The sequence below is a fragment of the Ursus arctos genome, unplaced genomic scaffold (genome assembly GCF_023065955.2).
Source record: "Ursus arctos isolate Adak ecotype North America unplaced genomic scaffold, UrsArc2.0 scaffold_36, whole genome shotgun sequence".
NCBI lineage: Eukaryota > Metazoa > Chordata > Mammalia > Carnivora > Ursidae > Ursus > Ursus arctos.
In genome coordinates this window covers 22,608,408-22,752,586 of record NW_026623050.1, presented here as the reverse complement: position 1 = coordinate 22,752,586, position 144,179 = coordinate 22,608,408, and the positions used below count along the sequence as shown (strand labels likewise).

Genomic DNA, 144,179 nt, shown 5'->3' with positions numbered 1-144,179 from the left:
GCTTAGGTCATGATCTCGGGGTTGTGAGATTGAGCCCCACATTGGGCTCCACACTCAGAGGGCTGTCTTCTGCAGATTCATTCTCTCCCTCTCCCTCTGTGCCTCCCTCTGTGCACACTCTTTCTAAAATAAATAAATAATTTTAAAAAAGAAAAGAATGTGTATTCTGCTTTAGGACATACATGCATTTTTCTATGTAAAATAATCATTTTTATCAGTCTCTCAAAGGGAAATGTGTCGACTTGCTATTATCACTGAAACAACTTATCAAAAATTTACAGGCCTAAAAAACCAAAAATTTATTCTCTTACAGTTCTGGAAGTGACAAGTCTGAAATCAAAGTGTTGTCAGGGGTGCAATCTCTCTGGAGGCTATGTTTTCATTTTTTTAAAATTTCTACAGGCCACCTGCATCCCGTGGCTTGTGGCCCCTTCCTTGCATCTCTCCAACCTCTTGCTTCTGTTACTATTATCTGCTATTACTCATGCTGATCTCCTGCCTCCCTCTTAGAATGACTCTTATGATTACATTGGGCCCACTCAGGTAATCCAGGATATTCTCCCCTTCTTGAGATCCTTAACTTAATCACATTTGCAAAGTCTCTTTTGCCATATAAGATAACATTCACAGGTTCTGGGGATTAGAACATTAGAAAGATTTGTGGGGGGGGGCATTATTCAATTTACCACAGGGTTAATGCCCAAAATATGCTATCTTAACTGCCTTCTTTAAATACTCACACAACTATTTCTCAAACATCACTCTCATCTTGCCATCTTCTGCATAAATTTACAATGACTTCCACTTGCCTATCAGATTAATATACTTTCTGAGCCCAGCATTCAAGGCTATTAGCCAATGGGCCCCAATTGATCTTTCTAATCTCATTCCCAAAGTTCTGCAATGTGAGACACTCGAAATCATTCCCCTAAGAAGGCATTATTATTCCCAGCTCTGCCCCTGTTCACACTGTTCGCCTGCTACACATAACCTCCTGACTCAGTCCTCTCCATCACTGTAATTTCTTTCCTTTTTATCAAAGACTTTCCTTCGTGTCATTTAGCATCTATAATGTTTTCCTTTATGAAGCCTTAGAGTCATTGCTGACCAAAACTATAATGATGTATTATCTCTAGCTGAGGATGACCAAATATTCTAAGGGCAGAATTTTCTTTTACATTCCTCAAAACACTAAGAGGAGCTTATGAATGAAGAGCTCCTTCTAGCTCTTCCAGCTCTCCCCAGAAAACAAGTCTATACTCCACAAATACACTGTGTCCTTCTTTCTGGTCCTTCCTCCACTATCCAACAATAACGATTTTGAAATATGGTCCATGATGTGACTTACACAAAGAAAAAAGTTTGATGGACAAGAATTTTAAAAGAATTTTATTCAACTAATGAAGCTATTTTTATTTCGACCTCTGATATTTAAAAGCCCAAGAGAAGTTTTGCAGGCTTTCCCCCCTATAAGGGATGGAGAAAGGGCACAGTTTGGATAAGTTTGAAGAGGGGGATTATTTTAATTTTAGTACAAAATAATGTGTTGTTTATTTATAGTGAGTTGAAAACACGCTGAGTCTATCTTTTCCTCTTTCCATCAATTGGGGATAGGGATGGTTAAAGTGCCTGGACAAATTCTTGTAAAATTCTCTTTAGAACTCTGGGCAAATCCCCTGGTTGATAACAGGACCCTTCCACCTTCACTTTCTCCATTTGCTTCTCTTCTTGGCTCTAACTGCAAATTGTCTTTCCTCTAAGAACCCAGTTTCCTTTGTGACTCTAATTCAATGACTCATTCCTCTACATCCCCTCACCTGCCTGCATCTCCAAGATAAGGGAAAGAGACCAGTTCTTCTGAATCCTCATTATTTCCTCTACCCTCTTTCCTTTGAGTTCCAAATTCATTGGCCACATTATGCCTCAAGAGCATGCAAATTCTCCATGCCCCAAACTGAGTTGACTCTCTTCCCTGTAAAGCTTCTTCTCTCTTCTGTGTCCCCATCTCCACAAATGGTATCACCATCCGCCTAGTCGCTTCATCCAGAAACATCCTTAAACTCACTCTCCTGTAAACGCTGTTTGCAATCCATCATCATGCTGTCTCAACCCTATCTCCTTTATGCTTCTAGAATTTGTTCTTTTTTTCTCCCATCGCCACAGATTTAATCCAAGCTGATATACTTTGTGTGGATGACAAGAGTTTTCTAATGGAACTAGCTTTCCCTCTGGTCTTGTTCTGCTCCAGTTCACCCTCCACACTGCTGTAAGAGTGACTCTCTAAAATGCAGACTAGAACATATAATTCTCCTACTGTCAACCCTCCACTGGTTCAGTCAGGCTGTGTCTCAGTTGAAGGATCAGGCCAAGTGGGATGGGGTGGATTGCATGGGTGACTTTTCTAGGAAATGTTTCCTGGCTCTTTCCAGGTAGAATGCACCACTTCCTCCTTTGTACCTTCTCTCACACATACCCTGTATATTGTTCTACCACAACACCCATAACACTACAACACACAGTTGTTCATACGTTTGTCTTTTCCTATGCAAAGAAACCCTCTTGAAAGCAGAGACTATGCAGCTGGTGCCTTGCCCTATGACCCTTTTGCTGACTCTGAGCTTCCCTGCAGCTACAGCTGACAGCTACCGTGCACACTGACAGCTTCCTGGCTCAAGTGTTACGTTGATCTGCTTGGCTGCCTGAGGGCTTTCTCCTGTGCCATAGGAATTTGCTCTACTCTGCAGAGCAGAAATGCCAAGGATGTATTGTTTCCAGGAGAGAAAGCTCAACCAGTGAGTGACAGAAATCTATGGATAAATGCCCCAGCTTTCCGGCCCTTGATAGAAAAATTCTGCGGCATGTTCTACATAGTTTCAAAGAGGATTCGCAGAGAGATTCAGCCTCAGTTGTCCACACTGATTACCCACTCAGTAATGTACCATTTACTGGCTTTTATCCTTTCCCTGTCATGCTTTCCCTGATCTTCCCCTTATATTCCCTGGGATCGTCCCCCAAGTAAACCAACTGCACCCTAATTCTCATCTCAGTATCTGCATTTGGAGGGATTTCAAACTAAGACCGAGAATTTCTTATTCATCTCATTGGCACATTTCAAGAGCTTGATAAGTTTAATAGATGAGCAAAAGAATAAATTAATGAGGGCTATAATGACTCCAGGAGCCAGGAAGTTGTCCTAGAGTCAGAGCTGATGAGTAGGGATGGGATGCTAGGGAGTGAACAGAGTTGTCCCCAATGGGAACCAGTGATCATAAAGAGGCTGCAGCCAGAGAATGTGTAGAAGCTGGGGCAAAATCTGAAAAGTGAGCCCCCAAACAAACTAGCTGAATGGCCCAAGTTAGTAGGGACCACAGGGGCTTGTTTTTTTAGACCTAGAGGGGTCAGGTAGGGGTCAGAAGTGGAGGTCAGAGTTGGAGTGATTTCTCTGAGCAACAGGCAGAGCAGGGCATCCTGTGAGACAGTTACACACAGCTCTCTTCTATCCGCAAGTGATGCCTGCCCAGTTTATTCCTTTCCCGCAGCTTACAACCTCAGTCTTCATGAACTAGCTCATGAACTCACTTACTGTTCTAGGCTCATATAGCATCCCTTCCCTTAGGAATCCTGCTCAGGCTTCCTACACAGCCGTAGTTTAAATATGTGGTACCCAGCTATGCCATGTCACCTCCAACTTCCACGCCTTTGCAGTTTCCTTGGTGCAGGAAAGCTTCCCAGAGTCCATCATTCTATTTAACTTCCAATCACCCATCAACACTAGGCTCTAATGTTACCTCTTCCAGAAGATTGTCCCTGATCGCCTCCCTACTGTTTTATAAAGTCAGGTGACTCTCTTTTTGCACACATAATACATGTACCCAGAGCTATCAGCACCACCCATCCTAATTGGCTTCTCTGTCTCCTTTATTAAGCTGTGAGCTCTTTGACAGTAGAAGCTACAACTTATTTCCCCTGATAGCCAACTTTTTCTTAGAGCCCTGGCACAAAATTTAGCACATTTAAAGTAGCTGCAGCAACATAATTTTATCTTCCCAATTCACCACATAAAAAGAGAGAGAATGACTGTAGAGCAAAACCAAAAGTCCATAATCAATAATTATAGCAAAAATAAGTGACAAAGCCCCCCCGCCACAACTTCCAAAATACAAAGGGAAGGGAACAAACCACTGAAGCTACAAAACATGAGCTCTAGTGACTTCTTCTGCAGAGCAGGAAATCACACGAGACTTTTAGACAACAAAAAAAAGTGTCTAAACTTACTATTGGGCTCAACCTTTCAGGCTTATGAGTTTTGAAATTTTCAACTAGCATTCTAATGAGCTTCTTAAAAAGAAGGCTTTAAAAAAACACTTTATTTCCATACAAATCAAATGAGATACCACATCACACCAGTCAGAATAGCTAAAATTAACAAGACAGGAAAAAGCAAATGTTGGCAAGGATGCTGAGAAAGGGGAATCCTCTTACAACATATTACTGTCATTTACAACTTTGAAAAATGCCCACTGTTACATAAAGAACTTGTCAGCACATGTTTTGAGTCTCTCATATCATACTTTTAAATTATCTTAAAGAATGTAAACTGTTCACATTTCTAGCCCTCACTTTTATTCTGGTTCCTTCTTTAATTCCTGAAACTGAATGAGTGAGTATGCCAGGGCACAGAGAGTTAAGAGGATTAGAAGAAACACAATGGTCCTGATAAAAAACAAAACAACAACAAAACCCATTTCAAATTCCAAATCAAGAAGAGAAAGCCCTTGCGAATTTAATGTATGCACATCCAAATTCTTATTTTTGGCCAAGACCCATGTTCATACACCTGGCAGGAAATTCCACCTCTGACCCAAGAAACTTCAGTTCTGGAAACTGTTTATATTGGTCTCCCTTAAGTTACTAACTACCCAAATATCATCAACAGAGAGTGAGACAACTAATTGAATTGAGTAGAACTGAGGTCAAGGTCCCAAAACACTTAGATTTATAGCACAAACAAATAATGAAACAAATAGACAAACCCTTAAATTGGAACCATGTTTGGAGACTAAACCAAAGGCTGGCAACTTCTCTCCAGCATGAACTGGAAGAAGAGGAACTGAACTAGGAACTGACAAAATTAAAGTGTCTGCAGAGGAAGGTGACCTGAAAATTGTGGACAGAGTCCAAGGAACTGCCCAGGGGTTTTCTGGGAAAAGAAGAATAGAGTGGGGCATGATAATTGTCTTTGAATGTATAAAGGGCTTTGATGTGGAAGACAAAGCAGATGGCTCCAGGGGCAGGACTAGGATCAAGGGGTGAAATTAATCAGGAGGCATATTTGAGTTCCCTGTTAGGGATGGAATATCGATTTGTTCATACCATGCCTGTCTTGGGCTTAACGGCAAAGAAATGTGACTCGACCCGCTTAGGAGTCACAGAAGGGTTTGTGGCCCTTCCTCCTGGTGGGTTTGGAGGCAGCTTGCTCTTGTTACCCTCATCACCACTTCCCCCAGTAGTACTACGAGTGCCCCAAAGCCCTGTCTCCTTCTGCTGTCACTGATGTCAATAGAGGCACTTCTTTGCCATCACTTCCTTGGGGCCTCTGCTTCTCACAACCTCGGGTAAAATTCTCCCCCCAAGTGATTGCAACTCTTTTGACCAATTTTAGACTGTTAAGCCTTTGAATGCCCTGAGGGCTGACTGCTGGTTTCTACACGAGAAGAGCCAAAGGTTGGCCCTTGCTTAATCTAGTCCTGTATAAACTATAATTAGCAAAAATTCTTCTGTAATGTCTAATATTTGAATCCCTTTTTAAGTTTCTAGTGCTGACTTATTTTATAATATTTATATCCCGTTGACCATCAAGGATCCAATCACTATCTTACCAGAAGTTCATGTTACTTATCTTTGAGTTCTCTTTGCTCAACATATAACCAGGCTCTTAGGCCTATAAATACTGAGTGAATGAATAAAGTCTACAGGCAAATCTGACGTGCTAATGGGAAAAGGAGAAAGGAAAAGTAATGAAAGGTCATGTGAGTACTCACTTTCCACTGTTTCTCATTGTTTCGTGGTCCTGTTTTTATAAAAATTCCACTCACCCTTAGAGATGCAAGGTTTTTGTGGTTTTTTGTTTTGTTTTGTTTTTGTTTTTTTAATGACAGGGAACTTCTAAATTTTTTTTTGGAACAGATAAGTGACTAGACTGAAAAGGACATTTTATGGGAACTCCATAAAATACTCACTCAGTGGTGAGGACCGGAGGTGAATGTATATGCCATGGGTCAGCTCAGGGAACGCAAAGATAGTCTAGCTTCTGCTTAGAGGAGCACCCGGAGGGAGTAGGTGGCAGCACTTCTATGAACTTACCTTCCAAACAGAGGCCCTGGCCTGCTTAATTCTTGGCTGCCATAGCAAAGCTTTCTTCTGAAATGCAATGGGCACCAGCTCTCTTCCCACCTTCCCTAGGCTGCTGTATATTTAGAATAATAAAGGAAAAAGATGAAAATTTAAAATTCTTTCTTCTTCCTTTATCTCTGTTCAACATAGCTCATCTTCAAAGTTTGGACAAATATAGCCATCTTTAAGGATACGTTAATAGAAAACAAAGGCACATGAAAAGATTCTGCTCTTAAAAAAATAAAAATCACTTTATGTAATAGGAGCAAATGTCTTCTTTTAAAAAAAATTAGCTTCTTACTTGGAAAAACATAACTTTGGATAATTTCTAATTCATGATTTCAAGATGACATAAGAGCAAAAGAAGGAATTTCTGAGATCAAGAAATAAATGCATGGAGATGAAAACTTAAAACCATAGTGGAAGACTTCCAGGTGAACGTGGTAAACTGGAGTAAGATCACTGATTTATCCTCCCCCAGTTCCTTAGGAAATCAACTAAAAATAAAGGGTCAAAGATTCATGAGCAGCAACCAGTCAGGAAAGGAGGACAACACTCAACAAATCGTACTGAAGAAAACATGGAGAATATGGGTCTGAGGCAGTGTGGCCGTAACCTGGCCCCAACCTCTCGGAGGCCTAATGAAGGCAGAAGGTGAGTGAACTCAACCCCGAGGATCCTCACGAATATTCTTCAGTTTGTAAGGAGGATGCGATAGCAACAAGTCAGTAGCCTTTGTAAAAGCGAAGCAAAAGCCCTACTATGTCACTGCGGAGCCCTAGCCAAGGTTGGAGGGACTGCAGGACTTGCCTTCATCCGGGGCGTGCTGCTGGGTTTGGGGGAATCAGCTGGCACCCACAGAAGTTGTACTCCCCCCTGCCCAGGAGGATGGGCCCTGGTGGATGATGTGTGCGTTCATTTCCCATAGTTGCTGCAGCAAATTATCACAGACTTCATGGCTTGAAACAACGTGAATTTATTATATTACAATTCTGGAGATCGGATGTCTTGAGCTATTCAGAGTGAACCAAAAAGAAACCAACAAGCCAAAAAGAAAAAAAAAATGAGGGAAAGAGATTAAAGCAGTTAGAGAGAAGGAAGCAAAGGAGACAATCCAACACAAGGGTAATTGCTACCTCTATTATAGAAAGCCCCAAAAATGAGACAGAGAAAAAAAGAGTTCCAGGGAACATTTTAAATATCTCTAAAGTAAATGAGAAACTGAATCTTCAAATTGAAAAGACAAACCATACGTACCAGTAAATATAATACAGAATGATAAATAAGGGCATTTTTAGTTGATGAGGAGAGAATTCTTCAAGCAAACAGGCAGCAAATAAGACCTGTATTTATATACACAACACACATATCCAATTAATTGTTTATATAAAGTATAAGGACTGATACTATGAAATCTAAAATATCACATAGTGGTTGAGGCTTCTGAGGGCAATTATATAAGGAAATAGAAGACTTTCGGCGTTGGAGTCACATGGTGTTTACCTTTGACAGTTTGAAGGAATTTGTAGGTTGGCAAGTTTTTATAACTATGTAGTTATTTATACCTGGAGAGGGACAGCACGGCCTTAAGAAGTGCACGTAGTATGTGAACCTTCATATGACCTAGATAGGCATGACTTTGGCCTACACAGATTCAGTTTAGTTTCAGCCTGGTTGGAACAAGGATTTGGTTATGGGGAACCTCATCATAAAACTCCAGGAAAATTTCACCTCAGAATAGACAAAGCTTCAAGGTACAGGTGTTTTACGCATTGATTTATGGAACAATTTTCATTGCTTTTATTTAGTTTATCAGCAAAGTTAGCGACCATGACTTTAGGCTGTAAAGATAGTTAGGCCCATTCCACCTGGGCTACAAAGCACTAACATGTGAGTTTCTTGCCAGGCCCAGTTAGGAAGAACCAGATAAGCCCCTTTGTGTTTGAGCTGTTGCTAGGGCCAAGAGAAGTAGTGGTGAATGAATTAGCCTTCTAGAATTACATAGTTTCTTCAGAGGCTCAGGTGCTCTCAAGTTGGCCCTGGTTTTGTTTGTTTTATCAGCTATGACCATGATTTGAGATCTGGTTTCTTCCACAAAATTGTCCATCTTTTAATTGTATTCATGAACCAATCAAAAAGAACAGAAGCTTTTATTATAAAGAGACTATGGTATCCTTCTGGGGTTCCAGAAGAGACATTTCTTAATGGAATTATTACAAACATGAAAGTGAAGGAGAAAATAGAAAAGGCCTGTATCTAGAATATTGTCTTTGGGAATAAAGTATGCTTGGGAAATGAAGAAGATATTGCTGGAAAGGACTAGATGTGGATGCAGGTTTTGTGGGGAGTGAAGATACATAATTTGGGTGCCTTCTTTAAGAAAAAGAATACAACATTTTAAATGTAAAATTAATGACTCAATGTTCTTAATTTTAAATGGAATCCAACTTATCAGTTTTTTCTTGTGTGGTTTTTTTATAGCTTGTTTAAAAAATTTTTTCCCCAAATCCTAAGGTCATGAAGATGCTCTTCTATATAATCTTCTTAAAGAACTCTAATTTTGCCTTTTACATTAGATTTTTGAACGTCTAGTACTGATTTTTCTGTATGGTGTCAGGTAGAAATCTAGCTTCATTTTTCCTCATTTGGATAGGTAACTGTTTCAGCCCCATTTGTTTAAAAAGTCTTTCTTTTTCCCCACTGCCCTGTAGTGCCCCTCTGTCAGTACTCATATAGATCTTTTTCTGGGCTCCATATTCATTCCAGGGGTCTATTTCTTTATCCCTGGACAAATGTCACACTAACTTAATTACTATAGCTTTATTACAAATCTTGATACATGGTAGAGCAAGTTCTCCTATCTTGTTCATTTTTAAGAGTATCTTTGATCTCCTGGGTATTTTGTATTTCCACATACCTTTTAGACCCAGTCTGTTAAGCTCCATAAAAATTTCTATTGGGATTTTTATTGGAATTGCATTGGAAGTGTAATTACGTGGGCCAAATTGGCATATTTACAATATTAAGTCTTCTAACCTGTGAACATTAAATATCTCTCGTTTATATAAGTGTGGTGCTAATATTAGATAAAGACCAGTTTCTCTTTGGTATTTGCCAGATGATTTTTGGTAATTTTTTTTTGACAACTGCTGATTGTTTTTCAACTATTCTGGGAAAATTCTCAACCTCATAGCTCTTCAGATATTGACTCTTCCCAATTCTATTATTTCTCTCTGAAATTCCAATCACATATTCATTAGTCCTTCACAATCTAGCCTCTGTGGCTCTTTTCTTCATATTTTCCATCCTTTTATCTCCTTGAACTATACTCTGGAAGTTTTCTTTGACACTATCTTTAAGTTCATTAGCTCTCTCTTGAACTATGTCTAATCTTTTCTTTAATATCAAATTTAAAATTTTTACTTTAAAATAAATTTTCTTTTCCAGAATTTCTATTTGGATCTTTTTTTTTATCAAGTCTTCTTGGTTGTTTTTATAGTCTCCTGCATATATTCAAATCTTCTTTTACCTCTTAAAGCATGTTAAACATATTTTTAATACATATTTAAAAAGTTATATTTTTTGCTAATTCCAAAATCTGAAGTCTTTATGGCTCAAATTATGCTATGCATTATTTCTGCTGGCTTTTCCTCATAACTTATTTTCTTGCGTTCTACGATTTTAACTATGACTTCATAAGTGAGAGTTCTTTGAGACCCAGGCTAAACTTCCTTCAGGAAGGATTTGGGCTTACTTATGCAGGTTGCTGGGAGGATTATCTTTCCAGGCTCACTTTATTTTTACTTCACGATGATACTTGAATTTATATTTTTGAAATAATCACAAATTTACAGAGAGTTGCAAGAATTATACAAAGAACTGCATCCGTGAACTATTTGAAATTAAGTTGCCAAGTGATGTTCCATCGCTTCCATTTACCTTAGTGTTGCCTACACACAAGGACATTCTCCCATGTAGACGTGATACAACCATCAAAATGAGGAGGTTAACATTGATATATTACTATTACCTAATCCTCAGACCCCATTCGTGTCTCAGCAATTGTCCCAGTAATGTTTTTTATAACCGAAGAAGCCAGTCTAGAATCATGTGTTACACCTTGTTATCACATTAATTCTTCAGTCTCCTGAATTAGGATTGCTCCTAATTGTTTTTCTGGACTGTGTTGATCTTGACATTTTTAATCATGACAGACCAATTTCCTTTGTAGAATGCCCCACGACTTGCATTTTTATGATGCTTCTTTATGATTAAATTGAGTTAGAACACGATAAGCCAGGCAAGATTTGGGAACTGGGAGTAGAAAATAAGTTCAAGAACTAAGGTAAAAGGTAAGCCTCAGCCCAAAAGAATGGTGTTTTCTTTAGAAATAACCACTATTAATGAGATGATGAGGCTGAGTAGGGGGAAGTTGAAGCAGTCATGTCCTATGGCTTCACCCCGTATGGCCAAATATCTTAAAAGGCAAGTCTGCTTCCACTTCCTCTTCACCCACTCACTTCAACTCCCACCATTTCAGGGAAGAAATTCCCCTTTAAAGGTCACCAATGAACTTTTAATCATCAAATTCTAGGGTCACCAATGAACTTTTAATCATCAAATTATATAGCCTTACTCAGGATTCATTCTCCTTGACCTTCTTGCAAAAAGTGATACAATGGACCACTCTCTTCATTATTTTTCTTCTTAAACAGCTAGACTGAGATATAATTCACATACCATAAAATTCATTCAAACAAAGTATACAACCCAATGGCTCTTAATATGTTCACAGAATTGTGCATTGATCAACACAATCCATTTAGAACACTTCATTACCCCCAAAGAAACACCACTCTCTGTAGTTGTCACCCTCCAATCCTTCCACCTGCCCCCCAGGCCTAGGCAACCACTAATGTGTTTTCTGCCTCTATGCATTTGTCTATTTTAGACAGTTTATATAAATAAAATTTCATATGTAGTCCTTTCTGACTGGCTTCTTCACTGGCTAAGTGAAAACACTTAGCATGTTTTCAAGGTTCATTCACATCGTAATGTGTAACAGTCCTTCATTCCTTTTTATGGTTAAAACAATATGCCATTGCACGGATATACCACATGTGTTTATCCAGTCATTAGATGATGAACATTTGAGTTGTTTCCATTTTTGGCTATGGTGAATAATGATGCTTCTTTTCATCTTAAAACTCTTCCTTCTTTTGGCTTTGACACCACTGTATGTCATCGTACTTTAATGGTTTTTCTGTTACCTTCTGAAGAAGGAAGGAAGGGAGAGGGAGAGGAGGGGAGAGAGAGAGAGAGAGAGAGAAAGAAAGAGAGAAAGAAAGAGATAAAGAAAGAAAGAGAAACGAAGGAAGGTATGGATTTATTTTTTTGTCTCAATCTCTGCTCGTCTCTCTTTTTTTAAAGATTTATGTGTTTATTGTTAGAGAGAGAGAGAGCACAAGTAGGGGGCAGGGCAGAGGGAGAGGGAGGAGGAGAGAAGCAGACTCCCCACTGAGCACAGAGACTGACGAGGGGCTCAATCTCAGGACCCATGAGATCATGACCTGAGCCAAAATCAAGAGTTGAGCACTTAACGGACTGAGCCACCCAGGCATCCCTCTGCTTATCTTTTTAACTGGAGGCAAACCATATCCAGTGATTTCAAGCCTGGATTTTTATTTTATTTTCATTTTTAAAAATATTTAATTTATTTATTTGTCAGAAAGAGAGAGCACAAGCAGGGGGAGTGGGAGGCAGAGAGAGAAGCAGGCTCCCTGCCGAGCAAGGAGACTGATACCGGACTTGATCCCAGGACCCTGGGATCATGACCTGAGCTGAAGGCGGATAGCCAAACAACTGAGCCAACCGGGTGTCCCTAAGCCTGGATTTTTAGATGCTTTTTCATATATTCCATTCCTGCCAAAGTCACAATTTTCCATCTTTCAAGGACCAAACAAAACCTTCCAGATCTTCACTGTTCATCTCAAATGCCACCAAAAACTTTCCCATAACCTTTCTAAACTAAATTTATGCATGCCTTGTTTTTGCCTCTCTTACAACACATACTTTACATTATAAATATGTGTGTACTCACTACCTTCCCTACCAGACTTAGTCCTTGAGGGCAGAAACTAAGTCTTATCTTGTAGCACCTTGCAAACTTGACTTACTCAAAGTAGGGCTGGATAAATTTTAATTTGTGAAACTACTTGAGGGAAATCATGTGAGTTGACTCAATATTTCAAAAGAATATCTAGACAATGGGGGAAGAGCTATTTTGGGATTCTAAATTATCCAGAATCCAGAACTCCAGTTATTTTTAATTTGATGCATGACCATAGAGAAGATAATTATTGTCTTCTGACCAATTCTTATCATATATTTTTTAGAGGTTTTACTTATTTATGTATTTGAGAGAGAGACAGAAAGCATGAGTGGGGGGAGGAGCAGAGGGAGAGGGACAAGCAGACTCCACGCTGAGTGTGGGACCCATCATGGGACTCGATCCCAGGATCCTGAAATCATGACCTCAGCTGAAATCAAGAGTTGGATGCTCAAAAGACAGCCATGCAGGTGCCCCTTCCTATCATATTCAATTTGAGACAATTACTTTTTTAAAATATACTCTAACTCAACACTACCTCGAACTAAATATCTACATATGTGAAGTGAATGGTGAGTGACTTACAAAAGCAGTTGATTAACTAGAGTTAGGGACATCATAGTTTCCAAAACAGTACTAGATCACACCCTTTAATAAAAAAAAAACACAACAACAACAAACAACAACAAAACAATACAGCCACATTCGATGGCAAAGTAAGCTGATGGAGATCTGTGGTCAAATGAATGGAACTGCCATCATGGTCACTATATCCCTGGGTTTGTGGCAGAGGAAGGCTTTTGAGGTTGATGGTGAAATAGTGAAAAAAACATCATTAATCATTCTCAAAAGACTGCTAACTCTGCATCCTTTATGAAGCATTCTGGTCTATAAAATTTGGACATGAACATAATCAAGCCTCTAGATCCAACCATCAGTTTACAGGAAAAGCAGGAGATAGGGGAACAAGTTAAATAACACCACGAATCCAGAACAACAATTGAATCCAGAATGCAGATATTCTATAACACAAATTAACATGTTTGTTTTTAGAAGTCAGTGGCATAAAGTAAAAAAAAATACAAGAAATTGGGGACTATTTTTTTAAAAAGAAACTTCAGAGATATAATAAATGCAGTATGGGGTCTTGTCCTTATTCCAATAAGTTGACTAAAAATAGTCACTTTAAGATAATCGAGAACATTTACATATCAACCAGGTTATAGATGGTATTAGGGAATCACTCTTAATTCTAGGTATAATAGTGATATGGGGGTAAGTTAGAGATGTGTACTAAAGTATTTACATGTAACAGAACAGAAAGTATTGATAGATAGGTAAAACAAATTTGACAAACTGTTGGTATGTGTTGAACAGTGGGTAATGGGTACATTGGGTTTGTTTTCCTTCTTGTGTATGCTTGAAAATTTCCATAATGTAAAGATTTTTTAAAAATTCTTAATACAACAGATTTGGATTTAATGAAGATATGCCAGGTACTTTCTATAGGTAAGGCCCCGTGCTAGGTGTAGCACTTCGATAAGCTATGCCCTATGTAATCCTCAGTATAATCCTGAGAGAGGTCTTCCTCTCCCCATTTTATATATGAGGAAGGAAGCAATGATTCGGCTTCACAGGGTTGGTAAATAGCAGAATCAGGATGCAAAACAAGATCCTATGACTCCAAATCCAAAACTCTCACAGCTGCATCACTGTTATTTCATAATCTTATCGATAATTTCAACATGATTTTTAGGCGCATACATTAAACCGATCATTCTTTTATTTATTTATTCTTAAGATTTTATTTATTTGAGAGAGAACAGGAGAGGAGGGGAGGGGCAGAGGCAGAGGGAGAAGGAGACTCCCCACTAAGCAGGGAGCCGGGGCTCGATCCCAGGACCCTGATATCGTGACCTGAGCTGAAGGCAGACGCTTAATTGACTCAGCCACCCAGGTGCCCCTCTTTTATGTTATTTATGATGGGAAGACAGAGCACAAGAGAAGGCTATGAAAAAATTCAGAAGCTCGTTTCTTTTTTATAAGGGGATAAAGTTCTTTTTAGAAATTTTATTTTATTTTTTAAGATTTTATCTATTTGAGAGAGAAAGAGCGCGCACACACGAGCAGGAGGAAGGGCAGAGGCAGAAGGAGAAGCATACTCTCCACTGAAGCAGTGAGCCCTACCCGGCTCAGGGCTCTATCCAGGACCCTGGGATCATGACCTGAGCCCAGGGCAGACATTTAATGTACTGAGCCACCCAGGTGCCCCTAAGGGGATAAAATTTTAGAAAGAAGGTGAAGAAGATTTGAGTATTACTGATCAAAGGGGAAATCTACTTTAGGAGAAGGAAAACAAGAACGAGTGACGGCAATGTATTCTGGGAAAACGGGAACTCAGACAAGATAGTTTTGAAGATCGCTGATGCTGAACTGCACCGACTCCACTCCCCAAGGCCCTGGTTGCACCTCCCTCTCCTTATGTTAATGATATTTTATTGAGAAAAACCATTTGCAAATGAACACCAGGAGGATTAGAGCTATTTGATTACGCCCATCCATGCACAAGCACGTCCCACGACGTCAACCACCCGATGCCTCCAGGGCTGACTGATCTAAGAGATGTGAACCTCAAGTTTTCTTGCCCTGAGGTCACATGATTAATTGCTCTCTCCAACCTCCCGCTTTTCTTTCTGCTCCAGTCTTCTACCGACTGCCTCCTTGAAAAAGCCAAGTTACAGCTATTTTCAAGTTCAATGGTCAAAAACTTTCAAAGTAAACCCAGGGAAAATACTCTGATCAATCTTGGCATTTTCCAGCAGATCCACTTTCTGGGTCCCACCTGGCTCTATGTCACTTAAGCATAGCAGCACCTGGCAGGTCAATGACAAGTCGCAGAGGGGACTCTCAGGGGTGGCTTTACTTCTCACTTACCTTCCTTCCCAGCAATCCAGCTGAATGCCCAAGAGTATTTTACAAGCTATCATACTTCAACCAGCAGTCTATGCAGGTCTCCAACTGCCAGGGACAATATCCTTGGGAAATTCTGGGGATTTACATAATACTAGTAAGAGACCACAGCTCCCACCCAGTAGACACGTTAACATAAAATAATCCAAATAGTCACGCGATGCCTCCCCCCATCCCTGCCCCATTCCTATGTTGAAGTCCTAGCCACCCACCTCAGAATGTAACCACATTTGGAGATAAGGCCTTTTAAGAGGTGATAAAGCTAAAAATGAGAAACTAATCCAATCCGACTGGTGTCCTTATATGAAGAGGAAATTTGGACGCACAAAGACATACCGGGGATGTGCTCACACAGAGAGAAAACCATATGAAGAGGCAGCCAAAGGGCAGCAACCCTCAAGCCAGGGAGAGAGACCTCAGAAAAAATCAAACCTCCTGGCACCTCGATCTTGGACTTCCAGGCTCCAGCACTGTGGGGAAAATACATCTCTATGTGTAAGCCAACCAGTTGATGGCATTTTGTTATGATAGCCCTAGCAAACCGATACAAGTCATCGCTTTGTCTAGATACCATGATGACTGGAGAGAGAGAGATTTTTCAAGTTCCAGACAACAGGATTCCTAAATTTTGGTTGGAAAATTAGACTGTGAAGGAAAAAAAAACCCAGGTATATACATATCCACACATAACCACACATAATGTGTGCTACTAAACTGCTATACTGATTTCTGCAGGTTCCTGGAATTGTAATAATAATAATAATAATAATAATAATAATAATAATGCTTAAATAGCATTTACTATGTTCCAGGCAATGTTCTAAGAACTTTATCTACATTAACTTATTTAACCCTAAACACAAACTCACAGGATACACACTGTTGTTATCTACATTTCAAAGGTGAAGTAACTAAGGCACAGGGAGGTTAAATAATTCCTTAAGGTCACAGAACTAACAAGAGGCAGAGTTAGGATCTGAAGCTAAACAGCTGGCTCAGGAGAATGAGTTTTTTAGTGCCGGAAATGTGCACAAATTCTCCTAATGGAATGGAAAGCGATCGAGGGCTGGGACAGATGCTCACACAGGGCTTGTAAAACTGACCACATATTGAAAGGCTTAGCAGCACAGATCTGAACATCTAACCAACGATTTGGATACTACCTGTCAGTTTGTCACTGTGTGGATAAAAACAAATTAAGTGATCATAACCAATAAAAGCAGTTTGCCTTCGATGACAGCCGGTGTAAAGTTATGGCCTCAGTTCATCATATACTTTCTGGTACAGTGAAAAGAATTCTGGATCTGAAAGCTCAAATACTTAGCATCAGGGCCCTGCTTTATTGCTGAGAGCCATTTAACCTTGAGCATGTCTCTTAACTTAAAATCAGGAAAGTTTTCTTAACTGTAAAATAGAGATAAAATACTACTTTGTATGAACTTAATGCGAGGATTGGGTAAGGTTGTGAATATGAAAGATCCTGGCAGAAAGAAATTGCTCAATAGGGGAATTCTGAAAAAGTTGAAACAGAAATGTTAACAAAATGAATAAAATTGCATGACAGCTCATGTAAGATATTATTGCCAACTACTTCTAGATAAATTTAGAGATGAGTCTAATATTTAACAGGAAGAATGAAGCATAAATGAAGTGCAGGAAAAATTTTAATTCATTTTATTGTTGGCTTGTATTGCTTTTCTAAATATCTCTTAGATTTCACATTCTACAATATATACTTGACAATTGGCAATGGTTAAAGAGTCTTTCTTTAAGTGGTGAATGATATCATACAGTGAACACTATATGACCAAACATATATTAAGAAACACATCGTTACTTCTTCGGTATTTACAGTCATCTTTGGTGTCAAAATAGCACTCAATAGTATAAATCATATAAGTCTCAGGATTACCAATATTTCACTTATCTATATTGAAAAAGCCAGGCTCTCCCTCTGCTGCAGTTGAGATCCTCTTTCCCCTAAACACGTCCTTCCATGCCCCCTACAGACCTCCAGGACTAAGGTTTCCTCTGAACCCAGATGCCCATGAGCTAGAGGCAACAGAAACTCTAGATTATAAGACCGGCATCATGACCTTCAGTAGGCAAGGAGAAGACACCAGCTAGGAGAAGTGTGCTCTTGGCCATGAGACATTATTAGGAAGGAGTGAGGGCACCATGAAAATAGACTCTAAAATTCTAGGATTTGGATATAAGAAAGGAGATAAAAAGGCAGGGCTCAGGGAGAGTGAAAGAGAATCAGGTCAAACATTTTGCTGTCTTTACTGACTGTCGCCATTTGGGTACATAAAAGTAACAGAGTTCCTAAACCAAACTAAAATTTAGAAAGAAAGTTTGCTTAAAAAATAAAAAATGCTTTCCTGCCCTACCATTCCCTCTGGTCTGGATAACTAGTAATAGTCTCCTGTTTTCTCAGCCTCTAAACCACCCCTCCCCCACCAACCTATTTCCATATGGCACCAGGGCTATCTTTCTAATTTGCAATTCTTACACCACCTCCTTGATGAAAACACCTTCACTGGCTTAAAACCCAAGTGGCTTAAAATGATAATAATCATTTATTGTCCCTCAGGGTCACTGTGGGTAGAAATTCAGGCAGAATATAGCAGGGGTGGTTTGTTACTGCTTTGCAATGTCTCGGTCCCTGCCAGAAGACTCACTGGCCGGAGTCATCTGAAGGCCTGTCCATCTCACGTCTGGGGCCTAGCTGGGGCCATGGCCAGAACACCCACACTTGGCTTCTCCATTTCACCCAGCCATCCTCACAACATGCTGACTTCCAAATACAAGGGTCCAGAAAGAGAGAGAGGGAGGCAGGAAGAGAGAGAAAGAAGGAGGGAGAGAAGGCGGGCAGGGCGGAAGCCATATTGTCTTCCATGAATTAGCCTTAGAAGAAGCCTTGGAAGTCATGCAGCATCACTCCTGCCACATCCTATTGGTCAAGGAGGTTATAAAGATAGCCCAGGTTCAAGGAGAGGGAACCAAGACCTCATCTCTGGATGGAGGATTGTAGATCTTGTGGGATGGGATATATATTAGTGAAGTCATTTTGAAAAATGGTATCACTTGAAAAATACAGTCTGTGACATGGTAGACCTTTCACCTCTCACCTACCTTTTCAGCACTATTTCCTTCTATTCCTTGCCACTCTCTCTACACTTCTCAAACTGTCTGTTTTGTTTAGTTTTTTTTTCTTTGAACATGTCAAATTTTCCATGCGTCCGCACCCTTGTATATGCCATTCCTTATACTTGGAATGTCCTTCCTTCTCCATGTTAACTCTCTAGTAAAAATCTTCCCACACTTCAAGTCCAAATTCAAGTGTAGCATCTCTGTAAAGCCTTCTTGTCTCAGCCCAAGGAAGGTGAACTCTTCTGTTCCTAGGATCCTATGTATGTTACACATATCTCTGTCTTAACAGTGTTATCTGGTTGACTTTTCACCCTCACCAGACTGTGAGCAAGCCAAAGAAAAAGACCAAGCCCTATTATTTATTATTATTATTATTTCCATATTTCCGTGTTCTCTTCTGGTTGCCAAATATTCAACACAGTGCTTACTTAACACAAGGTCTCAACCCATTAAATGTGAGTTGAATGGCTGAAGAAAACTTTAAGGCAACCTTTGGAAAATTATCATTTCAAGGGCAAGGTGGCTTCCTTGACCTTCCAGTGCAATTATTTTTTTCTATTTCTACTGCAGTCTGAAATAATTTACTTTTTTAAGCCTTAGAGAGATGAAGAGAGAGAAAGCTGGGTAGTACAAATGCCCGGTGAAAGCTAATCACTGCCTCCGTCAGAGTATGGCTGATGACAACAAAGCCATTTCTATGTATCTAGAGAAGAAAGGGTTGAGAACAAGGACTCACCGAGGGGATGAGGAGGCGAGGACACTAACAAGCCGGGAAAGAAAGCAAAAAGGGAAGGCTATAACGCCAGCAACAAAGTCTGAGGCACTCACAGTTTTGCCTTCAGCCAAATCTTGCTCACTTTCTGAGCAACTAGAAGCTGGGGGCAAAAGTATCATGTGTTCCACCTGATCTCGGTAAGTCAGTGGGAATGCAGCCTAGGAATTTCCTCCTTCTCCTGCTCTTCTACTACCTTCTACAGCCACTGCTGCTCAAGAGTGGCTGCTGTTGTAGCCCCACAGGGCTGATGGGAGTGGGAGAACGGCCCCTACCTACCGGGATCACACACTCCCAGAAGCCCCAAGGTGGACCTTAGATTAGGCTCTGGCATGGACACTTCGGTGACATAATCATGAGGTCTGAGTCTCATTCACAGCTCTCCTGCTTTTGGGTCCCTCCATTCTGGAATATGGCTTATCCTCATCTGTTGTAAAAGGTGGTGGGCTCTCTCACTGTTTCCCCAAACCACCTGAAGAAAAGAATACTCTGGGAGATCTCCAGTTGTTAAACACAGACTCCTGGGCCCTTCCTTGGGTAACCGATCCAGTGGGCCTGGAAGGACCCTGGGATTCTGTTATATTCATGAGTGATGAGGGGAGTTTAGGAAAGCCCAGACTAGATGACCTCAAGTTCTCTTGTTGGGTTTGAATGAATGGTCTACTTCTCTCACATTTGGTTATATAATTAACCCTCCAAAGTCACAGCTCTGATCAGCTAAGGCCACATCAAGGAGTTTGGGCTTCATGCTGTATGCACTGAAGCCACCATGGAGAAGAGTAGCATGATGATAAATGAGATGTGGAAAGGCCACTCTATTAGCCGTGTGAAGGGCGGTACAAGGCCAGAAGCAGTAAGAACAAAATTATTATAATAGTCCAAACATCCTCTTCTCCTATCAGTGGCTCAGAGCATTCCCACTTCCCACACCCCACAGGAACTGACCTGGTATCACTTAACTTTAACTGAAATTCATTCTTGTCGGTGTAGGACTTTGCAGAGCTACCTATGCTATTCAAGAGATGGGGAAGAGCAGGACCAAAGCAGTAGCATAGAGGTGAGAGAAAGGGCGGGACAGGGAGAATGGTAGTGAGCTAGAAGATACAGAACTGGGGGAGGAGAGGGTTAGCGCAGAGACCAGCCTGTACCTTGCAAGGAATTACAGCCGTGAGGTGGAAGTGACTTTTACCCCCTTCTTAGCAATACCTCCAGGCATCTCACAGCCCTTTCTTTTTCATCACCTTGCTTCCCCCTCCTATGACCCTAGGAATTTCCCTCATATCTGGGAATCTTTTGATTTGTGCTTTGATCTTTTGGACCTTTTTCTGCTTTTGCCTGGCTATTTACAATGTTAAAGGGCAATAACTTACACATCATACTTCTCTAGGATTTGCTACCATCTATGTAACCCAGGTAATATCCTCATGTAAAGAGGTGTGTGTGTGTGAAAGAGAGAGAGACAAAGACAGAGACAAAGAAAGAGGTACTTTATTCTAGCTCACTGTTCTATTAAATAGATTTCTGAGCTTATCATCTAGGCTATGTCCTTACCATTTATCTACAAGTATGTTACACTTTTCCAAAATTTGCTCCAGTCTTCCTGCCACCATACTAGTCTTGCCTGTGTGCCCTACCATGTAGGTACAGCTCAAATGCCATCTTCTGGCTCCCATGGAGACATAACAACTTTCTCTTCTGATCTCTGTAGCTCTGCACACCTGTCAGAGCACCACTACGCTCCCTGCTGGCTTGAACACAGAGTTTTCATCTGAGGCAACGGTTTATGCATCTTTATAGCCCTGAGTTCCTAACTGTGCTGTAGTTATTTTTGTTGGATTATGAAGGTGTAATGTAATAATCATATTTCACTTATACCATAACTTGTTTAGCTCAACCATATCCTAATTCTCTATTCCACAGTTTTGAGAATGGCTTTGTAACATAGAAAATTGACATTGTTTTCCTTGTGGTTTAAAAAAAATGCAGATTTCCTAATACAAACTTTGGCATTTTCTCATGAGGATATACTCACATTATGAGCATGAACATTTTCTATTGGGGGAAGTGGGGTACAGTTCAATGGTTAAAGCATAGTGAGCAAGGGAATATTCAGAATAGAATTTAGGCTTCCTGAATCCTGATCCAGTGCCCTTTCTATATTGAAATAAAGTAAACAACCAAAAAATTATCATGAAAATAAATACCAAAATCAAAAGCTTGTGCACAGCGAAAGAAACCACCAATGAAACAACAATGCAACCTAAGGAGTGGGAGAAGATATTTGCAAATGATATACCCAAAAGGGTTACTATCCAGAATACACAAAGAATTTATAAAACTCAACATCAAAAAAACCCCAAATAATCTGATTTTAGAATGGGCAGAGAACTTGAACAGACATTTTTCCAAAGAAGACATACAGATGGCCAACAGACACATCAAAAGATGCTCAACATCACTCATCATCAGGTAAATGCAAATCAAAACCACAATGACATATCACCGCACACCTGTCAGAATGGTTACTATTAAAAAGACAAGAAATAATAAATGCTGACAAGGAAATGGAAATAGGGAACTCTTGTGCACTATTGGTGGGAATGTAAATTGATGCAACCACCATGGAAAACAGGATGGAGGCTCCTCAAAAAATTAAAAATAGAAATATCATATGATCCAGTAATTCCACTACTGGGTATTTACCCAGAGAAAACAAACAAACAAAATAATTCAAAAAGATATATGCACCCTTATGTTTATTGCAGTATCAATGATAATAGCCAAGATATGGAAACAACCCAAGTGCCTATCAATAGATGAATGGATAAAGAGTAGGTAGTATATAAACAACGGAATATTACTCAGCCATAAAAAAGAATGAGATCTTGCCATTTGTGACAATATGGATGGAACCATGAATGGATCTAGAGAGCTACTGATGGCCAACAGACACACGAAAAGATGCTCAACATCACTCATCATCAGGGAAATGCAAATCAAAACTACACGGAGCTATCACCTCACACCTATCAGTATGCCTAAGATCAAAAACACAGAGAAAAAGGGACTCTCTTGCACTGTTGGTGGGCTTGCAAACTGGTACAGTCACTGTGGAAAACAGAATGGAGATTCCTCAAAAAGTTAAAAATAGAACTACCCTATGATTCAGTAATCACGCTACTGGATATTTACCCCCAAAATACAAAAACACTAATTTAAAGGGATACATACACCTCTATGTCTATAACAGCATTACTTACAATAGCCAAATCATGGAAGCAGCCCAAGTGTCCACTGATAGATGAATGGATAAAGAAGATGTTGTATGTACATACAATTGAATAGTATTCAGCCATAAAAAAGAATGAAATCTTGCCATTTGCAATGACATAGATGGAGTTAGAGAGTATAACACTAAGTGAAATAAGTCAGTCGGAGAAAGACAAATACCATATGATTGCACTCCAATGTGGAATTTAAGAAACGAAACAAATGAACAAAGGGGGAGAAAAGAGAAAGAGAGACAAACCAAGAAACGGACTCTTAACTACAGAGAACAAACTGATGGTTACCAGAGGGGAGAGAAGGGGGGGATGGGTGAAACACATGATGGGGATGAAGGAGGGCACGTGTTGTATGGAAGTGCTGAACCACTATATTGCGCACCTGAAACTAGTATGACACTCTATGTTAACTATACTGGAATTACAAATTAAAAAACATAAAACTATTAGAAATTCTAGAGTTTAATATCCATCTAGTTGCCAAGATAAAGAATCAATATCACACTTACTGGGGCGCCTGGGTGGCACAGCGGTTAAGCGTCTGCCTTCGGCTCAGGGCGTGATCCCGGCGTTATGGGATCGAGCCCCACATCAGGCTCCTCCGCTGGGAGCCTGCTTCTTCCTCTCCCACTCCCCCTGCTTGTGTTCCCTCTCTCGCTGGCTGTCTCTATCTCTGTCGAATAAATAAATAAAATCTTAAAAAAAAAAATCACACTTACTGCAGGCTATGTCTAGACGTACATACATACATGTTTTAAAGTATTATAAATTGTTTAATATTGCAAAATATTCCTCAGTGAATGCATACAACTGATAAGAGCACCGTGTTAATTTGTGACTACCACGAAAGCCATCTACTGGAATATGAAGAGAAGCAAGAAAATGGACGCTTGGCACTCTCGGGCAGCAACGCTTCCACGTTGGAAGCCTGTTGCACTCACGCTGTCGGAGACAAAGGACTTGGTAAGTTAGCTCATTTGTCCTTTTCGTCACCTCCACGCTTGCGCTGCTCAGACCCTCCCTGTGCGCTCACGAAGACCATGCTTCACGTGCCAGTCTTCCAGCGCGCACGCTGCCTTTTGTTTTCAGGACACAGGACAAGAGATGAGGAGGAGCAGTTCCTCGGGGCCTGAACTGTGTTAGTGGTGACAGTGGATATTTAGGGCTTAGTAGCACTGAAAGGCAGATCTTTTTTTTTTTTTTTTTAAAGATTTTATTTATTTATTCGACAGAGATAGAGACAGCCAGCGAGAGAGGGAACACAAGCAGGGGGAGCGGGAGAAGAAGAAACAGGCTCCTAGCGGAGGAGCCTGATGTGGGGCTCGATCCCGTAATGCCGGGATCACGCCCTGAGCCGAAGGCAGACGCTTAACCACTGTGCCACCCAGGCGCCCCTGAAAGGCAGATCTTGAATGACCAAGGTGCCTGGGTATTTTTATTAAATTGGTTCTTTTTGTATTTGTAACTTCAGGGCCCTGTATAGCAGGGGTACCCCTCTGACATCCCTCTGACTCAGGTATTGCTTATGTGTTCTCCTTCCAGGCCCCCTGAGCAGACCAGGGGCCTTTTTTTTTGGTTTTTCTTTTTCTTTTTTCCTCTGCTGCTTCTACTGGGAGAAGCATGGGGAACATTTACTCACCCAGGCACTTTTTTTTTTTTTTTCAGATACCGAAGAGGATAAATCACCTTTGAAATGCAGTAAATCTTATTCGCCTGGGTATATGTGTTGTCACTTATAGAGATTTTTCTTATGAGGATCGAATTATTAATTCCTTGAGGTATGACCAGACCTTATAATTTTCTTTGTCATATCCCCAGGGAGCCTGGCCAGTGCTAGGCATGTAGGAGGCCATCAGTAGTACTCATAAGGAATAGCACAGTAATTCATTTTAAAAATATTTGACAAATGTGCAGTTGATACGATAGCAAGGATTATTGGGACTGTGCACTTCTATCATTGAAAGTAAGAAATATGGTCTTCTCATATTCCAGGTGTCGGCTTGAATGTAAGGAGTCTAAAATGAAAAAAGAAAAAAAGATTTATAATGCCCCGGTATGGTAGCATGCACATGTCCTGAAATACCCTTACTGTCACATCGCAGACACGAGTCCAAAGTCACTCGTTTAATTCTTGCTCTGACGTGGGACCTAACACGTGCTTGGGAAGGGATTCCTGATTATTTTCCCCACAATCTTGCCATCTCTAAAAAGAGTCTTTCACATGAATTCTAGCTCTCAGCCACCTTTCCTGAAACTCATGGCTTTTTCATGATTACTAAAAATGTCTAGTTTCCTCATAGCCAGAGAAATAAAAAACCAGAATTTCAATAATTGAAAACATTGTGGAAATTCATTTTAGGTCTCTGAATTATCTAGATTCCAAATATAACTGATAACTGAACTGTCCAGTTCCCAAGGTATGTCTGGCCATATCTTTAAATCTATGAAGTCACACGAGTTTGGAACGATCCTAAAGTATATTACAGGAGGTTAAAGATTTTGTTTCATTTGTGATGTTTGTTTTTCCGTTGAGTTTATTTTCTTTCTTTTTTTTTTTAAAAGATTTTATTTTATTTATTCGACAGAGATAGAGACAGCCAGTGAGAGAGGGAACGCAAGCAGGGGGAGTGGGAGAGGAAGAAGCAGGCTCATAGCGGAGGAGCCTGATGTGGGGCTCGATCCCATACCGCCAGGATCATGCCCTGAGCCGAAGGCAGACGCTTAACCGCCGTGCCACCTAGGTGCCCCTCATTGAGTTTATTTTCTTAAGCATTTTTCATGAAAAATGCAGGTTAGAAAAACCTCAATAATTTGAGGTGAAAATCTAGACCTGTATGGGTTTTATATCGAAAAGGGTCCGCGGAGGTGTATTTCTTTTGCAGTTCTGATTCTCATATTTCTCTGGAACGGCAGTTATCTCTGGACAATATATTGTCTTTCCTGTGTTAGCAGGCCCCTAAAACTCCTTATGGGCATTCCAGTATGCAGAAAGGTGAAAACCGAAAGTTCAAGCTGTTTTAGTTATAGGACAGATTTTTCTTTTTTCATGGCAGAAAGTTTGAGTCCTTTCAACTGGCAAGCAGATGTTGCCCTCGTGCTGCCTCCATATTCATTAGCCCATAATGAATCTATTAATTGAATATGTAAGTTTGGCTAATTAGATGTAAGACATTTCTTCAGATTTAAAGGGTAATAATAAAAAATTTAAACTGCAACACCAGATCGAGCATTTAAGAGCTGATAAATGTGAACGGGAAAGTGCACAATTGCAATATAAATTAGTTAATTGCCTCTGCTAATTTAGGTGAAATACATTAGCAGAAAGGTCAATCCATTTGAGGCTTGATGTGTTTTTCAAATAGTAAATTTAAAAATAGCAAATCAAAGAGCACTACAGAGTAGGAAGCATGGAATCCACTTTCCCAACCCAGAGGTTGCCGAGTGGATTCAAGTAACTCCACAGATTTAACCTTCTGTGGGTTATAACCAATGGTTCTCAAAATTGGCTGTGTCTTACCGACACCGGGAAGTTTTGTTAAAAATAGCAGTGCCTTGGGCCCTACCTTAGACTAACTGAAATCTTCGGAGGTGGAACCAGGCCTCCATTAAGGCTCCCGACATGATTATAATTGGAAGCTGGGTTGAAAACCACTGGACCATTCCATGAAATGTCTGATCATCCCAACTAAGCAGGAGTGAGGGGGCAATATCAATCCATAGCAGAGATGTAACCATTAGAATCATGACCTAATGTCATACGTAATGCCTTCTCTTCTTCCTAAGTGAGGAAAAAATTCAGCTGCCCTTGGTCCCTCTACCTTCTCTTCTGGATAGGTCTGTACCAAAAGGTCTTATACTTGAGAACATTTGACTTGGATTTGGGAAGTAGAAGGAATCTCGGCTCTGAGTATTTGCTTTTGGGAATTGCAATTTTACAAATAGCCAACCTCTCTAATCACATTAGCTGGCTTCACACTAAAAGATTTCGAAGGAGTTCTTTTTTGGCCCATGTTTTGGGAGATGTTATCTTTACCACTTGTGTCGTATGCCTCCCCCCCCCCCCCCCCCGTAGCTCCTAGAGGCCCATGGAAAGGTCGACAAAGGGATTTGCCAACAGGTTGTGCCGTGTCTGCCACAGCCTTTCACTCATTGTGCACCGCAGCTTCCGCTTCTTTCTTGTCTCATCCGGCCCTTGGAGAGCTTCATGTCCGCAGCCACTGTCATCCCATATGCTTCTTTTTTGTTCTTCGGAGACTCCATGTCAGTGCTTGGCTCTTAATGTACTGTCAGGGAATAGTTGTTCAGTAGGACCTCTGTGACCGGTAGAGAGAGGACAGAGTCTATGTTTAGCACCAGTAGTCAGGGAGTCACAGACGCCCTAGAAGGGGGAATATGTATGCCTGAAGCAGGACACCCGTTCTCTGCAGTTTGGGGTGGGATGTCCCATCTTGGGTGTCAGTGTCCCGGCTCTGAATGCCTCCCAGTTTTGCCCTGTGTCCTTCACAGCTTGAATTGTGTGGTTGAGAAGAAAGAAGCGGCACTTCCCCTCTGTTTTCAAGACATCTAAAGTGAAAAGAGTTTCAGTGGCTCATTCTAGCATGTAAAAGAGGGAGATGATGACTGTTCAACGAGCCTCGTCTTCTTGTGAACATGGATATCAAATATCACCAAAGTTCACGTGACCATTCCACATGAAGAAAGACCCTCTGGATGACTGACCGCCTAAGGGCAGAAGGACTTGGGGAAGGAGCTTATGTTTAAGAATGCGAGAGCCCTCAGTTTGTTTCTTCAGAGGGGAGGAGGGTGGGGGAATGGGATAGGCAGGTGATGGGTAGGAAGGAGGGCACGTATTGCATGGTGCACTGGGTGTTATACGCAACTAATGAATCATCGAACTTTACATCAAAAACCAGGGTTGTACTGTATGGTGACTAACATAATATAATAAAAAAATATTATTAAAAAAAAAAAGAATGGGCGAGCCCTAAAGTAAGCAGCAGCAGTTAAGAGTTACGTGTAGATGTGAAGAATTTTAAAAGTGAAAGGAAAACTGCAAATTAAGGAACATGGAAGGAAAACAAAGAAGCAAACTTAACTTAGTTACATGCCAAAGGGGTTCTTTTTTTTAGTAACCCTTCCTCACCAACCATGATAAAAATAGTTGCTCCCCATCTGAGACACGCCCGTGTGACTGGCTCGGGGACACCGCAAGCTCTAGACTACTGTACGAGCAGGACTGTCGGCTAATGAACGCAATCATTCTGTTCCTAAAAGTCAAAAGCTTTTCTAATGAAAGTCCCTCTCCTAAATTAACTGTAGTTTGAAATTTGTCTGCATTCTGAGATTTCTTTTCCCCCTGCAGCCTAATTCAAATGAAAACTGTAACAACTCCAAACATTTCTCACCAGAAGCAGATAAAATACACTAAATCCAAACTTTTGCCATTCGACATTTTGCGTTCGTTTGCACATACATGCCATCAACTGCAGGGGGAGCTAATGCCTTTTTCCTCAGGCCCCGCAGAGAAGGCGGCAGAGCTGGGATTTTAATTTCTCCCTGTGCCCGTTAAGTGTGACTATCGATAAAGTGCTGAGCTCATCCCTCCCCTAGATTGAAGCTTCTAAAACATATATGAGGTGGAACTGGGCTTTACAACAAAGCCAAATCTAGTTTCCACTTTTAAAATAGTCTCTCGAGGCTCCCAAAAGGGAGAGGATATATTTTAAAAGGAAAGAACTGTGTTTTGTAACAAAACATTATTTTTGGAGTCATAACCAATTAGGAATCTAATCCCTGCCATAAATACCCCCTTTTCATAGAATACAGTGACCAGAGGCCACACTGGGGTATGCGGGACTTAATATGTAGAGAATTTTTATGGTTAATAAATGCCACAATCTCAGCCTCTTTCCTTCTAGATGTTGGAAGGAACAGGATAATTAAATGAGTGTTTAGATCCCAAATAAAAAGTTAATATTCACGTTAAATAAAAATATAAGTGAATTTGTTTTATAGAAGCTTTCAGAAGGGGTCCAAAATACTTCATTAAGCATTCCGGATAAAAACATGTAATGCTCTGTATAAGCTTTGGTTAATAAATTAAATACCATCTCTCTATAAATATACTTTGTATTAAGCTTTCCTGTTAGAGTTTTCAGGAAACATTTTAAATGAAGTAGCTGAGCATATCCCGTTTGAGATGAATGAGATCATTAGGAAACACTTATATCTGAAATAAGCTCTGAGATCATTCCGCATACAACCCAAGGGCCCTAATTTTTTAAATATTTCAAACAATGTGCTCCTTTTAAATCATTAGACTTAGAGACATTTAAGGAACTGATTCAATTAACCCGGAAGAGAGAAATGCTATAATGTGTGATTTATTTGTGCAGATAAATTAAAATGCAAGTGTATCTGTTAGAAAAGGTAGGCTGTCAGCATGGTTAGTAATGGCAACAGGAAGGCAATTAAGCGGGGCCACCTGAGGCTGAAATAGCCCCTGAACATGGAAGCTTGAAGTTCAAGCTGGACATTGTTGTTGTCAAAACCAAAAGTGTTCCTTGGCTGGGAGGAGGAATCTTTGTGCTCCATTCGGTTTCCTTCATTGATTTTCTAAAGCATGTTTCTCAATTTGTTCCTCCATAACTACAAGCTAAAAATAAGCCCCTGCTATGGTTTCATACCTTAAAAAAAAAAACAAAAACCAAAAACTAACTTCACATAAAGTGGGTGCCTTAAAATTACAGCTTTGCATTCTATTATTTAGGTGAGGAAATATGAGGCAAGAATTTATTTTTCGCCGCTACAACTCCAGGATGTTGGTTCCACCAGGCCTAATAAATTGTTTTCACAAGGAAACAGAGCACGCTGCAGCTTGTGTTCCCTTGTGCAAGGGGTTTTATAAACAAGATGTATCCTAAACAATAAATAATTACAGATGGGAGAGGGTGGAAGAAGGAAACATTATAAGGGTGGGAAAAAAATGTTTCTTCACCAAATCATGGAAAAGAGTGAATTTCGAAATGCTAGAAATCTGAAGGTAGTTGTGGGGAAGATGGCTGCTTTAACTATGGTGAACTCTCTAGAGGAAATGAGAAAATAATAGGACAAGAGAGTAAAAGAAAGAGAATCGAAGGAAAGACTAAGAATGTGAGAAAAGAGGTTCTGGCAGTAAGTAGCTGCAGAATAAGTCCTACAAACAGAAATGAAGAAAACGTACACTGAAGACGTCATTATCATTCACTGTTCTTTTCTGCTCAATCTTGTACCCCATCTTGAATTGGACAAAAAAAGAATGCACTAGACCTTTTGGAGCTATTTATGAGGAAAAGCTAAGAGATCCTCCTTTTCCTGCCTGGAGAAGATGGAATCTCTTTATTTGCTCTACGTCACTGTGTAACAAATGCTAATGATTCCATCATACTGCTTCTTCCCTGGGAGACATTTTTCCAGCCATGGTGCTAGAACTAGAGTTAGCAAGCAAGAGGTGGGTCAAAGGGGAACACCCCTGTCCTATGCGTGGAGAAGAATAGAGCTCAATGGTTTCTAGTTTGTGAGAGACTTTCCTGACAATATTCATTTATCAGTGTAATTTATACAGATCTCCCTTTTTTTCATGCTCAGAATCTTTCGATGGCTTCTCAGTGTCTCAAGAATTAAGGTCCTTACAACCTGTGTCAACTGCCTTGCCAGGCTCATCCGCCGCTCCACCAGCCACATCGATGCCCCCTCCCTCGCATTTCTATGCCTTTGCTCTTATGGACTCTACTACCTACTCTGTCCTCTCCTGGCCTGTGGACGCCTCACCTCTCCTTTTATGGCCCAGCTCAAAGGCCAGCGTTCCCAGAGAGCCGACCTCTTCCTTAGCGGACCCCCGGATCATCTGGCTGGTGCTCTGTTGTAACTTTTCCCCACCCCCCCTCAGTGACCTACCTCCCTGCGGGGAGGGGATTCCAGCTCACTGAGGGTATCGGCTACTCACTTCGTTTGTAATCTAGCCTCCAGTATGGTGCCTTGCAAAACATGTTGGCAGAATTGTTCCCCGAGCACCATTGATTCCCCCTTGCTACTATCTTCTCCCTCTTTTACCAGCTAATTCTGGGACTTTATTTTTTTGATTCCTCAGTTGTATCTCCAACTCTCCAAGGCTTACCAAAAAAAAAAAAAAAAAAAAAACCAAAAAACCTGTATCTAATGAACCTTGACTGTTACTAGAACACAATTTTTGGCCATTCTGAGATCCCATTGTGAATTGATCTTTCTATTGCCTAAACTGAGGTAATTCACTCTGGTAATCTTGGGTAGTTACTTTGGGTGCTGAGAGGCTGGAATTTATTTCTAGAGACCTAATACTGAAATGCAATATTTTTGTCTATTTCTACTATTGGTTAGTAGCCAGGCACTGAGTGTTAGGCATTTTTAGTTAGGGAAAGTATCTAAGGCAAGATCTCTTCGGGCTGACCCTTAACATAAGAAGAAATAAGGTTGTAGCGGCTCTGAATATGGCGTTTAAAAGAAGAATCAGGCGCCTGTCAATCTTACACTGGGAGTGAGGAGGAGATGTGACCTATAGAGGTCTTTTTTATCTGAAGCCCAGATTTGGCCCACCCAGCCCAAAACCCGTTCTGGGATGGGATCTCTGGGTTCTGGACGTACACCTATATGCTAACCTCTAGGCTCCCACAAACTACAAGAAGGCCTGTTGGAACAACATAAACACCTAAATTGGCGGGGGAGGGGGGAATGTAGATATGGAAGCTCAACCCCAAATGGGTAGTTAAGTGAGGAAACCCATGTCTGGCGGGATGATTGCTGTTGGCGTGAAAAACAACAGAAAAGCAAAGCAAATATATCATTGTGTTATTTGGGGGCGAGGAGTTAAGGGCTAAAAGGGGGGATCCAAGAAAAAGAGAGGCCAATGAAACATGTAACTCCCAAGAGCCTATAAGGACCAGCGCCCAGCATCCTGGGGAGCAGCCCGGACCGCCCGGGGCGGTCCCAGCCGGCAGAGGGCAGCACCTGGGCGGCAGAAGCCCGGCGAGGGCCGCCTTGCGGGGATCCTTAATTTTGAGTGTGGGGCGAAGGACTCGCACTCATTACTACCCGTCCCGGACCCTGCGGCCGCGGCGCACCTCGGGCTCCATTGTGGGGAGTGGGTGTGTGCCGGGCCGCCTGCCCGAGGAAAGAGAGCGGAGGGCGCCCCCCGGGTCTCCGGGAGAGAAGGCGAACGCGTGTTCGGCGTGCCCCGGGACGTGGGTGGGAGGCGCCCCTGACGCTCCCCATCAGCAGCCGGGCTCGCTTGGCGCCCCAAGAGCCGCCTTCCGCGCCCTGGGAGCTTCCTCCGCTGAGACCGCGTCAGCCCCCGCCCGCTCTGCTTCTGGGGCCACGACCCGTGCCCGACATCCGCCAAGGTGCGCCCCCCGCCGCCTCCGCCCGAGCCCGAACGAGGCCGGTCCGGGTCTCCGAGCCCCGCGCGGCCGCGGCGCGGGTTCCCGCTCTGGCCGTCGAGGCCGGCGGCGGCAGCGGGGTGGGCGTGGGCCTGTGTCGCCGGCCGCACTTGACCGTGGGCGCCGAGGGAACGGACCGCGCGGCGCGGGCGGCGGGCTTTATGTAAATCGGGGCTGCGCCCGGGCGTCCTAGGTAGGATGGACCAGCCCCCCGCGCTTCGGCCCTCACGTCCAATAAGAAGAGCCCCAGCTTGACACCTGCCTATATACAGGCGAGCGCGCCCCCGGCCCGCGGACCGCGCGCACAGCCCGCACAGCCCACGCCGCGGGCGAGCGAGACCTCGGCCCGCCACCATGACTTCCAGTAAGATCGAGATGCCCGGCGAGGTGAAGGCTGACCCCGCCGCCCTCATGGCGTCCCTGCACCTCTTGCCATCGCCCACGCCCAACCTCGAAATCAAGTACACCAAGGTAAGCGGCCGGTGAGGACCTGCCGTCCGCCAAGGCTTTCTAGAACCTTCCTTCCTGCCCATGATCTGTTAGGGGGCGAGGGCGGCGTGACGGGGTCAGGGGCCGGGGTGGCCGGACCAGCCTGTCATCCCCGCGCGGCGGAGAGAAGCCCCGTCCTCGGGGTTGGGGCATCCGAAGGCCTGCCGGGGTCTCGGGACACCTCAGGGCTCGCCCCAACCTGAAGCGCGGCGCCGGGGGTCGCGGTCAACGGCTCCTTACCCATGCCGCGTCTGCCGCTGCCTTCCAGTCCGATTCTCGGGGTCCGGGCTGCCGCGGGCAAGGCGTCGGCACCGCTTCGACTCCTCAAGTGGGGAGGAAGGGTTCCCGCCAGGTGGGCCATGCGGCCCGGCCGCTCTTCCCGGCGGCCCTGCGCCTTCAGGGGCCGCGGGGCTGCGCGTCCCGCTCGGTCCTCAGAAGCCCGCGCGTGCGGAGCGGCTTTCCGGGAGGAATGACCAGGCGCGCGGCGCTCCGGCCGCCCTTGCAGATTGCGCGGAAACCTGGCTGCTGGCGACCGGCAGCTCCGGGGTCGGCATTTCGTTCGAATTTTAGGCAGTGGCAGTTCTCCTGGAAAACTCGAAAACTCTCTAAATGGACGCAAATTAACGGGCTCGCTTTCGGACCGAAAAGAAATCTTTTATAACGAACTCTGACATCTTGGGTTTGCCAAGCAGGATTTTTTGTTGCTGTTGCACCACGTAAAAAAGAATATGCATTCGCTACTTTAATGTAAATTGAATTTACTTACTACGAATTCCACATAGAAAAAATATATTAATTAGACACACGGGGGTGATTATAACGTTATAGCATGGGAAGAGGGGAGATAGATGGGATTTAAAGTCATGTTCCTTGGAGTTCATTTTACAGTTCTCTTGTTTGATTTTCTATCCTTTCAGTTGATTTCCACCCTAAATTTCTCCCTGTTAACTTAAACACACAAGGCGCGCACACAATAGGGTTAAAGTTGTTTCCCATAATGCTTATTACAAGATAAACTAAATTTGTTGAGAAGTAAATTGTTTGGTTCAGGCTTAATGGTTGAAAGATAAATTTTTTAAAAATCCGAATATTGCATTTTTACTTGCGTTAGTTTTAGGATACAAATCAAGGTGATTCGTGTTCTGAATGCCCGATTTATGATGGCTCTGATGTACCTGTTAGCTTTTTTAGATGGTGTGACAAATTTTTGAAAGCCATTTTAATGGGAGGTCGTTAATGGTTACAGCCATTTAGACACTGTTTGCATAACAATAGTGCCAATGCGGGGCACATATCTGGGTTTGGGAACAAGCAGGAAAAGTATACAGCATAAACGTATTGTTTTATGAGGGTCCCTAACCTCTTCAGCCTCTCTTTAAAGGTCTTAAGATCCAAGATCTCCCTGTGAGACAGGAGTGAACTCTCCTATTCGGGAGGGTTCGATTTTAGTCTTAACTTTTGTTTGGATTTTCCTCCCAGCCCCGGAAAGGAGTTTTAGGTATGCAGTAGGTATCCCGGAATTTAATTTGGAAGCTCTTCCAGTTTTCTTTTTCTCCGACTACCCCTGCTCTCTTTTTCTCTTGTTCTCCCCCGGTAGGAAAGACAACTGATTTATAGCTAATTGAAGCCTTTAATGTAGAGTCTTTTAGCTCGGGAGAGACTTTTATCCAGTATCCACTTTCCCACTTATTACAAAGAAAAACAATCAGAAATGAAATAATGGATTGTAACTTGACTCTTTAATTTGTGGGGAGGAGGCACCTTATTTTTGGCTTGACAAACAACCCTCGTAAACACTGAGTAATGCTAATCTAAAGGCAAGCTCTTTTCACAGAACCTTGTTAAATCAGATATCTGTGAACATTCCCAGCAGCTTTCTTCCTCAGCTTTTTAGCGAGGCTTCTAAATTTTCTGAGACAAGCGTCATGGGCGAGCAGCTTTTTTAACGTGAAGAGCAGAAGCTGCTCTGTTGGTAGCTGAGGGTAATGGGTAATGATTTTTTACTTAAAAGGAAAATAAGATTAGTGGAAAGGTTTATAAAAATTCACTTGTGATCAGAAGTGAGGGGTATTGGTAATTTGAAACAGAAGAATGAAAAAGGTAGAATGGACAGTTCGTCCTTTGGAACAGTAGTACCACATTCATCAGGAATTTTTAAAAGAGTAATGGCTTAGAAATTTCTGTGCTGGAGGGCTTGTTGAATAAACACATAAGAAACAAATATGGTATTTGTGTCACAAAGTGGTACAAGATAAACAAGACGGATCCTTCATCATATTTGTCTTCTTAAACGAATACATCTTTAGAGAAGGATATTACAACAGGATTTTTAAATGTGTTTTGGGGACCAACATGAAGTCACTACCTACTTGTAAATGGTCAGATTATGAGAATTTCAAGCAGCATGGGTTCAGAAAACTTTGCATTTGTGATCTTGTATTTTCCTGTATTTTTCACCGTTCTTCCTCTTTTAAAAGTATTTTGCATTTTTTATCAATGGGGGAATGGGAGAGATCATCAGAAATAAAAGTTACACCTTTGTCAAAGTTCCAGTGAAAATACTCCAGAATTACAGTTTGGTCTCCATGAATGCTGAAAGGGCTAAAGCTGTCTTCCTATATTGACTTTCATGCAGTTATATTGAGTTTTAAAAATAAGCCTACCTCTCCGAAGTTCTAATACCCATTTTAGACTAAGGATCAATGGCAGTACCATCATTGGTATATGTCTGATTTTATTTCCTTAATGCAGTGAGCTAAATCCCAAGTTTTAAAAAAGATTCCTTACTAAGGAACATGGTGTTGTTGTTGTTTTCCAAAGACTGCCTTAGTCAAGAAAGAGTGCTAAGTCCGCCAACAAGAAGTAGCAAGGGGACCACTCTGAGGCCAAGAGAATGTGTACTCACTCTTGCTTGTATCCTGAGAAGACTGCTTATCAGCTATCGCAGGAATCTGATTGCTTTTAGCTGTGTTTTTATGAATTAAAGCTTTTCGGAATTGTTTCTCTTTCATCAGTCTGGTTTTTAAAACTTCGTACGGCTGAATATATTATAGGAGTTCACACATTGTAAAATCAAGGCTAGCACTTTACTGACTGCCCCTAACTGCAGGGCAGATTTCTTCCAGATTCCCAGAAGGTCTTTAGAATCTCTCGGTCTTTATCCCACCCCTACCTTCTCTTTTGTCTCTGTCATCTCTTCTGGCTCCAGTAGTTCCTCCCTACAGCCACATCACTGTTACACACACACACACACACACACACACACACACACACACATTGTGCTGTCTCTGTGTTGAGCGTTTTTTTTCAGTGACAGTTTATGCCTATAACTAACAGTAACATAAGGGGTTGTGTTTTCTTCCAGCATCTGATGCTGTGGGGAGCAAGAACTCAGGGAGGAAGGGAACATTTATGGAGTACTGACTAGTCTACTAAACTAGAAAAAATAAAAGACAATCAATTGAAAATCAGAGCTAATGTGCACTGGGTAACTGCTGTTTATTTATTTGTTTGTTCATTTAAAAACTTTTTATTGAACATCTGCTGTTTTCTGGGGTCAATTTCAATTCGGTCCAAAGGCTGTTTGAGTGACCATTGAGTGTTGTTAGTATTCCTAATGACAGTGCTCTCCATTATGCTAGTCGGGCATTTGCCTTCCAGGAGCTTAGTTAGGGTCTTATTAGAAAGACTGAGTGCCAAAAATTAATTGTCAGCATGGCAATAGTTCAGTCGATCAATGTAATAACAATAATGATAATAAAATGTGTAGTGCCACTTACATTGTTTATGGGGCCTAATGGTTTACTTAGCACTTCCACGTGTATCTTATTTGATCCTTGTAAAACCTTTTGAAGGAGAGGGAAAGGGAAGAAGTAGAAATAATTGATAAGGAAGACCTTGGCCTTGACTTTTAAAAAAACTGCTGGAACTTGCTTCACCATACACTTTGTTTTTTTTAACAGTCACATAGTTGTTTTTGTTTTTGGATTTTTGTTTTGTTTTGACTTGGTTTTCTGAGAGAAAGAGTTTAAATCTTTATTCTTTGTGTTGCTTCTATTGCAAACATGGGGCGAACGTGTACTGGTCCACTCCTCTTAAGAAGCAGCTGTGTCTTTAAATTACTATTTAGGGGTGCCTGGGTGGCACAGCAGTTAAGCGTCTGCCTTCGGCTCAGGGCGTGATCCTGGCATTCTGGGATCGAGCCCCACATCAGGCTCCTCCGCTGTGAGCCTGCTTCTTCCTCTCCCACTCCCCCTGCTTGTGTTCCCTCTCTCGCTGGCTGTCTCTATCTCTGTCGAATAAATAAATAAAAATCTTAAAAAAAAAATAAAAAAATAAATTACTATTTAAATTACTGACTTTAAATTACTATTTTTGATGTGCCTTTTGAGTTGTTGTTGTTGTTAGGTCTAGGACAAGATTCTTGCCTATCCCAGGGATTATTTCTTAAAAGATGGTGTGGGTCTAGTTGTTTCCAAACCTCTAATCGAGATTGTCTTGATCATAAATTGTGAAGCACACTTCCTTGTTTATAGAAATCTCAGATTTTCAAGACTACTTTTTCACAATTGTACAGCTTTTGATGTTTGTGACATCTTCATTTAAACTAGAGAAGCTAACATCTTCATTGTAGGGCTCGAGTTAGATAACTCTCCTAGGGTCCTGATGCCTTCTGCTCTGCGGGCTTACGCTACCATATGGAATCATCATTTGTTGAGACAATTCTGTCTTCCACTTCTATAAAATGAGGAATGATAGTTTTTCTATTTGAGGGTAGAAGATTCTCTGAGGTGCCTCTTCTGTGAGGTCTGATTTCCTTGTAGCCAGGCTGAAGAGAGACGAGGCCTGCGTAATACGTTCTCTGTTGCATTACCCAAGCCCGGTGATGAAACCGTGACCAGACCAAAAACATCTCAAGTACCAATGTACGCAGTTCTGTCTCAAGTCTTTCTCAGCTGGATGATGAACTAGAAATACTGATGTATATTTTCGTCTTTTTTAGTTATCTTAGTGACAGCTTGCAGTGGTCAGCAAACTACAGATGATCTGCCTGATTTTGTACATAAAGTTTTATTGGCACACAGCCACACCCATTCGGCTGCATATTAGCTGGAGCTACTTTTGGACTACGGTGGTAGAGTCAATTAGTTGCAACAGAGATCACATGGCCTATATTTGAGAAAAAGTTTATAAGCCCTTGATTTAGAAAAAGAAAGGCTCGGAGTTAAACTAGGACTTTGTTCAAACCTTGGTCAGACGTGTACTTATTAGCTGTGTGGGCAGTCAACGTGTAGTCAGCACACAGCGCCCGCTGTGCCTCCAGGCTCCGGAGACGCACCGGTAAACAAGGTATGGATGTTGTCTCCTGTTGAGGGGTTTCTTCACTGAAGTGTCAATTTCTACATCAGCCAAATGTGAGATCATAGTAGCTACCACAGGGTTGCTGTCAGGACTAAATGAACAACTGGGTGAAAGTACATAGAATGGTCATCAGCCAAGGGCTAATTTCATTTCATTTTTACGTTTGGAGCTATGGATGAACCGAGGCCCATTTTAAGAAAGATCAGAATTGTATGGTCAATAGAATTTTATAAAGCAGGACATTGTGTACTATTTTAATTAGTCATAGAGTTTAGCATTCTGGGTAGCTATGGGTCCCTTCTGTGTTTACACTGGATTTTCATCAAACGAGATCCCTTGGAGGTTTCCCTACTCAGGTCTTCTCTTTACTAAGAAGTCACTAAATCCAACAATTTCCCAGCCAGTCTTTTAATAATCAAATTCGACATCTGACACTTGTGCCAAAATTTGGCATTAATATGCCTCAGTACACCCAAGTGGCTGGCCCTAAGTGTGTCAGATGGCAAACGGCCATTTTTGGCATTTTAAGCAGTTTGGGCAAAGATGTTGCCAAGTCTTTGGCACATAAATCTCGGAGGTATACCAGCACGTGAGGACATTCTCAGAAGGTATATATACCTTTTAGAAGGTTTTTTAGTTTTTTAGGGAAGGTTTTGTAGTTCATATAATTTAAAACTAAAGAGACTTTCACTGGTCCTGACTGCCCAGTTTGGGGCACTTCACCTTCCAGAAAGTAAAACCCCCATGCAGTGACTATTTTGAATGCCCTTCTAGCATTTCACTGATTTCTTTATTCGCTGTGACAGATCATTTCAAAGCCACCCATTTCCCCTCAAACACCAAATCTGATGCATGTAAAAGTGATTGCCATAATGTCACTTTGGATAATTTATTTTAAAGATTTTATTTATTTATTTTGAGAGCGAGAAAGAGAACAGGGGGCGAGAGGCAGAGGGAAAGAGAGAATCTCAAGCACATTTCAGTCTGAGCGCGGAGCCGGATGACCCAGGGCTCAATCGCAGGACCCTGAGATCAGGACCTGAGCTAAAATCAAGACTGAGCCACCCAGGCGCCCCACTTCGGATAATTATTAATTGCCTTTTCAGATATGTCTTTGAGCTCCGTTCCATTTTACCTTTCAGATATATGAGACTATCCAAATTGAGAATTTCTTACCCCTGGCATTTCTCCATTGCTTGTTTTTTGGCCTTTAAGATGAAATAATGTTTAAAATGTTTCCCTTCAGAATCTTAACTCTTAAAGGGTTTATTTACAGCATGTCTCTGTTGTGTCACATGATTTGGAAATACTTCCAACCTTTGAAAATTCCAGTTGGAATAATAATTGGGTGCTTTCACCACCTAGACTTTTGCCGGGCTCTCAACAAAATTTCCCTGGGGCTAAACACGGGGATTTATTGACCTCTGTAGAATGTGGTTAAAAATTAGAATGTCTGTGAGTGAACATTCTAATTTTTATTATAGAAGGAAGCTTTCCTCTTACTTCAGTTCAGCTCTGTTACCTCCAGAAGTAGTTAGCTGCTCTGTTTCCTTTCCTCCTCACAAGCTGACCTTTGCAGGGCCAGAGTAGCAGTTGCTTTTAGCCCTAGATCTTTGAAAAGATTAAGTCTATTGTCCAGCTAAAACTAGACACACCTGTCTCTTATTTACAAAGAATTTAGGATACCAGGGGTACCCACACACTTTCCGGTCTTGATTATAAAATATATGGGGAAAATTTCAAAATAATTAAAGATTATATTTTTATACATTTTCTCATACATTCTTTTCATTCCTCTAGCCTCCGTCTTCTGATTTTAAGTGCAATGACTCTTCAGGTTTTTGGTCCCAGGTCATTTCTGGGGATTTCTTAAAGATGAAACTTAGTCAAAAAATGGCATAAATTGGGTGGCTCTTCCCACAGAGATGATGGAACCTACCTCCAGGTAAGTGGATCTTACAAAATATTGTGGATTTAAGTAAACCAAGGAACAGGCAAAAATAACCTCATTCTTTACCCAGTCCGCACAACCGATACATACCCCCAGTCTATGGGCTGATATGTGTGTAATGATGGAGTGTTTATGGTGGGAAGGGAAAGGGAACATAAGAAGACCTTGCCTGATAAGACAAAATTATGAAGTGTCAATAGAAATCTATAGAGGATAACTTAAAGTCGTATTTCCCTAGGTGTGAATATTGGACTTTTGCCTAGAATCCTTTTCTGGGAGAAGATCAGAAATCAGAATGACTGGTTAAATTCCCGAGCAAACCCGAAACCAGTGAATTCTGGTTTCTCATCTATGTTTTAGAGTCTGATACCCAACATACCAATATAACTTGATTTTCACAGGGCAGGCCATCTCACTGTTGTATCTTGAGGTCATTTTTATTTTTAACTCCAGCCAGAGCTACCCTTTTGTTTCCCTGAATTTATTAATTTGTTTATTCATTTGACATTTATTTGGGCCACTTATGTACAAAACATTGTTAGTCACTGTCTGGCATGAAAAGACCCACAGATGTGGGCCCTGCCCCGAAGGGGCTGGGGAGGATTCCCACTTGGATGTGGGGTGAGGACATGCGCACAAATAACGATGGTGCATAATAGAAGATGCAGATGCTTGAGACGAATGCACTTAAAGCAGAACGAGCATTCAGAAGGGGAAGAGATGCTTCAGGCTCTGCAAACCAACAGCACACTGTATTGTTAGACCTACTTGACGAGAAACGAAATGTTTCAATCGTACAGAAGATTATAGAGAATAATACTACAAACGTTGTGTAGCTGTACCCAGATTTGTTAGTTCTTATCATTTGGCAATATTTGCTGCTATTTTTTTTTAAAGAAATACATTGAAACTCCACCTGTGATCTTCTTCCATTCCTCTCTTTTCTTCCCCCTTCCTTCCTCAGAGACAGTTATCTTTCCTATAGGTTTATGTGTCTGTATATCTATATGTATCCATAAACAATATACACTCTTCTTTTGCATGCTAATATTTTATACGAATGGTACTGTGCTGCAATTTGCCTTGTTTGATAGCATAATATTTTCAAGATTCCTCCATGTTATTGGATGCATTTGCAATTCATTCATCGTCATTCATTCATTTATTCATTCGTTGTCAGAGCCCATTCTTTGAATATATTACAGTTTTTCATTCATTTTGCTAGCGACATGTAAGGTTCCTCCAGCATTTTGCTATTACAGTAATGCCATATTCAATATTCCTAAGCATATCTCCTTACGTGCCTGGGTGAGAGGCTCTTCTAGGATGTATACTGTGAAGTGATATTGCTGGCTTTTGGGGCATGTGGATTCACGTCTTCATTAGGGCTTGCAAATTTGTGTCCAGCACTGTTAATGTTAATTTCCACTGCCACAGGCAGTCTATCAAAGTCCCAGCTACTCTCTGTCCTTACCTATACTCGGAGTTCTCATACTTCTTAAATGTGGTTGATCTGTGTGAAATGGTATCTCATTGCATTGTTTTATTATCTTTCCATGTGTTTATCATCTTTCCGTATGTTTATGGGCCATTTGGCTATCCTCCTGTGTGAGTTGGCTAGTATATCATTTGCTCATTTCTGTGTGCATGTGTGTATTTTTACTGACTTGTAGCAATTTTTATGTACTTGGGATTATAATTTTTTGACAGTTATATACCATGTGAAAATTTTCTGCCCCCTTGTGTTGTTTCTTCCTCCTCCTCCCAGTGTAGTGTCATACGGTTTTACATAGAGAGGAATATTTCTATCTTTTCTTTTTTAAAGAAGATTTTATTTATTTATTTATTTGACAGAGATAGAGCCAGAGAGCACAAGCGGGGGGAATGGCAGAGGGAGAAGGAGAAACAGGCTCCCCCTCCACCCGAGCAGGGAGCCTGATGTGGGGCTCAGTCCCAGGACCCTGGGATCATGACCTGAGCCAAAGGCAGAAGCTTAAGCAATTGAGCCCTCAGGAGCCCCTATCTTTTCTTTTATGTTTAGTGCTTCTGGTGTCTTTTTAAAGAAATCCATCCGTATGCCGAGTTTTTCAAGATATTCTTTTATATAGTCTTCTGAAAGTTTATTTTTATTAAAAAACTTATCTTTCTCTTTGTGTCTTAATCCACCTGTAATTGGTATTCGTATGTGTGTAAGAACACAGGTATACCTTAAGGACAAATGATGTAACAACATATAGGAAAAATCAGATGATATTAATGTGTAAAGAATTCTTCAAAATTGTATTCCATGCAATTTGGGAACGAGATTAGGAGATTCAGAATGTGTGGTTTTCTCTAAGCCTGGTCTTCTCCGTAATGGGAAAATATCAGAAACTAGTCCCACTTCAGTGGATGATTTTAAGTACATGTTGGTTTCCCTAAACTAAGAACAGTAGTGCATCTATAAACCTACCTTTAAGAAGTCATTGTATAAAACTTTAGGGTAATATGATCATGATCATTTTTTCATTCAGGACTTATTTCCCTACCTTTCTTGTATTACTTAGAACAGAATAAGTGCACAAACGTTAGCCACTGTTGTTCTCTCTCTTCTCTCTCTCTCTCTCTCTCTCTCTCTCTCTCTCTCACACACACACACACACACACACACCGCTCATTTTTTGAAGGAGCTTTACCAGGTAAATAAGTGAAATCTTCACTGTGTGTTATTTGTTTATAGGACTGGAGAAAAACTAGATGGATGACAACTGACACAATGTGAAAAAGAATTTCTGATATACCATTCTCTTGAATAACTGATTCAATACGGTGCTTCATCCCCTTCGTTTAGAGAATTTAAATTATTCGTTAGCGCCAGGCTTGAAAGTAACATTACTTTGTATTTCGCTATATCTTAACTCATTGTGTTTTGCACTCAGAGCGGGTGTTACAATTCACTTTTGTGTTTGGATTTTGTAAGTTATCGATCTGTGGATGTGTACCTCTAGCTCTAAAAAAGCTACTGAGGAAGAGTGAAGTTCTCCAACCTTCAAACTGAATCTGGCCCTTTTGTGCATATTGCTTATGTAATACCTAACGGAGTTGGCCCCACACTTGTTTTTTTTAGGATGAATCTATGTTCTCTGAATGCCTATATTACTTGTTTGCACTAGTCCTAAGTGGTACAATTTTTGCCTTGTATGATTACATTAGTCTGTGTAACTCCCTACTCCTAAACTGTGCTAGATTATACACTCACTCATCTTAGTATTTCTGAAGCATCTAGTTCAGTGCCTTACAGTGACATGAATACTTGTTATATTTTATTGCCATTACTGGCTACTAATAGTTCTTTTTTATATCATTACGAAAATTTTCAAAGTGATTTCACAAATGATTGCATTTAATAATTGCAGCAGTCATATGATGTGGATGTTATATTAACCTTCTCACTTTATAAGTGAGAAAATCAAGCATATTGAAGTTAAATACATTCTCCAGGCTTGGTAGCTAGTAGGTGGCGATTTCAGGACTCGGTCTTCCTCCTTTCCTGCTCATAACAACAGGAACAAGCACACGAACCAAACAAAGACAGTAAAATTCGAACTGTGAGCCTAAAGCTCTGCTGAGTATCAACTAGGACAATCCCAAGCCCAGTTCTTTGACTACAAATCCCAAACTTAATTATAGTACGTATTGTAGCAACAATTTCAACTTCACACAAAGATGAAGGTGTTCATTAAAACACACACACACACACACACATACACAGTGAAGGATTGATACGATCAACACACGGGTAGGTGTGACTCTTTAGGCTATGGTAAAGAACTGTGTTTTTGGATTCCCACTGGTTGGTTAGCCGCGTACTGCCCTTAATAAATCCTGCTTGTTTGTATTTTTATTTTCATTCAACAAGTGCTTTTCTTCGCTATGGTTCTTCAGATTTACTTGGGAGTATGTCTGGGACCATTGAAAGTGAATATATTTCGCCTTCTTTCTTGTGCTTCCTGTCTCTCCATAGGCCATCATGTTGTGTAACTTGACTATAACCTACGTGGGAGAGACACTTGCCGGAAAGAGCCGGGTGGATATGTTCCACCTCGCCTCTTATGAGCCATCATGCCTCACAAGGCTTAGCCACGTTAGCTCCGTCTGTTGCATGCAGCCTCAGTGGGGATGCAGAACAGAGAAAAAGAGAGGGGGCCCCAGACATTCGTGCAATATCTATACTTTAACAGCGCTTCCGTGCCAGGAGGGGGGTAGTTGGGATGCGTGATGAATGTTTTATTGTGAATGGCTCAAAAATCCTACCTAAGGAGTCTGCTGACAGGCTGTCTCCTTGAAGCTAGATCTGATAGTCCTCAGATTTCTCTGTCTTCACTTTCAGAGAGAACACATTTCTTTTTCTCCTCTCCTTTGCAGTCAGAGGTCCTCCTTCTTCTCACGTTTTCCATCTTTTTCTCTTCTCTTCCCTGAGTATTTCTTCTGCTTCTGCCTCCTTCAGTATTTCTGTCAGGCAGGCCTTTGATGACGCTCATTCCTTGGTCAGATTCATTTACCTGTTTTCTTAAAATGTCTAGTTCTGCCTGGGAGCCTTCGTAGTCAGCTCTCCCAGCTGTTGGCCTGCACGGTCCTTTGGGAGACCAGAAGCAATGAAGCTGGAATAACCACATTTGACTTCTGTGAGCCCTCCTGAGAATTTAGTAATTACTTAATGGATTGAATTGGTGACACACACTATTCCAGATAACAGCCTGGGTTGCATTAAATTAACCTTCACAAATGGGTATTTATTGGTGTACTCTTAAAAGACTACATGTGTTGGCTGTAATTGTTCTTCCATGTTTCTCCATGCTGATAGGTATTTGTACTGAGTGAAAAATTTCTCAGATTAGAGCCTGGGTGGTAGTTCTAGCCATTTAGTGATGTGTGTCATTGTGTTCAGCACATTGAGCATAAATCCTGTCTTGTAAACAGCAGGGAGACTAATGAGGTTTGCCCACATTCTGGTATCATTACCAGGAATTCCAACAGAGAAAAAGAGAAGGCTTGGAAAAGAAGTACACAAATCAGTGATTTCTGGAACTCTCGATGATCTGAATTAAAGAGAGAGATTATTGCTCGACATATGGTGTAGACGTGTATGTACAAACACGGGAGCATAAACTACATTTACCTAAAAGAAAAGGAAAGAAAGAAAGAAAGAAAGAAAGAAAAAAAAAAAAAAAAAAAAGAAACCGAACGTTTTGCTTTTAATGAACATTTGCAAAGTGACTAACTTAGTGGTATAGAGAGCTAATGAGGGGCTTATTTACGAGTGTCTCTAATTGTGAGTGGTATCAAGGGGGCGGCTATTGAAATCATGCAGCTGTTAAAATGATAGCCCACTCTTTGCTTTCTCAGGACTCGTCATCATTTCAGCCAACACAATTTCTTACTACTTTGAGTTTCACAATTCTTGGAATGACTTGGTTGTTATCTTTATAATAAATAGCTTCTGAACTGGTTGCAAGAAGCCTTTCAAATGTGGGGTTTTTTTAGGTTGGTTTCAGATCTTTATTTTTATTATCACTGTTGAATAACTTGTGTGTTTGATAACACCAAGTCAAGGGATCCAGTTACTGTTTAATGCCTAGACTAGTTTTCTTTCTTGAATCTTCAGAAAAGCTGGTTATCATGATGGTCTTGACACAAAGTGTGGTCCACACATCTTTGCGCTTGAATGAATGAGTAAAAGAATGAGGCCTAGAAAACAAAATTGTCTGATTTCACTTGCATAGTTACTGATAGACAAAAATGCCAGGACCAGAAAGTGAATTCCAGGTAAAGTGTTTTGAAATGAATACCTCTCTCCTGAGAGCGAGAGCGACACACACACACACACACACACACACACTCTCTCTCTCTCTCTTTAGGATGAAAAACTCCCTTCCTTCAGCCCCCTTCCCTACCCCTTTCTTTGAAATAGAAAATCTGGAGGGTGTATTATAGAGTAGTGAACGAGGCAGCAGACTGGCCCCAGCTCTGCCACTGATGTATGCTTTTTAACATCCATGTACCTTGTACATGTATGCACACAATGCGAATTCATGGAACTGATGAATGAACAGGTTATTTGATAACTTATTGAGTACTTTCTTCTGTATTGGCTCTGGGGATATAACAATGTTTTGTGATACTGAGTGAGTTACTTAAATTCCCTGGACATCAGTTTTATTACTTATAAAATGATAGGGCAGAATGAGATGCTTATTTATTAACCCATCTACTTATAAAAAGAACTGGATTGGAAGAGCTGTAACGTTTCTTTACCTCCCCCGCCCACCCTGACTCTTCAGAGCTCTTTCACTTCCTGGGCCCAAACCTGGGATTATGAGGATCAGAAGGAAAATACTGAACTTGTTCGTACATCTTCCTTGCAGTCTTTCTGGGACCCCAAATTTTTGGTCAAAGCAGTGTTTCAAATATTTTCCCTAGGATGTCCTTATAAACCCCAGAGAGCAGTCCGCAGAAATCTGTTAATGACTCTCCTTATGTGAATGAGTGATTTAGCAATGTCGTAAAGACCCACCAGAAATAAAAAATGTTGTGTTTGTTAAAGACTTACAGTACTAGAAATTGGAGCGGTGACTCCCAAGAAAATTCATTCTTTAAATCTTAGGGGAAATGGATGTTAGTACCCGGTCGTGGTGGTAGAAAGAAAAGATTTGTTGGCATTTTTCTTCCAACCCATCTCAGCAGCTTTTCTGTCAGCCTGAGCTCATGAAAACCACGGTGGGTCGGGTAAACTCCGTGGCGAGGACGCTTGTCAGGAGCCTTCGGCTTTTCGCTTGAGTCTAAGAGAGACTTAGCACTTTGCAGGTCAGTGCCACTGCTATTTGTCTCTGACCTAAGAGATCTGGAGTTCTTCACATCAAAACCACATCTTGCTGAGCAGAGATCAAACGTAGGAAGGTAAGGATTCTGCCAGTGATTTATCATGCCAGGGAGAGCGATCAGGCCATATGGGGCCACTGCAGATGAAGTTGACATTCCAGCAGTTTCTCATATAAGGTCTCACATGCAGTTATGGCTAGTTTTTCTTGTAGAGGAATTCCGGGTCAAGTGGCAGCTTTCGGTGGCATTTCTTAGCCAGACTTACCTCGAGCATGAGGTTATTTCAAAATCAAGTCCTCGCAAGATTTTTCTAATATTTTGTTTAAATGGCCAATAGGGATTTCTTGCTCAGGTATTTGAAGATTAATTTGAGCTTTTCATCTGATGTCTCCTTTCCTCTTCCCTTTGTGGAGAAGGTGCCTATTTTAAAAAGAAAGAAAGGAAAAAGAAACGAAAAATTAAGATGATTTGAGGTCTGCAAAAAAACCTTTCTTCCTAAGTATTAGATGTGACTTTAGGGTAATGAAATTGGCTGTGTAGGGTATGCACAATTAGACTTATTAGTTCACCATCACATTTTATTAACTCAGAGGTTTTAGGAATGAATTGTTGCAAATATTACAATCTAATTCCTGGGGTAGAAGAAAGCATCACCCAGGCCTTTTTGCCTATTTGTAATGGCGGCGAGAAAGGAAGAAGACTTTATCATTCACAACACAGATAGAATTATATTTGAAAGCATTTGCTAAGATTTGAGTCAAGGGCAATAATTTAAATTTTAATTGAAAGGAAAACTTCCAATAATCCCTCCTTTTATTTAACTATATCAACAGATACATGAAAATGATTGTGCTATATAAAATCCAGCTTGGTTTTTGTTTACTGTCACAAGCAAATGTTTAGTCTCCTGTGGCGAAATCACTCATTTATTTTTCCAAAGGCCTCTTCAACCTTCGGATATGCACTGGGGTGTTTCAGCCTCTCCGCACAGGATGTTTGCTTTGTAACATAAATGAAAGATGATATTGGCCTTTAAATGTAGTAGTTCATGCCATGAAGTTCTAATTCAACCGAAGATACCAGTTGTCCCCTTTGTGTTGTATTTTTTCATAATGAGAAAAATTACCATAAATGAATGGGCTTTCGTGGTTAGAAGTAGGTCTCATCCTGTAGTCTAAATTCACTTGATTGCCTGAGGTATCTGTTTATCTGTTCATAAACTGGGGAGTATTATTCCAATTGGTGGAGTGCTTCAACTCTGCAAGGAGCAAGTTTAAGTATAATAATGAAATAACGAAATGGAATTTCTCCCAGTTTCCACTTGGCACTCTTGGAGCGTGTACAACATCCATGAAAACCTGGTAGGGTTGCCAGACAAAATATACAGCGTCTAGTTAAATTTGAATTTTAGGTAAATAACAAATACTTTTTATGTATGAGAACGCCCCATGATTTGCCAGTGATTTGGGACATACTTATACTGAAATTTAGTTAATTGTTTTTCTGAGATTCATATTTTACTGGGCATCTTGTATTTTCATTTGCTAAAGCTGGCAAGCCTAAACTGTTCTGCACATGGTTTGTGATTTTTGTCTGTGAGCAGCAAATAAACATCACTTGAAAGTAAAATTAATTGGCAATAAGAATCAAAGACTCAAGGAATCTTTAAAAATTCTTGCACTAGAATAATGAAGAGCGTAGTAGAAAGACTTTTTTTTTTTTAAACCCTAGGAATACTAGTGAATAAATAGGGCAACTAGGCTCATTGTAAAGACAGCTTAATCTCCTAAATGAATTGCTCCAACCTTTTAATTCAAAATCATACAAACAAAAACATTGAGATAAGCTGGGTGCTTTTTCAAATGGGGACCCCTGTGGCTTTGAAAATAAACACTTCAGCCTCCTTCCCCCCCAACACCTACACCCAGTCACTAGCCTTTCTGATGTCTGCCATTTGCAAATGAACGGGCTGAATTCTGAGAAAGACAGAAGACTAATTAAACCTAGGGAAGATAGGCAAAGGAACATTTGTTTCCAAGCAGAAGACAAAAGAAATCATGTTACATTCCGCTTTCTCAAGACTGACAGGAGGGCATTAAAGCCCTTTGCTGAATTTCCTCTTCTCAGAGCAAGTTTCCCACACCACTGCTCAGACCCTCTCAGGGCCCCGCAACCCTGGTGTGTGAACCAGTCTGCATTGGCCTATCTTCGTGGGAGAGTCCGAAGAGGGGAGCAATCGGAAAGTCCCAGAGACCAGTTCCTATGTTGGATGGCCTTCACCATCTTTACCTTCTTCCCCCATCCTTTTGCCCTGTTCGTCTCTGATGGTTTGTCAAAGGGGTCTCAGTTACTAGCAATGGGGAGAAGAATAAATGAATGAGTAAAAAAACACAGAGCAAGCAGTGACTAGCTTTTTAAGAGCGCTAATAAATTGCCTTCAATTGGTTGTTTACATTCAGAATCTGAATCAGTTAAAAGTTTGAGTGGGTACTATCCCAGACTCTTCGGTAGTCCAATCAATTCTTACGTCCACTGGATGAGGCGGTTTTATTATCTTATTTTACAGATGAGAAAATTGAGCCACAGAAGGTTTAAATGGCATACTCAAGTCACACCATCTAGTAATCTTTCTATATATGGTATGAGAACAGTGCGAGGCAGAACTTGATTTTAGGACACCTTTGTCCATTTTTGTGGTTAAAGAGATTCAACCTAGGTGCTAGTCAAACCAGTCATACGATAAAGGACTGGGAAAATTAGACCATTTTGGTCTGTGGTAGAAATATCCTCCATGCTCCCTGGAATCCTGAGTCAAATGGAACACTAGGTCTTCCCTCATCTGGATCACAGGTCCCTGGAATTACCCAGAGCCCTTTAATCTGAACAATCCAGGCAGCCTCCTTAGGGGAAAGAGGCCAGCTTCCCCCACCCCTTACCTCACCTCCCAGTTCATTCAGATCTAGTCTTGTCCCCTGAAGGCTGCCCAAACTGAACAGTCCTCTGGGAACATGACGAATGAATGACCTTTTGTCTCTGGACTCTCATCAGTGTCCTTTCACTTTCAGAAACAGACCTTGAGGTTAGATGGATACGGGAAAAGCCGGGTGGATCTTTGCTACCCAGAAGTGCTAAGGTCATAACTTATTTCTGTTTACAACACTAACACAAGTCATGTAATCGTTGCACATTAGTGTAATGTGTTGGGCATGCAACCTTTATTTTTAAATGACTCAATCACTTTGGATTAATATTTTAAAGCTGTTTTAAAATGTTGCCCCTCATTTCTCCGTTCTTTTGACCTTGTGCTATCTGCATACTTTGAAAGTCTAGTGTGCAATCTTTTCTAGTGAAGACTTTTCCCTTTTCCTGCCGTTCAGCCTAAGACTCAAGATAAGTGGTGTTCAGAGCATACAATATGGGGTCCATTATTTACAACAGTTAATTGATTTAAAATTTGAATTGGTAAGTTAGCCCTTGTCAAAGCAAGCTTTGTAAAACCATGCTTTCGTCCATAAGGGATTACACCTATTGAACCAAGGCCATGTCTCTATGATATCAAAACACTGACTTTAAAGTGAAAAATGCAATCAGTCATCTAGGTGTTTTCCTATACAATGCCATTTGGGTGTTTTTTTCACTTTTTAGCCAGATGTCTTGGCGTGAAGCAAAGCAAAGAATAAAAGTCAACAGAATCACTTTTGCTCTAACTACCTAGTTAGTTCAACAAGAGGCTTCTCTCCCATAAATGATCTGAGCATTTGCTTCATTCTTTTCCTTTATATAGGTAGCCTCTTAAATAGAAGTAAAATGAGACGGGGATATTTTTCATCAAACTTAAAAATAGTCTTTTTACCTTTGATCACAGTATTCAAAGGCTATCAGCTTTGCAGAGTAGCACACTGAGGTGATCATCAGTACAGTTCTTTACTACGGTAGAAATTTAATTTGGGGCAGTTAAGTGATAGCGCTGTGTCCTCTGTCATCCGCAGAGCTCTTTAAGGTACAGGACATCAGTAGAAACAAGAGAGCAGTCTTGTCAAAGGAGATAACAAACACATGACAAGTCCTTAAACTACTTCTTTGTATTGCTTAATTAAAAGTAATTGAACTTTTTTCTGTAGATAGATCCGTCTGGTTATTGATTTGCTATCTGGTCCTCTCCTCTGATGAGCCAAAAGCAGTGTAAGTGGCAAGCTGAGTAAAATTCAACTCTCCGAGGCACGATCTACTGCAGGGTTTAATACAAATCATTTGAAGCATTTACTATTAAAAAAACAAAATATTTTATTACGGAAATAAAACATGGCAGCTTTATGTCAAAGATGCATTGAGGATAGGAAATTATTTACACCTAACTCCTATTAATGCCTGCTGCTTTGGAATTCCGTGGGGGTTTCGATTCCCCAGTTCGAAAATTCATGGCAGCCTCTCTCTGTTGTCACAGCCACTTTGCTGTGGGCTGAAAAGTGTGGCAAGCCTGATTTGTCCTCGATTATCTTCCTGCTGCAAAAGTGGCCAAGCAATGTGGCTTGGCCTGCGTGGCTAAATTCACTGTTCTGAATCTCTATCCAAGTCCCTGCTGAGATTTATAAAACTACGTAAAGCCACTTTTCGGTGAATCGGATCCCTGTGGACAGCCATCCTGATTCCCTAGCCCATCTTCATTTCTTTCCCCCGTAGTAGGCTTTATTACACCTTTTGAACACTGACTGCTTGTTAAGTGCTATGTTAGAGTATGGGGGAACCAAATGAAGCCAAGAGAGCTTTTTTCAAGGAACTCAGAAAAGGAAGACACTTCCATCTTAGCCAGCTAGGCCTTTGGCACATTCACATTTTATCTCACTTAAATTGTACAACAGCTCTGCAAGGTAGATGGCACTTCTTTCTGTTCTTCCATAGAAGGGAACAAAGCTCACAGAGTTTGAGAGTTTATTTATTTTTATTTTTATTTTTTAAAGATTTTATTTATTTATTTGACAGAGATAGAGACAGCCAGCGACAGAGGGAACACAAGCAGGGGGAGTGGGAGAGGAAGAAGCAGGCTCCTAGCGAAGGAGCCTGATGTGGGGCTTGATCCCAGGACCCCGGGATCACGCCCTGAGCCGAAGGCAGACGCTTAACCGCTGTGCCACCCAGGTGCCCCCTGAGAGTTTATTTAAGATGGCTCAGGATTGTGTAAGTGGTGAAAGGCAGACTGCTATTTATTTACATGGGGATCTTTCAGCTCTGGTACCTCCACTCTGGTTGGTTCTACAAGGAAGATAAAGAAATACGTGCAAGACTAATCGCGTCAGTCCTCAGTGGATTTCCTTATTTTTCTGCTCTGTTTTACATATGAACACAGCCCTCATAACACTTTGCCTTCGTGATCGAATACATTAAACCACGTCAGTCTCTATACTTGTCTTGGGGAGAACAGACTTGCATGTGGCTTTGTTATCCTGATGATCTGTTTTGGAAAAAAAAAAAAAAAAAGTATAAACCAGCCCAGTCACCTTGAGTTGGCTTTCAAAAACCTGTCTTTATGGTCCTTACTGTTTTAATCCAGAGACACAATTGCATACTCCATTTATATTTCAGACCACCCCTCTTGGACCCTGAGATGCCTGTTCCTTTCAGATTTGGGAAAGGACACTTCTGTTCGGCAGAAGCCTTTCTTGCCTAGAGTATTGTACTTGTTAGAGTTCTTAAACACATTCCATCAGGAGGGGAATAACATTTCTGAGATGGGGAAATATATGACGTTTCCTGCCCAGAATCTAGGATACCATGAAATATTTACAGGAGGAAATTATACTTAACAGATTTTCCCCCCAGATGCCTGTGTAGAGTGTCCCTCACAAAGTGCCATTATGAATTTTTACTCTAATTCCCTTAGCTGGGAGAAGGAACCGTGAGCCAAACAGCTGTGACCATTTTATAAAGACTTTGGCATTTGATGCCCTTTTCTTATTCAACCTTGGATACCTAGATTCTACAGAGAAAGGAACATATGAAAAAGGAATCACTTTGATGCAGTGAAATTGTTACCAGCTCCTAAATTAGTCCAGGTTGGTCATTCTCTTTCTCCTCTGCTCATCCAAGACCAGCTGTCCTGTGGGAAGTCATTAGGATAGTTTTAAAGACCCATCCTGGGCCCTCAAATATAGCCCTGGGGTTGTAAGAGCACAAAACTGTTCTTTAATAAACCCAAGAAATAATTTCCAACCTGCAGATCACAGTAGTCCGGCTGCTGCCCGTCCTCTGGCAGAAATTCATGGTTCTGCACCTGGGGGGGACTGCAGAAAATATCCCAGGACCTCATCTCTAAGCAGAATCACATTAGGAATGGAAATCACCACTGCACCCTGAACACATTTTCTTTCAAGAAAGGAAATGAAAAATTATTTTGCTGTCACTTGCTTTGATTGTGTTGAAGGAAAAAGGGACTCAAGCAAAATTCCTTGTGCTGAGTAATTGGTAAGAGACGCTGTGAACGCAGGGCTGTGAGGATTGCTCCTATGACCCAGGCAGCCATCACGTCTGCTTTCCAAAGGATCGCCAGCGAAGATTAAATTTAGAGAAGGCACTAGGATGGGAATCAGAAAAGGGGGTTCCAGGGGCGCCTGGGTGGCACAGCGGTTAAGTGTCTGCCTTCGGCTCAGGGCGTGATCCCGGCGTTATGGGATCGAGCCCCACATCAGGCTCTTCCGCTATGAGCCTGCTTCTTCCTCTCCCCCTCCCCCTGCCTGTGTTTCCTCTCTCACTGGCTGTCTCTATCTCTGTTAAATAAATAAATAAAATCTTAAAAAAAAAAAAAAGAATATGGGGGTTCCAGTCCCTGTTCTGCCACTAGTCGGGTGTGTGACCTTGGGCAAGTCATTGGACTCCTTTTAAGAATTTTACTTAGTAACATTTCTCACTTGCGTGGATTAGATCTAAGACCCCTTTCAGCTTTGTGAATCTATCTCTTCCTAAACCGAGCAGCTCCACTCACTATATTTAGACCAAGAAGGAGATATTCATTCATTAGCGCATTTTAAAATAGCGCTTTAATAAGATTTGGCTGGTAAAGTACGATCGTGGCCTACCACATAGTTTCGCAACAAGACGCTAAACCCAGTGCTTTGGGGGAGGTGGGCAGTTTCCAGTTGTGTTCAGTGTTGATTTTGCATGAGTTTTCAAATGTCTGTTGTAGGACTCTCTTCCACCTAAATTTCACTTTTTCAGAATGCTGTCTTTCTAGTACGTCAGTTACATGTTCAAGGACTAGACGTAATTGGAACAGCCGTTTCTGAACCCAGAGGATGGACTCTGCCATGGGCACAGAGATACATTGCTGGAACGGTTAGAGACATCAGCATGCCCTTGGAGAAGGAGCAAGACAAGGCTATGGTGTCACCCAACTTCCGATAAACTCCTCTTGAGCGCCCACTGGTGGCCATGCGTGTCGGATTCCCAGTGCCTCAGATGAACTTGTAAGCCATTAGGGAAGACCTCTTCCATTCAGGTGGCACTAGCTTTCTAACGTGCCATGCGGAAAAGTATTCAGAAGTTCAACTGGAAGATATTGTGATCAATTATCAGTATCTGTCAAGGGGCTGGACAGACGACCTTATCACGAGTGCCCTAGGTTAGCCTGTGTTCAGTGACCAGGAGTGATACTGTCATAGACCCAGAAACCGAGGGCTGGGGGAGCTGGGACACTTGCCAAACAGGTAGTGTGAAACCGAGAGCAGAACACTAGCACTGTACCTTCCCCTCCTCCTTTTGCTGCAGAAGAAAATAAGGCCATTAAAGTGATGTCCCTTAGAAAGAAACCCCTCCGTGTGGTCAGTTTGAATAACCAACCACGCCACACAATCGATAGTGGGTCAGACGAGGACGCCGCAGCTCCAGTGTGACCTTCCGGGTTGCAGACCACTCAAGAGAGCTCAGGTGTCATTACCCAGGGCCCCAGATGAAAGGGGTTCCTTCTGAACCACCTTTTTATCCTAAAGAGGTTTCGCGAGGTACTGTGACTCTGTAGTCTTTTTAGGTAAGTAAATAACTCCATTATCTCGGCGTCACAGTGTCCATCCAGAACCATGTGCTAGATGAAAACTAACTGACATAACCTCAATCCAGACAAGAAGAGGTAAGAAGCATCCAGTGTTAGTGGGATAGTATTCTGTGTCAAGTGGGGGCCTTCTTCTCTGGATGGATGAAAATGGTTCTAGGAGTCCAAGGATCTGGCTTCTGGAATTAAAACACACATGGTTTTGGTTTTCGTTGAGAGAAAGCATTCGCTTCTTAAGTAATACAAATACATCTAAACATTTATTGAGCAATAAACGTTTATTTATTTCACTGTTCCCTTTCAAGTTACCGAAGATACAAAAACAAAGATGACCAGTGACATGGTATTTGTCCTTAAGGAGCAAACAGTCTAGGGGGGCCCATAGGTAAGGTATGACAGGGCAATACCATACACAGGCCGGAGTCCGAGAACCCGCAGTATTAGCTCTGAAGGGATTTGGGAAGGTTTCCTCAAGTATTTGAACTGAGTTCTGAAGGATGACCACAGTCCTAATGTTGTGTCAGGTAAAGAAGGGAGGGAAGAACAGCAGGCTCAAAGATCCTTACTCATTACAATTTATAGCATGTTTGGTGTGATTTCAGGAGAGGGGAGCACGGGGAGGAACTTCGATCCAGTTTCTGTATCATTGTGCTCCTCGGTTTACGGCACACTACACGCAAGGTCAGGCACCCACTCCACTCGGTATCTAGATACAGACATATCCTTGATGGGAAGCACGGTGTTACTTTGTCACGAGCTGTTTTTCGCTTACAGGAATGGTATCCTGCTGTGGATGTCATCCCAGCTTGGATACTTGGTGAGGGATGGCCAGAGGTGAGACCAGAAAGGCGGGCTGGGACCAGATTATGAAGGAACCAGCCCTTGGGAAGGAACATGCGTATTTACTTTGGAACAGTCCACGTGTCCCCTGGAAAGTCATGCAGGAAACTGCACCAGGGCACTTGTCAGGGTCCAGGGCTGAGGGGTGACGGGGCCAGACTGTGTAGGTTTCGAGTCCCAGTTCCACCGCATGCCTAGCTCTGGGTGGGCTCCTTTGTATCTCTGAGCTTCAAATTCCTCTCTAGAAAACAGGGATAATGATAATGCCTACTGCATGCGATCATTCTGAGGATTAAATGAGTTCATACATGGGAAGTGTCTAGAACAGTGTCTGGAACATAGTAAGCACTTACATGTTAACTTTTATTATTATTCTCTTGATCGGTTGGGTTTTCGATTCAGACTTTACGGGCAATGTTCTAATTATATTCTTTCTGTTGCTTTTGGCCTAACTGAACATAGATCTTTAACTTAAAGTTATAGTTTAGCAGGGTTGGGGGATGGTGTTGGGGAGGGGACCTGTAATGTCAAGAGGAATGGAAAAGCTCTGTAGTTAGCATTTAGAGACCCACGTTGAAGTTTTTGCCCTGTAAATTATTTGCAGTATAAACTTGCACTTGTAACCTGAGCCTTCATTTACACATCTGGAAGGAAAATACCTACATCACAGGTTTGTGACATAGATTAAATGAAATAGTGAAAATGCTCAGTTTACCGTGGGCATCTTGTAATGTTAATAATCTGAATTATTCATTGACTGTGGGTTACACGCGTACTTTGGGTTAAAACAAATTCCTCTCCCAGGTTCTCTCTCTACAGGCTTTTTTCTTCTTCACAGTGTAGTGAGGCAAGTGCAGATGGGCTCTGTTAGCACAGCTCTTGACTTACTCATCAGACAATCCCATCTTTTCAGCCATGGCTTCACAGAGCCGGTGCTTTTTCTGATGAAGCCCGAGTCCTGTCCTCACCAGGATGTTCTCCTGGCTTCTGTCAGGCACGTGTGGCTCTTCGGTTGGGTTTCTCTGAGTCACACAAATGACCGATCTAGTGTTTGCTAGAATTGGAATATGAAGTACATTATCTTTGAAGCATATTCTTAGTGGTGTTCCACGAATACCTGTGAACGTTGTCCCATCGTGTTCTTAGAGCTGTTACTGGGACGGTCTTCCCCTCTACAGTGCTGGACACTTACTCCAGGGCAGGCCTGATTCTTACTTCTTTCTGTCTCCCCCCATGCCTAGCACAGAGCCTAACATGCGGTAGGTGTGGAGTGAATGACCGCGGTGAGAGGAAGAGTTAAGGACTTGAAGGGAGACAGAGAGAAGATGCCAGCTGCTTTCCCTTCTCAGGCAGCTCTTCACTCTCCTTCTCTTCCCTCTCTCTTTCCAGCTCCTCCCTCCCGGTAACCAGTTCTGTGACTCACTTCCTAGCCTTAATTCCCCTTTCTAGAAGATAATAAGTATTTCTTTCGTGTCCTCTCTTCACAAAAATGAAAGGTGACACGTCTTCGTTATTAAGAAATGGCCCCAGACACTTCTGGAAAAAGTCTAGTGGTTAATCAGTTACTTTTAATTTAAATATATATGCTTAATGCTGAATTACATTGTAAAACTCCCAGGCTGATTTATGGTCTCAGTCCGCCTTAATTAACATCGATTCTAGGGGAATAGTAAATGGGAATGGCCTTCACAATTGAGGTTGAACAATGAACTCTCTGGGTGTTGTCCAATTTGTAACATGATTTACATGGAAGCAAGCCCTTCCTTTCCCAGGGTTATCCCTTTTTCATCTGGTGTGGGGGACAGGTTATATATAATCCATAGATAGGAACATTTGCTGTCAAATACTTTTGCTGATTTAGAGTCAGGCCACAAAATGGTCACTATTAATAAAGAAGGAGAAAAAACCTAATCTGAGGCTTTGCAGGGATTCCAGGTTCTTGCTATGTGTCATCGCTTGTCCAGGCTGTGGCGTTTTTACGAAGTGGCCATAATGAAAGTCAGATTAAATGCACAGGATACATACATTTAATCAACAGCCATTGGAGTCAGTGGTGCTGGAAGAGTTATAAGAGCCCTGTGAATGCAAATTTATTGCAAAAGAATCCAAGGCGTGGGGGGATGAACGCCTGCTGAATGGTACTACCTGACACGGGACACCAAAAAACCTTCCAGAGTGAGTGATTTAAGTGTAAGGTTTGCCTTGTAAAGCTGCCAGCTGCTCGGTTTCAAAACTTGAAACATTTCCAAAACATTGGATGAGGCACTTTATATGTGCACTAGAGTAAATACTCTGGTTTTACTGCCAATTTAAATGTGCTCAGTTTACAGTAATGAGCTTGTATAGGCATTACCTTGTTTATAGAAAGTGGAACAGGAAGAAATGAACATTAACCATTACCAGTAGCAATTCCCATTGCCCTCTACCACAGCACTGACGGCAGGAATAGTTGCTTCTAATTTGGGAACATGTCACAACGAACATTGGTGTGTACTTGGCCTCACTGCCATGTTGCTTCAACAGAGTAACAAATGCTGTAATGCAACGTGACTCTGATAAGGCTGCTCAGACCAGTTGGCTGTTTCCTACTATTTTTCCTAAAACAGATGTCAAGAGCCTTCTCAGATATGAGAATCACGAGGCAGTAGGGTAGGTAGGATTGATTATATATAATTGAGTTTGTTTTAACCAAGTCTGTTCTCTATGAGTGAATCAGTCATGGGAGTGATTTTTCTTTTTTCTCTTTTAAAAATTATTTGGGTGTGTTTTGATGCGCTCCGTGGAAGCAGTGGCCTTTGTCTTTTGGGATGACTGGCACCGGAACCCCTTTCGGCATCTTGTACTCTTGGGATCCTGGACTGGAGACAGGCAGACATATTTAGCCTGAAAGACATAATTTGCTCAGCCTGGAAAAGAAAGAAAATCTAGAAATCTAAGGAGACACTAGCAGGCACAATGCCTACAAGAGAGTAGGTGCTTTGTAAAAATTGTTGAGGGAGATAAGGGACGGGCAGAAGGGATGGGAGAGTGTTAATAGGAAGAGAGCCTGGAAACCCATATCTTAAGAGACTTATCCTTATGAGTTTAGCTGTGTTTAGACTAGACTTTTTTTTTTTTTTAAGATTTTTAATTTATTTATTTGACAGAGATAGAGACAGCCAGCGAGAGAGGGAACACAAGCAGGGGGAGTGGGAGAGGAAGAAGCAGGCTCATAGCGGAGGAGCCTGATGTGGGGCTCGATCCCATAACGCCGGGATCATGCCCTGAGCCGAAGGCAGACGCCTAACCGCTGTGCCACGCAGGCGCCCCTAGACTAGACTTTTTATAATAAAATTGTCCCTACTGATTGCCTGGGACTCCTTGTCTTTTTTTCTGCGTTTGTGTGGCTTCTGAGAACCTTTCGGCCCAAGTACACATACTTAGGATAGCAGGATTATGCTACCCCAGAAGAACACACTTCCCCTACAGTATAATCCCTTCTCCATTGTGTGGGCTACTAGCAAAATGCAGATGTTGACCGAAACCACGAACATGATCCATGTCTGCAGAGAGCACGATTCTGATGGCACAAGTCTGTGGCTATCACATTGTTCTCCTGCCACAGGCTGTGTGTTTTCTGGCTGGCCTGGCTTTAACGCTTTTTCTAACTGTATTTTCATGGCAAAAAAAGGAAAGAAAGTTAGTTATCCAGTATTGGATAGTTCAAAATATCAAATACTGGAACATTCGTAGAAGAGCTCTAGCTCTTTCTATTTTCCCTCTCGGACTCTTGGAGGGAAGGAGGGAGCAGCTCAACGTCGATTTCTTCCTTCTCTCTCACCCTCCTTAAACTAGGGTATCAGATCATCTTCAAAGACAAACTGAAGTCAAGGAGGAGGGGCAGATCATGCCAACTGAATCGTTTTATTAGGGATAGAGTTTCTTTCTTCTACTTTATCCGTTCCTTACCCCGGGTCATTCTCCCTCATTATTTCTTGTTTTCCTGAGTGTTCTTCTAACTTGTCCACCCACACTGATATCTCCCTTCTCTCAGGGGAACTCCTGCCATGGTTATCTCTACCATTCATCTTGGCACTAAATCATGGAGTACCTTACATTATTTAACTTTTCTGAAAGTAATCTTGTCTTTGAAACGTGATTATAAGCTCCAGGACAGCAGAGAGCCGAGTACATGTCTTCTGTGGGTTTTTCAGGAGTACCTACAAACAACTCAGTGTTTAGAATAGGCTAATTTTTTTTTTAAGATTTAATTTTAGGCAATCTCCACACCCAGCATGGGGCTCGAACCCACAGTGCCGGGATCAAGAGTTGCATGCTCCATTGACTGAGCCAGGCAGGCTCCCTTAGAATAGGCTTTTAATAAACATTTGGCATTTTTTTCTATAAACTCAAACTTCTGCTCAGCTGTTCCTTTCTTTCCCAGTTCCAACTCACACTAATGTTTTTTTTTTTTTCCCTATCAAACCTATTTCTACAGAGGAGCATTGGGAGGGAGAGAGTGTTGCAGGTCCCTCAATTTTGTGAAGTGGTTACATTGCACCTAAGAGGCATAATTCTTCCTTAGAATCGTTCTTAGATTATTATTATTTTTATTTATTATTATTATTATTTTTTAAAGATTTTATTTATTTATTTGACAGAGATAGAGACACCCAGCGAGAGAGGGAACACAAGCAGGGGGAGTGGGAGAGGAAGAAGCAGGCTCATAGCGGAAGAGCCTGATGTGGGGCTTGATCCCATAACACCGGGATCACGCCCTGAGCCGAAGGCAGACGCTTAACCGCTGTGCCACCCAGGCGCCCCTAGATTATTATTTTTTAATTCACATAATTAAAAGGGTTAATAGTTGCTGCCCAGTATTTCCACTTCTAGTGTTAAAGTAAACTATATACTCTAAAGGGACCTTCTGTCACAATGCAACTAGATCTTGCATGAATTAATGTGTGTGTATATAAATATATACATTTAAATCTCATTTTCTAATGATTTGTTGATAATATATTGATCTTGTAGCCTGGGACTTTGCCAAATTATACCTTCAGTATTTTTTTTTTTTTTGTAGCTTTCTTAGGAATTTCTATATAGACAATCATGTCTGAAAAACAAGACGATATTACTTTTTCAACCTTTTTTGCCTTTCATTTCTTTTTCTTGCTTTATTACATGGTATAACATGAAATATTACTACAATATGAAATCTAAACAGTTCTCCGTGCATACATTAATTTTGATGCATTGATTAATTGAAAGAATATTGATCTTAAAAGGACTTGAGGGCAGAAGGAAAATGCAAAAGCTGGCTTTTCTATAAAAGCAAATGCTAGTATCAGCTCTAAGAATAGTAAAGTAAACCTCCATCAAACAGCAGAAGAATACACATTCTTCTCAAGTTCACATGAAGCATTCACTAAGATAGACCACGTTCTGGACCATAAAACATATTTTAACAAACTTAAAAGAGTAGAAATCATATAAAAAATACTCTCAGACCACAATAGAATTAAACCATAAATTAATAACAGAAAGATAGCTGGTAAATCCCCAAATATTGGGAGATTAAATAACACATTTCTAAATAACACATGGATCAAAGAATAAGTCTCAAGAGAAATTAAAAATATTTTAAGTTAAATGGAAATAAAACATCAAAATTTGTGGGATGCAGGGGTGCCTGGGTGGCACAGCAGTTAAGCGTCTGCCTTCGGCTCAGGGCGTGATTCCGGCGTTCTGGGATCGAGCCCCACATCAGGCTCCTCCGCTGGGGGCCTGCTTCTTCCTCTCCCACTCCCCCTGCTTGTGTTCCCTCTCTCGCTGGCTGTCTCTGTCAAATAAGTAAATAAAATTTTTTTAAAAAAAAATTTTGATGCAGTGAAAACACTATTTAGAGGAAAATTTATAGCATTGATTTACATATATTAGAAAATATGAAATAGTCTAAGCTTCTACCTTAGGAAACTAGAAAAAGAAAAGTAATATAAATCTAAATCAAGTGGAAGAAAAATAATAAAAAATTATAGCTGAGATCAGCGAAATTGAAAACAGGAAAACAATAGGGAAAATCAATGAAACCATGGGCTGGTTCTTTGAAAAGGTCAATAAAGTTGATAAATATCTAGCCCGTCTAACAAAGAGAAAAAGAGAGAAGACATAAATTACTAATATCTGAAATGAAAGAGGGACAATCATAGACATTAAAAGGATAATAAAGAAATATTGTGACTAACTCCATGCCCACAAATTTAATAACTAATGGGCCAATTTCTTGAAAGACACATTCTACCAAAATTCACACAAGGAGAGATAGATAACTTCAATAGCCCTATATTTATTAAAGAAATTGAATTTATAGCTAAAAAAACCAAAAAACCTTCTCACAAAGAAAACTCCAAGCCCAGATACCTTTACTGTTGAATTCTTCCAAATATTTAAGGACAAAATAATGCTACTTCTACACAGACTCTTCCAGAAAATTGAAGGGAATACTTTTCATTTTACTCTTTGAGACCAGCATTACTCAGATACCAATACCAAAGACATTTTAAAGATGCAGAAATTCTTAAAATCTCAACACCTGTTAAATTGGCACCCACTCCTGAGATAGTCATCACTTGTTGTCTGCCGCTCCACAGTCCTTTTGTAAAGAAATTATCCTGACCAAGGACTTGGCCCTTTAATGGCCTCAAACCATACTACCTTCTTCCTGGTTTCATGTATTTGGAACCAGGGACAGTCATTTAATTTATATCTGGAGGCACTTGGAAAAAAAGTGTGCTGGAACCAATCAGATGCTCTTCTTAGGAGGTTGACCTAAGAGACACACCAAAAAGAAATAGTTGATGGTGGGAGCTGAAGATGAAAACTCATATTGGCTAACCCTAGATGGGCACATATAAATTTAAGAAATGGAGTTAGTAATTAATAACCTTCCAAAAAAAAAAAAAAAAGAGCACTGGTCCAGATGGCTTCATTGGTGACTTCTACCAAATATACCAATTATCAGCAATTTTTTTCCAGAAAATAGAAGCAAAAGGAAAAGTTCCTAACTCATTTTATATGGTCAACATTATTCTAATACCAAAACCAGATAAAGACATTTACAGGAAAGGAAAACTACAGACCAATACCTGTTATCAACATAAATGTAAGAACCCTAAAGAATATTAGCACATAAATCCAACAATATATTATATACCACAACAGTGTAGATTTATTCCAGGTATAATCAAAAATTGTTCATTTTTGAATGAAAATTGATCAAATTCAAAAATTATTTATTAAAATTTGTCACATCAACAGGTTAATGAAAAAAATCATTTAGAATTAGCTTTTGATAAAATCTAACACCCATTCATGGTAAAAACTCTCAACAAATTAAAAATAAAGAGGAATTTCCTCAACTCAGTGATAAACATCTACATAAAACCTATAGCTAACATCATGCCTAATGATAAGAAATTAGATGCTCTCTGTGACTGGGAACAGGAAACTCCCTTTTGCCACTCTTGTTCAATATTGTGCTGGAAGTCCTAGCTAATACAATTAGACCAGAAAAGGAAGTAAATTGGGAAGGAAGAAATAAAACTGTCTTTCTTCATAGATGACATGATTGTGTAGGTAGAAAATCCCCTAAGAATTCACCAAAAACAAAACCCAGAAAAATAAAAAAACCCTTCTGGAACTAATAAATGATTGCAAGATAATAAGGTTAACGTACAAAAGTCATTTGCTTTTCTATATCCTAGTAATGAACAATTGGAATTTGAAATAAAAAACACGATACCTTTACATTACCACAAAAAAGAGAAAAACTTAGGTATAAGTCTAACAAAATATGTGTAAGATTTTTATAAGGAAAACTCTGATGAAATTAATCAAAGGAGATCTAGATAAATGGAAAGATATTCCATGGATTGGAAGAGTCAATATTTTTAAGATGTCAGTTCTTTCCAATTTGATTTGTAGATTCATGCAGTCCCAATCAAAATCCTGGTAAGTCATTTTGTTGATATCAGCAAACTAATTCTAAGGTTTATAGAGAGAGGCGAAAGACTCAGCAATATTTACGGAGAAGAAAAAAGTTTTAGGACCTAAAGTACCCAACTTCAGGACTTACTGTGACACTGTAGTAATGAAGACAGTGTGCTGTTGGCAAAAGAATAGACAAATAGAATAGAGACAAATGGAATAGAGAGCAATAAATATAGTCAACTGATCTTTGACAAAGGAGCAGAGGCAATAATGGACAAAGAACAGTCTTTTTGACCAATGATACTGGAAAAACTAGACATTCACGTGCAAAAAATGAATCTGGACACTGACTTTACACCTTTCACAAAAATTAACTCAAAACTAATCATAGACCTAAATGTAAAATGTAAAACTATAAAACTCCTTAAAGATAACATAGGAGAAAATATAGATGGCCTTAAGTTTGGCAATGAGTTTTTAGATACAACACCAAAAGCATGATCCATGAAAGGAAAAACTGATATATTCAACTTCCTTAAAAATAAAGAACTTTTTTATCTGCTAAGACACTGTGAAAAGAAAATGAAGACAAGCCACAAACTGGGAGAAAATATTTGCAAAACACATATCTGATTAAGGACTTGTATCCAAAATATACAAACAACTCTTAAAATTCAACACCAAGAAAACAACTCAATTAAACAATGGGCTAAAGATCTGAGACACCTCACCAGAGAAGATATACAGACAGCAAATGAGCATGTGAAACAATTTTCGGCACCATATGTCGTTAGGGAATTTCAAACTAGAACAACAAGATGCCACTACACGCACATCAGAATGGCTAAATCCAAAAAAGGGACAATACCAAATGTTGATGAGGATGTGAGGCAACAAGAGCTCTCACTCATTGCAGGTGGGAATGCAGAATGACACACTCACTTTTGGAAGACAGTTTGGCAGTTTCTTACAGATTAAGAATAATCTTATTATGTGGTCCAGCAATCACACTCTTTTTTTTTTCTAATTATTTATTTGACAGAGAGAGACAGCCAGTGAGAGAGGGAACACAAGCAGGGGGAGTGGAAGAGGAAGAAGCAGGCTCCTAGCGGAGGAGCCTGATGTGGGGCTCGATCCCATAACGCTGGGATCATGCCCTGAGCCGAAGGCAGATTCTTAACCACTGCGCTACCCAGGCACCCCCAGCAATCACACTCTTAGGCATTTACTTAAATCAGTTGAAAATTTATGTTCAGACAAAAACCTGCACGTAATAGCAACTTTATTCATCATTTCACCACACTGGAAGCAATCGAGATATCCTTTAAAAGATGAATAGATAAACTGTTTATGTGGAACATCCATACAATGGAATATTATTCAACTTAAAAAAAATCTAACAAGCCATGAAAAAAATATGAAGGAAACTTAAATGCAGACTAAGTGAAAAAAGCCAGTTTGAAGAGGCTACCTGCTATATGAGTCCACTTATGTGGCATTCTGGAAAAGGTAAATTGATGGAAACAGTTTAAAAAAAAAAGATGAGTGTTTATCAGAGGTTTTTTGGAAGAGGATGAGGTGAATTGATGGAGCACAGGACATTTAGGGCCGTCAAGAAACTAATCTGTATTATACTGCAATGGGGGATACATGGTATTATGCTTTTCAAAACCCATAGAAGTATACAACACCAAGAGTAAAGCCTAATGTAAACTATAGACTTTAGTTAATGTATCAATAGTCCATAAATTGTGAAAAATGTACCACTCTAATGCACGATATTAAAAAAAGAAGAAACTGATGAGGGGAATAGGGGCATATGGGACATGTCTATACTATCTCCTCAGTTTTCTACAAACTCAAAACTGTTCTAAAAATTAAAATATTCATTTTTAAAACCAAAATAACATGACCAGACAGATTTGAAAAAACAAAGCAAACCTTTTAGAAATAAAAATATAAACATTGAAATTAGCAGATTAGACCCAGCTAAAGAGAACTGGATAACAGAACTGGAAAAACAGCCCAACTGCAACACAAAGACAAAAAGAGATGAATAGAAATAATGGAGCATTCTTCAGTAGAAGATAGAGTGAGTGAACAAATTAAATTAAATTACATGCACACATGCAGCCTGCACAGTCACCTGTCTATAGACATGTAAACATACACATTGGAATACAAAGAAACCATTAAAAATGTCTGTAGAACATTGTTAAGTTTTTAAAAACCAGTTGTAAAGCTCATACAGATGTGAGCTTATTTTATAAAATTATGTGTATATATGTATTAGGCCTAGAGATATGAATATGTGAACTTTTGTTATCTGTGGATGATAAAATTTGAGGTGATTTTTTAGTTTCTCTTCTGTGTGTGGGTTTTTTTTTATAGTTTTAATTGTTTAGAAGAATATATCCCACATTGACAAAAATATATTTTAAAAGAGGGGGGATGGAAAATATGAATAGTTAATGGACATTGAGGGTGGACTCCAAAGGTGTAACACTTGGAGTTCCAGAAGGAGACAGTAGAGAGAATGATATTCAAGGAAATGATGATAATGGTTAAGAATATTCCAGAACTTATGAGGCAGAATTTCACAGACACTACGAGCACAATGCTTGACTTTTGAGGTAAAGAAATTGATACTTGAACTTATTGTGATGAAACTTAAGAACACCAAGGCAAAGACAAGATCTGAAAAGCAACCAGACAGAAAAGGCAAATCATAAACAAGAAGTTAGAGACTTTCAGCAGATTTCTTATGAATATCATTGCAAGATAGAAAATACTGGAATAATAAATATACTCAAAGTATTGTGAGAAAATATTTGTCTATTTAGACTTGTGTAACCTTCTTGGGATATCTCTTGAGAATGAGAGTGCAATAAATATATGTTCAGAATGGAGACTATTCCCACTGAATCTTGATTAAATGAAATTCTAAGGAATCACGAGAAGGAAATTTTTTAAAAATCTTAAATATAGAAATTGTTTGTTGTATAAAATAATAATTTTATAACAAATAAACCCCTGGAGGGGAGCAATTAAACTTCATGTTCCAAGGCTATTATAATTGGGAGAATGTTAAGATGTATATTAGCGTTAAACTTCAAGTCGTTAAATGTGCATGATAAAATATCATGGATGACCAATGAAAGAATAGAAATATAGTGTACAACAAACCAATAAAGTGAGGAAATTTAGTAGTAAAGCCAACAACACCAGTTAGTCAACTAAAAAAAGGAGGCAAGAGAAAATAGGAAGTAAAATAAAGCAAGACAAATCGAAAGCATCAAGTCCAAATATCACATAGTATATAACAAAAGATATAATTACAATAAATACAAATGTATTTAACTTGCCAGTTAAAAGACAAGAGATTATTATATTGACTAAAATAAAATTTAGCCATATCTCATTTAAAGAGACACAGCAAAATAATAAAGACATAGTTGAAAGTAAAAGGATAGGGAAAGGTCTATCAGGGAAATACTACAGAAATACAGAAAAGCTTAGGTAGCTTCACTAATACTAAACAAAAAAGGCTATAAGACACAAAGCTTTATTGGTAATGAAAAGGACCACTTCAAATTGATAAATGGTTATGTTTTACCTGAGAATTTAATAGTTAGGCACTTATATTCACTAATAAAATAACCTAAAGTTTATAAAGATAAAAATGACGACTCTAAGGAATATATTGACAAATCCACCACCAAAGGAAGAGATTTCGACACAGCTTTTTAATTATTGTTCGAACAAGCAATAAAATGTCAATAATAATTTGTCCTGTTACTGGTGATGTTAACATTGATCGCTTGATTAAGGTGCCATCTGCCAAGTTTCTCCAGCGTAAAGTTCCTGTTTTTCCCTTTGTAATTAATAAGTGTCTCGAGGGAAGATACTTTGAGACTACAAAAACATCCAGTCTTTCATTATACTTTACCTGCTGATTTTACCATCCATTAATGACTTTTGCCACCAGCAATTACTACTGTGGTATTTGACAAATGGTGATTATCTAATTCCATCATTGCTTCACAGCTGTTAGTTGGAATTCTATGAACAGAGATTTACTTTATCCCCCACTTACATAGTCGTTAAAAAATTTGTATCATTATGGGCTCTTGGGTGCCTTTTTCATTCTATGGGTGATAATCCCATAGATACCATTATTTACTTGGTTGCTTAAATTATCCCAGTATTGGTCATTGGGAATCCCTTCACATTGGCTCCTGTGTCTTTTTGTTATGTCTCCAACAGTTTTTGAGTATGTACTTGATTTCCAGCATCACGATATTCCAGGATTATATTGTGTTTTCCCTGAAATAAATGATTTCTCCAGTGATCCCTGGTCAGGGAAGAACACTTTAGAGAACACTTTAGATAGTACTCAAAGAAAACTTCTGAAATTGCCTAGAGAAGGTGGAAACCTTCCAAGTTTCAGAGGTATTTGCCAGCCTGTGTACCAACACAGTTATCAGTACAAGTTTTTTAAATGTCATATTATAAGGCTAGGTCTACAAAAAGAATAACTAGTAAAAATGCCAAATATTTTAACATTCAGCATACCAGGAAAAATAGTCATCCATTTTACCATCTAGGTCCAATGGACTCTTCATGTTTTTTAAATTTTAAGTTATTTTATGAAAAATTAACAGAAGTAAGAATAGATAGTGAAACCAAAGAATTTAAACATAGCAAATCATTTTTTTCTCCATATTTTACTGGGTGTTTGGAGGTATTGTCCTGAAATGGGCAAGGGCCTTTGAATGTAACCATCCGCTCATCAGCCATTGTGTATGAAATAGGAAATATTCACGTCATAAATACTGATTCCAGATTTTAAACACATCTCTAATAGGTTATGGCTTACCATTACTTCTGGTACATTTTACATATGCATTTTCACCATGTAATAGTATTGAAAACTTTGAGTGCTCATAATTTTGCATGAAAGACGATGGCTATCTTTTTGCTCCATAATTACAAAATGTTTCCATTTTTAGTTTTATAAACAAATTGATTGATCAAGACAACGATATTTTTTATTTCTACATAACATCTGTTCTTCCAGTCATCTTTATAATATACACCTACCATCAGCATTTGTCCATTTATGAGTCATATCGAGTAAATTTTACCTACAAATATCCTAAAAGTTAAAACAATTGTCACACATGCTTTTGGCCAAACAGGACGGTCCATGTTCTTGTCGCAAAATAGTAAATAATTGACGATCTTATTGAATGACTGATTTAGAATATCATATTTTCTTTGTATATTTATAAATATCTTGTTTGCTCTTTGATTCTTGAGTTTGAGAAAATTTACTTTTTATCCTAAAGACTCGTAGTCCAAGATTTTGCTTAGATGACCAACTTCACCCTCATCAGTAGCGTCTCCAGCCTGTGTGTCTGTCTCTTTGCCTCCATCTGCTGGCTCACCTGCAATTGTGAAATACCTTCCTTTCTTAATCTTCTCTTTCCCGACATGGGCTGAGATGAAATATTCTGAATTCCCAGCTTTTCCATAAAAGAATATGACAAAGATGGTATCTCCAGACTTCTTGTTTGTGGTTTCGAAAGATGCTGCGTTCGTTTGGACAGCACAATAAGAAAGCTGAAGAATGATGAGATAGTTTTGATGTACTTATTTATTCGTTTCTGGGCAGTTCTATAATTTTTCGTTTTGTTCTTTCTTAGCATGGTTGGAAATAAATGATGAGTGATAATGGGATAATTCCTAGAATGATGAAATAGCAAAATGTTTCAAGATACAGGGAAAGATCCCTAAGGTCCTGTAATGTATCTTAAATTCATAAGATGATCCATGTACCTAAATGAAAGCAGTAAGAGAATGAATGAATTTTATCCTGTTAAAATTAAGTAATTAAGTAATTTTTCTCTTTGATCTTTGGAAGACCTCTAAGAATCGATCAAAGTCATGAAATATCAGTTCTTACATTTAGTTAAAACTGCTCAGTACTGAAGTTAAAAACTAGAATTGGATTAAAACGATTAAGAAGTTTCATTCAAATCGTGAATAAAGAGAATAAGAAATACTGGCAAGACCCATCTTCCTTAAACCTGACGATGCTCTGGAAGCGAAGCTGATCTCTTAATTTTTTCCCTTTGTTTCCTCAGAGATCATAGTGTGTTTCAAAGGAGTATGCAGAGCTGAGGAGCTGGGAGCTGTCCGGAAGTTTGTTAAGCAGAGTGGAAAGGGAACTAGACCAGGAGTCCAAGAACTATGGATCTGATTCAGGCTTGGACACTAACTAGTTGTGTTTCTTTGGGCTGAGCAATCCTGCAAACTCAGACGTAGTGGAGAGAGCTGTGGACGGACTCAGAGCCACGAGACCTGCTTTGTCAGACTCTTAACCTCCCATCCTCTCAACTTTCCCACCTTCAGTAGAGATAATAAAATCCTGCCATTAGTGTTGTTGCTAATATTTAATGAACTACTAGGGACTGGAAGATCCTGGAGGGCTGGAACTGCCAGTCATCTTTGCCTGTGCTGCTTCTAGAAGTAGCTGAGTATTTATGGAATAAGTGAATCCATTACATTAAACGTGTTTATAAATTGTACATTTAAAATGTTATGCAATTACAGGGTCATTGTGTTTGTGCTTTTTACATATGAATTAAGTACTTATGGAGATTAAGGTTTCTTCCCCCTTTATCTTAAAAAGCCTTCAGGGGGCTCCTGGGTGGCTGAGGCAGGTGAGGATCCGACTCTTTGATTTCCCACTCAGGTCGTGATCCCAGGGTCCTGGAATTGAGTCCTACATCCTATGCAGGGCTCCTTGCCCAGCGGGGAGCCTCCTTCTCCCTCTGCCTGCCGCTCCCCCTGCTTGTGAGCACGTGTTCTTGCTCTCTCTCTCTCTCTCTCTCTCTGACAAATAAAATCTTAGGGAAAAAAAAAGATTGTCCCCCTCCCTTTGCACCTTCCCCCACTCTTGCTCTAAATAAATAAATTAATTAATTAATTTAAAAAATCTTTAAAAAAACCTTCGGGAAAAGAAGGCTCCTTCAACACAGGCTCATTGTTTTATCAAATCAAGGAAAAATAAAGCTTTGGAATAATCTAGAACTTGGTATTTAAAATAATAGATCTAGCCTCATTAGCCTCACCTGTGACCATTAAAATGGCAGACAATAACAAATCAGTTTATCACTGTGTTTATTTTAAACTGACTGATGGCTCATAAGTTCAGAAATTTTCATTATCAGGCTATAAATTTTATAGAGTAAAATATCTTTGTGTATTCTTTGAGCTTTCATAGTCCGAGAAAATTTGTTTGAGTTTTTCTCTTTAATATCAATAAAAATTTTTACATTTCTCTTCCTGTATTTTCTCTCTTTCTTCAACTCATTTCTTACAAATCTTCTGAGATATTAACTTGAATAATTTTTTAAGCTGTTAGTCTCTTCGCCATTTTAGTAGAATCTCCATTTCCTTTACAAGGAAACCAACAGTCTTAAGAAATCCTTGAGAGACCAGTTTGAAAGCCAGGCCTTTTCCCTTTGCCGAGCTGTGTAACCTGCCCAGCAAAGGGAAAGAAACCTAACTTGGATTTACACATCTAACTTGTTTAACTCACTGATGAGTTTGCTCAGAGTCATTGCTCAGTTCAGGATCTGACTATAAACTAGGTGAAAGCTTACTTATTCCAGCACCCTGCAAGTTCCCTTGTGACGTTACTTATACCTCTGACAGAGGAACCAGGATGTAAAGCTTGATGACTACTAGTTCCTTCACTCCTTTTGGATATCGGCCAGAGTTTGGACAATCAGTAATTCTTTTCTCAGCCTTACTGTATTGTTTGTATGTACGTGACCCTCTGTCCTTCCATCTTTGTTTGACTCGCTCACTGGTTGGAGGTTCACCAGAGGTAAGCAGTACGTTTCATCTTTGGATAAGCTTGAGGTAAAAATATCATAGAGGAAATTCCTGAATTCCGGGAGAGGCTGGACTGCATACTCTTCGAGGGTCTCTTGTAATGCTTCAAACTCTACACTTCACTTATAGGCCAGCAAACACAGAGAACAAATATTACTCTCACGGTACTTCCGTAATACTTGGCCATTGGTTGGCTTCCTATCACCCATCTCACCGGTCCCCTTCTGTTGTCTGCTCCCTTAGATTTTTATTAACAACGAGTGGCAGAACTCAGAGAGCGGGAGAGCCTTCCCTGTCTATAATCCAGCCACAGGAGAGCAGGTGTGTGAAGTCCAGGAAGCAGACAAGGTATGTCCTTAGCAGAAGTTCCCTGTGCCATAACTGCCTTCGCACAACAGAGCACTAAGCTAGTGCTCTGCAGACACCAGCACTGACGTTCGTTCATCCCCTTTTTCCTGAAAGCAGGTGGTTCTTCCTTTATTTGGAGGGTGACCTCTCCTCAGTTGTGCCTCTTCCTCTCTCACAGGCAGACATAGACAAAGCGGTGCAGGCAGCCCGCCTGGCTTTCTCTCTTGGTTCAGTGTGGAGAAGGATGGATGCTTCAGAAAGAGGCCGTCTGTTGGACAAGCTTGCAGACTTGGTGGAACGAGACAGGGCAGTTCTTGCAGTAAGTAGCCTAAAAAAACATTGAGTCTTTACCCTGAATTTACCATTCCACTGAAACGCAGACTCCTCAGTCTTTCCGAAAGTGTGATGTGAAGCCGGACCTGGGGAACCGGCTGAGAAGTACCTAAAACACAGGAAAAACGAGAGGGCTGCGGCTTTGGGGATCAGCCAGGGGAGTGCAGACCAGCTGAGAGTCTCCCGCTTCTGAGGAATAAAACATGAGCTCCCCAAGACTGGTCAGGACCTCCCTGCCTTCCTTTCGAACCGTATCTCACCCTTGACAAACAACACAAAACAAAACCTGTTCAGCAACAGGGGAGTCACCATGAAGCCTGCGGAGAACCAATCCCAAATGATTCATTTGAGAATCAAATAGGACTGTTTTTGTTTCGCTCCCCAGAGTTAACCTCTCCTGACTAAAGAGAGTCCTTCGGAAGCAGAGGGCCTCGCATAACAGGTCTGCTCCCTTTGTTCTCCTGCCACTTTCTAGAACCAGTGAAAAGGAGAGATAGCCAGGGACAGCAACGTTCTTTCCCCTCAAGCATTTTCTCACCTAAGGAACTTCCTCTCTCTTACTGGTGTCTGTGTTTGTTTGTTTTTGCTCTTTTTAAATAAAAGTCAATTTCTTAGAAAATATAAACTGCCAGGAAACTGGAACCATTTGGGAATGTCTGTGTCTGATGCCAGGGATCGCCACCTCAGTAAGCCGCAGGTGATCGATCCATTAATGTCGAGGACGTCCTTGTTCAGTCAGTGTCCTCCCTTCTGCGCTGGAAAGCAGGGCACAATTGGCTTGCTCACTGTCACTTCCGCCATGCCTCTTCCTTCCAGCCGTCCCCTTCAGGGATCTGTGCATAGGATGGGAACAAAAATGAATTCATTTGCAGAGATGATTTGGAACTCTGTATGTAACATTTACTTTTCTATAAAAACACTTTCTAACCTGGCACTTCAAGGAAATGCATTTTGTGAACAAGGTGTTCCGCAGTAAAGTAGCTCCTTCTCAGATATTCACAAGACACCGAGCACGTGAGAGACCCTGGAAAGTCTGCTCACTGCTTCTCACGCTTAAACCTAAGCCTCAACACTGCTTCTCTGGCTAATCAGTCAATCCTGTGCAGAACTGAATACTTTGGAACACCTGGGGGCAATGCTGTTCTCTATGCTTTTCACTGGATTATAATTTCTTTGCGACTGAAAACTCTATTTTACTTCTTTTTTTGTAATCCCAGCACAGTTCCTCGTACATAAACAGTTGGGGGGGGGGAGGGGAGCACATGGATGGTCTTTAAGTGTCTGCTTAATTGAGTGAAATCTACACAATATTTACAACATCCCACTAACAATACGTACTAGATAATGATGTCGTTGATTTCTGCAATTATATTTTCACATCATAAAATTCAAATGCCATGCTTTTTCTGACATTCTGTCTCACTGTGATCATTCTCTTTTGCCATTACACCTAAATGGTATTTCTCCTTTTAAACACTCCGAGCCATGGGAGGAGTAAGTTTTAATAAGCAATAGCCTCTGGAATATAGGGGAGCTCCTGACCAGAGAGCGAAGTTAATACCTCATCCAAGTACACATAATTAATTGAAAATAAACACAGGTGAATTTGGCTGGTGTCAACAGCTCATCGGGACTGTTTAGGTGGCCCAGATCCTGGTCGTTGACTCTGCTTCCCTCAGCGCTGCGTAGAACTGGGCTGTGTGCTGGCTGCATGGAGAATGTAATGCCCATCTCACGAGTATATAAATGTCCTAAAAAGACTGGGAGATAATTTGATTCCCTTTAATAAAGATGAGCCAATATACAGTGGTAAGCAATGTGATCTTTTAAAACGAGTCCCATCTTCTACACATCGTAAGTGGGTAAATTGCAATGTAAGTAATTGTATCTTCATGGCCTCAAATGGAGAACATTTCCATTTTAGTTTTGTCAGCACTCGAGTCATTCTCACACCAGTATGTTATCAAATGTGCTTACAGAGAAGGACGTGAGATTATAAACATATGTATTTGCTTATTTAATTTGTTAAACTTGTAGCACCTTTGATATTTCTCAAGTTGAAATACTCTTTTCTCATTTCAGTGTGTTCAGTTGGAGTTTTTAGTTGTTGCTACAGATTTAAGCAGTTTAGGAATATGTCATTCAAACAGTAACATTTATAATCCAGAACTGCTCAATATGTCTATTTTTATTAAATGCACCAGATACTTCCCTATTAATAGGTAATGGTTGTTAACATAAATATTTACAAAAAAGCAGCCCTGGAGTTGTTAAAGTGTGAGCTTCCCTAGAGGAGATCTTGTTTATTTGATGGTAATAAATAAACTCGCTGTGCACTGTGGATATTCCATTTCTCAGCTGGAGTCTTGGCAGCGGTGGAAAACGTTTTACATTCTCGTCAGTCGCATAAAAGCCCATGTCCCCGCTTCTCTTTATGGATTCAGATTACTGGCGTAGACTCCAAAAAATCCCCACGCAGCTCTGATCATTAATATAACAGAAGCTGGTTTGACAGGCAGAACATCTCTTTATCATCAGTTGAAGAAATGTCATGTTTATGTATTATTGGGGTAGTGGTTCCTGGAGACACCCAGGCACAAGACCATGCACGTGTGTATTCATTGTGGTCTTTACTAGGAGCTAAACTAAGCTGTTAGTGCTAAAAATCTGTTTATTTGGGAAGTCAGAGTTGACCAGGTATGCATCATTATTCATATTCATTCATATCCTCTCTCTTCCTTTTTTTCTTCTGCTCCAGAAATTATTTAATATATCACTAGAAAGCTCTCTCCATTTCTTTTCCTACAGACCATGGAATCCCTAAATGGTGGCAAACCGTTCCTGCAAGCTTTTTACGTGGATTTGCAGGGGGTCATCAAAACCCTTCGGTATTACGCAGGCTGGGCTGATAAAATTCACGGGATGACCATTCCTGTAGGTATGTGATATCTGAGTACATTGAAAGGGAAATGTGAGGCTCCACCAGAAACACGCTTTCACCATCAAAACACAAACAGCCGTCCCATAGCAGACAGGAGCACACTCACAGCAGCTTGAACGGAAGAACCGAACAGACCACATCACCAACTCTGACAGCATCCGTGTTTCTGTATGTGGACGGTCCACACATGAGTGCAGTGGCAAGCCACTTCCACCCATACAGCAATCAGCTAAGGCGCAGGTGGGCTTGTCAGCCGCTAAGCTCTCAGCCCTGCGCTCCGTCAGGCACTGGGGGTGCGGAGAGGTGTCAGACATGGGGAAGTCAGGGAAAATTCCACCAACATTAAGACTTGGTCCTTCCCCTCCTGAAACATGAGATCTATGTGTTTGGAAGAAAGTACTCTAAAATGTTAACAATTGTCTCTTAGTGGTGAGATGGTAGATAATTTATTTCTCTTTTTTATACTTGTCTGTATTTTCTGTAATGACCACGGATTACCTTCACAATCTGTAAAAACAACAACCATCCTTTCTCTCAAGTCCAGGTTAGGGGATAAAACCCACAGCAGAAACAAAGACCTCTGTGGGAGAGTTACAATTAGCTGCTGAGTCGTGTGGCTTGGCCTTCAGTGCTGTGGTCCTGTAAAGGGGAGGGGAGGTGTCCAAACTGAGCTCGTCCACGGACAGGGCCCGACCTGCTCAGCAAGTGCTAGCCATAGCTGCTACCAGACCGAAGTTTCACAGCAACCCCCAGGGGAAGGCAGTATTATTAGCATCCTCACTGACAGAGGAAGAAACTGAGGCCCTAGTGATGCTAAGTAATTTTCCTAATTGGCCGGCAAAGTAAGTTGTAGAGCCGAAATTCTTATGTTAGAGTCTGGCGAGTCACTTCACTAGCTCCTGCATTTTAGATTCTGGGGGGAAGACATACCACGAGAGGAAAGGGAGAGGCTGAAGGAGATGGGAGGATGTCGGTAGCAGAGAACAGACGTAAGGAAAGGAAACACATGTTCCTTGAGTGGCTGCTAAGTGCTGTGCCAGGTACTCTCTACCTTCGTGTTCTGGAACAGCCTGCTTTCCGCGTGTACACTAGGAGGAGTGGAAGGTAGGGCTGGGCCTTCCTAAGTCAAGTGTTGCTTTACCGGAAAAGGGGGTGGCTGGCTGGCAGTGCGGATGGACGGCTTGGAGCGGTGCTGCTCAGACTTTGACGCCTGTCTGTATCACTTGGGATCTTCCTCAAGTGCATCTTCCGCCGGAAGATATCGGGGGTGGGGCCCGAGCTTCTGCATTCCTGCCCAGCTGCCGGCTGCCGCCTGTGCAAGGGCTTCTCTGCCTCGAGCAGCGAGGACAGGATCCAGAGACCGGCACCAGCCAAGCTGGCTCGTGTGACGCTTCACTCAGGTATGGGCCAAGTAGAGCAGTCGCAGTGAGAGTGGAGAAGAGACTTCAGAGGTCTGTTTCAGTCTATTTTAAAATTACCTCCATGAATGATGGCAGCATGCAGACCGTTAGTCTTTAGAAAATGGGTTTGCAGCCGTAGGCACTCCTCTGTGCCGTCCAGAGGTTTTCCTTGTTTAGCAGATTGAGGATGGAGAAGACTGCTCCGCGGGAATGTCAGACTCAGTGCAGTCCTGGCTCTGAGGATTTTACAGAGCTCCTCTGTCTAGCATCACTGGCAGGATTTAGGAACGGCCGGAGTGGAGCAGGGTTACTATGTGGTATGAGCATACCTGTTGCAGGGCCTGGGAATTAAAATGTTTGTTCAAAACAGAACATGGGTCAGCTTTTTTAGGTTGGCTTCCCCTATGACAATGCAGGAAGGTAAATAAGACCGAGACCAAAGGCCCTGAGTTTTTTGCCCCTCCTCCTCCGCCATTTCACTATTAAAACAAATATGTTTGGGGCATTTAAATATCTTTTCTTATGATTTACAAACATCTTAAGAAGTAAGATGAAACAGAAGGCTGGACACGTACATCTCTATTTGGCCTAAAAATGTCTTAGTGTTCTTTTGCTTTCTTGGGAGAGAAGACCCTGATTAGATCAAGATTTCCTGAAGTCTCTGATGTTTGATGCTTTATTTTACTTCATCTGACAAGAGGTGGTTGGTGCATAGGCCTCACTGTTTCCATCTGATGCTCTTTGGAGATCCTGAGGACGTTGACGTAGGAGTTAGAAACACAGGGTTTCGAAAAGGCTGCCATGATCATGTCTCTCACCTTTAAGCACAAACTGGTGTTCAGCCCGTGAAGGAGAAAAGTGAGGAATTCTCTTAAGTCCTAAGGAATATTTAGTTTCCCTAATTTTTCTCAAAGTACATTTAGAGGGATACAAGGTGAGGGACGCTTCAGGTGGCCAGGCAGTGCTCCTCGGAGGCTGGGCATTTGAGGTGGAAGAGCTCTCACTGTGGTGCCTCCCGCAGAACAGGGAAGGCTGGAGGCAAGGTGAACTTGGCAGCTTTCCTCTCTGTTCCAGGTTTAGGTACAGTTGCTTAAAGCCTATACTTGCCTGTAGGCTCCTGAGAATTCAGCTCCTTGGCCCCTCTGGCTAGTTCAGTGCTTAAGGAATCTGTACTGAACCGGGTGAGGGGATAGAGGAAGGTCAGGGAAAGGGGAGGGGTCATTACTATCCACTTACTTGTTCTCAGATGTGTTCAGTCAATCCATTTGTGTTTGTCATTTGTAACTCCATAATTTAACATCAGCTTCATTTTGTCCCTGTATTCTTGGCTTTTTCCACTGGAATCTGGAATATAAGAAGTTTATTAGTCTTTAACCATGTGGTCTTTATTGTGTTACGTACATTTCTTTGTGAAATACCCTAATTTTACATTTGGAATTATAATATAAAGGAATAACATAGTTTTTATTTACATAGTACTTGATTGTGTAAAGTGTTCTTTCACCCACAGGACCCGTGTGATTCTGTGTGTGTGCCTGTGAGGCAGATTGGGTTTTAAAAGGTATTGTACCCATTTTACAGATAAGAAAATGAGACAGCAAGGGTTTAGCGTCTTGAACAAGGTGACATGGCTAGTAAGTAGCAGGCCAGAGATTCAAACCCGAGTCTCTCTCTGCCTAAGCCATTATGGTCCCTCTTCTTATGGAGACCGGCTCAGCAGGACAGGAAGATGAAGAGGCCAGTCACCTGGTGAAGCCTTTAATCCTCTGCAGATGGTTAGGTTAACAGACTTTCGCTTCCTGTTGCTCATGGTAGTTGTGTTCTGTAAAGTTGGCTTGGACACTGAATCAGCAAATACCAAACCGTTGCTTCTGGAGGAAAGACAGAGGTGAAAAGTACCGTTCTGTCTGGTCACCCATTAAAAGTAAACCTTTGGAAAAATTTTTTTTTATTTTAAAATATAGATCACTTTGTTTTCATTGAAGGACATCGTATGGTTCATCCAGCTTAGTATCTCTGACTCTAAAGGATAAGACCCAAAGAGAGTAGGGGGAATTATGCTCTTGTCTCTTTCACTCCTTCCCATGTAGGGAGGCAGGGCGATCTGCCCTGTAACGGGGAGAGAGCTATTCCTCCATCTCCTCTCCCAGGCATCAGCTTCAGCTTCTCAGTCATTCAGTCTTTCCTTCATGCATTCATTCATTCGATAGATTTTTTGTTGTGTTGTGTTTTATTTGTTTGTTTTTGAGCACCTGCTGTGTTTCCTGTCTTGGGGAAAGCACTGGAGATACAAAGGTGAGTAAGTAAGATGGTTAAAGAACAGTAAAAAAACAACAAGGTGGACAAGTGATTGCAACACAGTGTGGCTTATTCGGCCGTGGCATCATGCGTTCAATGGGACGCCGTAGGAGAGGCACCTCACTGGGTATTAAGGCTTCCTGGAGAAGGCGGTGAGATGTACAGGATGGTCCTTGAGGGTAGTTCAGTGAGATGGAGGTAGGGTCATCATGGGTGGTGACAGTAGCCTGTGCAGAGCATGGAGGGTGGACAGGATGGTGTGGCGGTGGGTCTGACGGCATAGCCAGGTGGGGAAGATGGTGGGGCTCAGAGGCCTGGTAAAGCATGGTACAAGCTGTATTTCAAAGCTGTGGCAAGTCACTGAAGTCTTTTAAATGACAAACGCCTTGATCAAAATTGCAGTTTACAGAGAGCACTTTGATTATATAATCGATACCTAGAGCAAGGACCTGCTTTTTTCCCCTCCCCCTGAACCGTAACCCTCCTTCAGAATATTTGAGAAGAGGAGAACAGGTCATGGCATGAGCACTTTGAACCTTCTGCTGGGCAGCTGTTTCTCCCTCTGAATTGAGGGCTTCTCCCAGCCCTCCCCATCCCCCCTCACGCAAAGCCCACAGTCGGACACTATCACGGAGTCCTGCAATATCAGTGTGATTCACAAGGGTCTCGGTGTTGTTCACTTGACAACACTGGTTTTTATTTCCTGCCGTGGTATTCAATGGAACTGTTCTTTCGGACCATAAATCCTAAGCTTTGACCCTTTTACTATGGCACCATCTAATTATGCTGATAAATAAAAATCATTACTGTGATTTATTGATCACTTTGTGCCATTATATTATCTCTAATCTCACAGCAGCCCTGCAGGGGGAATATTATTTTCCCCATTTTGATTATTTTTAACCTATATCAAAATCTTCTGCTTCCGTTCATGTCCACAGACTCCTTGTGATGGAGGAAGCACCCAAGCTTGTTTTCAGTTTACCGAGGGAGAAATGGAGGTTAATCGATTTACATGACTGAAGATTTTTCTCTGTAACAAGTGTTGATTTCCTTGATTTTGTGATATGTAAGCAGGGAAAACATCCGTGCTTTAAGCTGAATTCTGACATGAAAGTGGCCTTATGATACATTAGACTATAGCAAAGGCTAAAAAATCTACCCAGATCATATGTAATTATTTATCCACTACACCCCCTTTCAGTTTTACCTTTTAAACTGAAGAATAGGCTAAAAAGGTGCAGACATTGACTCAAATCATAAGGCGCTGCCTTCAGCAGCTCAGTCTAGTTTAGTGTTGTTGACCGAGACTGTGCGTGGTGAGGTCCCTCGTTCACTCAGACCGAGAGCGAGGAGCTGTTTGCTTGGCCCACCTACAGAGAACCCAGGGTCCTTCCTAGGACCTGAAATGCTGGTGACAGGAGGTTGTGACGTCTGCTTCATATGTGATCTCTTTGAGAGTTTAGGGTTAAAAAAGCCCTGAGGGGTCCCAAGGCCAGTCTACTCATTTGTCAGACAAAGAAACGGAGGCCGAGAAGTCTCTTTCTTCCCAGAGCACGTGAGGGAGCAGGGTGGAGCTAAGCGATCTTCCTGACTCAGGAACATGTGATCTAACCTCTGAGAAGCTGCTAGCAGACTCTTGGGAAGGACAGTGTTAGACCATCACACGCTAACATCGAGTCTCAGTGTTTGTATAGGCCTTTATAGGGTTTATCATTATAGCTGCAAATGTTCAGTGAGGTCTGTTCGGTGTCAGAATACATAGGTATTGAATCGGGGACATAATGGAATAACTCAGTGTAGCTGGTCTAATTGTTGAATACTGGGGTCATCACGAGGGCTACTAACTCCTCGAAACAGACTAGAGATTCCATTCACTGAATCGTGTTATAGCATTTTATGCTATTAAATAAACTCACTTTTAGTGAGTATATAAAATTTGCTGTAGTTCTTGAAATACTCTTAGTATTGTAACTGGAAGCTATTTCTTGAAGTTCATGTTAGATACATTCCTCCTCAATTTCTGGCACATTTCAGATTTTTCTGATTTTATTGACATACTGTCTAAACATACTCAAGTTCATGCAGAGACTGTGCCAGTGGCCGGTATTCCTATGAGAATAAAAATTTTGTAGAAAAATTCTTTCAATCAATGATAAGCTCTGCCTTAAGAAGTAAGGATAACTCTGGAGGAATAATTCAAATAATGAAGTTGTTCTAACGAACTAAATAATTGCTGTCTGTCCTGTGTAGTTTGACAAGTTCCCATCAAGAACATAGAACAGTGGCTTGACATTTCCCAAATACAGAAGAGGCTTGCTCTATTATTCATTTCTAGGGGTCAAAGGCTTTTCTTAATATAATTCTAGAAATGGCTCAATTTACTAATAAAATTTGATCCATAGGTCAACCAGATTCATGGTATAATAACATATTTAATTGTAAGATTTTTTTATATTCTTAATGAGTTGTAAAAATTCAAATACAAAAACACGTCAGAGAAGTTGTCTCTGGGTGAACTTGAACTCCTTTCAAGAGTGGTATTGATTACCCTGTATTTTTTACTTTTTTGAGTGAAAGAGAAAAGAGGCTGAGAGAGAGAATTCCTACATGTGTGATTTTGTATTTCTGGTTTGGTATCTCATCTCTTCTTTAATTTTCTCCACCACAGTTATGATCTAACTTGTTGGCTCTGAATTTGGAATCCAGAACATTTTTCTGGTATTCTCATCAAATATAGTCCTTTCTTGCTGAGTCTGAACTCTCCCTGTAATATCTCATATTTGGTAAGAAGACCTAAGATCATCATAGCCTTAAAACAGTATCTGTTTGGGTGGAGATCTTTTTCTTTTTCTTTTTCTTTCTTTTTTTCTTTTTAGAGGTGGTGGTGCAGAGGGAGAGGGAGAGAGAGAATCTTAAGCAGGCTTCATGCCCAGTGTGGAGCCCGACACAGGGCTCAGTCTCACAACCTTCAGATCGTGACCTGAACTGAAATCAGGAGTCGGACGCTTTGACCAACTGAGACGCCCAGGGGCCCTAAGATTTTTTTCTATATTCAGCTGAAGCACTCTATCGCACAAAGCAAGAGAAATGAAGGGAATACCCTATAAGTCATCTGGCCATATTTAGAGCACATTATTAGCATAAAAGGTGGGGAAATGGGCTGTAATTTTCTCTTAGGCAGAGAAGAGTACTCTTTATGTAGCATCTGAGGTATATGAGAGAGAGAGAGAGAAGTAACACTCTGTTACCCTTGGAGTTGGCTCTGTTTCCATGAAGAGGAGAGAGGCACTTAGTCCCAGGCTGCCCCATCTGAGGGGAGGAGGTGTCGATCTGCAGTGTTCCCTTTCTTTCTTACATACTGGAATTTATGTGAGTTCTCTGTGTCCACATAAAAAGTCCTCAAAGAATCATCTTGACTCTTCACAAAAGGGTGATCCTTTTTTCCCTCCTTGGCACTCCTAGATGTCATACTGCTGTTCTGTGGTTTGTGATATCCACCTAAATCCAACCCTCTATTCACAGAAGAGTCTTTAATCTATTTTGAAGGGCAATGAACTTGAAATCTGATGACCCAGATTCAAGTCTTGATTAAACTTGGTTTAATCAAGTTAAGTCACTTTAGATCTAACCTCTCTGTGCCATTTTTTTCTCTACTTACAAAATACTGGTAATAACTGTTACCCTATGTTTTTTTCATAGAGTTGTTTTGAGCACGAAATGAGATAATGTCAAAATAGTTTGCTAAGGGGCGCCTGGGTAGCGCAGTTGTTAAGTGTCTGCCTTCGGCTCAGGGCGTGATCCCGGCGTTCCGGGATCGAGCCCCACATCGGGCTCCTCTGCTGGGAGCCTGCTTCTTCCTCTCCCACTCCCCCCTGCTTGTGTTCCCTCTCTCGCTGGCTGTCTCTCTGTCAAATAAATAAATAAAACCTTAAAAAAAAATAGTTTGCTAAGCTCTATAGAAAGACATGTTTTTGTTCTTAATTTAGTATTTTTAAAATATTAAAAAGGTTGATCAGATTCTCCTCCGCTTAATCTTCTTTCAGGCAAATCAGTAGAGTCATCAGAGAGGCAAACAGTAAAATAAACAGACATGAAGTCAGCAGCTGTAAAGCAGCTGTGGGTCCTCACGATCCTCGTGGACCCTCTTTGCTCTTTTGGTTCCTCCGAAGCTCGCTAGCTGGAGCATGGTCCGTAGATCAGAAGCACCATAATCGTCTGGAAGCTTGGAGAAATGCAGACTCTCAGGTCCTACCCCAGACTCACTGATTCAAAAACCATTTTAACAAGCTGTCCAGGTGCTTCATATGCACAGTTCAGTTTGAGAAGCCCAGTAGCATACCACATGGCACTGGAGCGTGCAGGATCATTCTACACAGTAAAGTAGTGAGCATTCTTCATTTTAATTACTAGGTTTGAAGAAAATATTGCTAGCTCATGAAACCTGTTGTTTCATAGGTTTTTCTAAGGTGGGGCTAACAAGTAGCTTTTTACATATTTTTTAAAAGATAATGTAACAAATTATTAAGTAACAGAGTAAGTGATGTACTTGGATGTGATGAAAATTATGAAGGTGGCCTTGGGGTAACGTTAGCGGAGAAGCCTGGTGGGATTCAGGGCAGGGTTAGAGTAGCTTGGAGGACCTCTGTGGTGCCGTTAGCCCTAGCCAAAGGTATGCCTAGAAGGCATAGTTCTCATGTTTGCCCGGCACCCCTGGTCAGACTCGGGGTGTCCAGAATCATCTTCACTAACCAGATGAGAATACAGACTGAGCTCAAGGTCAGGGCCCCTTTATCTCTTTCACACAGGATTCTTTGGGGAAGAGTTCAAGCACCAAAGTACCCTTTATTTCTTTATTCCCTGCTTAGAGGAGCTGTAGAGATGGAAGATTCTTCAGTCCATTCTTTGTGTCAGCCTTGAGCTAAGTGTCAAATCTGTGGACAGTTTATCCAAGGAAGTGTTCATTCCCCATGTTTCTCTTGGGACACAATTATGGAGTCAAGTTCAATTCCTTATGAGGTCAGCCTTGTAAGATTTCGCCCACATTTTGTTTCTCTTTCATTTCTTCAGGAACTTTGGAAATTATATAAGTAATACAACTAAATTCTTCAGCCATCAGACTGTAGAGGGGGGACATGCTTCCTCCGAACCGCTCCAGCCTCCCACATGTGCTGCCGCAGTAAACGCCTGTGGGGTTCTTCAGCCCAGATCCCCATCTTTTCTCAGCCCGTTTGTATCCCCTCTTGACATGATACTCTGATTCTGTCATCTGTGCTGAGCCACCCGGGGCCGTCACCTTAGCCAAGTTACACTTGAGTTGGGATGATTTCTGTGCAAATGAAACCGTCTAGCCTCTTGATCAGGGTTATTGCTCCTTATGAAACACCTTCCGGGTAGAAGAGACTGACATCACATTTATATCTTACACACACACACACACAAAGAGAAGCAGTAAAAGGTATTGATATTAAAAAATTTTTTTTTCAGAGATTGTAAGTTGAAAAAGGACAGTAACTTGTACTTTTGTAAGGAATGGTATCTGAAAATTCTTGAGCTGTCTGCATACAAAGCTAAGAGCGTTGATTTGATTTTTAAAGTATTACCCAGACTTCTTATTGTCATCCTATGGACAGTTTCCACATCTGGGCTACTTTTGCTTTAGTGGGGATATACACTAAAATAATTTCCTTCTTACAGTTGTTGAATGCTATTTCCTAATTTCTTCCATTTAAAGCATTGTCATTAAACAAAATGTGGAGATGGGCAGCACATATTGGGGAAAATTTTTGCATATGCACACGACAAAAATCTAATTTCCTTAATGTACGTACGTAGAGTTCTTCAACTGACTAAAAAGTTGAATAACCCAATAGGAAAAGGGCAAAAGATATAAATTTGAAGAAAACAATTGCAAATGGCCAGTAAACATGAGAAGATATTCATGCCATGTATCTACCATGAAACACAAATCAAAACAAGTTGTCATTTTCCACCTGTCAAGTTAACTGAAATTATAAAATGTTTGAAAAGCCCCAGTGTTAAAGAGAAACATAGGAAACATGGGAAAAAATACCATGTATTTGTTGGAATCATAAATTATGTAACTTTTCTGAAGGATGATTTGGCAGTATTTATCAAAATGGGAAATGCACATACACTTTGACCATGAAATTCCACAGATATGCAAAGATAATGTGAAATGATCATGTTTAAAGCATTATTTATAATAGTCTAAACTGAAAGCAATCTCTGTGTCCCTCAGGACAGTTTATAGCAGTTATAAGTATTTACTGAGCCAGTGGAATAGCATTCAGCAGTTTAAAAAATGTGTAAGCTATATATGGAAGAAGAGTGAGAAAAAATGTAGACGACTGTGAATAATATGGCCATATTTATATTTCTTAAAAAGCCGGAGGAAGGAATAAAAGGATGCTACATATACTTGTATGTGAAAAAAAAAGTTCTTTGAAAAAATACACCAGCAACAGATAGCTGTAAATTCTGGGAAGAGGTCCAGGAAGGGGAGAGACCTTTAATTGTTTTAAAATGCCTAATTTCGAATTTAATTAAAACAGTTCTGTGTGACAAAGAGGAGTGGTTTAGTTGTGTTGAGAGACAGTAATAAACAATCACATCCTTTCTCTTCTCCCAACCCACACACTCCTCCTGTCCCCACTTCATCCTCATCCTTAAGATTACTGCTCTTCAGGAGAAGTAACTGAGGGTCTTCACTTTCCCCAGGGGACAGGTTTTGAGATAGAAAACAAATATGAGTGAAGTGGCCAAAGTGTTGGCAGTTGAGGGAAAAACAAAGACTTTGTCCAGTACTGGCATTGTAGTGCCATGTGCTAAGAACAAGCCATTCTTTGGTTATTCCAATTAGTCATTTCAAATAATTCAGACAAAACCTGATCTATATATCAAATCCTATATAGGAATATTACTCAGCCATCAAAAAGAATGATATATTGCCATTTGCAGTGATGGAGCTAGAGTGTATTATGCTAAGTGAAATACGTCAGTCAGAGAAAGACAAATACCATATCATCTCACTCATATGTGGAATTTAAGAAAGAAAACATGAACATATGGGAAGGGGGGAAAGAAAAAAAGGAGACAGGGAAATAAGCTGTGAGGGACTCTTAATGACAGAGAACAAACTCAGGGTTGACGGAGGGAGGTGGGTGGGGGTAGGCTCGATGGGTGATGGGTATTCAAGAGGGCACTTGTGATGAGCACCGGGGTTATGTAAGTGATGGGTCACTGACTTCTACTCCAGAAACGGATATTGCACTATATGTTAACTGACAAAATTTAAATATATAAAAAAAATAGTGTATTGACACAGAATCTATCACACATTGTTGATGGCTGTTCAAGTTGATACAATATCTAGGGAGGTCAGGTCCAAAAGATTTATTACTACTTAATATGAATATATGCTTTCATTCAGCAATTCTACCTCAAGGAATTGATCAAAAATATATGTGTACACATACATAAAGATGAAATAATTCATTGCAACATTGTTCGTACTAGCAAAAGACTGGAAACAATCTAAATATTCATTAACAGACTATTTCAGTAAATAGTGCATCTATAAAAAATTTAAAAATAAAATAATTCGGGTAAACATAATGGCATTTTCCTAAAGAAAAATTTGTTTTGGATTTCCTGGGTAATTATTCCAATTGCTTATTGCTCCTATAGGAAAAATAAGATTATTAAATCATCATCCTTATTTCCATGGCTAATTTGAGGTCAGAGTCTTTGGGGTTTTTGATGGAATCTATTTTGACGTAGGCTTTTGCCTTCTTGAAAGAGGGCCGGACGTGTCTCTGTCCCCCCAGTACACAGAAAGTGTGTTTTGACGCCTGGATTCACTTATAAAAAAGATCTTACTGTACTACTCACCTTTTCTAGTTGCCTCTACCATTTAAAATTTACCCAGTAGCGTTTTACTTAGGTTTTTTTTTTTAATACTTCAGAAAGTTATTTAAAATGTTGAGGTACATTGAAGTATCGTTTAAGCACTTAACATAAAATTGAGTGTTTATGATTTTCCAGTTCCCAGCCCCCCTCCTCCCATCACCTGTCCCCTGCCCCCACCTCCCCAGAAGACTGCTTCTAGTGTCATAAACTTGTCCTTCATTTCACCTTCGAGGCCCCCTCATCAGTACTCTGGCTGTCTGGGCGCCATATCCGGAGACACCCTGTGCCGAGTGATAAGCTCTTCTACCAGCTTTCCTACATGGTTGAGAAGGATGTTTTCTCAACTTTATTTCTGTTTTTTTCATGGCCACCCAAATTCTCCCTCTCCGTTTTTTCTTCTAATCCGAATTCTCTGGTAGTGACCGTGCGCATTTCTTTCAGATGGAGATTACTTTACCTTTACCAGACACGAACCCATTGGAGTGTGTGGACAGATCATCCCGGTGAGTGAATCTCCTCACGCCTCCTATTTATTTTCATTGGAACCAGTTCTCTTAAAGGTACTTAAAACATGAACCTCAGCGAGGTATGCTTTCCATTACTTGGGGGGGCGGATTGAGCTCATGTTGTTGACATATCTTTAACAGCCTCCCCGCAAATGCTTATTTGAACAGGTTAATAGGGTTTCGGCTCCGTTACCAGGAGTTGAGTTCTCAAGCCATGGAATTCTCATGATTAAAATAAGCAAAGCCCAGTGTATTAATAACCTGCCCTTGCTTATGGATGTCCGTTCCGCTTATGGAAAATTAATGCTTTGTTATATTTGCTTGTTTATTTTTTAGAACTATGACTCACCATCTTTCCAGGCATATTGTTTTATATGGTCTTTTAATCCATTCTTTCCCACTGTTTCTTTTCACAAGAATCTAGATAGAAGAGTCTACAGAAGACACAGCAGTACAACTAACGTCATGGTCATAATTGAAACCATGCCGGGCTGTTGTATGTCTTGTAAAGGGAAATAGATGTAGTGCTTAGTGTTTGGATTGGAACATTAAACATTGTCTTTTTTTTCCCCCCTCTCTCATACACAGCCTTGGCACTGTCTAAAACATCATCGAATCTTCCAGCAGTACTAGCTAATCACTCTGGCAGGGATTTCAGGGGCGGCTCAAATTAAACTCTTACGGTAGAGGCAAGAAGTGCGCTCTTTCCAAAATATAGGAGAAAGTCATCTTTGGCTTTGGGAAGGGGCAAAGAATTTTGACAGGTATTAGTATTTTCTTAAGTGATTGGCAAGCTGTGGGTTTCTGTGAAATTTACTAGAGAATGAAACAGAAAATGAGAGGTTGGGTTATGTTCTCCTGCTCCTAACCCACCTAGGGAGGTCCCACTTGGACCAGGCCAGGGTGAGGCCCGTCACCTTCATCGCAGGAACTCAGACCTGCTCTTCTCGCCCTTCCCCAGAGGCAAGCTCGGAGCTCCAGCTTTCACTGACAGCACAAGAGCCACTTGTCAGGCAACTCCGGCTCAATTACCGCACTCCAAGATTTATATACTGTAGATGGAATTAAAACATCACTGTGGACTCCCAAGTTTATAAACAACTAAGGGGAAAAGAAATTGGGTGTTTGGTGAAGGCAAGACACTTGTATATTTTTGCAAGCTTGCCAGGGCCAGTGAGAATCTTTCAAGGGTGGCAGCTGAGATGCTTCAGGCAGAAACACATTGTGGTCAAGGGCTGAAGCCAGGGGACCAGGATTTCTGTTTTCTTTCTTAATGAAATTATCAATGACACCTGATAGGACTGAGGTTCATCCCTGTGCTTATGTGACAACACAAGCTCAATATCGTTTTTAGAATCAGCTTAACTTAGGCCCCGAATTCAGACACTCCTCTACATTTCTCAGCTTCCCATTAGTTTATTTTGCAATGGAAAGGAAGCAAATGAAAATGTTTGCGTCCTCATCAGTCGATGCAGTTTCTCTTTCGTCTTCGTGTGCTTTGTGACAATACGTGTACGTAAAGAAAAGGCACTCCCTTGAAGTACACGTTGACTTAACAGCCAGAGTTTTCTTTTCCAGCTCTTCCACGCTGAAGAGCTCTCTCAAACCCGTCTGAAACTCCTGGTGCAAAATCACGAAGGCAAGAACAAGTTTTCATACACAACAACTTACTGGAACCAAAGTCTAATTTCAAAAACCTATAAAATGTCAACAGTGAAAAACCAAACCAAAACAAAGAAAAAACAGAGACTCCCTTTTCACCCTGAGATCTCCTTTGGTGGGTGGTTGCGATATAGTAATTTGCTGAACCGAGAGAAGAGGAGAGATTTTCAAGGCCAGTCCTCTCTTCTCTTCTTAATGAAGTAATTAAAATATCCAAACATCCCTACTCTGTGGCGGACAAGATTTATGTTGAGGACTCGTCTGAGAAATCTGAGCAGGCACAGCTTGAAAACAAAGTCGTAGAGGAATATTTTTTCATTTATCAACCTTGAGTTTTTTCCTTTCAGTGGAACTTCCCCCTGCTGATGTTTGCTTGGAAAATTGCTCCAGCTCTTTGCTGCGGCAATACGGTAGTTATTAAACCGGCCGAACAAACACCGCTCAGCGCGCTCCACATGGGAGCCCTCATCAAGGAGGTAAGGGAAACTCACTTGAGGAGTGGCTCCCACTCGCCTAGCCGTTGGGGCCTACTGGAGCATATCCGCTTTACTGTGCTTCATCAGCTTTCACAAGCCACATTTCCTCCAATTCTGTTTTGTTAGGCTGGCTTTCCGCCGGGAGTCATCAATATTTTGCCAGGATACGGGCCAACGGCTGGGGCAGCAATAGCTTCTCACATTGGCATAGACAAGATTGCGTTCACAGGGTCAACTGAGGTAGGTACCCGAGAAGCCGTGGGTTGGGGAACAGTCCTGCAAAGGAGTAGAGGATTTGAAAGAAAACAGAATGTGTTATCTATAGGCGGGACGCCGAAAGAGCAGTGAGTACCCAAGCTCTCAAACGGTGGCAAAGGTGTCATATAGCTAGAACACTCGCGAATGTCAAAGTCAAGTTGTGCGTTGACCTTTCGATGGTGCAGATCTTGGAGTGTTTTTCGTGATGCCATCTGTGGAAAACCTGTCCCAGAAAACAAAACAAAACAAAACAACACCCTATTGTAGTTTGAAATAAAAGGAACACTTCCCAGAGGCAAAAAGAAACAAACAAACAAAATCTATCCCAGAAGCTGGGGTTCTAAACACTTTTCTGAGTCAAGGACTTTAATGGCAGAAGCAGGTTAAGAAGCTGGAAATCCAAACTAATCTCTAGTAGAGATTAAAATGGAAACACAGCTCTGTCTCCCCGCGATTTCACCAGACCCTGTGGATGTAGTTGGCATCTAACTATGCCCATGGGCCACAAGGGATGAGAAAGAGCGGGGGCAGCAGACTTTTCCGGGAGAAGGCCAGTGAGTAAATCCTGGAGACCTTGCAGCTCCTACTGTTTCTGCAGCGACTACTGCACTCTGACCTTGTGGAGCAGGAAGCGGCAGCCGTAGGTAATGTGCGGGCTGAGCACGGCTGCAGGCCCATCAGACTTTGTTTATAGACACTGAGATTCGAATTTCATATAATTTTTACACATCCCAAAATATTACTGGTCTTCCCCCACCCCAATCATTTAAAAATACAATAATGGTTTTTAGTTTGCAGGCCATACTAAAATAGACAGTAGGCCAAATTCGGCTCATGGGCCACAGTTTATTAACCCTTGATAAAGAGTCACAAGTCTGCCTAGAAAGATCTCTCCTGAAATGTTACTCTACATGTCTCGGATTCAGGTAACAGAGATGATTTTAAAAAAGAGTCTGATTCATAGTTTTAAGTAGAACTTGCCAGATGACCTCCCCTTTGAACGAAGGATGTTTGCAGATCTAGAACAGTGCTGCCTCACAGAAAATCCGTGAGCAACACTTGTAATTTAAAATTTGCTATTAGCCACATTAAAAATGTTTTAAAACAAGTGACATTAATTTTAACAATACATTTTATTTAATCCAGTATTGCCAAAATAATATTTCAGCGCAGGGTCAAAATAACAAGTCATGGTCATAGTATTTTGCATTCTCTTCTCAACACGAAGTCTTTGAAATCCGGCGTGTAGTCTGCCTTTACAGCGCATGTCAACGCAGACCAGCCCCTGGTGAGTCTCTGCGGCCGCACATGCTAGACATGCCCACACCGGACGGCGCGGGCGGAAGGGCTTGACTGTATCAGCAGATGCAATTAATGATACTGGGTTAAATGGACTCATGTTAAAAAGTTTCAGAAGAGATTGGTTAATAAACCTGAGTGTTAATTTATAGTTAGAGATTCTAGAGTGTTAGGTTTATAAAGAGTTAATCTTGTTTCCAAACCTCTTATTCTAGTCGTACTTGTTATAATAATTTGCAGTTTTAATGAAATCTATAAACCAAAATGTGGGTGTGAAAGGAAATCATAGCTCCTATTTGAACTAAGTCTAGCACTTTGAAAAGATTTGCTAAGGACTAGATGCCTTAAAAACTGCAATCAACGAGGAGTGGGCAAGACAATTGTAAGAACTTGGGGCAAAACATAAACCTAGACACAATGTGCACCCGGCTCGCTTTATAAATATTTTTAAGTCTTCACTCCACTTTAAAGAAACTGCAACCAGAAATCTTAAACAGTATTTTAGGGGGTTTCATCAGAAAGGAAAGGTAAACCCATAATTAAAGAAAAGTCCTTGGTTCCATATCCAAAGACTAGAGAATGAATGTTCATATTTTTTAAATTAAAATGAAATCTCTAAGGCTATTTCCCTGCTTTAACCTTTTTTTAAATTAACCAGTCATGGGGAGCCTGGATGGTTCAGTCAGTTGAGCGTTCGACTCTTGATTTCTGCTCAGGCCATGATCTCAGGGTCGTGAGATTGAGCCCTGCGTCCGGCTCCACACTAGGCATGGAGCCTGCTTAAGATTTTCTCTCTCTCTCCCCCTCTGCCCTCCCCCAACTTGCGTGCATGCTCTCTTTCTTTCTCTCTCAAAAATAAGTAAATCCGTTAACTAACCAGTCAGTGGTCCACATTGAGCCAGTTAAGGGCTTTCTACCGTGTAATATTTTTTTAAATAAAAATGAGATCGTAATATATAAAATGAGATACTAGCACCTTACGTGTCAGTACTTACAGATCTCCTTCATTCATTTTCATAGCTGAATAGCATACTCTTGCATCAGTGTGTCATGGTTCAATTAAACCTTACTAATGTGTGCACCTGGGTGGCTCAGTCGGTTAAGCTTCTGCCTTCGGCTCAGGTTGTGATCCCAGGGTCCTGGGATCGAACCCCACATTGAGCCCCGCATTGGGGTCCCTGCTCTGTGGGGACTCTGCTTCTCCCTCTCTCTCTGCCTGCTGCTCCCCCTGCTTGTGCTCTCTCTGTCAAATAAATAAATAAACTCTTTAAAAAAAAATAAAAGATAAAACCTCACTAATGTACACTTCAGGGTTTGGGGAGTTTTTTTTTCACTTTTTCCCCCTATGACACAGACTACCGAAATGAAAATCTTCAGAGATCTAAGATAAATTTTGTTTATATACATATTAGACATTCTGCTAGATGCAGTTTAGAAGTGGAATTATAAAAAGGATGTTTATGTTTTAATTTGCTTATTACCAAGAATGCGTTAGAGTGATGATTTCATTCATAAAGTCTCTTTATGTATTAAGTATGTTAATCTTTTGTTCCTTGGAGGATTTGCAGATATTCTCCGTTCTTTGCTTTTTAACTTTTTAAAGAATAGAATTGTTTGCCATGCACAAGTTTTAAATTTGTATGTAGTCTTTTCTTTCATTCTTTTCATGGCCTCTGGGTTTCCCGTGATATTTAAAGAAACCCCTCTAAGATGATGCAGATGGTCCTTAACATTGTCTTTCTGTACCTTCCTAGTTTTGTTCTTAAGTCTTTAATCTGGTTTGAATTTATGTGCATGTGTAATGAAAGGTGAGACCTAAGTTTATTTCTAATTTATTTTTAAGTTTTTATTTAAATTCCAGTTAGTTAACATACACTGTAATATTAGTTTCTTGTTGTACAATGTAGTGATTCAGCACTTCCACACATCACCCTGTGCTCATGACAACAAGTGCCCTCCGTCATCCCCATCACTTATGCCACCCAGCCCCCTACCCACCTCCCCTCTGGTGACCATCCGTTTGTTCTCTGCAGTTAAGAGTCTGTTTCTTGATTTTCCTCTCTCTCTCTTTCCCCCCCTCCCCCGTTTGCTTGTTTGTTTTGTTTCTTAAATTCCATACAAGAGTGAAATCATATGGTATTTGTCTTTCTCTGACTCATTTCACTTAGCATAGTAAACTCTAGCTCCACCCACATCACTGCAAATGGCAAGATTTCATTCTTCTTATGGCTAAGTACTATTCCATTGTATATATGTATACACCACATCTTTTTTTATCCATTCATCTATTGATGGACACTTGGGCTGCTTCCAGAGTTTGGCTATTATAGATAATGTTGCTATGAACATCGGGGTGCATGTATCCCTTCAAATCAGTATTTTTGTATTCTGTGGGTAAATCCCTAGGAGTGAAATTGCTGGCTTGTCGTGTAGTTTATTTTTAACATTTTGAGGAACCTCCATACTGTTTTCCAGAGTGGCTGCAACAGTTTGTATTTCCACCAACAGTGCAGGAGGGTTCCCCTTTCTCCACATCCTCACCAACACCTGTTGTTTTCTATGTTGTTGATTTTAGCCATTCTGACTGGTGTGAGGTGGTATCTCACTGTAGTTTTGATTTGTATTTCCCTGATGACCAGTGATGCTAAGTTTATTTTTTTTATAAGTGAGTGTTCAGTTACTCAAACACCATTTATTAAACTATCCTTTTGCAGCTAATTCGAATACATTAACTTTATATGATAAATTTCCATATATACATGTTTCTGTTTTAGGACTCTCAATTTTATTTGTCTGTTCTTTCACTAGTATCAGATTGCTTCAATTACTAAGTTTTATTTATTTATTTTTCTTTCCTTTTATTTTTAAGATTGTATTTATTTATTTATTTATTTATTTTAAATATTTTTTATTATACTATGTTAGTCACCATACAGTACATCCCTGGTTTCTGATGTAAAGTTCGATGACTCATTAGTTGCGTATAACACCCAGTGCACCATGCTATACGTGCACTCCTTACTACCCGTCACCGGTCTATCCCATTCCCCCACCCCCCTCCCCTCTGGAGCCCTCAGTTTGTTTCTCAGAGTCCATAGTCTCTCATGCTTCATTCCCCCTTCTGATTACCCCCCCTTTCTTTATCCCTTTCTTCCCCTACCGATCTTCCTAGTTCTTATGTTCCATAGATGAGAGAAATCATATGATAATTGTCTTTCTCTGCTTGACTTATTTCACTTAGCATTATCTCCTCCAGTGCCGTCCATGTTGCAGCAAATGTTGAGAATTCGTTCTTTCTGATAGCTGAGTAATATTCCATTGTATATATGGACCACAGCTTCTTAATCCAGTCATCTGTTGAAGGGCATCTTTAAAAGGTGTTGCAATAGGGGTCTCTGGGTGGCTCACTTGGTTTAGTGTCCGACTCTTGGTTTCAGCTCAGGTCATGATCTCAGGGTTGTGGGATCCAGCCCCACCTTGGGCTCCCCACTCAGTGGACAGTTCTGCTTCCCCTCTCTCTTTCCCCCTGCCATTCCCCCCATTCGTGTGCTCTCTCTCTCCAATAAATAAATCTTTAAAAAAAGATGTTGCAGTACGGCAGGCAAGACACCCTCTTATTTGGTTTTTCAAAACTTTTAAGCTATTCTTGCCCATTCTTTCAGATAAAATTTCAAATTGATTTTCTAAACACTTTGCCTTCCTCCCAAAAACTCGCATTGGAATTTTGATTGGTGTTACATTATCTGCCTGTACTAAATTGAGGGTGAGGGCTTTCTAGAAGTACAAGACTGACTTCTCATCTAGGAGCACCACACAGATCTCTTCGTTTACGTGTCAGTCACATAGGGTTTTGAAGTCACAATGTCATGTATTGGCAAGTTATATTGATGCATGACCAGTCTTTCAGGCTGGACAAGAAGTGGCGTAGCGAGGGGCACCTGGCTCGGTTACGCATCTGCCTCTGGGTCAGGTCGTGACCCCAGGGTCCTGGGATGGAGTCCCACACTGAGCTTGAGCTCCCTGCTCAGCAGGGAGTCTGCTTCTCCCTCCCCCTGCCCCTTCCCACCCCCTGCTATGTGCGCGCGCTCTCTCTCTCAAATAAATAAATAAAATCTTAAAAAAAAAATGAAGTGGCGTAGTGAATCGGTAAGAACATAAGCACTTTTTTTCTGGGCTGCTTGGGTTCAAATCTCTGTCTTGCCATTTTTTCAACTTTTTAAAATATTTCATTGAAGTATAATGCACATTCAATGAAATACGTAATACCAGATGTACACAAAATTACGTACATAGTCATTGCCCAGATAAGGACACAGAACACTTCCAAACCCTAAGAAGATGTTTCATGTCTTTTGTGGGTAATACCCTTGACCCCAGGCAACCACTGATCCTTTTTCTATTTTTGCTTATGCTAGACTTTTATATAAATGGAGTAATGCAACATGTACTCTCTCGTGTTGGTTTTTTATTGTTGTTTTTGTTGTTATTTAATGTTAAAGAATTATTGATGTGATTGCGTGTAAATGTCCCATCCTGATTTTTGTTTTCTACTTGTCCCATCTGTTTTTTTGTTCCTTCCTCCCTTTTCTGCCTTCTTTTGGGCTGAAGTGAGTACTCCATTTTAACTTTTATTTTGGGTTATTAGCTCTTCCTCTTTTTAAAGTGGCAGCTTTAGTAATTACAATATGCATCTCAATCACAGTCTATCATTAAATAGTGTCGTTACTTCATATGTAATATAATGACGTACAACAGAATTCTTCCACTTTCCTTTCCATCCTTTATGCTGTTGCCTTGTCATTTACTCCTGTGTATATTATATATTCTTTTTGGTAAGTCAACTATCTATGTAAAAATTTTAATGTGAGAAAGCAATTATTTTGCATTTACTCACAAACTTGCCATTACTGGCCCTCTTCTTTTTTTGGTGTAGACCCAGGTGTCTTTCGGATACCGTTTTCCCTGTGTTACTGTCTTTCTTGAAACATTTCTTAGACTGCAGGTTGTTAGTGGCAAACTCTTTTGGCTTTTGTCTGCAAATGTCTTTATTTTGTTTTCTTTTTTTTTTATGACTTTCTTCTGAATACAGAATTCTGATTTGGCAGTTTTTATTTTGTTTTATTTTACTTTATAAAGACGTCATTCTGTTGTTTCCTGACTTGTACTGTTTCTGATGAGAACTTAGCAGTCATTATTTTTGTTTTACTGCATGTAATGTTTTTTCTCTGGACGCTTTGAAGATATTCTCTTTTCACTAATTTGATTCTTATGTGCTTTGGTATAGTGTTCTTTGCTTTGTTTTTTTCCTAATTGAGTTTCATTGAAAATTTTTGGATCTATGAATTTACAGCTGGATCTGTAAGTTTATAGTTTTCATCAAATTTTGAAAACTTCAACCATTATTTTTTCAAATATATATTTATTTATTTATTTTCTTTAAATATATATATATATACATACACACATATATAGTTGTTTGTTGTATAATTGTATGTATAGTTTGTTTGTTTGTTTGTTTGTTTTCATGTCCATTAATTTTGGAAAGGCTTGTTACCACGTGGATTTTGTTGTCTTCCTTTAAAGAGTGCTGGGTTGGTTTGTTTTTGACTCATGGTTAAGTCACTTGCAGGACAGCTTGACCCTTTTGACCCTGACTTTCAAGCTTTGTTGGGACTAGTTTATTTTTTACTAAATACTAAAATATACTAAGATTGCTAAGATCCTTCTGGAGCTTCCGCAGCACGCTCTCGGTGTTGAACCAGGTCTTTCCACTCTGGTTGGTCCAAACTCAAAGGTCTCCCCTCCCTGTATGAGCTCCGGGGATTAGCAGCATACAGATGACCCGGTCTTTGTTTTTTATCCAGGCTCGTGGAGTCTCACCCTATGTAGTCCCCGCTTAGCATTCAGCCAAAGACTCAGGGGGACCCCCATGCCAATTTCTGGACCTCATTCTCTCCCTCTGGTAGTAAGTCCCTCACCTTTTAGCCACCTCAGCCTCTGTAAACTCTAATCATTTTCATCAATTTAGTGAGACCACCCTGTTCTACTTTGGTCTCCCCATCCCATGCTGCAGTGGAGAAAGTCTTTTGGCAAAGAGGTCTTCCCTTATTCGTTTCTCTTACCTCTAGGATCACAGTCCCATACTGCCCGCTGGCCAGTTTGAAGGAAGCAGTTGCACATACTTTTCTGGTTGTTTACAGTGGGAAGACAAGTCCAGGGCCCTTACTCCATTATGACCTAGAAGCAGAAGCCTCTGTGGCCTCTTTTGATTAATTTTGATACTATTCTTTGATTTCTTTCTTAAGATTTCAGGTAGATCATAGTTTGTCCTTGTCCTCATTGCCTCAAGTTGCATAGATCGCTGTCAGTAGGGTTATAAATTTATTTACTTGCTGGTCATATATGCAGATTTTGGGGTGGCATTCTCTTTGGAGTCTATCTTAGGCATTCTTCTCACTACCTCAAGCAATATCTGATGTGTAGTCAACATGCATTATAAATATTTGTTAGCCCCATAAAGGAGGGAGGACTGCATCTGAGGGGGAAAAAGCCTAATCTCAGAGCTAGAAAGTGATGATTACGCAATGCTCAGCACAAGCGTAGCTACCGTCTGCCACCATACAACACTATCACAGTATCATTAAATATCAAGATATTTAAGTTGAAATGAAAACTACCTCATTCAAAGATGACAATATTTAAGAAAAAGATAATTCTCCATCTTAATCCCCCAGTTGCTCATATTCACACTGGGAGAAATGTAGGCCTATCTTCCTCTTCTCTTGGGGGAAAATGAAATGGTATATGGGGACCAATGGGCATCAAGGCCCTGGAGGACAGTAACTCCAGCCACGGGGACCCTTGTGAGCAATATGTTGTACTGGCAGAGAATCAGCGAATGCTGGAATCCACTCGGTTCTCAGAATCATTTCCCAAGCCTGATGTAAAGGACCAGCATTTTCAAAGAGTTCAATGCGTGTTTTGCTGGGATGTAAAATGAGAGATTAGGTTTCACCGTTTGTCTCCCAAAAGCAAAGGTAGTTTTCATTTTCTGTCATTTCAGACAGCTCTACTTTTAACTGGCATCGAAGCTGCAGAGCTTATAGATTTTATGCTAAATCAGTGTGTATCCTTAGTCTCTTCTGGAAGCGAAAAGCCTTATAGAGATGGGGGAAAAAACCAGCCCTAAGAACCTAAATCACGCCAGCTGAGACATACCGAGAAGTTGGTGTGTGTTTGATTTCTTAATGCCCAAAATACTTGGAGTGAACCAACACTGGACAGCAGATGTTCAGTGACTGCTAAACCAGGAATCCCAGCATTCTAGTGGAAGTATTTCATAGTCAAAGGACACAAAGATGTGCCAGAATTAGATAAAATATTAGGCTTTACCTTATACCTATTTCTCATAAATCATCTTTCTACTCCTTAGATTATATTACTCTCCCCTGTACTGAGGCTGGGTTAGTCTCTATCTGCAAAGCTATCCAGTGCCTTATCATAACCAGAGTTAATCAGTGAGCCAAACCGTTAGTAATGAATCCAGTCAGTCTCATGGTAACAAAGACCTCCTCATAGAATCTTAGGTTAGTTTAGGAATTTTAGAGCTTTAATGTCATTCAGCTTGAGTTACTTTCTTTCAATCCTTTACTGAGAGCCTCTTAAAGGAAAATAAGGTACTACTTTTTTCCTAAATGAAAGTTTGAAAGAACACTGCGTCACAACACCACACTTTGCTTCTTTAAAAAAAGGTGGGGGGGGGGGGCGCCTGGGGGGCACAGCGGTTAAGCGTCTGCCTTCGGCTCAGGCGTGATCCCGGCGTCATGGGATCGAGCCCCACATCAGGCTCCTCCGCTAGGAGCCTGCTTCTTCCTCTCCCACTCCCCCTGCTTGTGTTCCCTCTCTCGCTGGCTGTCTCTATCTCTGTCGAATAAATAAATAAAATCTTTAAAAAAAAAAAAAAGGGGGGGGAGGTTAAAAAAAAAACTCACAGAGGAGATCACTTTTTCAGTAAGAAATTCCAAGCACAGTCTTCAAGTCACACTAAAGGCAATCAAGATTAAATAAGACATGTCAGGGGGCGCCTGGGTGGCACAGCGGTTAAGCGTCTGCCTTCGGCTCAGGGCGTGATCCCGGCGTTATGGGATCGAGCCCCACATCAGGCTCCTCCTCTAGGAGCCTGCTTCTTCCTCTCCCACTCCCCCTGCTTGTGTTCCCTCTCTCACTGGCTGTCTCTATCTCTGTCAAATAAATAAATAAAAAAAAAAAAATTAAAAAAAAATAAAATAAATAAATAAATAAATAAGACATGTCAGATCCATATCAGAAAAGTAGACATAATTTCAACTTCTATTATGGTGGTGGGGTGAATTTGTTCACAGTACATGTGATTATTTTATCCTTCTAGCCTTCGGATGCCTACCTGTAGATAAGGGATGAAGGTATCTAATTCATGGATCTGAAGATATAATAAGCTAATATATGTAATGTGTTTAGGACAGGGCCTGGTTCTTAGTAAAGTCCCAGTAAGTATTAGCTGTCATTGTTTCCTGTTTATTTCTTTTTTTTTTTTTAAGATTTTATTTATTCATTCGACAAAGATAGAGACAGCCAGCGAGAGAGGGAACACAAGCAGGGGGAGTGGGAGAGGAAGAAGCAGGCTCATAGCGGAGGAGCCTGATGTGGGGCTCGATCCCATAACGCCGGGATCACGCCCTGAGCTGAAGGCAGACGCTTAACCGCTGTGCCACCCAGGCGCCCCTGTTTCCTATTTATTTCTAAATGAAATGTATAAAACAATTTATGCTTGGGGAAGTGGGGTAGAATAGAAAGGGGCTGGATTCAACCAACCTGGGATCAAATCCCAAATCTCCTGCTGTGTGACCTTTGGCAAATTAGTTAGTCTTTCTGACCTCTTGTTTCTTCATCTACTAAGACAGCCTGTGAATAACTCCTAATTCCTGCTGTCCTCTGGCAGTTTTACCTTCCATTTGTTTGTTTTAGGGCTTTTATAAATAGTTTACAAATATGTTTGTCTTCTAATGAATGTGGGGGTGTTTCTGTTTGTTTTTGCTACTCTGTTTTACTTTTTTTGAAAGATTGCCCAGGTACTTGCTTGAATAAACTGATTTTATTTTATTTTATTTTTTTATAATAATTTTTTATTATGTTATGTCAGTCACCATACATTGGATAAACGGATTTTAAATCCTTTTTTTTTTTCTTTGAGTGAGATAGGGTACTTGATTTAGAGAGCATGCTAGAAGAGGACACTTGGTGCCTGTTAAGGAACTTGCCTATGATTCCACTATGGCCTAGAGCGGGGCCCCTCCCACAGCCTGTGTTTGCCAGAACCGAATCCTAGAGAGGGAGAATTTCTTTGCAGCAACGTGTAATGTGGTTACCATGTTTTCCAGTAGTTCTTCAAGGACTCCTTCACCTGCAAGGATTGGGGGAGGGGGCCGGAGGGGCTTGTTTAAATGCAGATTCCTGAGCACCACCCAGGAGCCTCTAAGAACAACTGGAAATGAGGTCCAGGAATTCTCATTTTAATGAGCTTTTCTAGTAATTCTTATGTTCACTAACTTTAATCACTAGTTTATATAGCATTTGACTGGTTGGGTCATACCCCAAAACATGTTCTTAGACCCTTCGAAGAAAACAACTACAGCTCTGAGTTCGCTAACCTGTCACTCACAGTGTCAGCTCTGTCTGTAAGTTCATTCCAGGGATTGTATCTCTTCCAAGCACCAGAAGGGGAAAAAGTGAATTCAAAATCAGTTTAGCACAGCAAGCACGTCCAAAGCATTCCCTTCATCCTTCATAATTTCTCCAAAGAGAAACAGCAAAAAGGGCTGTATTTATTTAGAAGTTTACAAACTTTCCCAAAACCTCACACATACTACCGAACTGTACTGTATTGGTAATCAGGGAGAACCCTGACGGACTACAGGGGAGCTCACTGCCACAGGGCCAGAGTTCCTGGGTGATTATATTTCTCTGAAGAAGCAGACACTCACACAGTGCACCTGTAAAGTGCTAAGACTTTTCTCATTTCCATAAGCTACGCCTCCGGAACAAGGACCATAGCAAGACCTCTGTCACTTCTCAGTCTGTGTGTAGCTAATGACATTTCTCTCCTTCCTGCTCCCCAGAACCTGGAGCAGCCCCAGAGCCCCGAAGGGCCCAGACGGGCTTGCCAGCTGCCCAAGAGAGAGGACTCGGATAATCTTAGAACACAGAGTCCCCTTTCATCCGGTAAACACTGGGACTCCCTACGGTGGGCCAGGCCCTGATAAAGATGCCCTTAAGTCACTTCTTGTTTTACAAACGACCTTGGGGTTCCCCAGCACACGGAGCCTAAGATCACCCGAGTTCTTCACAAGCTTCCTCCTCCCTCTCTTCGCCAGTTCTTCTGTGCTTCAGGCCTGGTCTCCAGAGGGTTCTCCGGGCTCAGCACAGCTGCAAGCTCATGGCATCATCGCGTGCCCCCTGCAGAGGCTGTTCAAGGGAGCCCAGAGAATCAGCTGATGAATTCATAGAAAATTTTACGCTCCAGGCTTAGCTGGTCAGATTTTCTTCTTACGAGCAATTTTGTTGCCCTTCTCTGCATAAAAGCACTATCCCTAAGCGAAGAAGGTACAAGGTTCATTTCAGTCATTACTGTTGGTTTCCGAACTTGGAAATTAACCACCATTTCCGGCTCCAACTCTTCGTCCTATAAGACCATCAGTGCAAAAGATTTTTCACCTGGCCTAACTTAATTGTCCGTTTAATGTTTAATTTATCAGTATGAAATAATAAATGAGGGAGTCAACACAGTAGGTCACTTAGAATATTTCCTTGAAATAGCTCGCTGTAATTATTGGCCTCTTTTCTGAGCTGTGACTTCTGCTTTCTAACTGCAGAGTGGACACCTCTACCTGGATGTCCAGACTCCTCCAGGTCACAGACAGGTCGGTTCATGACCTGGCCCTGCGCCTTCCCCTTTCTCCAGCCTTCCCAGACCGCTCGCAAAGCCCCACCTGTGCCATGCCTTTCGGTTCCGTGACCTTGCCCATGCTGCTTCTGCTGTCGGAGCGCCCTGCTCTCCGTTCCCTGCCCGTGAGCCCTGAGCGCCGTGGTTCTGTTCTGCCGTCCACGCAGGTAGATGAGAACTGGGCTACTGCTCTACTGAGTGTGGTGCTTCATTCTTACGGAGACCGGTTATCTCACATGTTGCCCTTTTTCTAGTTCTAATCATAATTCCTTCTTTTGTCCTCTGATCTGTTCTTTCTTTTCACCACCTTTGGCTTTCCTGTAAAGTTTTTTTTTTTTCTCGTCACTTCTCTGTCCCTGTCAAGCTCAAATTATCTTAAAATTTAATTGATTTATTACTAATGCATTTGGCTTTAATTAAAACCATCAAATCATATTTTAAATAGTCAAGTAGATTCAATATCATCTCCCCATCAACAGTCCACAAAGGACAACAAGCAGAGGTAAGGCATAATTGCTCTAATGAAGTAACACTTTCATTGTTTAATGGATCTTTCTTGACAGTTTTATTGGGGTGTAATTGATATACAATAAATTGCACATATATATATACAATTTGATATGTCTTGAGGTATGTATCTACCTGTGAATCCCTCACCACGTTCAGATAGCAAATACATCCATCGCCCTCGGAAGTTTCCTGCTGGCCCTTTGTGATCTCTCTCCTCTCTCCCTCCACTCCCTTCCCATTCCCAGGCACTGCTCTGCTTTTTGCCATTACAGACGGTTTGCGTTTTTTGGAATTCCATATAAATAGAAACACACTGTAGATACTCTTCTGTCTGGCTGTTCTTACTCACATAGTGATTCTGAAATCCATCCTTGTTGTGTATCTCAGTAACTCATTGCTTTTTGATGCTGAGCCATATTCCAGTTTATGGATATGTCACATTTTGCTCATCCATTCACCTGTTGGTGGACGTTTAGGCTGTTCCTGGTTTGGAACTACTATCAATAAAAGTTCCTATAAACATTTCATGTGCAAGTCTTTGTCCTTCTGTGTTGTGTGTGTGTATTTCCTTTACGCCTAGAAATGGAATGGCTGGATCATATGGTAGGATTAGAAACTGCCAAACTATTTTCCAAAGTGGTTGTACCATCTTGCATTCCTCCCAGCAGTGTATAAGATTTCCTACTCCCCTACGTCTTCTCCAGCATTTGGTATGGTTGGTCTTTTTAACGTTAGCCATTCTAATAAAGGTATAGTGTTATCTCAACATAGTGGTTTTTTTAAAAAAAAAAAAAATATATATATATATAAAATATATATATATATTTTAAAATTTATATATATATAGAGAGAGAGAGAGAGAGAGAGAGCGCACTTGGGAACTTTTTACTACACACATTACCTTAAAGCTTTTTAAAACTACAAAAGCCCATTTGAAAACATTTTGCTACGAATTTATTTCATAAATATATAATTAATGCCAAATTCCACCTGATTATTCATTCGCTTTCTGAGTCTGTTTTCTATGAAACGGAGAGAGTGACACCTACTTTACGAAGTGGTTGTGAGCATTAAACTAGACAACATCTGCGGGAGATCCTGTTAACACAGTTACCCGGTTACTGCCTTGCAAGTGATTCTTCTGGACTGTGAGTTGAAATCAGACATGGTACATATTAATTGTCCTTAACAGTGTTTGAAATTAGGTAATAATAAGTCCACACCTCATCATGAGATAGATCAACGTAGCATACCCCGTGGCATGATTGAAAGTGAGTTCATTTTCTAGATTGTGGCGCATCCGTTGAGGGTCTTTCCCCCTATTCTTAGGATCCTGTCACCTGTGCATGTGTGTGCATTATATCTAGGTAGCTGATTCTGTGTGGTGTTTCCATTGCACATTTTTTACTTTTGGATTCTGGCCCTTCTCCCTGTAATGTTAGTTTCGGAAGCACAGGAGCCAGAACACCGAGTGCATGCGTATGGATAGCTGTGGTCCTGGAAGAGAGTAAGCACCTGCTTTGCAGATGGAGAACCTGAAAGACAGGCTGTTTCCCATACATCCTGTTTTTATGTTAGGCCCATTTTAAGACTTCAGTTTATTTAAACTAAAACAAAAACAATTCACCCTTTTCTCCCACTCTCCACCCCCTGTCTCTGGCAACCACCAGTTTGGTCTCTGTATCTATGAACTTGTTTAAAAAAAAAAAAAATATATATATATATATATATATATACACACACACATAATATATTTCATTTTGTAATTATACTTTTGTTATATAATATATAATTATAAATTATGTATATAATATATAATATAAATAATATAATAGCAATATAATAATATAATATAGTAATATAAAATAGTAATAGAATATAGAATATAAATATAGAAAATATAATTATATATTTTGTTTAAACTTGTTTTATATATGTAAATATATATAAATATCTGATATTTCTCTAGATAGGCATGCATATATATATGTTTGTATGTATATATGTATATATATACATACACACATGTACAAAATATATTTATTTTAGATTCCACATATAAGAATACTCATACAGTATTTGTCTCTCTCTGATTTATTTCAGTTAAGATAATGCCCTTGAGGTTCATCCATGTTGTCACAGAGGGCAAGATTTAGTATTTTTTATGGCTGAATAATATTCCATTGTTTACTTATAGCCACAATTTCTTTATCCAGTCATCCATTGATGGACACATAGGGGTTTTTTTCCATATCTTGGCTATAGTAATAATGCTGCAGTGAACATTAGGGTGCAGATATATCTTTCCAAATTAATGTTTTTGTTTTCTTCAGGTAAGTGCCCAGAAGTGGGGTTGCTGGATCATATGGTAGTTCTATCTTTAATTTTTTTAGGAACCTCCATACTGTTTTTCATAATGGTTGCACCAATTTATATTCCCTCCAAGAGTGCCTAAGGGTTTCCTTTTCTCTGTGTCCTTGCCAACACTGGTTATTTCTAGTATTTTTGATTCTAGCCATTCTGACAGGTGTGAGGTGATATTTCATGGTGGCTTTGGTTTGCATTTCCCTGCTGATGAGTGATGTTAAGCATCTTTTCATCTGTGTGTTGGTCATCTGTGTGTCTTCTTTAATGAAGTGTGTTTTAATCTTTGTCCATTTTTTACTGTTTTATCAGTGTTTGTTTTATTTATTTTGTTGAATTTTAGAAATTTTTTGTGTATTGTGGATACAAGTCCATTGTGCTTTGCAAGTATTTTTCTCCTAGTCTGTGGCTTATCTTTTCATTCTCTTAACAGTGTCTTTTGCAGAGCAGAAGTTCTTAATTTTCATGACATCCAATTTGTTGATTCATTAATTTTTTAATTTTCTGGATCAGGCTTTCAGTGTCACACCAAAGGAATTTTTGCCCAACTTAACAACACAAAGATTTTCTCTTATATTTCCTTCTAGAAATATATTAGTTGTCTAACATTTAGGTCTGTGATCTGTTTTTGTTTAGTTTTTGTGGGTGTTGTAAGGTGAGGAACTAAGTCCTTTTTAAAAAAAAAATGTTGATAATTAGAGTTCCAGCACTATTTCTTGAAAAGACAGGTTTTTTCCTTCTGAATTGACTTTGTGCCTTTCCCAGACAGCAGTTGTCCATATTTGTATGGGTCTTTTTCTAGATACTGCTCTGTTCCACTGATCCGTGTGTCTCTCCCTTCCCCAATACCACACTATTTTTTTTATTACTGTAACTTTATATAATATAACATAAGAAATTCTTTATCTTAATGGGAGAACATTAAAAACTAAATACGTCATCTTCAAAGAGGCAGATTTTCAATGGAGGGACTTTAAAGAGAGAGAGAGAGAAAGAAGGGAGAATTTGAGAAAGAGAATGAGGTGGAAGATGGCCCTGTGAAGAGTTTTGCTCTTAGGAATACTCAAAACAGTGAGCTAGCTTATTGCACGTGCATAGAGCAAATTTCACTGACTTTTTCTGACCCAGTCTCTATTTAATATCTCTGTCTCTGGAGAGGCTTGCGTTCACTTGGAGAGGAACCACTCTTGTGGCCTCTGGAGTAGCTCTTAGTTTCTTCTCTGGACCGATATCATTGACAGACAATAGAAGACCTGAGGGAGAAGTATTTCTGGCATCTGAAGGCCAACTTATAATGACCCATATGAATGGTGGTGGGTGGAGAATTTTCACAGGCAAATCAAATGACCCCATAATTCCCAAACCTGCTTTCAGCTTGCTCTCATCAGTTTTTTTACTTCTATATCTATCCATTGTCATTTAACTTTGTAGGCTCCTTGGGAAATTGTATAGATTCTTCCAGAGGGAGCATGTCACTTAAATACAGATTTGAACACGGCCCCTGGTCTGATTACCCTAAGGAGAGGGGACTCACGGGGACACCACAGAATGTCTGCAGCAGTAACAAGAAGCTTATTTGACGTGGCTGCTTCACATTTTACTTTAACAAAAGGCCTTTGAAAAACAGTTGCTCAGATTAAAGATAGGATTAATTTCTCCTTCTACAGCTAAATACATAAGCAATGCATGTAAATATTTAATAAGGGGGTTTTAAAGGGCTCTTATAAACACAGAGTCAGTAAACATCCTCAACCAAGTACAGGAAAGCAGTTTGCACTTTGCTGGCGCCGTGTTTTCTTTACTCGGTTAGATGGACAAACCATGATTTCATCATTAGTCAACAAGATAGTAGAGAGACCATCAAAGCAAACTACAGGAGAGTCCAGACTGATCCGTGCCAAACAAATGTTTGTAGCGAACAGCTGTATTAGCACTGATTCCAATTCACGCAGCCGGGGTTCTCCTCTCACTTCCTAAGTGGGAGGAATGTCATGTCACTCGGGGCGGTCGCCCTCGCTGCTGCTGGAGGCAGGAATTGGGGCAGCTCTCTCTCTCTCTCGTAGCCTCCCCGCCTCTTTGTAGGTGGGGGAGGCAGCCTGTTAGAGTTTTAGCTTTTTTTATTTTTTTAAAGCTAATGGGCCTCTTCCTAAGGATGCATGAATCCACGAGTAAGCCATCCAGCACTTGAATACTGTTTGATGTACCAAAGCCACTGGATATACAGGTTTTAAATTCTCTTTTTTTCCTTTTTTTTTTTTTAACATTTTATTTATTTATTCGACAGGATAGAGACAGCCAGCTAGAGAGGGAACACAAGCAGGGGGAGTGGGAGAGGAAGAAGCAGGCTCATAGCAGAGGAGCCTGACGTGGGGCTCGATCCCATAACGCCGGGATCACGCCCTGAGCCAAAGGCAGACGCTTAACCGCTGTGCCACCCAGGCGCCCCTTCCTTTTCTTAACACTTAAATCAAAACTTGAGTACTGCAGAATAAGAAAAAGTCTACTGTGGCCTCTGGTTGCCAGCCGAGATTGTTTATTCATTCTGCAGTGGGTCCCTCTTGGAGCTCACGATGTTAATGAACAGGTCCCAAGATGCCCCGCCCGTTATTTAGTTCACCGGTGAGTGGGAAGGGAGGTGGGTCGTACCGTTGACTTGAGTACTCCAGGAGTCTTCCTATCAAAGTAGACCAAAACATCAAAATCTTGCCTTTTTTAGTTACCTGAAATAGCGAAGGAGGGTCCTATGTAGTTAACGAAAGGATGGCTAAGTGCACCAGACAGCCGATCTGGCTTACCTGTTAGCTGTGGATAGTGTGCTTGGCTGTCGGGATTCTTGGCCTAGCAGAGGGGACCTGATCCCCAGCAGGGCATCTGGAGCAGAGAAGCAGGAAGGGCAGAGAGGAGCTATAGTGGGGCAGGAAGACCCGGGGGCGTGGGACGGGCATTCGGAGTCCAGGCCTCACTCCGCCTCTCCACCGGTGCCCGGCAGCAAGTCATTTCTGGACCTCTCTGAGTCACATTTGTTTCTTCAACTATAAAACGGGGGTAATTCCACCTCACTGAAACAGCCTGAAGATGAAATAAAGTAATGTTTGCGAGAACAAACAGCGCAGAATACGTGTGCAGCAAACAGCAACACTGCACAACTAGAAAGGAGAAGAAATGAATGATTGAAGGTGAGATACAAGTGCAGGAGAAATGCCCTTAAAGGTTCTTGAAATAACCCAGAGTAAAACAATCAGAATCTCTGGAGGGGGAGCGCAGACATAGAAAAAGGTTTTAAGCGCCCCAAGAACTGCGCAGCCAGTGGTAGGTGAAGTCATCCCCCTCATTAAAAAGAGGAAATTTAAGCCAAAGATAAGTACAGGGAAGCCCAAGATTATTCTGGCAGTTGTAGCAAAATACAACTACCTTGGACATAGGCGTCCTGTATTCCAGTCTCTCACTGGTTTCCCTGAAACCCTCATATCACGAGCAGGTGTCATGTTCTGGTGCAGTTGCCCAACAGATCTTCCATATGTATGTCAGACAGACAGACAGACAGACAGAGGGTCTCTCTGCTCACAAATTCGGTCTGGAAGATAGCTATTAAACAAGAACGGGTGACAGTTTTTTTTGAATCAGAGGATCAGACCTGTAGGGAGGGTGGGTCTGGAAAACCAGCTTCACAGAGGAAGTGGCAGAAGTAGGTCTAGAAAAACGAGTTTATCAGGAAGCAAGGGGGAAGAAAGACATTTTAGACAGTTGAAACAGCTTGTGCAAAGACAGAGAGGCATGTGCCAGGAGAGGCGAGTGGTTTCGTGTGGCTGGAGGGACAGCAATGGTGTGACTGGTAGTTAGCGGCCATATTGGTTTTCGTAATCTAAAGTTGACAAAGTTTGGAAATTGCTGTTGCACTGAAATTAAGGGAACTGCTTAAATATCTTCTTGGTCCTTTTACTTTCTGGTGGAAATCTGAACAGATTGATTTGGGCTCTTATTTCTAGATATTTCAGAAAGACAAGAAATATCGAATTATGCATGTTTTCAGCATTCCTGTTTCCATCATAGTCAGCCAGTAAGCACAACAGTGAAAAATAAGAAAGGAGAGGAGGGAAAAAGCATAGAGTCCATCTGTTTGAGGTTTAAGAAATGAAAATATATTCCAAAAAGCAGGCATTTCAACGAGTTTACTGAGACGTTTGTTTGTTTTTAAATGTGTCATATCTCTGAGAAAGAATCCACCCTTATTAAAAGGTGTAATTAACTAATTAATAAAAAAAATATTTCTGAGAAAGAACCTAAGCTAATATGGACAATTCAGTAATTAATAAAAAGAAAAAATTTACCTAACTTCAGAAGCTTTGTTCCTTAAATAAAGAGCAAAGAGCGCATGGGAAGGCCTTTCATGTGTTTTTTTGTTTTTTTGTTTTTGTCCTGTATAACAAATCCTTTCTCTTGCAAAGCACCAAATTGCCTCTCCTCCCCCAGCTACATTGCCGTGAACGTGGTCTGGTCCATTGTGGCTCTTCCAGTGACACTCCTAATACCAATCTTGAAGCCTATTCAAAACGAGGATGGGAGTCAGAGTTGATCTGGGCCAACATTCCTGCTGAGAACTAGCCCAGTTCCATTATGTGGGGGAGCCCCTACTTCGCACGCTTGTGCCTGTCTGGGGTACAGAGTACAGATTCCCTGACTACAGGGAATGCAAAGTTCAGAAACCTCATGGCAGGAACACTACCACTAACTCTTTCATAATGAGCTCTGTGCAGGAAACTTAAAAAAAAAAAAAAATCAGGTTCTGTCATTCGGTGCAGCTGGGTACTTTTATGAAAAGCTCCTTCTGCTCCATAAGCCAGAAGGATGCAAAAGAATTGTGGACAGACTCTCAGAATGAGCAGGGGCTCCAGGAGCCCTGTGTGTCTTTATAAACTCTTCCTACTAACTTGAGTACTGTTGACATTAATAGCGTGGCTTGTGCCTTCTTTCCGCACGTGAAGAAACGGAGGTTCAAGGAGCCTGAGTGGCTTTCCCACACTGCAGTAGGAGTTGGGAGCCACGCCACACTCTGGAGCACCTCGGTCTCTGACTCCCGTGGGCCCACCTGCAGTCCCTAAACGTGAATATGCTTATAATTAGCCAGGTTGTCAGCAATAGGACAGGAGATGGTGCCTGTTTTATCTGAATAGGGCTTGGTTTTATGAATCCATCCCTACTGACTTGACTCTTAACCCCTCACAAGGCCTGTGCGTCTTGCAGCCGCATCGGTCTCTCCATGCTCTTCCACCTTCTAACCAAGCGGCACGTCTCCCCAAGGAACGCCGCTCACCGCTTTCCCGTCTTGGGAGGCCCAGTTAACCCCAGGCCTTGGTGTGGTGCCTGTATTTCATTCTTTCTGAAATGGTCTAACTCCACAGATTGTAATTCTGGAAACCTCTGTATGGGGTTCGTACAAGTAGTATTTTAGGTTAGTTTGCACAGGACCTGTCATATTTGGTAAGCAGATGCGGAGTCAGTTCGCACTTGAGCTCCTTGTTTCTAGACATTACTTTGCCCTATTAAGATCTCCTGCTCTGGAGTCGTACCCGTTCTCCTTTCCATCATCTCTTTCCCCTTCTTGGTAGTGATCATGAGGAGTGCCTGCCGTTTGAGGTCATTCAACCTCTCTCCATTCACAGAGACAATTCGTGAGCACTAGTATATTCTCCAAAGTCCAGTTCTGTGCGTAAGGACCAGCGTGCCCTGACTCCGGCTTACAACCAAGTACTGCAGACCCGAACTCCATCTGCTCAGCTCGAATATGAAATGTGACCTAGGTTTTTCTCCAGGTGGACCTCAGAGCTTCACTTACTGAGCACCTGCGAGGTTTATAAGGCAGTCCTCTCAGCTGCACGTGCCCTCCTGGTACAGGACGGCGGCCAGCCTTGCACCTGGCACAAAGTAGGAGAACCAGGAACATGTGTGGAATTGAAGGGGATCAGTGAACACTGGGCTTTCTCAGTGTCCTGTCCTGGGGCCGCTCCCGATGGGACTGGCTCTCCTGTGGCCTCACACATCCAGTTGTTTCTTGAGGCTGAGCTGCAACTTGACCTTCTTCCAAAGATGAAGAGGAAAGGCATTATTCATCTGAGATTTGCCTTGCAATGTTTAGCACAAATTTGGTTTCTAAGGAAAGGCTGGCAAAGCACTGACACAGGAAAAATTATTCTTCGGTATTCTCTGATGACCATAGACTGAGCAAGGTTTTTGTATAGTTACCGTAGCCATGAAAATAATCACTGGACAACATTCCTAGTGGCAGGGAGTGGGGCTAACAGAAATGTGATGCCAGCCGGGCCAGTACTCCCTTTACCAACCCCAAACAGTTATTTAGTGTCTTACTGTGTATGAAACCTGTGATTTCTCTGTGCTTTTGCTTGTTTCTTAATGTCAGTCTGAAGGCAGAAATGGTGTGTGACCGTCATTTCTATATACAAAAGGTGTGATATTCCTACTCCCTTTGAAATCAGTTTGGAGTTCAGGGACAAGGTTTTGGTGGTGTGTGGCACACTTCCGGGGCTCAGTAAATACAGAAAGGAAGGCAGAAAGGGCAGAAAGTGGAGAGGGAGGGAGGGGCATAGGGGGAGTGACCCACCCTTGTGCCCTGGTGTCCGTCTCCCTGGGGCCTGACAGGCTCTGCCAGCCACCTGCCCGGTAACCTGGTAACGTCCGTTGACTTCCAGCTCTTAAGTTTGGTCATCTTTAAAAAGAAATAGTATCTACTGTGAAGGACTTTTGAGAGACTTAGATGAGCTCATACATGTGAATGTCGGACACAGAACAAACCAGTTTTTTATTATAATTAATAATAAGGTTTTTTATTATAATTAATTATAAGTTCATGAATTCCAGTGATTGCCTCTTTTGAGAAAGCACTTGCCTATTTATCTTCCTGGACTTTAAGATGAGTCACCATCAGTTAATAAGAATTCCTCAGGGCAAAGAGCGCCAAGAACCCAAGAATTCCTTAGGAGAACAGAGGGGCATGGGGGGATAGCCTGGTTGGGGACTCCCCACGACACTGCTGTGCCAGCTGCCCTTGCGTCAGGTTTCCCCTCTCGCTCGAGATCTCAGGCTTCAGTCATAACTTTCACGTGACTGCTGTTCTCTTGCCAGAACAGAGGGCCGGATTCTCCTTTCCGTCATATACATGTATTTTCTTCCTGAAGGAGAGGGAGCAAGTCTGCCTGAGAACAGGGCCTTTGTTAGCCTGTCTTCCCAGGGAGTTTACCTTGAGGTAGAAGACAGACAAGACAAGCTGGCAAGGCGGGAGAGGGGCCATCTGGCTGCTGGGCGGATGCCCTCCCAGTAATCTTTAGGGCCACGTGTTAGTATTTTTTAATGCCTTGGAAACTAATGTTGTCCTGCAAACTGAGAAACTTTAATTCTAGCTCTTTCAGAGACATCACTATCTTTCCCCTACAGGTTTCCTCAGAATGAAAGTATATTTTCTAGATTTTTTCTTTGCCATGAGGGAGAGTAATAACAAAAATATAAAAGCATTTGATCCAGTGAATGAGTAATATTGAAGACCGAGGGAAGTCAGAGCATTTCCCCAGTATTTTCCTGAAGCAAATGATGTGCATAGGCAGTTTGGGGGATGTGGGGGAGACCTGCTTTGGAAAGTCTAGCTCCTTTTACAATCAGCTCCATTTCTCTGCATTGAATGAGGAAGAAGAGGGGCCCCGGCTTCCCCTGCCTGAGTGTAGTTACCGTGTTGGGTACTTTGTGTACCAGTCTGGGTTTTAAGGGCCAAGTACCTTCACTCAGGACAACTGGGTTCTGAGGTAGATAACTTTTTTTAGCCCCATTGACAGAGGAGGGAACTGAGGTGCAGACAAGTTAAATGAATTTCCCAAGGTCAAACAATTGGTAAGTGATAAAATCAGAAAACTTCCAGGCTGCAGAGCTTTTTCTCTCAACCATGACTACACGGCCTGAGGAGTTATTAATCCTCCTGAGGATCTCAGCAAGGGGCAGGAGGGGCTGAAATGTAGCATTTCTCTTCTCCAGGCTTTTAAAATATTTTATTTTTGGTAGGATTCCAGGCAAAAGTCTAATTTTTCCTCAACAAGAGCGAACTGCCCATATAGGCTCTATGGGGACTTGGCGTTTTCCATAACGTGACCTTTACCCCTTAGTAGAGTAGCACCCTGTTACAGGTCAGGTTCTCTGGAAGCAGGGGCTGAGCCGGAGTTTGCCATGCAGATGATTTATGGGGGATCCCTGCTGAAGGGGAGTGGGCAAAGGGGAAACCGAATTGCAGGGCAGCCTGGCAGCTTCCGCCAACAACAGGCAGCATGGCGGCGCATAGATGGTCCTTTGGAGCTGTCCTGTGGTGAGCTGAAAGTGATGGTTTTCATACCCCTGCCACCAGCAGATAGGCCATGGGGGGAGGGGTGTCCTCTTGGGCAAGGGAACACTCCTCATCTGAGGCCGACTCTGAAGGCATTGGCTGCATTTCTACTCACTGAGGCAATCAGTGTGCTCTTCCTCGAAGGGGGGCTGTAGGTGGCACATCCCTGTGTCCATTTTGAAACTTTCAGTCTTATTAGAATCACGAGGTTACACAGGGGTAAATGCTATCTCCAGCCCAGCCTCTCGTTTGCGTGGCTTCTAAGTAAATAGGCATTGCACACGTATGGACAGATCCTCAGCTGTCTGGAATCGTCTTATGGAAGCAGACAGAGGCAAAGGTGTACCATCTATATTTTCTTTGAACCATGTGATTAAAGTCATACCTGGCAGTTTTGTAAAGCCATGAAGAGTTTTACATTCATCATGTCTTTTATGTGGAGCCACTTGGCTTTTTTTTTTTTTAAGATTTTATTTATTTATTTATTTTTATTTTAATGTTTTTTTATTACATTATGTTAGTCACCATACAGTACATCCCTGGTTTCTGATGCAAGGTTCGATGATTCATTAGTGTTTTTTTTTTTTTTTTGAGACCAGAGTCCAAAGCTAAAACCCACAGTACAGTAGTGGAAAACCTCTAGTCACATTTTAATTGCCAGTTGCCTTTAGACAAATCTTTCAACGATTAAGATTCCAGATTAAACCCCTTTTCAGTGCCCTTTCCATTGTGAAATTAAAGCAGTCTTCCAGCTCCCTTCAGCACATTAAACTGCATCCCAGCAGACTTGTATCTTGCCCACCCAAGTTGGCCAAGTTGACCACAGGAGCTGTTCGTGCGTCGTCCACGGGGCTGGCTTGCCTTGCAGGAGCCATCCCTACTGCCTCCCACCGTTGCCCACAGTCGGCTTCGGCCACTGACCGTCTCAGCTGCAAGGTGTGCAAAACCTCCCTCTATTTCCTTTCTTTCAGGTTGGAAAGCTTATCCAAGAAGCAGCTGGAAGAAGCAACTTGAAGCGAGTAACTCTGGAACTTGGAGGGAAAAGTCCCAATATTATTTTCGCTGATGCTGATTGTAAGTCACCCACAGATCCCCCCCATGTCCCGGTACACTGCCCCTCGGTGCTCTCTATTATATCTCCGCTTCTGACAGGACACTAAGAAAAAGATCTGTGAGGCTAAGAAGCAGCTTCAAGGGGAAGAACCTGGACCCTTCCTCCTAAGGGGCAGCTCGTTTAGTATTGGGGAAGAGCGCTTGCTGGCTGATAGCTGAACAGAGCTTGTTTTTTAGACGCTGGGCGCTGCAGAGCAGGGTGGAAGAGGTGAAGGCCTGCTTCGTGCTGTAGAATGGAAAGAGCAATGGCCTAAGCCTCTCAACACCGGAAGTATCCTCTCTCTGCCTAGATTCAAGAAATCTGAAACTTCTCAACTCTGGTAGCTTTACAGATCCTCAAAAAAAATTCTAGTGCGCTAGCCCTGCCAACATTTTCCCAAACCCACAACCCCTCCTCTGTTTAGTCCCCCCATCCTCTGCCCCTTCCGTGACTTTGAGCCAGAATGACGACGCACTTTGGGCAGTTCTGTATGAATGGACCTAGCTGGGAGGTGCTTCCGCCTTGCAGGTAGGACCCTACGGCGGGCAGGGTGTGGAGCAGTCACCTAGGAAACCCCTGTCTCCAGGCAGGGCGCCCTCTAGGCCATGCTGCATAGGTGTGGTCTTCTATTTTGAAAAGCTTTCCAGAGAATGAAAATTCAAAATCTCTTTCCATCACTCTTTCTCTTCCACCCCACCCGGCAGAGCTGCTTTCCCTTCCACCGCTGGAGAGGTTAGGAAACAGAAAGCAGACTGCTCGCCTGTCAGCCCCAGCTTGGAGTCTGTGACGAGTTCAGCATCAGCTTCATGCTGGTTGTCAGACGGATCAGAGCTGTCAAACCTAAATTTCTCTTGGGGAGTAGGCCCTCCATTGACACGATTGATTGATTGATTGATTGATTGATGAGGGGCTGATTCAGTCAGTCATCTAGCAGCCAGCACACACCAGCTTTGCTAGTCCTATCTGAAGTACAAGCTCTGAGCTGAAAGTTACGTGCTGCTCTGCGATTCCAGTAAATGTGGAGGAAACTTGGTGTCTTTCAAGAAGATCCATTTCTGTTACAGTTTAATTCACCATAGTACTAATTAAACACACAGCTCCAAGGTTGGCAGTCCCTAGACCCAGTGCAGGACGTACATACGTTTACCTGTCTAAACGTCACACAGCACTTTAAAAAATAAAAACTGCACATTAAAAATCCTGATTTCTGTTTTTTCTTAAAATCAGAAGTCTGGTAATCAGGGGCTTACATTCACGCATAGCAACAGCCAAATGCAGTGGCTTTCCTCCTGAGTCTCCATCAGATTGTTTTCCCGGCCAGCAGACTCCTACCACTACATTATCTGCCTGGCTCCTTGGCATATTGGGGTTTGAGACTCCTGTCCTAGATGGTGTGTGGTCCAGGCCCCCTTTTTACAGAAGAAGGAGGAGACTCAAAGAAGTGAAGCTGTCCAAGTTCAAGGTCACGTAGCAAGTCCCGTCAGGATCTAGTTAGAACTTGAACTAGGCTGTGTTCTCAATCCAATGCTTTCCCCTGTGCTGCCCGCTTGCCCACACGCGGTGCGCTGAGGGTGGCATTCTGCGGGGCTCTGGCAGAGGGCGGGGAGGTGGCTCCGCAGCCGGGCCCGCCGCGGGGGAACCGAGCTGAGGCCGTGGCTGTCTCCCCCTGCAGTGGACTACGCTGTGGAGCAGGCCCACCAGGGAGTGTTCTTCAACCAAGGCCAGTGCTGCACCGCCGGCTCCCGCATCTTTGTGGAGGAGTCCATCTATGAGGAGTTCGTGAGGAGAAGCGTGGAGCGGGCCAAGAGGCGCATCGTGGGCAGTCCCTTTGATCCCACCACTGAGCAGGGACCCCAGGTAGAGAAATCAGAAACATTCCCTTGCTTTTCTTAATCCCTGGTGAGCACCAGACACTCTAGTGGGACCCCAGAGACAGCATCCTTTTCCCGCTCCCTCCTTCCTCTTCCTCCTCTCCTCATGCCTAGAAATACAGCTGGTTAGACATTGCTTATTCCTCACGGTTCCTTTTCCCTTTCTACATTTTTCTCTCTGAAACATTAAGGGATTAAGGTGGCCTCAAGGATACTCTGAACTCTGGGGGAAAGTGGGAGTATCTTAGCTCTAAAGAAAGAACTGTGCATGAGAAGATGGAGGTTGGCCCGAGAACCCAGGCCCAGTCCTAGCCACTGGCCTTCAAGACATCCCTACAAAGGCCACAGTCAAGGAGAGTGGGTGTCTCCCTTTCTCAGAAGCTCTTCATCCTTTCATCAGTGACTAAAGAATCTCTCTGCCAGCCTGACCTACGTCGGGGAGGACACTTGTGGCTTGTGTATGTGTAGGAAATAGAGGGCTGTCCACGTGCCCCTCTGCCGTACGGTCATCTCTGACTGCGTGCTTCATGCGGTGCGGTGGGGAGGCCATGCAAGTCCCTGCGGTCCACACTATTTGGCTCTGCGGGTTCTCCACAGTCATCAGGCCATATTTCCAGGTAGAATTCTGGTTGAATCTTAAACTGTAGATAGAGTCTGGGAGCTTCTAAAGGCTGTTTGGATCAGATTGCATCCGGATCTCTGATGCATAGGTCTTCCCGATAAGAAACAGCATCTCCTAGGTGTGGGGACCATTTGAAAGATGACTGATGTTCTAGCTGAGTAATCCAAACTCAAGTGAATTTAGATTTTTGCATTTACCATCGTAACTGAGTGATGACTATAACTTGGGGGGAGGCAAGACTAACCATCTTTTATGGCGCAGGAAGCTAGTCCTTGCTCTTCATGCTTACCCCTCTCCTCTAAAGGTGTAATAGGCGCTCCATTAAAAATACACCCCCGTAGGATTTGAAGCACCCTATCGTTTTCATCTTTTTAGTATCAGTACAACTTGCTGAACTCTTCGTTTGGTTATAGTGGTCAGTTCTTCCCCATTTAGAAACCTGAATAATCAATTAGGCGGTTTCTCATCGTTTAGAAACATTGCCTAAATCTGCATCCGGTGCTTCTGATTCGGCGCTGTCCTCATCAGTGCAGGGCGTCTATTGGAATTCTCGATATAATTGCCTGAACCATACAAAATCACCATTTTTTCCAGGGGAAAAGTGGCTAAATGGCAGCAGCTCCATATGTCATGACTTGATAAAATGGAGCTTTGGAAAAATCGCAAGCGAGAGATCCTTGAGTACACGCTTATTCCTCTTTCCCTAGAAGACTGTACACGGAGTCATTAGGAAATTTCTCTCGTAGATTGATAAGAAACAGTACAACAAGATCCTGGAGCTCATCCAGAGTGGCGTGGCCGAGGGCGCCAAGCTGGAATGTGGAGGCAAAGGGCTGGGCCGAAAGGGGTTTTTCATCGAGCCCACGGTGTTTTCCAACGTCACCGACGACATGCGCATTGCCAAGGAGGAGGTATCAAACATGGGGCTCTAACGGAAGCCACGCCTTCCTCGGGATGGTTTCCAGAGCATTTCTTGTACATGATGGTCTAGTTCCGGCTCTTTATATCTGATACACATTGCGTAACAGCAACACACATGGCTGTGAAAATCCCGCTTTCAAGGGAATGTTGAATCAGAAGGCAAGTAAGCCAGGTGGAGGCGGGAGACGCGCTCCTCGACCGCAGTTGTGACCAGCCGAAAGGACAGTCGTGATAGCCGACCACTGGCCTTAGTAATACGGTAGCCACAGGCCAGTTCCTTCAAAGGCGGGTTACTAAGCTGTTCGCCAGGAAGGAGCAAGCATCCAAGCCACCCCACATTTGTGCGGGAGAGGGACCGGGAGCACGTCGGCCACAGTCTGGAGCACCAGTCTGAGTTCTGGAGCAGTGGCTGGGGAATCATGGAGAAGGCAGCGTTGGTACAGACACTGGAATCCGGGGATGCCAGGGAGGGTGGAGGAGAGGGGGTGTTAAATGAACAACAAAGTTAGACTCATGTAATCCTGTTCTGGCAAAGTTTGGGATATTTTACAGTTCTGTGTTGCTAAACTTAAATGTCCCTTAAATGATGAAGGCGGAGCACACTTGCTTTGGAATGTGGAAAGCAGGTCAGGGGATGGCAGAGCAACAGCCCCGTGTTGGCTCAGACTGTTTTGTTGCAGATCTTTGGCCCTGTCCAGGAAATTCTGAGGTTTAAGACTATGGATGAAGTTATCGAAAGAGCCAATAACTCAGACTTCGGACTTGTAGCAGCCGTCTTCACTAATGACATCAACAAGGCCCTCACGGTGTCTTCTGCAATGCAAGCTGGGACCGTCTGGTAAGATGAGAGTCAGCCTCCTGGTTCTGGCCATAATGCACACCACTGGCGGTGTAGGGGCCTCATAATCTCTGGAAAGTGGGTGACATAAGCATATCCTCTGGGGGATGGGGAGGACGGAAGGCAAGCAGCCTTCTCCTGAGAAGGGATGTACACTCCTTACTGGCTAGGTCAGGAGAGCAAAGTGAATTTTAACTTATAAATATTTCATATGCAAAAAAGGGAATCGAAAAATAAAACATTAAGAGAAATACTATGCCAATGGGACTACTTCTGTGCAAGAGGAATTCACACTAATGGTACTATGTTTTCTTCTCTTAGGATCAATTGTTACAATGCCTTAAATGCCCAGAGCCCCTTCGGGGGATTCAAGATGTCTGGAAATGGGAGAGAAATGTAAGTGTCCAAAGTTGCTGGTGCCCGCAGAGAAACAGGGATTGCAAATATGAGCCTAGAGGATTATGCCCACACTTGTTTAATTCTCTTTCTGTCCAGGCATTAAACAACCACTTTGTTGAGCCCTTACTTCTATAAACAAAACCCTGTACTCCCTGGCACAAAGATGAATCAAACACAACTCCCTTCCCTTACGTGGGAATGGATAAAAATTAATGTACCATCTATCTCATGAAATCAGAGCTGCTTTCTTCATAGAAGTGGGCCAAACATCTTCCGAGTCCAGAGGAAACAATCCGTTGATTTTGCCTGCTGGGGTCAGAGAAGACTTCACACAGCAAATAACGTTTCAGTTTTTCAGGGCCAGTCCTTCCACGTAGAGGGAATAGCAGGGACAAAGGCACAACAAACATCAGGGAGTTTGGGGTGTTTAAGACAGACGTCACCAACTGTCACCCAAGGACAAAGCTGGCCTGCAGAAATGTTTTGCTTCGCCTCGCAACATTTTAAAATCCTTAACTGACGTTCCAAAATGAAGAGGCTTTGCGTAAAATCTTGATGTCTTGCTTATTTTCATTCCCCCGTAGCAAAATTGCTGCAGCTGTGAGCTCTAGAACTCGCCTTATTCCCCACTGTTCCCGTTGCTTCTGGGGCCAGAATGATGGTAGCCATTCGTTTTTACACACACCCAGCCCCTCACCTCCGTCACCGGCTCAGCCCCTGTAGGTTCTCTGAGGCTGGGACCGCAGGGTTTGGACATAGGATGGCTGGAGGGGGCTTGCCGAAGACACAAGCGGAAAGGTTGTTTTAAACCCAGTCTCAAAGGGCTTAGATGTTCTCTGGGAGCTGAGGAGACACCAGAGGTTTTAAGGCTGAGGTTTCTGGCAAGTAGAGGCTGTGCTGGCGAAGACTAGAGGAAGAAGAGCCGTCACGAGGATTTTACAGTAACAGCGATGGGCGTCATTCATCAGATGCCCCCTCTGTGTATGGCTTTATGTTAGCTGCTTTCCTAGCGTCGTCTCATTCGATTTTCACGATGATAAGGGATAGATACCCTTCTCATCACATCCCATGTGGTTCAGGTGGGGAGCTGGGGCTTACGCTAGCTAAGCAGCTGGCCCAGGTCGCACAGCCAGTAAGGGACAGATGTGGGGTTTGAATATAGGTTTCAGTGACTCCCATTCTATCCAGCCAAAGAAGCAGGGAGGCCAGGCACAGGGACTCTTCAGGGACGGGATCGGAGCTGGGAAGAGTCCTCTTGAGAGGCAAAAGGCTGGAAAAATGGGACTGTAGCAGAGGAAAACTACACTCAAGGGGACGTTATTTCCTGCCTTCCTATATAAATGGATTTTTTGAGTGGCATTCAGAGTGAATGGTAGTCAGGTGTTCCTGATCTGACACCCCCCCACACCCCGTCGTCATAAAAAAACAAAAACAAACACCCCCCCCCCCGGGGCACCTGGGTGGTTCAGTCGGTTAAGCATCCTACTCTTGATTTCAGTTCAGGTCATGATCTCAGGGTCGTGAGATCGAGCCCTGCGTTGGGTTTCTCACCGAGCATGGAGTCTGCTTGAGATTTTTTCTCTCTCCCGCTCCCTTTGCTCTCCCTCCCGCCAGCCCCCACTCACACTCACTCAGTCTTAAAAAAAAAACCTAAACAAACCGTTTTTCCTACTCTTGAAGGGAGCTGGTTCCATGTTTCTTAAATCCTGTGACTCTCAAGAGGAAACATCCTTATGTCCATTCCCTCTGCCATTACTGAATGTACCCTTCTGTGAGCCAGTGCCAGTTCGTGGTCTGCTAAACTATTGAGTGCTTGCCCTGTGGGGGAAGATGTGGCTCATCAGAGCACTTGAGATCTTGCTGGATAAATGAAATACACAACATTAAAAATTAGAAGAATTCCAGAGAAGATATGCCGTAGAGGAGTTCAGGGATGGGGGAGATCATTGTGAGCTGTAGTAAGCCTGGAAAACCTTTAGGGAAGATCAAATATAGGGATTTGAATTGGCCTTTAAAGGAGAGGAACATTTATTTGGGTAGATGGAGAGAGGGGAATAATTTGCAGGGTTGGTGGGCAAAGCAAGGTAGGAGTGGAGAAAGAGTGAGTAGAGGCATTGTGGGAGAAATAGGTATGGTGTTTGGGACAAGGTACAGCGAACCCATAAGACCAGTGCAGAGGATTTACATGTTTCAGATACTTTAGCTGGTAATTTCTAGCTCTTAGCCATTAAACGGTAAATTGAGCATAGCAGTGAGGCTAAGAGCAGAGTTTCTAGAATCACATGGCTTCTACCACTGGCCCTACCACTTAATACCTATGCAACCTTGGACAAATTAACTTAATGTCACTAAGCCTCTGTTTCCTCATCTCTAAAATGGGAATAATTATAGTACCTACCCTAAAAGGTTGCTGTGAGGATAACATGGCAGGATTCACTGTTCCAGATATCCAGCAGTGTCTGGCAAACCTCAAGAAGTGTTAGCTGCTATCGTCATGAGAGGTCAAGTAGATGAGTGTTATGTAGGCGATCCTTCTTTGTCCTAATAAATGTCTTACTCTGGAAGTGGGGCAGAACGTTTCCTGAATTTCGGCTCGTACCATCAACCTCCGTTCTGTCCCCGGGAATGCCAGGGGGAGATCACTCTGGCTTGAGTCTTGCTTCTGGCCTTTAGTACTTCCCACTTGCTTCCCCGCCCGAACCCAAAACCAGTCTGGATCCTATTTGTTCAGGTATTAGTATTATTTTCAGCTTTTATAAAGTCTTCATGTACTCCAGCTATCTCGTCCTAACTTGCACACGGCCTTAACTTCCTGCTCCCACCTTTCAGGATGCATTTAACTTGATATTCTGTGTCTTGCTTCTGTGTGCCGTCCTGGTCTCTGGTATGTTGGGACAATCACTGGCTCTGGGAACGCTGCTCACGCCGACTGTTTTGTTACAGGTCATTAAGAGGGTGAATCATGGGCATAAAATAGAATAAATAATTACTGGTTGATGGAGCTTGTCCCAGGCTCGCCCTGGACCCTCAGCGAGGACAGGATTCGGGCTTGTGACATTGTCCAGGTCCAGTCTGTTCCCATTAGAAACCTTCTCCTTGCCTGGAAAGACGGTCCAGGAGACAGTTTGGCTGTGTCAGAACCACACGGAGAACAGTGGCCCAAGAGACTGAAAAGCAGCCTTTCTCCGCTTGTCTCGTCGGTGCTATAGTGATTGGCCTTCGCAGTGCAGTTAAAAAATAATTAGGGAACAGTGCTCTTTGATGAGACTCACTTCATCTTGTCTAAATTATATGATTCTTTGTCCCTTCTTGCTCCCCAAACATGTTTTTTCTTCCTTAAATGACCTCAAGTGGTCTCAGAGGCTTCAAATACAAGAATCTGCCTTATCCTGGTCCCCCAGTCTTCTCACTTACTGCAATCCCAGAAACTCCCCTTACCTTCCTCTAGACAGTATTATCTCCTGGCTTTGCAAACTCCATGTGGCTCTGGTCCCTGGTACCCCTTTGCCCACCTCTAAGAGGCACAGGGAAGAGAAGCAGCACTTTTTGGAAACAAGCTCCAAGGCGCGTTGTGAGAACCCCGGAGGTCTCTCCCACAGAGCGCTGTGGAGGGCTGCCCTCTACAGGTTGCCCGACGGGCTGGCCTCTGAGTCCCAGGGTCAGAGAGGGGGACGGCTCACCTCAGTCCTGCCCTGCAGCCAGTTCCCCCTGTTTCACTCCTCCCGTCCCCTCCCTTACTCCTTATTTAGTTTCCCTGAGACAAGCTATAAAATAAATGTCACAGACTGAGCACATGGAAAGAAAGCTGTGAACCTCACCATTTTAAAAACATTTTAAAAACACAGGCTTCGAAGATGAGAAGCATTATTAGAATATCCTAAATAAGGGCTTCCCAAGTTTGCACGCACATGCATGCATCTGTGCTCATATGTACATGCAGAGCATACGTGTGTGCCCATGTGTATGCGCAGAGCGTGCCTGTGTGCCCGTGTGTGTGTGCAGCGCGTGCCTGTGCACAGAAAGTCACCTGCGGTCTGGCAGAAGGGCTTGCCAAGCATGCCTGTCCGGGCACCCACTCTCAGAGGTCTGGCTTTAGTAAATGTGGGCTAAGGCTGAGGATCTGCTTTGTTAACAGGCTTCTGGAATGACTCCGGCGCAGGTGCTCTGGAGACACCCTGCTCTGAGAAATGTTGCTGTAAGGCAAAGAAAAGAGGAGGGAAGTACACACCCTACACAGAAATCCGTCTGTTTTGAGTGATTTTCTACAATCACTGGCTGAGAGGCACCGAAATCTAACATCTCTGTTAGATACACCGGGTTTGGTTCATGGTAGGGAACGTAACCAGTCTGGCTCAGAAGCAGGAACACAGGCGTCTGAGTGTGCGTCTGCCCTGACGCCCTGTGGAGCTCTGCAGGCGACCGTACAGAGAGATCGGGGTGCAGCGGGAGCGGCATGTCTGCTTTGCACCCTAGTGCGGTTCTCCCGTAATTGTGGGATTTAACTGGATTAAGTCAGGCTGGAGAGAAAGCCCCTGGAATGAGATGGTGAAATAGCAGAAGATCTAAATTTGGGGCCCTCAGAGACTTTCCAGCAGCGCTTCTCCAAGGGTGGCCCCAAATAACCACCATCACAATCTCCTGGGCTTCTCTCCAGACCTACCGAGGCGGAGTCTTTGGTGGGGATGGTCAGGAATCCGCAACGAAAGCAAGGTCCAAGGACGATCCTATGTTTCCTGAGGCCTGAGAGATGACCGGGCACCAGGAGGTTGGGGGTGGCTCGCCTGGAGTCCTACAGCCAGTCAATGGCAGAGCTACGTGGGCCTGCCTGCTGACGCCCAGCCCCGGGGTGGTTTCTGTGGCAGATTTGAGGCCGCTCCTCATCCTCAGAGCAGGCTGTGTGGGCCGTGGTGGCACATGGCTGCCGGGGATGCAGGGGAGGAAGTCCTCCCGCCCAGGGCGATTTTCCATCGCATGATGCACCCAAAGATCAGGGGACCCCAATAATCACACTCGAAAACAACCACATCACCACGCTTCTGACTCCGTCGGCTTCCTTCCACTTCTCACAAGCGACTTAGAGATCTGAGCGGGAGGAGACGGTTCAGGGTCTGCCCCATGTGCGTGCACAAGCCAGGAAACGAGAAGGGAGTAACCTCACTTCAAACAGGAGGCAGATGATGTCCGTGATGAAGAGACACTTTCAGAATTGCCCAAGGGCAGGAAAAATTCCAGGAAGAGCCAGAGCTGAGCTGGTAATAAAGACTCAGGGCCTGGAAGGAGCTAATGAGAGAATCTTCTACTGAGTGGGACAGTCCCAAATTTATTCTTGTTCCGGTAAGCAAGATGGGCAACACAGATAAGAGAACACACATGCCCTGGTCTCTCCTTGGCTACCTCTGATGTCCTGGCGGGAGGGCGTGGGCATGACAACTCAGGTGACCTTGGCGCTCAAAGCTGCTGCTGGCGAAGTGATTGGAGCCTTGTGCAGGGCATGGGGTTCCTGGAAGGAAGCGGGATGTATCGCTTACAGCAGGTCTTGACCGTAAAGCCCAGTTACTGTAACATCATATCTTTTATACATGACTGTCCTGGGTCTTTTTTAAAGATTTATTTTTAGAGAGATTGAGCAGGGGAGGGGCAGAGGGAGAGAGATTCCCAAGCAGACTCCACACTGAGTGTAGAGCCCGACACGGGGCTCGAACTCATGACCCAGATCACGAGCGTACCCAAAACCAAGCGTTGTCTGGTTAACCGACTGTGCCGCCCAGGCGCCCCGCACGGGACTGTTTTCAAAAGGCTGCCTTTATAAATATTTACTTAATCCGATAAATCTCTAAGCGTTCTTTTATTTTTTCCTGGCAGGGTGGTAGATCCCCTGGGGGGAACTGGGGAAGGGGATGGGAAAAAGCCCTCCCTCTCTCCCTTCCTTCCCCCAGCGCTGTTGGAGCCTGATGCTGGGGGCGCTACGCGGGTTCGCAGCTCCTCCTACTGAGAGAGCCAGGGAAAGCCTCAGGAGAGGGGAGGGAAAGGAGCCTGGCAGGAGCCAGGCTTGGCCGCACCCCGGCCCCCTGAGGGCAGCGGTTGGAGACCCGTCCTGTGTGTGCAGAGGGCGGAGAAGGGCGTGTTTCCTGGGCCTGCAGAGACAGGGGACCCAGCCCCCACCCCATAAATGTTTACCCCGAGTCTTGGGGGGCCAGCTTACTTGCCACTTCCTTTGTGGTCAGTTGCTTTGATCTCCTCCCCCTTTCCCCTGACTCTGGGCAGCATGCATCAGGATTGTTTTTAAGGCGTTGCTGGTGATCTGTGCTCTTCGCTGCCTAGGCGTTTGGGGACCCACCTGTGTTTGTTAAGTCTAAGGACCAGTTGAAAGGAATTTAGGACATCCAGGGGATCCCAGCCTGAAAATCTCAGGCTTTTCTTTCAGCTAAAGTAGACACGATGTCTAGGAGAGCGACTATAACACAGACACAACAGGGGGTGTCGGGTGGCAGGCGTGGGTTTTAGAGGAGGAAAGCACACCATTGTCTTCCAGAGCCATTGCTGCCTGTGTAGAGACGCAGGGGCCTGGGCCTGGGCCAGCGGCTGTCCGCGGTGCCCACCCAGGGGCATGGTTCAGGGTCTGTGTGACTGCTGGTCCAGGCTAGCACATGCCTGTTTCTCTGAGTCGGTGGGGATGCCGCCCCTTCCTGTGCCCTATTGTGAAGACAGATCAGCCTTTGCCTTTAAGAAACAGCCACTGCTCATGACATGACGGCTCTCTGTGCTCCTCAGAGGAGGGCTGGGCTGTCCACTCGGTAGACATTTCTACATGGAAACCCCAGGGCCTGCTGCTAGCAGGTGCTAAATGGCCCCTTCTCGGGACTCTTGCCGTCACTCAGCCAGGCTGCCTGGGCCTCTGGTGTCTGACTCTGCTTATTTCTGCCTTTCAGGGGGGAGTTCGGCTTGCGAGAGTACTCCGAGGTGAAGACAGTGACAGTAAAGATCCCTCAGAAGAACTCCTAAGAAGGCCAAGGAGGAAGGTGGAGGCCAGCCCACAGGACCCTCCCTGTCTGCTTTCCCTGGGGGGCCGGGCTCTCAGGAATCCAAAGTCCATACTCGGTCCTTATTTAAAGATTTAAATAATGACACTGTAGGCCGGGCCAGTCATAACGAAAGCAGACGGTGTGGGCATGGTTTCCTGGCACTCTGTGAAGGATCACCTTAATGATACCAAATATTGGGGGAAGTGGGATGAAGGCCGGAGGAGTCGCTGTCGGGTGCATCCAGTCTCTCTTTCTGGAGCGATGGGTTGATGCCTTTTGTCACAAGGAACTTTCCTCCTGAGGAAAGGTCATCCTTCCATTGTCTCCATTTTCCCCCTTCCAGGCTCTCTCCCTCCTCACCCCCCAACCCCTCCCACCCCTCCAGGGAGATCTCAGCTGAGCTCATTTGGGGCAGATGTTTGGGCCGGGAACAATTTTCCAAGGTTTTGCAGCCAAATTACCATTTCATGTTATCCACTTCTTCAAAGCAAAACATGAAATGGTTTTAGTTAGAGCCAGACCAGACCGAAACTGCCAGGAGCTGGTACACTACAGATGTACCGAAAGCTAGGAACTCGGGTGTTCCTGACCTAGTCTGGCTTTCTTACGTCTATAAAAGACACAAGTGAAAGATCAGGAAGATGCAAACCCAGAGATCATCACATGTAATTCACAGCTTCTGAGCTTGCTGTTTGGTTTTAGGGTGTGTGGGGGTGTGTGTGTCCTTCCTTCTGGGTAATTCTGGAATAAGGCTGGGGGGGGATTGTTTTTCATAGACTGATAAGATCTTTTTCCAAAGCTTCTCTTAACAACCCTAAAACAAATTGAGTCGGCTCAAGAATTTGGTACAAGGTAATGCTGGGGGCCTTGCAGAAATAAGTTCATTTCCAATACTGGCTGGCAGTTCTTACGAAGGGAATTATCTCTGCAGTTGGACTCCACAGTGGCTTCTGCCCCCCAGCCCCCACTGCACCAGCACCACTCCTCCCAGTACTCTGGATGTCACTTTGGCCTATCGTGCCCTAAATGCACTGGCAGTAACCTTGGAAAATCCGGCCAAACCTGGAGGTTCCGTTTCCTTTTGCAGACTTGCAGGGTGCCACGATTGCCACGCTCCACCAGGGCCCCGCCGCCACGCCCAGTGGCTCGTCCACACGTGGTTTTCCCTCCCGGCCTCCCGACGGGCCTCCCCAGGGGGAGGCACAACACAGCCCCTCTCCCTCTCCTCCAGCCACACACTTCTTCTTCTGCTTTCCAGCGCATCCACCAGCTGATGGACATGTCGGCTTCCTTTCCTCCTTCCCTTTCTCCAGTTGCTGAATCCAATCCAGTCTAGATGAAGATCATTTATTTAAAAGTACCAGACGTAACCTAGAGTACATGGGATATGGCAACGCGTATATAGCCTTCTGTATGTAATGGTTTCCACTTTGTAACCACACCGGTTTTCTATTTATGAGTCTCGTCTATTCATGATGTTGAAAAGAAACCTCCGTTTGCTGTTATTTACGAACGACAGTGCATTCAGTGGCCCGATGCCTCGAGAGACGCCACGTTTCTGAGTTCTTCCGTGTCATGCTCTCCTCTTCTAGCGTGTGTCCGAGTGAGCATACCCATTAACCAGCTAGTTACCTCTCAACTGCAATATAGAACGTGAAATGAAGATTTATTTCTTTTAATTTACTTAAAAAGAAACCTCTGTGCTAGCAATAAAGCATTTATATTGTGTACGCCTTGGGATTTTGCGGCTGTGTTTATAAATCTTCGAGTCCTACCGAGTACACGCGGGTCCTTCTCTCAGCTGCTGGGTTTCTCAGCTGTGTTGTTTTCTCTGGTTCCTGAGCAGAAGTCCGGGAGAATATTTTTACAGAATGCAGTTAACAACCCCCTTGTTTTCTGACACTATTTAAAATTTGTGTACACATACAGTTTCACGTGGCAAACAAGTAGAGTCATGTATGAAATCTATGAAACGACTCTTTTAATTCAAAATAGCCTCCATGAAAGCTAAAATGTGAAAGAGGGTTTGGGGCCTTGTCCTCCGAGTCGCGGGCTGCACGACGGAGCTCGCATTGCCGATGGCGCTTGGCAGGGGCTTTGTTTTATTTACCGTGGTGAGATGAAGTCAAAGCTGACAACCTGATGCACTATTTTCGCAGGTGCGAAAGGACGTTGTAAGTGGTGACTGTATTCCCGGCCAGAGCTCGTTTGCTCTCTCCACGGCCTCAGAGTTGAGCTTCTGGGGAGCGGTGTCCACCCTCCAGACCGGCACACCCCCTCCTTCCAATGCTTGGGTTCTCCTCCCAGGTCCTAATCCCAGTGAGACAAAACAAAACCTGATGAGTTGGCCACAAAGGGAATCAGACTCAGAGAGAGACACACAGCTCTCTGCCCGCTGACACCTCGTCCCTCGGAGGAACAAATTGAGCCTGGGGCGCGCGGTCCCCAGGGTGCTGGGGCGCACTCTGCAGCGGATGGGGGCTCCCTGCGATTCTACCCCTTGTCCGTTACCTTGCGCCACCAGGAAGAAAACGAGAATGAGATGGGCGTAATCATGGAAAAGTCCTCTGGCGGGTGGCTTGTGGAGCTTACAGATCACGGGGACCCCGCGTAAGATAGGCGCTCCTTCAAAGCAGAAAGGCCCTCACACCTCATCCCTTTATGGTACTGACATGAAGGCCAATGACGGCATTACAAATGTCACTCATGAAGCTAACACAGACGCTTGGTCATTTGCCATCAGCATGATGTATTTGTGGTCCTTTTTTTTTTTTTTTTTTTTACTGTTAACCCCTAAGATTTCCACTCTACCTTTTCCTCCAAATCACCCTCAGTGCCTTCATACTGATGATCTCATGCTTTTCCATGACATTTTAGAAAATAAAGGGCAAGAATATTATCATGTAGGAACTAAGGAACAGAAAGAAACAGTGACTACACTGGACTATACTGTAAAACAGGGAGATGCCCAAGAAAAGAGGGCAGCCTGAGAAGCTAGCAGAGGAGGTGGGTTTTGAACCGGGCTTGAGGAGTGAATGTAATTCCAACAGGTGACGGAGCAGGAAGCAGGCCCTCCGGGGAAAGAGTAACCTGCAGAGGCCCGGAGGTGAGGGGGGGTGCGGGCACGTGATCATGAGATGGGACAGGCACCACTTGCAGGCAAGCGTTACAGTGCAGCTGGCCCCGGGGGTCAGCCACAGCTCCCTGGTACCGTAATAGAAAGTAGGGGGGGGTCCCCAGGGGTTTGGGGACAGGAGAGTGACGAGGCAGCATTTAGAGCCTACTGTTGTTCAGAGGAGTGGATGGCAGGAGAAGCAGACTGATGACGGGAGGAGTTTGGTGCGATGCTGGCGTGGTCACAGGATGGAGAGCAGGGAGTCAAATCAGTGGGGACTCGGTGAGTGAGTATGAAAGAATGAAAAGTAAATGAGTACATCTTCAAGCCTGGCTGAGAAGGAAATGGCAGGGCCACGGCCACAGAAGTGGGACCAAGAAGCCGAAGACACGGAACAGAGTTTCAGGGCGAGATCTTGATGTCAGGCTTTGGACATGTAATTTTGGGGGTGATGAAGGGATATCGGGACAGACCCACAGGCAGCTGGAGATAAGAGATTGGAACCTGGCTCAGGTGACTGGACTGGGACAAGACCATAAGAGTGATGGCTGTCTATACGGAGAACACAGAATAAAAACAAAAGCCAGGCTCAGAAGGAGGAGCTGAGCCAAAGAAATGGAGGCGGTAGACAGAGAACTGGGAGGAAATCCTGTCAAGGGAACACCCGAGAATCCCAAGGCAGAGAGCTCAAGAAGGGCAGGCAACCGAGAGGCTGAGAGGATGGGGATGGCTTGAGGAGCCCTTCATTAGGGGATTTTGAATTTCCAGAGCCCTAGGGAAAGAGAGGACGTGAGCTCCCCGTCAAGACACACCGCCTTAAGTTAGAAGAAACTCGAGCTGGATTAGCTGTCGGAGGTCAGGAGGAGGAAGCCAGCCTCGGAGGAAGCGTCAAAATGTGGGTAGAATTGGGGAAGATGCAGAGAGGAGGGAGCACAGGACTGCTGGGGAAAATCTCCAGGCCCCTTTTCTGCCGCATTGGCTGCATTCTCTGCAGTGGGCAGAATGGAAATGCTCGTTGCCAGTGACATGTATTCATATAGTCACTTCTTAGTTTTTCTAGGTTGCTTTGTTATTGTTGCTGTTGACTAATATCCCCAAAATATTTAAAGTCAATCACAATGCTTAAACTATAACAGGAATAATAGAAACAACAACATCACATGAATTAAAAATGGGACGAAAAAATAAGAAAACAAAGGTAGGAAACTAATGCAGCCAGAACGAGGCTGGAAAATACACGTTCCACCAAGTCCTGTCACTGTTCACAGGGGTCACCGTTAGCCGGTCAGGGTAGAGGCAGCCCTGCCTACCCGTGACCCTAAGAAATACCGTCCTCCCCTCCGTCTCCTTCCCTTCCCTCCCTCCATAACGTTCCTTGTATTGGGATAGGCTGGCGATGGCTGGTAAGGAGGGCACGTATTGCATGGAGCCCTGGGTGTTATACGCAAACAATGAATCATGGAACATTGCATCAAAAACTAAGGATGTACTGTATGGTGACTCACATAACATAATAAAAAATGTTTTTAAAAATTCACAAAAAAATAAATAAAAGCACATTCACATTAAAAAAAAAAGAAAGAAAGAAAACGGATCAGCACTAATCACTTGCAGTGCCTTTGCAAGTTGTGTGTCTTCGGGTAAATCACTTCACTTCGGGGGGCCTCCACTTCCTCTGTGGGATCAAGAATCCAGATGATCATTCCTGCCCCCCCCACCTCGCAATGCGGTGCCGGCACTAAAACCTCAGGGATGATCTATTTCTCCAGTTGCTCCGAGACGTCATGCCTCACACCCAGCTCTGAACTACAAAACGTCCTAACAGAGTGACTCTGTGGCCTTGCTGATCGGTTCCTAGGACCCCAGAATCTCATTTCCCTCCCAGCTTTGAGGCCATCATGGGGACTCTCTAGGCGAGGACTCCTGGCCTGGGGGTGGGCCACAGTTGCACCCCTCGAGCCGGCTGGGAGCAAGGGGGACGAACGCAGCTCCCACCGCTCCCCGATTTCGGTTCTGTGTATTCAACACATTGTTCAGACACTGCGTGGGGTGCTTCCGCGGCCCGCAGGCTCTGGCAGGGCTGCAGGTGCCGCAAGCGTCTTATACAACAAGTGCTCCTCGCCGGAGACGGCTGGGAATGAGAGCATGGGAAAGTCCGCTCCAGAACCGCACGAGCCCTCTTCCTAAACACGCACGTTGTCTCGTTCTCACTTGGTTATTGGCCAGATTAAACGGAGGACCAGCTTGCCATCCGTGTAGGCTTTGATGTGAAAGTGCTTAGATAATGTTTCCTTTGGCCATTTATCTATGTAGCAAGGGGGAACCTGAAACCAGCCTGGCCTGGGCCCCCTTCCTGCTGGAGCAGGAGCGCCTCTTAATGGTTTCAAGGTCCTCGAGCCTTGCTTTTTTGGTGTGTTCCTCGAGAGCAGGTCCCTGTCCTTCCTCTCCTTTTCATAAAATAGACGGTACTTACAAGCGGGCTTGAGTTGTCTCATCTCTTTTCCAGAGTGTTTTCCCCAGTCGGTTTTTGGAGACGCGCAGTAGGCTACATATTTTATATTCTGAGCAGCATAAAAAATATTCCAACCCCAAACCCTCCCAAGCTGCAAAGGATAGAGACTCCTCCTGTCCCTACCCCATCTGGAGCGAAATGCAGTGATTCCAGGACCCTGGGAGACCTCTCGCTTTCCAGTTGCAAGCAGATATGTCCAATTTATGTAGAACGTTTCCCAGTTCCTCTTGGTTGGTGACCTAGAGTGAGAACTCTCAAAGGTTCCCGTGAGGGAAGCCAAAGTAGCAATGGACAAAACCCATAGCTTGGCTACACCCCAGGGAAGGGGCTGTTTGTTGAACAGCTGAGATCCCAGGCTCCATTTCCCAAGCTAGGTTCATTCATAAACAACCCAAGATGCAAGTAAAATTGGATAAATTCCAGATGCCCCTTGTCAGTACCATTAGCTCATGCTTCCTAGTGGCCTCGAGGGAGCTGGAATGCCCGCAAACACTCTCAGAGCCCGCGGCCATGTCCAGTCCCAGCCCTTACTTGTGTGCGCTAAAAGAAAGGCCATGCCCTGCCTGCCCAGGGGAGGTGGGTCAGGAGCTTGTCAGACAAAGGCTGGGGGCCACGGGGGTATGTGTGTGTATGGGTGTCCAGGAGTCACGTGTCTACTCTTTTAAATTCAGCTCTGACACACACTAATTCCAGAAATTGGAGTTAGTAAGTGTTAGTAACAGTTATGTTAGTACCATGAAGAGCCTCTCCAACGGGCAGAGGAAGAGAAATCGAGAGTATTCTACTGCTCACTAGCTGTGCGCCCTTGGAAAATGAGTTAACCTCAGTTTTCTCACCTGGCAAATGGGGTAATAAAAATTACCTACCTCACACAGTTGTTGTGAGAGTGGAATAAGAAAATATGTGTAAAATGCTTAATGATGTCCATTGTAAGAGCTCAAAAAAAATTGTGGCAATTAATAAAAACGAGTCAACAAATCAGTATTCAGGAGAGCTGTAGTCCCGTAGAGATGGTGAATCCCACAGTCCCTTGGGCTTGGTCCCGCATGTCCGTGGCTTTGGGCTCCTATGCAGAAGCCAGGCTGGGATTAGAACCAGGAGCTTTGGGGAATGCTGGGAGGTTGGCAGGATGTAATCATGTAAACTCACGGTTCTGTGTCCAGTCAGTTCTGCTCCGCCTGCCCTGACACTGAGATCTAGAGATTTCCTAACACAGAAGATGTTGTCCTGGTTCCCATTTGTTTAAAACAACAGGTAGCAAGCTGGGACGGGTTGGTGAGGGAGGCGAACGCTAACTTAGAAGAGGCTTTGCCACCTGCTGCTGACTAAGTGTTTGCTCTGTTCAGTGTTCTATTACAATATTATTATTATTATTGTGGTTATCGGAACTACTGAGCTCAAGGAACCCGGTGGAGTCTTCGCCTAGGCGTGGGGGAGGGAATCACCTGTCTGTTTCAATGTTTCAATTCTAGCCCAGGTTCTCAGGAAGGTGAGGGTAACACCCCTAGCAGAGGAACACCGTGGGAAGGCATCACCTCTCCGCACAGCTACACGGTGTGACCCGCAGCGGGGCCCTTTCAGAGGACTAGGGGCTGCTCTGGCCCGGATGTTGAGAACAAGACCCTCCCCCGAGCAGGGGCCTTGGTAAAAGCAGCTAAGCCTGGAGGACGGCAGAGAACAAAACTGAAAAATGCCCTTTCTTCTTCTGCCTGTTTGTTCTGTTTCATTCCCGTAAGAAACTGTTATTCTTACAAACTAGTTACAAGGCTTGCCCGCAAGAAGAATCGATAACCTTAAAAAACCTAGTGAAAATAAAACCACCCTGGAAACTCACTCAATCCCAAGGGCCGTGATGACCCAGGATTCGGATTTGGGGTGTTTTTTGTTTTTTTTTTTCATTTCTCGCTCAAAGATAACAAAAAAACTAATGGGCAAAGCCACATACATATTGGAAACACTCGTCCTTTATTTTTTTTCCACTTACTCTCAGCGATATCAAGGACTTTGTAACAAATTAGCTTGTCAGGAATTCTTTTCAGGAAACCAAACCACAATTTTAGTCTTGTCTATTCAACACATTGTTCAGAAATGTTTTGGTAACCTTTAAAGCCCTACTCTAGGAGAGAAGTTCCCATAGCCTCCAATTAAATTCTTTCCTATTTTGAAGGTCATTAAGACTTTGGAAGATGTGCTTGGTACATGAGTTTGAGTCACACCATGTTCTCAGCTGAGGAGTCGGGAAGGTCCCCACAGCCACCAAACTGTGCTGGGCCAGGCCGTCCGTGGTCAGGAAGGAGAGTCTGGGGATGTTGGAGAGAGCTCCCCACGAGGAGGCGTTCGCTGGTGGACGGACCTCCATCTGCTGGGGTGGATGCCATGGTGTGGACAGATCTGATGAGATGAGGGCAGAGGACTGACTCCATGGAAAGCTGGGAAAAACCCTGAAGTACAGAGCTGGTCTCAGTGCCCCAACATGCCAGATACAGTCTTCCCGCTCTTATTTACAAATGTAGCCGTAGCAGGGACTTGAACAGATATTTGTACACCCGTGTTCACGGGTGTATATCCATCCAATGGTGTATCATCCAGCCTTAAAAAGGAAGGAAATGCTGACACATGTTCCAACATGGATGAAACTTAAGGACATTATGCGAAGTGACAGCAGCCCCCAAACAACAGTAATGCACGGTTCCACTTCTGTGAGATGTCTCGAATGGTGAAATCCATAGAGACAGAAAGCAGAGAGGGGGTGCCTGGGGCACGGGGAGGAGGAAACGGGGAGTTATTATTTATTGGGTTCAAAGTCTCAGTTGGAAAGGATGAAGTGTTCTGAAGATGGATGGTGGTGTTGTTAACACAACAAGGAATGTCCTTACTGCCCCGGAACGATTCACTCAGACATGGTTAACATGGCACATTGTGTGTCATCCTATCCTACCGCAATGAAGAAAAATCCTGCTCATGAAAAGATTTGATAAATCCATATGCACTCAGGGGTGGATGGCTGATGAGACTGTGAGTATTACCTCTCGGAACACTTGCATTGTAGCAGAAAACTTAGATCAAGGCCTCTTATCCCAGCTGTTGGAGGGGACCTGTACGGGAATGCAAAATAGGGCATCTCTTCTTGACCATCCCTGTCTCAGACACAGACCTGGCTCTCGTCCCTCGGTAGGAGCAGAAATCACTAGAGAACAGGCATGTTCGTGCTAAGAAACAGCTCCCGGTGCTGGGTCCTCTCCAACTCCAGCAGATTGTCTTCCATCTTTAATTTTTGTTGGCTTTCACTTTCTTTTCGTGAACCCGAGCTCTTCTTCTTTCTTGTGACCAAGATGGAATTTGTACTGAATGGTCCCCTTTGCCACCACACCTGATCCTGAAACGGATAAAACCGTACTCCTTGTGCTCACAGCTGCAAAATATTCTGGGTCACCGGGAACCATTCTCCAAAGGGACAATGGTATTTTCCAGTGCCTATTGTTGAAAACATGGATTTAGCCAGAGAAAGAAGATTTAGACAGGATTGGCATTTTAAGAGTTAAAAGGGGACCTTTGAGGTTATTCAGTCTAATACCTTCATTTCACAGATGTAGAAAATGAGCCAAAAATAAAGAGAGAGAGAGAGAGAGAGAGAAGTGACTTTCACACGATAAACCTTACAACCCAGATTTCAGGACTTCAGTCTGATGCTTTTTCTCCTCTGCCACCCGGGATAGGATTTTTGGAAACTTGTTATACTGAATCCCCCATATTACTTTACAGAAGTAAAACATAGCCATTAATTGCAAATGTTTCCAGAAGGGTTCAAGCAGCGTCTTTTAATAGAATGCATTAGCCCATTAGTACCCACTAAACACATCATCACTCAGTTTACCAGATTAGCTTAAAGAAAGCAGGGTTTGGAGGGTGAGGGATCTGAGACCAGGAAAATCTTTCTTGTGTAGAGGAGCGGAGTTGAGGGGGGAAGACACGGGGGCCCGCAGCGGGGTGAGGGTGAGGGTATCGGTGTTCGGAGACCTGGCTTTACTTGCTGTTCTGCTGCTAAGCAACAGTGTGGCTTGGCCCCATCCCTGCCCCTGTCGGAGCTTAGTTTTCTTATCTGTAAAATAGAGATCATGGTGAGAAGAGAAGAGGCGGCCTTGGGGACAGGGAACCTTGAACCTGGCATCAGAGTCACTTTGGAGAATTGGCTAAGAGCACTGCCCCGTTGTTTCCTCTCTGGCTATTTTGATTCAGTTGGACTGAGGTTGGGCCTGGAAACCTGTACGTGTGTTTCATCTTGTTTTAAATGTGAATTGTTTTAGTTATTACTGAACAGCTGTTTGCATGTGTTAGGTTTAAAACTCAAAAGTTAAAAACAAAAAAACAAAAAAGAAGAGTATTTATGTATTGGCAGATCTCCTTCCAAAGCCTTGTCCTGTCCCCAGCGCTCTTTCCAGAAGCAGACCCCTTATGGGCTTCTTGGTATCTTTTCAAAGATGCCACCGACATTGTTAACATGTAGCCCAAGTGCTTGCGGTGCCGCTGGTCTCAAGACAGACGTGGGGGCTCTGCTCTAGGGTCTCCTTGTCCTTGCACATGAGGGGACTGAGGCCTAGAGCTGGTAGAACAACACGCCTCATGGAGCAATGGGGCAATGACAGCAGCTCGGCTCCACCGTGCTTAGTTCTCTGCTCTGCATGTCTGAAGGCCCCAGCCTCTGTCTGCTGGTGTCCTTGTCTTGCTGGCGGCCACTGCCATTAGGGACTGGGGGGGGGGGGCCTCTGGTGCTTCTCCTGTGGATGGGAGAGCTGAATTCTCCCCTGGCATGAAATCAGGCCAGGAAGGGCTTCTCCCTCGCTCAGGCCCAACACCCCGCTGTGGCTTCAGGGACGCTGGGAGCATGACTGTGGGGACCCAGGTGCTGCCCCAGAGGGAAACTTCACCAGTAAGGCCTGCCCCTTCTGAGCGCCCAGGAAGATGTGAGCCCCCCCATGGGCACTGTCTCTTTCCCTCCTCTCCCTGTCCTTTGTGGCACCCCAAATTTAAGCACAGGGATGGTTTCCCAAAGTGGACTGATTTCATATCCCAAAACCCTTCCCAGAAAAGGAGCTGGAAATCCTAGAGATGAAAGCGCCTTCGTTCCTGACATTTGAGTCAGTAATGGCCCTAAAGATCTCCCAGAAATGGGCCCAGCAACCGTCATTTGCACAAACTCCTGCCCTTAGCTAATAAATAACACAGTGAAGCTTCACCAGGGGTCCGTTTCTGGACAAATTATCTTTTCAACACTCGGATCGGTTTACTTCATGGCTTGCTTGTTTCCTGTTTCTCAGCATCCAGTTGGGTTGGTCTGCCGCGGAGCTGGCCGTGAGTAGGGCTTTGTGTGCGAGCGTCCAGAATTCTCCTCCCTCCCGGGGTCGTGGCTCCTGCGCTGGAGCCCGCGGGGCAGCCCCACGAGGCTCGAGGGCCCGGACTCGCAGGCCAGGACCCTGGGCCCCAGTCCCGCCTGGGTGCTGCCTCCCCACCCTCGGCCCACTTCCTCGGCCGCATGGCTCCCCTCCCATCCCAGCTCTAGCCGCTGTGAGAGGCCTGGCCAGTCCTGTCTGGTCGATGGCACTGGGATTGGAGGAGAAATCGCAAGTGTGGCAGGACAGGACCTGGAGTCCAGTCTCCTTCCAGGCATCGGGGCGGAGTGTCTCTAGGGCTAATGGGCCCTCACCCTCCAACCTCTGCCCGGCCGCCCATGTCCACCGGCCCGCCTGCCCTCTGCTGCTTCCTCCAGCATCCCCAACTAGCCCGGCGGCAGGTGCTCCGTCCCCCCAGAACCCAGCCCCATTGCCCTCCCTTCCCTTTTCCCTCTGTCCTCCCTTCATGCTGTCAGCAGCACGAGCACTCCCTGCCGGTGTGCTGGGTGCTGGGAATACCTAGTGAGTGAGGGGAGCTGGCCCTCTGAAGCTTACCGTCTAAGGTGGGAGACAGAGAAGAATCCCTCACCCTAATGTCACAGGATAACAGCTGAATGCACCAGGAAAGGGAAAGTGAGAAGGCAGAGGAGGGAAGTGATCCGTTTCGATAGGTGAGCAGTGGCTAGGCTGAGTTTGGGGGAGATTTTGTAGGGAAGGTGACATTTGAATTTTTTTTAATACCTCCCTGCTTCCAAAGAGGGTTTTAGAAAGATGAATACAGGGCAGGGGGCAGAGAGATCATTATGATTTATCATGTAGCCTACCACGTATCTGGCATTTTTTGCTACATGGCACACTGCTAGAAGATTCCCAGGAAGGTCCCAAGCCCAGAATCTTACTTAAACTCATACAGACTCTCTCTAGCACAGGGGCTTCTGTGGGTGGGTGGGTGGGGGGAGGTGCAGATATAAGCAAGAAGAGAAAACCCAGAGTGCCTGGAATCAGCCTCAAGGGGAGCACACCTGTCCGTCAAGCAAGGGTGGATCTTAAGTGTATACAAGCCAAGCAGAAGGTGGCTGCAGGGCCGTCAAGACTGATTTGGAAAGGCAGGGGAAGGTGACCAGGGATCCACGAGAGCCAATAAAAATGATGGCCGTACCACTCTCTGAAACGCGAAGGGACCTTGCAAGGAGGTGGGTGGGGCACGTTCTGGAAGAAGAGCTCTTGAAGAGAAACTCGGTAACACTGTCTACTTGCCCTTTGCTCTGTGACCTGAAGACACCGATTTTGATGAAGGCTTGCCAAGTGTGAAAGGCTGGCAAGTGGGCTGACAGCGGCTCCTCTGGAATTCGGAAGGAACAGTGAGCAGAAAGGAAGTGGGATTGCCTCACACAGATCTCAGCCCAGGGTCCAGGGTGGGGATGCACCGGTGGAAACATGTCCCCATGACACTGACGAACACAAGTCTTCCCATGGCAGTGACACCAGGCAAGTCAGATTCTGCCTGCTACGGTCAGTACCTTTCACTTGGTCGAGCACCTCCATAAGCCAGGCACTGCGGCGGGCTCTGGCATAGCGCCACGAGTGAGACCTGGCTCCTGCCTTCAAGGCATTTGTGGTTGCATTTCTACTTCCGGGGTCTGCTTACATAATCATCACACCAAATAACAGTAATGGAAAATAGGGGAACTCACTGGCTGAATTCAAAAGTTTGTGTTTATTGTCTAAGAATGACCCGATATTTAAAAAATAATCCTTGCGTTTGGTCACGTAGAGCTGTTTGAATAGACAAAGTCAAGAGTGGTAGTAAGACTGGGTCTGGACTTCGGCAAACTTCAAATCCTGGTGCTTCCATTTATGTGTGACTTGTGGCTAGACGCTAATCTTTTACATCTCATGTTGTTCTACTCTGAAACTGAGGGAGAGAGTAACACTTAATTTGCAGTATTACAAGAATTAGTGGCAATGTATGTCAAAGCTAGGACATAGTAAGCATTCAATAGATAGGATTTTTTTAAAAATGCATCCAACTGACGAGGAGAAAGTATTTGCAATACATGTAACAGACAAATATCAGTATCCACGATATGTAAAGAGCTCCTAGAAATCAATAAGAAAAAAGACAAGCCAATCGAAAACTGGACAAATGATATGAATAAGTAGCTCACGGAAGAATAAATATAAAAGGTCACTTCAGTTGGTACATGAAAAGATCCTCATTCTCACTAGTAATCACGACTGTGCAGACTCACAATGACAGGATACCATCAATACTGGGTAAATATACTTTTGTGTAGCCCTACCATAGAATAAACTACACTGACTGACTCCCTTTATGGAGTTTTTAAACATATGTTTTTAAACATAATGTGAAGTGAAGAGAGCCGTGGAAGAACAATACACAAAGCCTGATGCACATAGATTAAGACACACGCACGAACACGCCATGTACGTCCACAGTGCACGTCAAGTTCACACCAAATGTCTCTCAGTGGTTACCTCTGGGGAAGGGCTTGGCATAGGAATGGGGTGGTCACAGGGCACTTCAGCTTTATCAGGAAAAGTTTCCCTTTCTTTTAAGAATGCATTCATAGATTCGTTTAAATGGATAAGTCCAATGAGTACAAATTTAATCTATATCTAATTTATCTCAGCATAGGGTGTGGTTGAAGCTCCTGGCTCTGAACCCAGGCAGCTTGGGTGCATACCTTGGCCCCACCACTTTCGCTGTGTCGATTTACCAAGTCACATAACCTCTCTTGCCTCCGTTTCCCTCATCCTCGATATAAACATAATAGTCATACTTGCCAAGGGCAGTTGTGAGGCTCGATGAGCCAACAGAGTTTACGTAAAGCGCTTAGAGCCTGGCATGGGGAAAGGGTCAGTCCTGTACCTGTTCCTATCATGACCCTCGTCCCTACAACGGGTCAGCAAAAATCAAACCATAGGGGAGTTGGGAAGGTCCACATTTACCCTACGCTCATTCTACAGGTAAGGCAAGGAAGGCCAGACAAATTCAACGGCTTGTCCAAGCAACGCAGTTAGTGAGTTTAACACTGGTTCCTAAGACTTAGTGCTCTAATAATAAATATCAAATTCTCCAAGGCATAAAAACACTCAGACTCAGCTTCATTTCTGTGCCGGTAGAACATGAACCCTCTTCCTTTACACACATACCACCAGACTTCCTCAGGAAAGGTACAGTTCCAGTAAAAGCCTAAGTCATGGCATGCGGATTTCGCTGGCGGGCAGAAGCACATGGTGATTATGGTGGTTTTCTTGTTCACAATTAACACTCCAAGGAAAGAAATCACTCCCAACTAACGTTTGCTCTTCGGAGCACTGTCGCATATTATCTTATGTCGTCCCCAAGAAACCGTGAGGCAGGTGTCATCATTACCCCGAATTACGGGGGGGGGGGGGGGGGGGCGGGCGGAAGCTGAGACTCAGAGCTTAAGTAGAATGCCCAAGAATTTTCGAGAGGATTTAACTAGCTACTAAAATTAAATGGCAATTTTAAAATTAACTTAATAAAAATGAAGATGTTTGGAATACTGTTTTAGTTTTTGCGGAGTTGGGGTACAGTCAGGGTAAAACATTCGTTATGAGAACGTGTATTTTTGTAGTTGCTGTACACATCTTAGATATTCTCTAGCAGAACCGTCTTCCAATACCTTGCCTCATTGACAGAGTGTGCTTCCCGATGTTTGTTTCAGAAAATCTAGTTACCATTCCTATTGAAAAATGTTTCCACTCAAGCTGGAGTCAGGGTCAAAAGTATCATTACGGAACAGTGATCAAGTTTCTAACTGTTACACCTTTATACTAGTTTGGGGTGGCAAGTAAAAATAACTTGATACAGAGAGCCAAGTAACCTTTTAAGACAATTTCAAAAGCTCATCTAAACACGGGATGAACTATGCCTGGGGCTCCCCTTCCCAGGGTGCCATCCGTAGATAGGTCCAGAAGTATCCGGAGGTGACATAGAAATATTAAAGAAAAATACTCCTCTCCATGGGAGTCAGTGCTCATTGCCTCCAGAAAGAAGCCTTTGGGAACAAAGATGTTCAGCTTTCAAATGCAGAGCTTGGATCTGCAGAGATGTGGCCAGACCCACTGTCCATCTGAAAGTTGATGTGAATAGACTCCAGCATTTAGAATCAAGCGCTTAACTCTAATCCACACAGTTAATCAAAAGAGACTTATCGGAGTAGGAGAGGCATGTCCAAGGAGATATAAACGATAGATAGAAAGGAGAAGAAGGGGCTCCGAAAACAAAGGAGAAGCTTCTGAGTGGAAAGTTCCTTTGTCTTGAAGAGAAAGAGCTGCCTGGGCTTCCCTGACGTCAAGGTTGGGCCCGGGAGGAGAGTCCTGTGGGAAAAGGGAAACCCTATCTCCTGGAAAGGAGGACTGCTGGAGGATATTTTCATGAACTTCTACCTTTGAGCCCACAGGTGGTGACGTGCAAAATGCAAACAGTGCAACAAAGAAATGCAGATGGAATGCCTGTTTGCCCGGTGGAGTGCCCCCCCCCCCCCCCCCCCCCCGCCCCGGGATGCACGCCTGCCCAGGACGCTTGCTCTGAAGGTGACGGATGGAGCCTGGCCTCCCCGGCCAGCCAGCTCTCAGACTCCCACTGCCTCCTGGAGTACTTGGGGTGACCAAACTCTCACAACAGCATCTGAGCGCTTTTGCTAACCATTTTTTAACTGCCGCAGGGAGAGCGTTAAGGGCATATCCTTATTTTGCAAGCATCTGAGCGTCACTAGTCGTGGTTGGCCACCCACATCCACACACAGGATTTTCTTCAACAGCTCTCCCCTAACCAGAGCTTGCTGGTGAGGCCGGTGGAGGTCAGGGCAATGGCTCTTGGTATGCCAAAAGATTTTTGGAACTCTCCACCATAAAAATTACATTTGTATTAATACTCAGATAAGTGTGTAATAATAATCTGTGAGTGCCACCAGCAAGAACTAATATTTTGAAAGCTTGTTTATAGAGAACTCTCTTTGGGGGCAGCGGAGAACCACACATTGTTGTCATGGCTTGGACCCCAATACCAGGGTAATGTCTGCCCATCAGAGCAACCCTCACAGATAAATCGCTGGGAAGGAAAAGGAAAGAATATTATACCATAGCCTAGAGGAGCATTGTGCTAATGCAGCTATGGGAAGAAACTTAAAAAAAAAAAAAAGAAAGAAAGAAATGCATTATCATTGAATGCTTACCGAAATAGCAATGAAAGGAAACCCAGATGGCAAGGTCTCCTGTTGGTGATCGGCTGTGCTGTCAATGTACCCAGTATGGGGTGAAGTGGAGGGAAGCCTCCAGCTACTAACATGTGGTGTGGGACTCATTCAGAACACCTTAGGCTTCCGATACCTGCGACTGGGGCAAACTGTCAGAAAGAAAGAGGAAAAGAGTAGGAAGAGAGAGGAAAACCAGAAAAAGACCGTGAGTGCCTACATTCCATGGCAGCTGCTCGGTGCAGGAGTCCACAGGTGTCCTCAGAGTGGAAAGATAGACCTAGGGGGTGTTCTCTGAGCTGAAGGACAAGTGGAGAACCAGGTAGTGACCAGACCGAGGGAATGAATCCTCCTGGGCACTGCTCTTGGTATCTACCAAAGAGAAGGACGGACCCTGAGCTGGCCATCCAGATTCTTCCTTTGCCTTGAACATGGTACAGGAAAGGTGCCTCTTTTAAATATTGCTGATTCTTGAGACTGGGGAGAAACTGGAGATTCTCAAGCAGGACTCTGCATGCCCGAGCTCATTGTCAGCATCGGGAAAACACATGCAAGCTGCACAATTGTTTCCTTGGGTCCAAGGGTCTTAATCTCTCATGCCAGGGTTAGCCATTCACAGCTGAAAATCAAGGGCCACGCAACGAGTGCATTCTCAGGATCCCAGTGTTCCAAGCCAGCATGGCCCCTCACACGTGTGTGCCGTGAGCGGGACACAGCTGCTCGGGGCCTTGATGCCTCATCTGTAAACACAGGGAGGGATGAGGGCCGTGCTAAAGTTCATTTCACCTTGAAGAACAGTGCTTCTTGGATTTGTCTCCATAAAACTCTAGATATAATAAATGTCTGGGGGAAGGGTGAAACTTGTAAGATTTGTTGTGGTTTTGAAATGATCTCTACTCCTAGAGTAAATCTCCTGGACACTTGGATTCGTGCTTCTTAATATTCTGTCTATAATTGTCTTTCCTCTGGTGAAATTCATTTTATAATAAGAAATCAAGGAACTATTAAAAAGCAAAAATACAAATCTCTGTCTACCCATTCCGACTTATAACTAAAAGAAAAATGACAATAAAGATTAAAGCTACCTTTTCCCAAAATGAACTTACTTTTTCTGCCTAGATGGGAATAGTACATTTAGCTGGAATGCTTTTTTTTTTTTTTTTAAAGATTTTATTTATTTATTTGACAGAGAGAGAGACAGCCAGCGAGAGAGGGAACACAAGCCGGGGGAGTGGGAGAGGAAGAAGCAGGCTCATAGTGGAGGAGCCTGATGTGGGGCTCGATCCCATAACGCCGGGATCACGCCCTGAGCCGAAGGCAGACGCTTAACCGCTGTGCCACCCAGGCGCCCCTGGAATGTTTTTTTAAAACCGTTTTTTCCCATTTTTGTGGATGAGATAATTTAAATGTTTAAAACGTTCATTAAAATCTGTTATACATGTCTGATGACAAAGAAGGACCTCTAAGATGCTTAAAGATTCAAATGGAAGGAAATGATTTGATGTCTGGTGGTCACACCTGCTGCCTTGGACACAGCCGCGCCCTGATAACTTGCTACGTTTCTGCTTGATCCAGCTTGCAAAATAAAAGGGTCCAGCCCTTACTTCTAAGGTAACTGCACCCCCATGCACCCTTGAGACGCTTCCCCAGTGAGTTTAACCATCAGTCAGGCTCTGATCTGCAGCTTGCCCAACAGGCTGAGGTCTCTGGTGTCTGCTAACCTGGTAGCTTAGGCCCTTGCATTTAGACGCGTGGGCCAGATCAGCACCAGATGAAGAGAAGATTCTAGCTTGAAAGACTCGATCCTTCCCACCCCGATCTGAGAAAAACTTCAGGATTCGTGAGAGCAGAGGCTGCTGAGGGGCGGTTTTACTTAGACCATTCCAGTTCTCTTGCACAATAGAGTAACTCGAGAGTTACTGTGACAA

General features: G+C 42.8%; 1 protein-coding gene across 1 annotated transcript; it reads left to right on the top strand.

The window, feature by feature from the left end:
• Positions 1-32,209: 32,209 nt before the first annotated feature.
• On the top strand, positions 32,210-127,721 carry ALDH1A2 (aldehyde dehydrogenase 1 family member A2). Its single transcript, XM_026518572.4, has 13 exons — positions 32,210-32,601; positions 71,787-71,891; positions 72,070-72,210; positions 75,033-75,162; positions 87,237-87,298; positions 89,311-89,439; positions 89,566-89,679; positions 114,197-114,299; positions 115,991-116,175; positions 117,558-117,722; positions 118,413-118,570; positions 118,892-118,966; positions 125,899-127,721. The coding sequence occupies exons 1-13, from the start codon at positions 32,485-32,487 to the stop codon at positions 125,969-125,971; spliced, it is 1,557 nt and encodes a 518-aa protein (XP_026374357.1). The 5' UTR covers positions 32,210-32,484; the 3' UTR covers positions 125,972-127,721.
• Positions 127,722-144,179: the final 16,458 nt, after the last annotated feature.

Excerpts from the sequence above, each read along its gene's own strand:
- ALDH1A2 (XM_026518572.4), top strand. The coding sequence starts at position 32,485 with ATGACTTCCAGTAAGATCGAGATGCCCGGCGAGGTGAAGGCTGACCCC. Across the intron at positions 75,163-87,236 it reads CGGGATGACCATTCCTGTAG|ATGGAGATTACTTTACCTTT; the intron begins GTATGTGATATC and ends CATTTCTTTCAG. Across the intron at positions 87,299-89,310 it reads TGTGTGGACAGATCATCCCG|TGGAACTTCCCCCTGCTGAT; the intron begins GTGAGTGAATCT and ends TTTTCCTTTCAG.